This window comes from Mustela lutreola, chromosome 12 (assembly GCF_030435805.1).
Source record: "Mustela lutreola isolate mMusLut2 chromosome 12, mMusLut2.pri, whole genome shotgun sequence".
In the NCBI taxonomy this organism is placed as follows: Eukaryota; Metazoa; Chordata; class Mammalia; order Carnivora; family Mustelidae; genus Mustela; species Mustela lutreola.
The window spans coordinates 26,081,629-26,212,915 of record NC_081301.1 but is presented as its reverse complement, the minus strand read 5'-3'; the positions used below and the strand labels follow the sequence as shown (position 1 = coordinate 26,212,915).

At 42.3% G+C, this 131,287-nt stretch overlaps 1 long non-coding RNA gene across 1 annotated transcript; it reads left to right on the top strand.

The window, feature by feature from the left end:
• The first annotated feature begins 12,842 nt into the window (after positions 1-12,842).
• Positions 12,843-64,444, top strand: LOC131813164 (uncharacterized). The gene is made up of 5 exons (XR_009346648.1): positions 12,843-13,187; positions 20,802-20,975; positions 26,069-26,172; positions 26,702-26,849; positions 61,539-64,444. It is a non-coding gene; the product is annotated as an uncharacterized LOC131813164 (long non-coding RNA).
• The last annotated feature ends 66,843 nt before the right edge of the window (positions 64,445-131,287 follow it).

Below are 131,287 nucleotides of genomic sequence, written 5' to 3'. Positions count from 1 at the left end.
AGGAAGTATGAGTAGACCCATTTTCCAGAAGAAGAAATTGAGGGCACAGAGGTTCAGTCCCTTGCATCTAAGAAGTGGCGGACAAGGGCTCTGCACGCAAGCAATGTCACACTGTTGTTGGTTAACAGAAATACATGCATTAAGAGACTAAATAATACTCAATTAAGGAAATGGAAGTTTTCCCTTTCTCTTTCATAAAAGTCTAAGCTGGAATGAAGAAATGGAGAGGTGGGTGAGTGTTGCACACATGTCGGTACCATGGAGGGGCCAGATCCCAGGCACCATCACCATTTGTGTGCACTTGGACCATTCATCTGTCTTCTGGCACCCACCCCTCCCTGAGGGCCCTCTCTGCCCCCAGAGCACTCTCCACCAGCAGTGAGGGGGGCCCAAGGTGACAGCAGAGGAACGCCCCCTTCCTCAAAATTCCCAACAATTTCTGCAGGTGTTGCCGCACAAATCCCTCAGCATCCTTGCTCCTAGTGCAGGATAGCTCTGGGTCGTGTTCTACATTCTCCCAGGATTCCCATTGTGATTGAGGGCCAGCAGCCCATGGTGGTAATGACTTCGTAATGTACAACTTTATTGTTCCTTTCTCTTCTCTGTTTTACTCCCCCACTCCCTCCTGGTGTTTCCTGGCATCATCTCTGAAATAAATTCACTGAAATCCTTATCTTCAAGGAAACCAAACCAAGCACAACAGTGGCATACTCTGTAAACCTTCAGAGACCCAAGTTCCTTCTATCTTTTTTAAAAGATTTATTTATTTGAGAGAGAGAGGGAGAGAGAGAGAGAGAGAGAAAGAACATGAGCAGGGGGAGGGGCAGAGGGGGTGGGAGAGAGAGAATCTTAAACAAACTCCCAGCTGAGCATGGAGTCTGACTTCATTACCTTGAGATCATGACCTGAGCTGAAATCAAGAGCTGGACGCTTAACTAACTGAGCCACCCAGGGTCAAGAAGCTTCCTGTCAGTGCTACAGCCCATAAGTAGCTAACGGCACTATAGACCCAATACTACATCACTGTGTTAAGCAATGGAGTAGGGGAGGGTGTGGTCTTGGGGTGGCATTGATGAGATTATAGAGATGGCCAGGGTCAGCACATAAAGGAGGCTGTTGGCAGGTTCAAGGATTCTGGTTTTCTCTAGGAGATGATGGGAGTGTCACTGTAACATTTTCATCAGCTATGTGGGTCCATGGAATTAATTTTTTGAAAAGAGCCCTCTGTTGACAGCAAGGAGCTGGGCTGAGGAGGCAGGGGATTTGGGAGATTTGGACAGCAGGTAGCTGACTTCTGCAAGGATCCTCTTGAGAGCCTATGGGGGCCTGACCCAGGGCAGTGGCAGTGGAGACCGAGATTAGGTGACTAATCTAAGATATGTTGAATCAGTATTGAGAGGAGAGCTCAGGAAAGCACTGAGGATGATGCTCCTGAGTTCAGTTTTTGGAGGGTCAGAGGACTGTGGTTCCCTTCCAGCTCAGTCTAGAGGCAATGCCTGCATGAGAGAAAGTTGTTTTTCTGCAAGTGGAAGCCTCACTTGCCAACTGAGTGATCTTAGATAGTTAAGTCACTCCCACCCTATATGTGAAACAGGCTGTTCTTACCTTTTGCGGGGCATTGTGATAGTGAATAAAGAGGGTAAGGTTAAAAAAGGGGGGGGGGTAAGGTCATTTGAGGATGGATTAAATGGAAACTGTATTAGAACAAGGAAAACTCAAGAAAGACTTAGAAATTGAGATGGCTGAGATCTAAAAAGGGGACACATCACATAGAGACACTGTAAAGAGGGAGATTTCAGATTTTTATCATATTTGGTGTGCATCTGTTGGAAAAACAGACTTCGGCGTCTCCCGCGGAAGATCTCTAGACCTAGCTCTCCCAAACACTTTGCTGGGTACCTCCAGCAAGTTACTCAACCTCTCTGAACCTCAGGTGCCTCATCAGTAAAGCAGAGTCAAGCACCTCCCCATTGTAGGGCTGTGAGCATTACATGGGAGTGGTTAGAATGTGCCTAACACAGAGCGTGACACACAATAGGTGCTGTACAAATGTGACTTCCCTCCTCCCTTTGTCTAAAAGAAATCAAAAGATCTAGTTGATTCTGTTGGTTTAGTAAAAAAAAAAAAAGGGGGTTAATGCAGAGAGGAAAAATCACCCCATCTGAGATTTGGAATTTGGTCAAGGGAACCTGGTTGTTTAACTCAAATCTTCTTTTTCCACCGGTTGTGTTGGCATGGTTTTGGCACAGACTTTGTCAGAGTCACTTGCTAGAAGACCAAGAGAAGGCTCTGGAAATATAAGGCAGTGATTAATGATTAATACAGTGATTTCAGAAATATAAGGTAGGACGACATGAAATAAATTAAATAACATTTTCCCTCTCCCACCTCAGGGTAATGACTCTGGAGTTGAGGGGAATGGTTCCAACAGAAGGAGACGGAGCCCTAGTTTGTGGTCCATATGCCTGCTTCATTTTGCAGCTACTTCTAGCTGCCCATCTGTTTGTGACTGCCTCGTCTAGCCATGGGGCTTATAAAACGGCATCTACATCTACGGATGCCTTCGCTTAACAGCTGTGAGAAGGAGGGATGCCCACATCTGACGCTAAGAGCAGTCAGCAGCCCTTTGTGCTTCTTTCCACTCTGTTCTCTCCTGTTTGCCTTTCCATTTCATGTAAATGTATTTCTCAGTGATTGTTATTTGTAGCAGAATGTGAAAAGGAGAGGATTCTGGAATTTATGGAGTTCCTGTTCTGTGCTAGGTACTTGCTGGATACTCTGTGTCTAATATTGGACACCATTGGATAAGAATGATGAAGAAGCAGGTTCAGAGAAATGAAGTCGCTTGTCCATATTTGTACATGAGGAAATGGTGGCCCTGGGATGGAATGCTAGCCTAACTGCGGAGATACGGACTAATGATGAATGATGATTAAAATTCTGCCCCCACACCTTGGTCCACAACCAAGCAACTAACCCTCCCCAGCTTTCTGCGGCCTCTAGCTGATGACCTCTTGAAATGACTTTGATGCTTAAGGATGAGCTCCCTCTTGTGGCAGAGTATGGTTCAGTGCAACCTCAATTTCTTGGGGATACTGGAACAGAAAGATGGGTCCTCTCTTTTATGTAGTACGATTTTATCTAAACATATATTATTGAGACCCTCTCAATACAGCGCAAAACTGGGGTCCAAATCTGGGTGGACCCCCATGGCAAGCTAATGCTGGGGGCAATGATAACCCCTATATATCCCAGTAGAGTAGGATAGTGGATTTAGCATTTTCCCAGAGCTCTGTGATTTACCAAGAGCTTTCGCATCCTTGTCTAGGATCTTCACAACATCTCTGGGAGGCAGGTGTTCCTTCTCCATAGTTAAGAGAGCTAGGAATCAGAGAGGTAAAGTGGCTTTTTCAGGGTTACACAGCTGGTCAGGAAAGAAGCCTTAATTCTAACCTGGGGTTTCCACTTCTAGACCTCATGTTCTTTCAATCACACCATGGAATCCTTCCATTACAGAAGCAGATCTACATCACAATAGATCATCTGTCAGGTGAGGATGCGTAATCAGGGTGGTGATGTCAGAATTCAGTGAGACAGATTAAATTATAAACAGTTCGAATTTCCTGTCGTGTTCCTTTCTCCTCAGGTTCATCCTCTCACTGCTCCAGATAGATCAAAATGAAAATCACAAATTCCACTGGATCCTTGCCTGAAAACCCCCTTGCTCTCCTTGACTCTCAGGATAACGTTCAAAATCTTAGGCTTGGCATGCAAAATCTTTCTTGATCAGAAGCCTTTCTACCTATACAGGTTTACTTTTCTCTGCATCTGCACCTACTGCCACTTGGGAAGCTCAGCTTTGTCATTTCCCCTAAAAATATCAGCTCCGGTCACATCTTGTGCCATCTTCTCCATCTGGAGCAATTCTCTTGTCCTTTTCTTTCTAGGTGAGCTATCACCTGACTCCGAATATCACAGAAGCCCACGAATGATGCTCCGTGCATACGTCTCGGCTCTTCTCACGTGTGATATGCAATTTTACTTTTTTCACCTGTTGCTCCTGACTTTGTTCATCTTTGGGTCCTCAGTGCCTAACACAACTCCTTGGCATACAGTGAGTTCACTCAATGCTTGCGAGATGGCTTCATGGAAGGTACAAAGAAATGTCTTTGGGAATTGTAAGCCGAATCAAAGCCCAGTTCATGTGTGACATGGGGTTTAGCACTACTTGACCATTTGCAATTAAAACTCCTTGTGGGGTGTGGGGGAGGGGAAGCTTGAAAGCCTGCATTCAAAAACATTGACCGTGGTGTTTAAAAAAAGATACTTTTAGGGAAAAATGATTGACATAAGGGACCTTGGTTAACCTTGGGGTTTTTCCTCACCATACTCTTTTGAGCATGAGTAAGAGTCGGAAGTTTGTGGCTTCTTGAATGACTCAGCCTTGAAAGGTCTGAATTGTTTTGCAGACCAAACGCAGATCAGTGGGTCACCACAAAAGTTTGCTGCAGGAGAGCTCTAAATGCCCTTCTCCGTGGGCTATCCTAGGCCATCTCACTTGGCTCTCCAGGAATTCATGAGGATCTGACCCAGCTGGTCTCTACCCAACCTTCCTTGAGTTATATTTTAAATTATTTAAATTATCATCTATAAAATCTCCTTATTAGACAAATCAAGGCAGGGTCTTTGACCTCCTGAAACTCTTCTACAACATTCTGGACTAATGATCTTGTTGACCTTAAAAAACGAGAGCCACTTCTTTTACCCGCAAAATGAGTTTATTGGGAATAGCAGAGGAATTATAATTTGGGACAAGCAAACTATGGTGAGCTGTGGGCAAGTCCAGAGAACAGAGGAGATAAGCTTGCTTTTGTAGGGGAAAGGAGGAAGCTGGGTACAGCGGTTTTGCTGAGTTCTCATTGGCTGGGCTGTTGCTGGGCAAGGAGAAATTCTTTCTTCCCTCTGCTGGACTATGGAAAGTAAGCTTCTTCCAGTTGGATAAGGGGAGATACTCTTCTTGCTCCAAGTGGTAGTGTGTGAGAGCACCTCCTGCAGGGTTTCATGACTCCAATGTTTCACGAGGTTTCCTTTCTTTATTTTTTATAATTTTTAGCATCTACTCAAATCTACTGGGCTTACTATTCTGAAGACAGCCTATCAGTTGTTCTTACAAAAACTTTGCTTAAATATCGATCTATACTCTGCCTCTTTTAATGTCCCACTTATTAGTTGTTGGGACCGGGAGACATAAAACCTTCTTTTCTTGTCTCCTAGAAATATTTTTCTCCTTGCCAACTTTTGAACCCCTTGTGTTCGGAGACAGAGCTAATGGCTGCCTCTGGACACTCTCTTAGCCGGCTTGGAGGTCCTCCTGCAGTGTGTAGTGGGCATAGATATCACTGTAAGGTCGAAACGGGAGATAATGTGGGCCAGCCACACACACACCAGCATGAACACATCTGTAGCTTCCTCTATCGGGAGGTGGTCAAGGCTGGAATAAGAGGATTTATGACAGACTACGGTACTATGAATTAAAACCTGTCCCTACTCCCTCGATCATAAAAATCAATGGTTTTATTTTCTGTGTTCGCCAGTGTCTGTCCATATGCAGAGCTCAGTTTTTATAGGTATACCGACGAGATGGCTATTTCATGTTCTTTTCTTTGCTGAATGAGTCCTAAGTATTTTTCATGTGATTTCAGAGTAGGCTGAATTATTTTAAAGGATGCAGAAACATGATGGTTGACTTGTTTGTTCCCTAGTGTTGGGTAGGCAGGTTGTTTCCAGAGTCTGGCAGTTGTGGTTAGAGAACACTGAGGCCAACTCCTCCCATTCCCCCGGGCCAGCCGCTGATAGGGCCCCTGGCCTAGGCAGTCTGTCGTGTTGGAGGGCAATGGTCTGTGGGGCTTTGAACACTCCAGTGAGTCTGAAAAGGGTCCTGCTGCCCTTGGGCTGGTATCCACAGAGCTGGAGGAAGGCTTGGCCCCTTCATGCCCCCCACTCCCCCACCGAGTGGTTCCGTCTTACACCTGGGCTTTTGTTCTGGTTTCCAGGCCTCTCACTGGGAGACTGGTGCCAGCCCTCATGCTTAACTCTGATGTTCTCACTTGTGGAACTTCAGGGGCCCCTGTGCTGGACCACCCAGGTCCCTCTTCAAAAGGGCAGGACCTGGCCCCCCGGCTTCCAGGACTGTTCCCTGCACACAGTTGTACAGGATGGCCTCCGCTGAAGACAGCTGCCCTGTCGAAGCCCCTTCCCTGAGCCAGCTCCATGACAGATGCAGGGGTGGAAAGGCCTGGGCCCCTGTCCGCAGTCCCGGACAGCTGTGAGGAGGCATCGCAGCCTCAGGCCTGAGAACTCTAGCAGGGCTCCATCACATCCCAACTGCCCCCTCTACTCCTGCTTCTTTCCTTCTCCCCAACCCCCCTTCCTTCCACAGCAACAATCCCCAGACCACACCCTAATAAACCTCGTGCCCACTCCTCTCCATCTCAGAGAGCTGGCTTCCTGGGAAAGCCTGCGACACCTTCCTAGTCCCTACTGCCTGGGCTCTGCTCTCCCCACAGCAACTAGGCAGTGCCTGGGATGCTAGTGCAGGGGGGACCTCCCCACGCCCCTGAGTCACAGGACCACCTTCCATGACACTCCAGGACATCACTGGCCCCTGGTGAGCTCAGTTTCCAGCTCTTCCTCGGAGATAGTTTTCAATTCTTCTTTCCCCCTAAAATCTCCACAAAGAATTGCTAAATTCTGGTGACGGGGTGATTAGAATATGGAAAAAGTCTCCTGCCCTTCCTTCTCTCCCATCCATTTCTTCCTTTCCTCCTACTGTCTCTGTTCTGTGGGAGCCTGCATTGCCTGTTTCCCCGTGGACCATGGCCACACCCTCCTAACCGGCCCCCCTGTCTGCCCTTAGGCATCTGCTGTCCTTCATACTGCGACCTGAGGGACCATTTCAGAGCTCACATATATGCACGTCATTCCCTTGCCTAAAGTCTTCAATGCCTCCTTACAACCTGTAGATCAAAACCTAGACTCTTAGCAAGCCCTCTGTGGGTTACCCCACGGGGGCCGGCGAACAGCCTGGGAGGCTGGTGTCTTGGCTTTGCTCTCTGATAGCCGTGTGACTGCGGGGGCCCCTGGGACCTGGTACCTGACTTCGGGGGGCTCCTCGGTTACTGCACCTGTACAATGAGGAGAGCAGTAGCTCCTTTTTCACTGGAGGTTTGTTTTCGCTTTTAGAGCAGCTTTATTGAGATACCATTTATAAACCACACCATTCACCCATTTAAGGCATAGGAGTCAATGGTTTTTGGTGTCCACAGAATTGCACAACCGTCGCCCCCTCACTGACTGATTTGGAAGGTCAGATGAGCCGTGTAGGGGAAACATTTAGTGCAGTGCCGGGGGCACAGGCACGCTCAGTAAATGGCAAATACTGTTGTTCTTGATGGATCCCTTATCTCTGGGGCAAGTACTCGGGGTGACAACCTCATGACCTAGTACAGGGGGCACTCAGGCATCAGGAAGGGAGCTTCCGGTCTCTTCTGTCTGTGGCTTGAAGCTCCTCATTCATTCCTGTTCTTCAAAGATAAAAAGTGAGGGCGCCTGGGTGGCTCAGTGGGTTAAGCCGCTGCCTTCAGCTCGGGTCACGATCTCAGGGTCCTGGGATCGAGTCCCACATCGGGCTCTCTGCTCAGCAGGGATCCTGCTTCCTCTTCTCTCTCTCTGCCTGCCTCTCTGCCTACTTGTGATCTCTCTCTGTCAAATAAATAAATAAAATCTTTAAAAAAAAAAAAAGATAAAAAGTGAGGCGGAGGGAGGTCATGGCTTTCCCCAAATCACCACTCCAATATCTCTTTAATACAAGGGCAGATAAATAAGTCTATTTGCCCCCCCCCCCCCCCCCCATTGTTTAAGTTTGGAAACCAGCCACTGCAAGTTTCTGGAAGAGATAAGATCAGGTAGGAAAAAAAAAATCCAAAGAGAAAAGGAAATTGACTTAAAGTCTATGTGATGATTCCGAGTGGGGGGGGCTCCCCTCTCCCTGCACTTCCTCTTTTCTCACCTCCTCTGCAGGCTTCACATGAGCTGCAGGTCAGGGCAACCCCCGCTAGACAATGATCGAAGCCTGGAGGCTGCTCGTTAGTGAGCAAATGACTGTGCAGAGAAGTCTGGAGGTGGCATTCCAAACTCGCTGGGAGCTCGGGCCCTTGGTGTGCATTTGGTTCCCGGGCTTTAAAATCCCCATGCTAGAGGAAATCCCCGACCAGCCAGTTTTCACCAGGTGGGTTTGAATCAGTTCCAGCCTCCCTTTCTGGGCTATTTTTCTCTTTGCTGCCTTGCAGCTAGATACGCTGGGGTCCCTATATCAGGAGTCCTTTGCTCCTGTTCCATCCCCACCCTGGCTGAAGCAGGGAATAGGCTTGGTAGAGCAGGGAAGGGGCACCTGGCTTGGGCTACTGGGACCCCCAACTGTGGCCTGAGTTGAGCCCTGCCCCATGCCTCCCCATCCCACGGTCAGGATTACTATTCTCTCTTCCTAAATTTAGCCTGTGTTCTGCCTCCCTTTCTAAGTTCCTGTGCTGGGGCCTCCCTGTTTGTAAGGCTGTCTCGGGCACCCTCCCCATCCCCCTCCTAACCCCAGTGCCAGCTGTGGACCCACCTTCTGGCTGGACCTTGTCTATTTCTGTTTATGGTTAAATCCAGTCTTCTGCCTGGCACATAGTAGGAGCTGAATACATCCTTGCTGAACAAATACATTGTAAACATCCAGGAGAAATAGATTTGTAGGAATGGAAGGTGATCAGCTGTTTGTTTCCAAAGCCGGGATGATGTGAAAGGTTTGAACTGCTTATTTCATCAAACCCTAACCTGTTAGAGAAATGTAAGACTGATTTCCTTAGGTTTTAAAAGCTGTCAAAGGACTTAATTTAACATGCTGAACCTCTTCAAATTTCAGAACACTTACCCCATGTGCTTCTCCTGTATAATCCTAAATCCTGTTCACAATTCTGCCATTTGGATTTGACGTGTATTCCCACCCACATGGGGATAACCTGCTTTTTCATAATTCTATAATAAAATGACTGCAGCCATCGTTGCTGTTCAAACCCAAATCTAGCCAGATATTTATTTATAAACACAACCCCTCATACATGCTGAAGGGATTCATGTAGTCTTCAGAGGTATTTCAAATCGAAGAATAAACTTCTCAAAAATGAAAATTTGTGGTTGTTTCTCTGTGGGGAGACCAACCACGTTTATTAATAAAATAAAGGAGAAAAAGAGTGGCCCAGCATCAAGGGCACGTGAGGCAGGCTTGAGAAGGCGGCAGAGGGTGCAGGAAGCTGTCCACCATGGTCTCCCTCTGCTGCTACCTGCTCTGGGGGTTCCCACTCCAGGACATTGTTTGTGCTCCCAAACCCCTCACTTGCCACAGTAGAGCTGTTGCTGTTTGCCTGGATTCTAACACACTCTTCACATGGCCTCTGTTATGGACTGAATTGTGTTCCCCTCAAAATTCCTGTGGTGAAGCCCCAGCGTGGCTGTATTTGGAGATGAGGCTTCTGTGGAGGTAGTGAAGGGTATATGTAAAGGCAGAGCTCTAGTCTGGGAGGGCCGGTGTCTTCGTAGGAAGAGGAAGAGACACCGGAGTTCTCTCTCTGAGCACACACGCAGGGAAGGCCGTGTGAGGCTGCAGTGAGAAGGTGGATGTCTAGAAGCCGGGAAGACGTCCTCACTAGACGTGCGGTCTGCTCCCACTTTGACTGTGGACTTCTAGCCTCTAGACTGTGAGAAATCAAGGTCGACAGTTGAAGCCACCCAGTCCATGGCATTTTGTGATGGCAGCTCCAACAAACTAACATGGCCTCCTTGTGGTTTTTTATTTTTCCTTTTCTTCCCCCAGGGACAATGCGTTGGCTTCCTAGGGCTACTGTCACAAAGGACTAGAAACTTGGCGGCTTTATGAAAGCAGCAGAAATGTCTATTTGTCCAAGGTGCAGAGGTTAGAAGTCTGAAATCAAGGTGTTGGCAGGGCCACACTCCCTCGGAAGTTTCTAGTGAAGGCCCTTCCTGGCCTCTTGCCCCTCCTGGTGGCTCCGCTGTCCCTTGGCCTCTGGCTGGAGCCCTCCGTTCTCCACTGCATGGCTCCTCCGGCTTCTCTCTGAGTCTCCTCCCACCGTTTATGGGAACGCTTGTAGGGCCCACCCAGTTAGTCCAGGAGGCCTCATCTTGAGATCCATACTTGAATTACATTGGCAAAGACGCTTTTTCCTAAAAAGGACACATTCCCAGATTCAGGGGGTTAGGATGTGGATATATGTTTTGGGGGTCACCATTCAATCCACTATAGATAGGCTGTTTTATGGCACACAAATGATGACCACCATATGTACGTCTCTTCATAGATAACCACGCCCTTTTGATGCATATGAGCTTGTGTGTTCTTGGCAAATGCTGGGAGAGGTTACTCTATGACAGTCTCCACTTATGGAGGAAGAAAGGAAGCTGGAAGTGACTCGCACAAGGCCACACTGCGAACAAATTATGTAGCTGCATTTTCTTTCTTTCTTTTTTTTCGTTCACTTAGTTTTCCACCTAATAAGGTCTACCCTTTGAAGTTCTTCTTCTTCTTTTTTAAATTAACATATAATGTATTATTTGTTTCAGAGGTACAGGCCTGTGATTCATCAGTCCTACACAATTCACAGTGCTCACCGTAGCACATACCCTCCCCAATGTTCATCACCCGGCCACCCCATCCTTCCCAGCCCTGTCCATAAGAGTCTCTTATGGTTTGGCTCCCTCTCTGGTTTTGTCATTTCATTTTTTCCTCTCTTCCCCTATGATCCTCTGCCTTGTTTCTCAAATTCCACATGAGTGAGATCATATGATAACTGTCTTTCTCTGATTGACTTTTTTCGGTTAGCATAATACCCTCTAGTTCCATCCATGTCATTGCAAATAGCAAGATTTAATTTTTTGATGGTTGTATAATATTTCATTATATACACACACACACTCACACAAACATACATATATATGGCACATCTTTTTTATCCATTCATCTGTTGATGGACATATCTTGGCTCTTTCCATAGCTGGGACATTGTGGATTATTGTTGTGGATATTGTTGCTATAAACATTCAGGTGCATGTGCCCCTTCAGATCACTACATTTGTATCTTTGGGGTAAATACCTACTAGTGCAATTGCTGGGTCGTAGGGTAGCTCTATTTTCAACTTTCTGAGGACCTCCACACTGTTTTCCAGAGAGGCTGCACCAGCTTGCATTCCCACCAACAGCATAGAAGGGTTCCCCTTTCTCCGCATCCTCACCAACATCTGACTTGCTACTTTTAGCCATTCTGACTGGTGTGAGGTGGTATCTCACTGTGGTTTTGATTTGTATTTCCCTGATGCCGAGTGATGTTGAGCACTTTTTCATGTGTCTCTTGGCCATTTGGATGTCTTCTTTTGCAGAAATGCCTGTTCATGACTTCTGCCCATTTTTTGGGTGTTGAGTTTGGTAAATTCTTTATAGATTGTGGGTACTATGTGGCTGCATTTTCATCCAGGATTTTCTGTCTCCAAATTCCATCTTTTTCTCACCGTGCTCTACCGTCTCTCAATCACTGTTGATGAAATGAAGATGATAGAGTTAAGAAAAGTCCCTACAAACCTATAGTGGATAATTGCCCTGGCCCTGGTCCTGTGCCAAGAGTTTTATTTGCACGAAGTCATTTTATCCTCACTGCAACTCTAAAGGCTGGTGCCATTATTATGTCTATTCTACAGTCAAAGAAACTGAGGTTTCTAGCTAACATCAGTTAGCTAACATCAGGCATCCAAGCTTCCCAGCTTGGCAAAAGGCAGAGCTCAGATTTGAATCCATGTCTGTCTGGATCCACAGCTTGAAGTCTTTTTTTTTTTTTTTTTTTTTTTTTTAAGATTTTATTTATTTATTTGGCAGACGGAAATCACAAGTAGGCAGAGAGGCAGGCAGAGAGAGAGAGGAGGAGGCAGCCTCTCTGCTGAGCAGAGAGCCTGATGCGGGGCTCGATCCCACACCCTGGGATCCTGACCTGAGCTGAAGGCAGAGGCTTTAACCACAGAACCACCCAGGCGCCCCCACAGCTTGAAGTCTTAATCCACATTAGCTACGTGGTAACTTGGCATTTGCAAATGCCTATGGAATTAAAATCCAAATGGCATACAAATTAACAGTCCAGACTATGGAATTAACTTTGCACTCTGATCTGTCTGCCTTTTGAGCCTAGAGAGGCAACATGCCATAATGGTGAAGGGCATGGGTTCTGGAGCCAGTCTAGGTTTGAATCCTTGTTCTGCCAATTACTGTCTTTGTGGCATTGAGGGAACTTCGCTTGTGGTTGTCTCAGTTTCCCCATCAGTCAAATGGGAGCGATATTCATAGTACCTACATGGGTTAATAAGTTAATACTTGTCAAGCTTTTGGAACGGGGCCTGGTACATGGCTGGTACTATGTGAGTGTTAAATTAAAACAAGATCATCAGCCTTCCTAGAGTCTCAAGACAGGACGGCACACTCATGTGAGAGCGAAATGTAAAAGCTCATGACACAGGCTTGCTTTAGGCTGCTAGACAACCAAGGGTGGCTTTTATTTTCCTTGCATGTGGGGAGTTGAAGTTTGCCTTGATGTCTTCCCTGGCTCTTCTTTGGCAAAAACACTGCAACCAGGGTTCTTGGGGGAGGAAACCCGCAAACTTCACGCTCCCGCTGGCACAGAGATGCAGAATTGTCAGGAAGCAGTTTTGCTTCCAACAGAATTCCTGAAAGAGTGTACTTTACTGTCATGAAACAGTCAAGGGGACGTCTGGCTCTAAGGACCCTCCCTTCCTGGCAGCACTGGGCGAGCTGTCTTTAGCCAGATTTTCTCTAACTCCCCCCACCAAAATGCAGCCAGGCTCCTGCAGAAGGAGTGAAGTCATCTTCAGGACACCGTGCATGAGACCATCTCCTGGGCGTGTTTGCACTTTAGCAGATCGTCGTTCACCCCTGAGATTCTGGGATCTGGGAGGGGCCCGTCCTCCTCTCCTGCCTCCAGGGGAGTGAAGACACACGGAGTTTTCTTTGCAGCTGTGCACTGACTGCTTTCCCACTCGCAGGCTCTGAGCTCCGTGCAGGCAAGAACAGGGCACAGGTGAGGTGTTTAGTAAGTGACTGTTTCCAGAATTGGATGGTGTGTGGGTGGTTCTGGGCTGCCCGGTTTTCCAGGGCGAAGGAGCAGGATCAGCCGCCTGTGTAGTTACACAGAAAGGCCCTGAACTTGGCTACTGCTCTGCTGTCATGGTCTTGAAAGTCTTAATAGTTTCTAAAGAGGCTCCATGGGTTGTATGGTTGCTCTTATGGAGGAGGCGTGACTGCCCCCGAGTTCTCTGTCCCCAGCCCTCAGGACTTCCGAGAGGCCTGATCTGTCCTTTGGGTGGTGAATATCTAAAAAGACGTATAGAAGTTTAACAGTCTTACTTGGTCAGTGCTCTATTGTGTATGCCCTTGGGACTGCACATTAAAATGCTTCCACTGCCTTCCTGAGATGATGCTCATATCGGCTGCTCTTTTTCTTCCGTTAGTGGGTTTATTTCCATTTATCCAGGCTTACAGGTAAGCACGGCCTTTTGCCAATCAGGTTGTTATCATTTTGCTCAAGAACGATAATAGGACAGGCCTGCCAAGGTAGAAACAAATGCACAGTCTCTTCTGCTGAGTTGGCCAGGGCTGATGGGAGGATGGGCTGGCTTGGATCATTCCAACCAGGGACTTCTCCAGCGCGTGCAGTTTCGGGGAACTTGGGTATAAAAGAATGAGCAAGAGACAAGGTCTTTGCCCTGGCAGAGCTCAGAGCCTAGGGGACAGAGCAGACAGAGGGAAGTCACATAACAGCACGGATAGGTCAGTGCAAGTGCTGCTGTGTGTTATAATAGAACCACAGGGAGTTAGGAGTGTTTGCCAGGGAGAGGAGGTCAGGCGGCAAGAAAGGCATCAGGAGGAAATGATGTTTGGGGAGAGAGGGGAAGGCGGATTTTCTCAGGCGAGGGCGTGCGGATGGGGAGTAGAGGGAAGAGCATGTGCAAAGTGACTGCTGTGGGAGGAAGTGGGGCGACATTTGAGGGATGAGAAGGACCAGCGTGGAAGGGCAGACAGGAGAGGCAAGAAGTAGGGGAGGGTGCAAAGCAGAGATCTGGGTTTTGGTCTTGGTCCTTAGCACAAGAAGTCACTGAAGCCAGTAAAGAGACTTTCAGCTCTGTGTTGTTAAAACTGATCTGTTTGAATTAGGGAGGGCAGATTGGAGGGGACAAGAGTCGGGAAGGGCGCAAGGAGGAGGCTGTGCCACTGGCCCAGACGAGAGCTAATGGGAGCTTGGACCAGTTGGTGCATCCCTGGAATAAACAGAGGCATATTTAAGAAGGGAAAGAGTGGCACCTGGTGATGTCTTGTTATGGGAAGACTCATGAGCCTCCCTGCCTCATAAGAGAAGTAGACGTTGAATGAGTGTGGGAATAGCGCTGTACAGGCAGCAGGCATTCAGTGAATATGTTCTGCCTTCCTTGTCCTTGAATCTGGGCTTCTGAGGCTCTGTCAGCCCTTAAACCAACCCTTGGAGGTGTCTGCACAGCTTCAGCTTCTCAGACAGTTCCAGAGTGTCACCTCCCACCTTTGTAGACCCTGTCTCCGTGCAGCTGTGGCCCACCTTGCTCTGGGACTGGGTGGGGAGCATCCCATATTGACATCACAGTCAACCAGGGCCCTGGAATCTTTGTTCTCATGGTGTTGAGGCACACCTCTGTCATCACACCCTTGCTGGCCACACGCCCAGGTCCCAGGCGAGGGGAGATGCATGCTGGCAGCTAAGCACAGAGGTGGGGTTGTGGTCCTCTGGCCGCAGTCCTCTGAGGGGCCCTTGGTAATGGAGCCACAGACTGAGCACTGTCTACTGCAAAGAGCAGGAGAGCAGAGGGGCAGAATTCATGTGGGTTTCCATCTTTCGTGATGACTGGGAGGAAGGGAATTGCAGAAAGGGCCCTGGGGAGGGAGGCGCTCAGTAGGGGCCCATGCCTTACTGTATATGCACTAGTATATATGCACCTTAATGTCTTTGCACATGCTTTAATGTATATGCAAGCTGTGTGCCCGTGGGGGTGTGCAGGTGCACGCTTATGAGCAGTATATAATTCTGTTATGTCTGTCTGCTTGCATGCTAGTGTTCATATCTGCATGGGCATGTGCATGTATGCATGGCTCTCTGTGTATGCACATGCATGCTGGGGCATGTGGGATGTATGTTTCTGTGTGGGCGCATGCATGCACACCGTGTACTGGGGTGCCTGTGTGTGTGTGTGCCCTTGGAGGAGCCCTGGGTCTAAGCAACCCTCTCCCCAGAGTCACACATGCCCCCAGCTGCCGGCAGGTGGCCCCTGAGCACCACGCGCTGGGCTCTGGGGAAGGGGCCCGCCACGTTCCTCCAGCCCTCTCCTTCCTGAGAGTCACTGCAGTGAGGACCGCAAGATTCCTCCTCACTACTCTGGTCTCTCGGGCTTTATCCCTGAGGCTCTGCCTACCCTAAGTTCTACCCTCAGCCCACCCAGAAGCAGAGGTACACCTAGTAGTCATGGGAGACAGTGGGTATAAGGAAGAGGATTCTGATGTGTGGCAAGGACCTGAGAGTGGCAGGGACTTACCTTTACATAGAGTGAATGAGTGACTGCTCTTGGTTCTGCTCGGGACTCTTGCTGAGAGATGCTGGCCCTACACCCAGGTGCATAGGGAAACCCCTGGCCTTGGCTGAGGCTGGGGAGCAGCGCAGTCTGAGGGTGAGAACTAGTCTCTCTGGACCACAGAATGGACAGAAGACAATGCCTAGGGATGCTTACTAACCTCTGGTTGAAGTGACATTGAGGCCAAGTGAGGCAGACAGATGGCATTTCTCTTTCTTGGAGGCGTGGCAGTTCCATCACCCATATCTCACAAAGACAGCAACCGACTGCATGCACAAAGACAGCCAGTCTTTATTTAATTTTGACTGTGTGGCCTCAGGACACTTTGGAAGGCTTGAGAAAGAACTAGGGACTAAGTTGGACTTGACCACATTCCTATGAGAGCCACTAGAAGGCCAGGGAATTGACTATGACCTGAGTTATCTCCCGCATGCAGCCCCTGCAGAACAAGCCCCACGTCTGTTTCTGGGTGCACCTGTACCCAGTGTGGAACTGAGTTGGGGCCGAGCTGGGGCTGTCCCTCACTGGTGACTCCATGAGCAGGTGCTGTGCGGGGCTAGTCGGCACAGTCTGGAGCACCTGGCAGAGGGTGGCCTGTGTGAGGCTAGCTGGCCTAGTGGAGGTGATGTGGAGATGGGTAGAGCTCTCCCTGAGTCTGGATGAGACCTACTGTGGTGGTCTTGGGTGGAAACTGAGAAGGAGGGCTCAGGTCAGACCTTTGTAGACTGTCTGAACTGGAAAAGATCTGAGCCATCAGACAGTCCTGTGGTTTTTGCAGTTTCTTTCAGGGCCCTGGGGGTTCCTGGGATATACCCTAAGGCAGCCAGTGATGGTGGGAAGGGAGTGGAGAGAGAGAGAGAGAGAGAAAGGGAGAGACAAGACTCTGGACCCCTAGCCTTGGTTCCATTGAAGCAGCTCAGCTTTTTATCCTGAGGACAAACTGGAGTTCATTTTTAATCAAAGGAGTATTTATTGAGTGCCTACTGTATGCAACTCAGTGTTCCAGATTCTAGAGCTATTTGGAGACCAGGACATACAACCTCCCTGCTCTTGACCATTATATTCTAGCAGGGAAGGCCAGGAAACAGACAAATAGGTCAGTTTTGGGTTGTAAGTGATATGAACACAATAAAACGGGGCATGCAACAGAGTGACTTGGCGGGGAAGGAAGAAGTGGAGATACTTTAGATCCTGTTTAAGGATGGTCTCTCTGAGGTGATATTTGAGCTGACGCCTGAATAATGACAGTGGGAAGAGCATTCTGGATAAGATTTTGTTTGAAGAAAAAGCTCTGCGGAAAAATTTGAAAATCACTCAGTTAGTCTTTTATTTATATTCATTTATTTAAATTTCAAAGGTAATACATATTCATTGTAACAATTTCAAACCTTATTAATGTATATAAAGTCAAATGTAGAAGTAGCTTCTTTCCTCTTCATCTCCCCTCCCCCTACCCCCAGTTGCACTTCCTGGAGAGAATCCCTTTATCAGGTCGGTGGATAACCTCCCAGATTTTTCTCTCTGCATTTGCAAATATATATGTTAATTTCCCACTTTATCTCTACTTGCCTGTCTCATAGGACATGCAAGCTTCCCAAGTCCAAAATGGACTCTGGAATTTCTCTACTAAACTTCTCCCCCCCCCCCCCGCCCCGCCCGGGCTCTCTCATCTCAGTAAATACCACCACCAGCCCACCCAGTTGTTCAGGCCCCAAATTTGGTGCCATCCTCAATTCCTTCTTCACTTACTGTCAGACGCCAAGGGCAATCCACTAGCAAATCCTGTTGGCTCTACCTCCAAAGTATGCCATTATCTGGACACTTCTCTCACTTTCCACTGCCAGCTACCTGGGCTCAGCCCCCAGTCCATCTTGCCAGGACCTCCTCACTTCTCTCCGTTCTCTCATTGGTATTTTCCTACAATACATTCTTCACCTGGCAGCCAGAATGATCTTTTAAAAATGGCAAACCTGGTCACGTCCCTCCTTGCTTAGTACCCCAGTGGCTTCCAAAACTCTCTTCTCTAGTCTCATCTTTTCCCTTTCTCCTTCTTATTGGTTATCCTTTGTCTTCCTCCTACAGGGTCTCTGGGCCTTCTATTTGCTGGGCTAGTTCTTGGTCATCGTTCTGATCTTAGCTCAGTATTCCCCTCCAGGGAGTCATCCCTGAATGGCTTCATGTGTAATAGTCTCGCCTCTGCCCTGTCCACCTCTGTACCCCCAAACATGCTCTATCATATCACCTAATTTTATTTCCTTTACATAGTACTTATGTCACTGGAACGTATCTTGCTTATTAATGTCCTTGTTTATCGTCTGTCTCTGCCTCCAACTGAACAAAGTCTCTGTCAGGGCAGAGATCCTTGTGTGCTTATTTACAGCTCTCCTGATGGACAGGGGAAAGTTTTCCCAGATTGTTGCTAGTGAACAAGCCTCTAGACAACATTCTTGCATATGGATCCTTGGGTAATTGTGTAAGGGATTCTGTGGGACAGATTCCTAGAAGTGGAATTTCTAGGTTGAAGATAATATGCTTCAACTGTGATAAGGTATATCAAATTACAGCCCAAATTATTGTGCCAATTTACACTCCCATTGACTTTGCTTGAGAATGCCTTTCTCCAAGTCCTTGACAACACCGGATAATAGAAATCTTTTCCTTGTTTTGGCCTATGTTATGAGCAAAATCCAAGTATTTTACTTTGTTTAATTTGTAGTTCTTTGACTATAGGAGATTGAATATTTTTTCACAAGATTTTTGGTCATTTGTACTTTTTCATTTGGGTAATAAACATATGGCTGGCCCATCCTCTAATATGGGTCTATTTGGAAGAAAGAATAGATTATAGGTAGACAATTGCCAATGTTGACCACACAGGATTTGGCTATTTATTATTTTTTTCTGCGTTTATTTCTGTCTTATTGATTGGTAAGAGCCCTTTATGTTCAGTGGCGTTAATTTCGTTACATATGTTGCAAATATTTTCATTATGTCTTTCCTTTGTCTTTCAGTATTAAGGTTTTAACATCTTTAAACAGAAACAGAGATGGATCTTTAACTTTTCTATTTCTGTTAATGGGAAAATTACAACTGTAAAGTTTTTAAAACAATCTATAAAAAAGATATTATGTGAAAAGTGATTCTTCCTCCCATTACACTGAGCTAACCTTGGGTATCTTTTCAAATTTTTCGTGTTTACATGTACATTCATCATTTATTTATTCATCAGCCATTCATTCCTCTAGCAAATAATTATAAGCCATTTATACTTCCAATATGTATTGGGTATTTACTTTATTCCTGACATCATATTAGATATATTAAAAAGAGGATATATGCACATTATCTTTTATTTAAAATTTTTCTTGGAACATGTGCTTTTCTTTATTCATTTTTTTTTTTTTTTTACATTTCAGATGCTTCTATAATAACACATCCATATCTACCTCATTGTTTTTAATGTTTGCTCACTGTTCTATTTCATGCATAGACCAGAGCATTTTTAATCTGTCCTCTCTGATGGACATTTACATTGTTTCCTGTGTGTTTGCAATTACAAACAATGTTGCAGTGAGTATCCTTGTAGCTATATCTTTACCGCCATGTGCAAATATATCTGTAGGGCAGACTCCTAAAATGGAATTGCATTTTAAGTTTGATAGACATTGCCAAATTGTCCTCCAAAACTGTGTTTCAATTCACACTTCCATCAGATGTGTGAGAGTGCCCATTTCTCTACTTTATTTGCAACCCTGGATATTATGTCTTCTCAATTTTTGCAAACATAAGGCTGAGAGTGGTGTTGCATTGTTTCATTTTGCATTTCCCTAATTAGCCATGGAACTGAGATTCCTTTCATATATTTATTGGTCACCTGTATTTTTTTCCTATAAATTGTCCATATTCTTTCCTCATTTTTTATATTGAGTAGTCTTTTTAAAAAATTTAAATTGACTTGTAGATTCCATATAGTATGAATATTTAAGCTTTGTCTGTTACATGTGCTGCAAATATTTTCTCCAAAGCTGTCTTTAGCCTTTTAATGTTGTTTATGGTATAACCCCACCTTTTTGACCCTAAGGTTCCCTAACGTCTTCCTGTAGAGGTCTCAAACTATGTTTAGTTGCTCGTCTTTCTCTTCCCAGCCTAGAGTCTCAGGTGATCATACTCTGGAGGACTGCAGGTGAATCCTGACCGAGAGGTGGGGAGTCTTCCTTCACTGGCTTTGCTGTGGCCATTTCTCCTCTGTTGACAGAGCACCTCATCATTCCTTCACACGCATTTTTGTTTGTGTAAACTTTTAAGACTTCATGTCTTTTTCTTGCTTAAAATAGTCTATTACGCAAAACACAAGTGGCCCCCTCATTCTTGTTTTAGATGATCATTTCTGAAATGACCCCAGGAGTCCTAGCGATTCAGGGGAAATGGCTCAGTTCGACTGAGCTGGTGGAGGAAAGGCCCCGCCCATCTTCAACCTGTGTATTTCTGCCTGACCTTCTCCATGAGGAAAGCAATGTGCGTCTGTGCCCAAACAAGCCTGGAAAACGCTACTGTAGAACGAGGCCTTTATTTCCTAAAACCTGTGAAGCACCAGGGCCTCCAACGAATGCATCTCTTTTACACTGTAATCACTCCCTCAGCTTTTAATAAGGAGGCCATCTTGGAGCTCTTGTAGCCACACACGGCTGGATGTTCTTGGGTGTGCACAGGGCAGATTTTGGTTAATAGGCTATCATGGGATTTTTCTTTCTTTGGAGAAGGTGCTCAGTGGAAAGATTCATTAGTACCTCTTATTTATTTATTTTTAGAGCATCATTAACCTGCATTTTCTCAAATACATAAATGTGCCCATTTCAACCAAGAAGTTTGTCTGGGGCAAGGATGCAGCAAGACAGGAAGTGAGTGGAGAGTCGTTTTTCACCATACCAATCTCTAAGGATGACAATGACCTGTGGCAGAAAAGCTGCTTTTGATTGAAGTAATGGGAACCCCAGCCATGAGGAAAATAATGACAATAGCCCTCCTCCCCCCCCCCCCCCCAGTTTTGCTTTCTTCATTTTCAGTTACCCACCATCAATTGTAGTCTGGAAGCAGATGATCCTTCTTCTGATGGATCCTCAGAAGACCAGTAGGAGCCAAACATCTACCAAACCACTCACCTCATGTCGTCTTATCACAGAGGCATTCTGTCACCTCACACCATTGCTCGGAGAAGGGTGAGTGCAGTGACAGAGAGAGAGAGAGAGACCACATTCACATGAATTTTATTATAGTCTCTCATTATAATTGTTCTATTTTATTATTAGTTATTGTTGTTAATCTCTTACTCTTCACTTAGAAGTGAAACTTTGTGGTAGGTTTGTATGGAAAAGAAAAAGCATAGTATGTACTGGATTGGGTACGATCTATCCACAGTTTCAAGTATCTACCGGGGGTCTTCAAATCCCCTTCTAATAAGGGCTGTGGGGACTATTATATCTTTTTTTTTTTAAAACAAGAAGCCCAGGGTAGGGTTGTTTTAGGGTTGCTTAATTCAGCAGCTTGACAGGGATCACAACTTTTTGCCTCTTGCGTAATATGACTGTTGGGGCTCAGGGGTCATGTGCACATCCAGTCCTGCACAGTGTTTTTACTGCTGGTGGACTCTCCATCACACCTCTTCATAAGAGTGAAGAAACCTTCTTTTGAAGGCCCAGTCCAATTCCCTCGGTCTTGTTTGTCAGAGTTGAGGCCCATGTCCGCTCCTAGACTGGTCACTGCCAAGAGAGTGGGATTCTTTCCAGCAGTGACTGCCTGTTCATGAGTTCACCCTGAGGTAGGGAGAGGGTTGCCTTCTGTTGAGGGGTGGTTACCTGCTCAAAATTAGAGAGGGTGCTGCTAGTAAGGAAGGGGGAGGGGAGAGGCAACCAACAATGGTTGCTACTACCCTTCTTTTATTTTAGTCAGTCAGCCAGTTAATTAATTAATTAATTAATTATATTTTCCCCAAACGTTAACGTGATTGTTGTTGGAACAACCTGATCCACTCACTATTTTGAGGTTTTGGAGTTTAGGCCAAATGATTATACACAAGAAAGAGAGTACGCATGCGCATATCTTAAATCGGGTCCCACTTCTGGAAGGGGTACTTTGTAGGGGGGCGAATAAAACTTTGTTGCTCCAAACACAGTTGAGCATTCAAGAGACTGAATAGTTGATGTTGCAAAATAAAGATGGAGATTTATGAGAGGCAGAAGTAGGTGCACAGTTCCTTTATAAGGTCCTCACACTCTCTTTGAATATTAAACACGCACCATCCAATTACACAATTTCATCTGTTTGAGTTTACATCTGTTGAGTCTGGTAACAAAGCTGTCACTTATGAAGAAAAATTTCAATTAATTCGTTAATAATAATAATAATATTATTATTTTGGATTGGTCGAGAGGAGTTTGGGCATAAGGCTGGTGGCTGAATAGTGCTCGGCTTGTTCTGGATATTTTCTCTCCATTAAACGAAGCCACAGCTTTCGTGGTTTTTTTTGTTTGTTTGTTTTGTTTTGTTTTGTTTCAGACGAAAATTTGGAGGCTTCACATGTTGGTAAAAGAGGACAATGGTGTTGTACAACTTGGATTGTGTTAAAGGGGTATTACAAACGTTCATGAAAGTTGGCTTTGTGGCAGGTGATGCTTGCAATGTGTAGATTCCCATTGACAGGAATGAAATTGTATGTGTTCTGACTAGGGCTGCTGCTGGGTTCTGAAGACCCTGGAAATCTAGTTAAGTCACACGCAGCATGTGTCGTTCCCATCATGGCAAAGGTAACAAGAAGCACTGTGCCCTGAGTTAGGATGCTTGTGGTACCCAGGGAATGCCACAGGCACCAGAGAACGCGAATTATGCCAGCTGTAGCTCCGAGCTACTTGAGCGAAAATTGACCCTCCAGGGTCCAGAACCCACTCCAAATTTCCTCCTGCTGTTATGCTGCGGTAACAGAAAAGGGGAAAGAGAAGGCTCACTCCTTGCTATGTTTTTTATATGCTTTCAAACATCAGAACTGATTCTCCAAAGTAATTTTTCTGTATGCATCCAGACATTTGGATGATGCAACCCGGGGTCAAATCTTGAGCTTCCATAACAAGTCATCCTGAAATCAGATACCATTCTCAGCCTTGGCAAATCTTTTCCCACTACTCAGAGCTCCAGAGACCTGGTGGTCCTGTCCTCTTGGGGGGCGGGGCTGGAGGTGCATACCGATGGTGGTGATCTCAGCATGGGGATGAGTAGAAAACAAAGGATGATGTGTATGTGTGTGTGTATATGTGAGAGAGAGAGAAAGAGAGAGAAAGAGAGGAGGGGAGAATGCGCTTGTTTCTAAGAGGAGCTCTGGTAACAGGTTTCTTGGGTAAATGAAAGTTGTATTGTCTTCCATCAGAGAGGACTTGAAAATAAAGTGCTTTAATGCTAATACTGCAGATGTCTGCAGGAAACTCAGCACCACACCGAACACTGTAGTTAGATAGCTGTGCAAAAAAGTACATGAAGGAAAGGGCTAATGTGCAATACTTCTATTTAAGATAGAAGGAGGAAATAGAAATTGTGATAGCATGCTATTTCAAGTAATAATAGAAAGTACTTGATGTTTACATGGTGAATGGATCAATACTAATTCTGTAGTCAGTGCACATACAGTAGTTTGGATTATACAAGTGATAGATGCACTCAGTATAGCTGAAATTTCTACCCTGCAACACTTATTTCTTACTGCGTGTTAGATGGAATTTTCCACCCAACTATCTGGAAGGATTTGCATAAGAATGGTGATAGAGCAGTATTCTTTAATGATGTGCTTTTCTTTGTTAAACTTCAAAAATGTCTATGGTGCATGATGAGGTTTGGGTGAATTGCCAAGCTAATGCTTTTATATTTTCTTTAAAGAGCTTATCTTCACTGTGTTGTGGGAGTTACTTTATATTGTGGTTATAAAGGCAGTGGCAGTAAAGCCGAATTTGTAGCAATCCCCAATAAATGCCTCCTCCTCCTGCTCAAGGGCTTGGTCCTGCTAAAAGGGGAATTTGGGAAGGCACTTGACTGCCACTGGTGCCGTTGGTGATGATGAGTCACTTGGACTTGTGCTATGTTCCCATACCTGGTTCTTCTCACCAAGAAGCCAGGATGCCATTCTTGTGCTCAGACAATGGCCCCTTGTTAGCCTAAATCAGCACCGTGCCTGTCAAATGGCTTGAGATCATCCCCAGGCCTGGTGCTCTCACTGAAGATGAGTTGAATTATTCAGATCAGAGCCTGGGAGCAAACGCTGTTTGGTAAGCGACCTTTTTGTCCTCCCCACAAGAACCTCATGTTTACAATGCGAGGAGGAAAAGGGGCTGGAATCTTGGGAATTCCAAGAATGCAGCCGACAAGCAAAAGAAGCTTTCCTTCCTGGGTTGTGCACTTCAAGACATGCTCTCCAGATTCTGCTCCACAGCAAGGATTTGGAAGTACAAAGGTGGAAAAACAAAGCTCCAAAGCTGAAGCCTGCCAGGGTAGTCCAATAGAGGCCTTCAAATTAACCTCAGTTTCAATGAAGCAAAGAATGTGAAAGCCAAGAATGGAAGGAAACTTAAGATCACCTAATCCGATCCTTTGTCTAATGCAGGAATCTCTTTCCCAACACAGCTTCATGGCTTGTTGATCGGCAGTTGCTTCTTGAATACGCCCAAGGACAAAGAACTCACTTCCTCTAAACAGCAGGGACAACAGATGACATCATATGGAAGACTTACTGCGTGCCAGGCTTTGTTTTAAGCCGCTGAGATTCGTGATCTTTTTAATGCTCACAACAACCTTAAGAGATAGGAAGTATTATTGCCACAACCACTTTACAGATGGGGAAACTGAGGCTGTATATGTTGCGGAGAAAGGATTTATAAGCTGTGTTCTTAACCCCTGTACTTTCCTGCCCAGCCTGCCCCGTCATTGATTGGCAGGCTTGGTTGTTACTTTTCTGTTCCCTGGAAACATCTGGAATATACCTTGCCTCTCTTTCACACGATAGCCCTTGAAATATTTAAGGCAGCTTTTCTATCTCTCCAGTTTCCCTTTTATTCTATTCCATGCCAAACATTCCTTTGTCTCAGTTTGGTGAGTTCCTCTAGACCCATTCCTGCTTACCAATGCTCTTTTCAAAACATTTGTCATTTACTTCTTGAACATTTTGAAGAGACCTCATAATTGTTTTCTTTTATTAGGAGGCAGTGGGCTTTGTTGGTGGCATCTAACCATGAAGGCATCTATTCTGGGTGCAGAGGCTTTCCAAAGAGCACATGATGAACTTTTTCCACAGCTCTTTTCAGGGAGAAGGCATTTAAAAAATCCAGAGCATTAAAATAAGCCAGGGTTGAGCTTCGATGTCATTGCTGGTGGTAGAGGCGATGTTGGAATAAAGGACAGAAGCCTTCTTGCAAAGTGTTTGTGGTGGTCCTATGAGGCCCTATGGGAGGCAGCTGCTCTTGGATCTCATTCAGTATGACCAGGATTCTCTGTAGCTCACTAGCATGTCACCGTGTTGATTGGCCTTAGCTTCTTGCCTTAACCTCTTCCCTCTTGCCTTGTGAAAAGGGGTCGTGTTGTTGACTCTTGGGCATATTTCTCATGGAGTTCTAGGTCTGATTCAGGCGACCTGGGGGCATGCTGTGTTACCTTGGGCAAATCACTCACCTCTATGGGCTTTTAGTAAGTATACTTATCTCTTAAAGGGGGTAAGTATATTATTCTAACAGTATTAAATTAATTAAACAAGGGGCGCCTGGGTGGCTCAGTGGGTTAAAGCCTCTGCCTTTGGCTCCAGTCATGATCCCAGGGTCCTGGGATGGAGCCCCGTATTGGGCTCTCTGCTCATTGGGGAGCCTGCTTCCCCCTCTCTCTCTGCCTGCCTCTCTGCCTACTTGTGATCTCTGTCTGTCAAGTAAATAAATAAAATCTTAAAAAAAAATAATTTAATTAAACAAGGAAGCCAGTAGCCTCATGTCCCTCTAATGCTGTGGGCAGCCTACCTAAGCCAACCAAGATCTAAGCCCCTCAGTGCCTCCAGGTTAGGAAATCGAAATGCTAAGGACAACCAGTAGAAAACAGCCGACTGGGCTTTCACCTATAGCCAATCAATAGTTTCCTGACTTTGCATCTACTTGTCTAAGACCCTCTTCCCAAGCTACTATTGGTGGACACTGCTAGCCACTTCCGGCTTTGTGCTGCCTGGGCTCGGAACCGGTTTTGCTCAAATAAAGTCAACATTTTTAATAGGCCTCAGTTTATCTTTTAACACTCCTAGTGTCAGAAGAAACGGGAGACCCCCCCGCGCCCAGGAGCAAGGTGCCACCCAGCGGGGTCCCTGTGGAGGCCGTGGTTCTGGAGGCCCCTGGAGGCAGGTGGTGGGTAAGTCCTGGGCCTAGTCTGGCTCTGCAGCTTTTGCGCCTTTTCAGGCTTTGAACATTTCTTTTTCAGGCCTGTCTGCAAACACCCTGTGGGACTGGGTCGGACTCAAAATCCGGCCTGGATTCGATTTAGAAACGGAACCGGTCTGGGGTTGGATTGGGTCTGATTTAGAAACCGGACGCGGGTGAGGTGGGGGTAGGGGTCGGGGTAAGAGGGTGTGGAGGTGGGGTGGAGGGGACTTGGAAGCCTGACCTGACTGGCTTCGGATTGGGTCCAGTTTAGAAATTGGTTCGGGTTCGGGTCGATGGGGTTCGGGTCTGTCTGTCGGTCTTCATCTGGACTGGGGTCCACGTGAAGGCCTCATATGAAAAAAATTTGGTTTTAGGGCTGAACAAGTGGCCACAGTGGAGAACCTTTAACCTCATTAAGCTTATCTGTTAAAAGGTGCCCTAGAGAGAGAGAGAAAGGGGCTTCAGCCAAGCAGTCCCTAGACAGGGACTGGGGGAAAATCATTCTTCCTCCTCTGCAGTGTCTGGTGACTAGGATGGGACCTGCTGAGACACCTCGGTCTTTCTGGAACCTGCAGCTGGCATCCTGGGAAACCCGAAGAAGCCGGAGCAGGGTGAGACTTCTCACCAAAGTCAGCTCTGTCTGCGGTGCTTGGTCGAGGCAGGAAGGTAAGATTTCGCGGCGCCCCCTCGGTTCCAAATTCACATTGGGCGGAGGAAACGTTTATCCATCCTTTCTCTCAGGGGCAGCTATTGCCTCTCCTTGGTCTGGTTTTGTGTCCGGAGAACTTGGTTTGTCAACCTTTGTGGGGGAGGGGTGTGCTCAAAAATAGGGCTGGACAGAAATGTAAGTTATACTTCCTTTGCAGCTTGGGTTCTAGTAGCTGTTGATGCTCTCAAGGTAATTGTGTCTTTCTTCTGGTTATCTTGGAAAGTAGCTCTGTATCTTGGGAGGGTAGTATCTTCTGTAGCCTTGGGAGGAGCCCTGTTGTGTCCATGGGTTTGTTGAGTACTGCCAGGAATAGTTACTGCTTGTCCAGCTGAAACCTGGCCCAATGGTTGAAAGGATTTTTTAAAAGGTATGTCTGTGGTCAGAAGTTAACCAAATTCAACGTTGATATTCAGAGCCTGGTAGGAACTGTTTAAAAAAGCCTTGTCCCCTAAGCTAAAATGAAACTATGTACCCACTGGGAAAGAAAACATTCTGAAGGCATTGTGGAAGGCTTTATTAAAACATTCCAAGGAAACACAGCTCTAAATCTAGAACATAAGAATCTCTCTCTCTTTTTTAAAGTAAACTCTATGCCCAGTGTGGGGCTTAAGCTTTTATGACTGTGAGATCAAGAACATGCTCAACCAAGTTAGCCAGCCAGGTGCCCCTAGACAATAAGAATATATATATTTTTAGTTTTTAACTTTAATTTAGTTAACATATAGTGTATTATTAGTTTCATGGGTAGAAGTTAGTGATTCACCTGTTGCATATAATACCCGGTGCTCATTACTTCAAGTGCCCTCCTTAATGCATACCACCCATTTACCTAGCAACTGGAGTTAAGAGTCTCATGATTTGCCCCTCTCTGTTTTTATCTTATTTTTCTTTCTCTTCCCCTTTGTTTCTTTTTTGTTCCTTAAATTCCACATATGCATGAAATCATAAGGTATTTGTCTTTCTCTGACTTACTCTGCTCAGCACAATACCCTCTAGTTTTATCCACATCATTGCAAAGGGCAAGCTTTCATTATTTTTGATGGCTAAGTAGTATTCCATTCTGTATATATACCACCTCTTCTTTATCCATTCATTTGTCAATGGACATCTGGGCTCTTTCCATAGTATGGTTATTGTGGACATTGTGGCCATACACACTGGGTTACATGTGCCCCTTGGAATCACTGAAAATAGTAATCTTTTGACGTCCGTCTTAGCTGAAGTTCTCCCTGATGTAAAGAAGCAAGTTGAAGATAATGTTGCATGGTTGGGTGAGTGTCTTGGTATCTTTCTGGTTGCAGCCCAATTCTTTGAGGAATTAAAAACAACTGTTCTTGTTCTACAAATTGAGCCTTTACAAGTACAGCAGTGAGGATCTACGAACAATGCAAAACCCACCTACCCTTTTCACCAATATCAAAACCTCCCCCATCCCAACTACAGTGACATCCAAAGAGCCTCCCCAGCTGTGATGAGGGTCCAAGGCTGCATTGCTGTGGGCCTACAGAGACCCCCATTCTGGTGCACCACTGTATAAATCAAGATCAGCACGAGTGAAGTCGCCAATGAGCTAACAAAAGTAATTGACAACAGATGATCACATTGAAATAATTGGAAAGTTAAGACACAGACTTGTTAAATGAAGGTTATTTTGAGTTAAAAAACTGCTCAACACTAGTAAATTGAGGGGGAAAAAAAGAATCATTTTTTAGGGAGCAATTTACATGAATAGCAATTTTCTATAATCCTTGTACTTTTCTCCAAATACAAATGACTAAAGAAATATTTTTCTTCGGTTATCCACCCATCTCTGTTCCCTTCCGATTCTGCAGCAAAGTCAGGACTGGGAAAGGGAGTGTCATACTTCTTTATTGGTTTAAATGTACTTACTAAGTATTTTATACTTAATATTTTTAATTTTAAGTTTTCATTTAATGAGGTAGAAAAACGGATGGGGCTGTGTTAGGAGATCTGGATTCTAGTCCTGATTTTGTGTGACCTTAAGAAAACCACCTTCCCTCTCTGGGTCTCCTATTCCTTTTCTGTGGGAGTTGGTGAAGCTGGTTCATAAGATTGTCCCCAGGTCTGGATTTCTTCAGTGTAGTTCAAGGCTAGGTGAGCCCAGTCAGTTTAGTCACCACTACTGGAGTCCCTGTTAAGCGCTAGATCTTGTGCTGGTTTTTCCATCCCCTTCTGATACATCAGTGAAAAGACCTGAGCTCCAGGCCCGTGCGGATTCCAGGTGCTGGTTGTCCGATTCTGTCCCAACACTGCTTCTTACTTTGCTAGGGAATCATAGTGTGGTTGTTTCTCTTCTACCCTTCATTTTCCTCATGGGATTGTTATGCTAATAAAATAAATGAATGTATATTATGCAGTTCCTCTAGGGTCTGGCACATAGTGAACATTCCAGTGATGTTGGTTTTTATTATAATTCCTATTGGTGAAGGAGGCAGGTTAATTCAGTCATCACAGAAGAAATACAACACTTGATCTGTGCTGAGTGCCCAGAGGGCATATATCAGGAGCATTTCCTTGGGTGGGGCAAGACTGATTAAGGTTAGGATCTGAAAGATAAATTTACCTGTTGGAGGGGAGTGGAATAGTGAGGGGAACAGCATATGCAAAGCTCCTAGGGTAGGAGGAAGCACAACTTCTTGGGAACTTGGAATAGGCCAGGGTGAAGGGGAACAAGAAGGAGGGAGAGTGTGGAGGTTGAAGGTGAGGCTGGAACCAGGCAGTGCTGAACTCTGTCTGAGCCTCAGATTTAGAAAAGCTGGTTTTGCATGCTTCTCCAGAAGGCCAGAGTTCCCAGGTAGACCTCTGGCTCTGACACCTGGAAGTGATGGTCCACAGGATTTAGCTTTCTCCAGAGTGCAACCCAGCTTCTGAGGGACAGCAGGAAAGTGCATGTGATGAGTTATGTGATGAGAAGGTTGACATTGCCTGGGCCATCATGCACACAAGTAGGTCATGCTTTGGGGACCAAAGCCCTTGACTGTGTTCTGATCATTTCAGCATCCTGTTCAGGTTGTCTTATGACTGGTCAGATTTGAGTATGGTTTAAAGACCAAACTGATTTCTTCCCTGTTTACAGAGAGGTAAGGCTTAATGGGTTTTCAGCTTTGGGGATCACATTTACCATTTGAGAATCTCATGAAACCTGTGTATTTCCTGTCTTGAGAGATGTGTTTACATACTTAAATCCAAATTTCAGTGCATTTTAAATTTGGGTTCTTGGGTCCCACTGAAGCCCTTCCTTGGTCCAGGTTGAATGTCCTTCCAGTGCAAGCTGATGTCTCACATTATGGATTCTGTCTCCCTGCCCCTGTCTATCCCTTTCCTTCTCTATTATAGTTGCCTTGATTTTGGACCCTGGTAACTTTCCCCTTACATTACTTTAACTTCCTCTGAATTTGTCTCTCTGCCTGTAGTTTCTTACCCCTCCAATTTTTCTCCATGTATTCTCTGGAAAGAAAAAATAATTTTGGGGGATGTGAGATGAAATAAATAGATTTGTAAATATTCATTTTCAGAATAAAGTAAATCAGGCTTATTACAGATATTTCAGAAAATACATACAAGATAAAAAAAAATAGTCTCAGCATCCAGAGGCAACCAATGGTATATTTTTTCCTAGTATTTTATTATGGAAAATTTCTTTTGTATCGTTATGATCAAACTATATGTATGTATATATTTGCATTCAAATGCTTTACTTAACATTTACTTTTCCTCTAGCTTAAATGTGTATATGTATTGAATTTTTTAAAATTATGGAATGTATGAAGCCCACAAAAGCAGAAAGAATATCTGAATGAATGCTGGCCCTTATGTACTTGTTTCCTAGCTTCAAAAATGATCAGTATTGTATCAGTGACCTTTTGGTGTGTTAACACATGGTCTTAAAATTTAGTAGCTTAAAGTAACAACCACTGATTTAGCTCCTGATTGTCTGGGGGAGTGATTGGGGCTGGGCTCAGCAATGTGGTTCTTTGGCTAGTCTTGGCTGGCCTCAATTGTGCATCTGTGTTTTGCTGCCACTTAGTTAGACAACTCTGCTTCTGGGTTTGGCCGGCTGCCAGGTGGGGCCACAGGAGGGACTGAGTCAAAGTATCTCTCCTCATCGAGCAGGTTATCTCTAGGCTTCTTCATAGAGTGATGGAAGACTTCCAAGCAAGTAAGAGGCAAGTGCCAAAGCATAAGTGCTTTGCAAGCTTCCGGTTGCATATCATTTACTAAAATTTCATTGGCCAAAGCAAGTCACAGGGTCTGCTCACACTAGAGGGATGGAGAAATCGATTCTACCTCCTAATAAGAGATTCTGCAGCATCCTATTGTAAGGGCATGGATCTAGGCAGAAGGATTTGTGGCCATTTTTATAACCTACCACAAGATGTGTTGCTAATACTAACAAGCAAATTACCATTTTTTTTATGTTATTGGTAACTTGTCATGAATATAATTTAGGTGGCTGAGTCATGTGCTGCCCCGTGGTTATGTGCTAACCTTGTGTGACCATTCCCCTGTTGCTGGGTAGTGAGGTCATTGCCATTTTTCTGCCATTATGGATACTACAGTGGATGCTTTGTGCATAAAGCTTTTTCTGGTTTTAGGATTATTTCCTCAGTGTAGTCACAAAAGTGATATTACTGTGTCAAACATTTTAGAGCTCTTAGTACACTTTGCCAAATTGCTTTCCAAAAGGATTGTATCAATTTACACTCCCACCAGTGTGTGTGAGAGTACCCCACAGGGATCCTTCTAAAATGCAAATCTGATTATCTAATGCCCAGCTTAAAAGTGATCTCTGCTGCCTTCACAATGAAGAGTAAACCATGTAAGAGAAACCATGTCTGCTACGTGACTTTTGAATAACTAAAGGACTGTTTTAGTTTGATAAGACTGTATGTCTAAGGGCCATAGGATCTAGGGTAGGTACAGAACCGAGAAGTGAATCCATCCCTGTTGTCAAGTGTGGGTATTATAGGAGAGGAAACTGAGGGTCAGAGTGCTCAGTGTGAAAAGTGGAAACCTAGTCCTAGCTTTCTATCTGGCGTGATCTATTTTAGCATCATTGAATCTTTGCAAAGGCGTACACATACAAGTTTAAGTACATATTTAATCAATGCAAATAAATTATAGCACATTTGTTGGTTAGAATTCTGTGGCTCCTGAAAACTACAGACTGTGAGATTTGGAAGGAGACCTCTTCGTTTGAATCCACATTCTGTCATTTACTAGAATTCGAGCAAGATTTAACAGCTCCATACCTCAGCTTTGTTATCTGTAAGATGTAGATAATAATGCCTGTGTTTTAGGGGTTTAGAGATGATTCAACATCTATATGGAATGTATAACAGCACCATTCAGTGGTAACTATTATTATTATGTGGAACGAATACGTAAGTAGAAAGGAACCATACATGTAACAGAAAGGAGGGTGCTTTGATAATCCAGGACTATAAATAAGGCTATGTGACTTTTAACACCACGTTACCATGGTTTGCGATTCAGTTCAGTCTCCTAGCTGAAATTCTTGCCTTTTCTGAGGCTTCTGTTTCCCCACTATTCTTAGAATCCCCAGGTTCACGAGTCCTTGGTTCTCCTTGATCCCCGCCTCTGTGTCCTGCCTGGAAAGGGAGAGCAGAGACCAAGATGCATTCCTGGAGGTGTGGTTCCTCAGCCAGCGATCCATGCCCCGCCCCTCCCCCCATGCCATGGGTGTGGCCAGCATCACGTGGCTAGTGCAGGAGGACAGCTGTTGAAAGCATGGCTGAGCCTTGGTGGTTCTCCACAGGAGTGTGTGAGGAAGATCTTCGGACCCCAAGAGTTCTAGGAATTGTTTGTCACCCCATTGTGAATATAGATCTATAGAATGGCTTCAGCCAACTTGGTTTTCAGTACCCTGTATCCTAGGCAAGGATGTTCTAGTGTGGCACTGTCCAGTGGAAATACAGTGTGGGCCACATATATAATTTTAAGTTTCCTAGCAGACACATTAAAAAATAAACAGATGAAATGAATTGTAACATGATATTTAACTCATTATACCTAAGTATTATTTCAACATGTAATGCATATGAAATTATTAAAGAAATACTCTTTCATAGGAAGTCCTTGAAATCTGGTGTATATTTTATGTTAACATCTCAAGTTGGACTGGCCACATTTTAAGTGCTCAGTAGCCACTTACGGCTAGTAGCTCCTGGATGAAACTGCACAGTTCTAGAACAAAGCTGTCTGTGCTTCACGGGGTACAACTTTCTACGAGGGCTGATGCAGCTGTTTTTCCGACAAACCTGCTTCTGGCTCCAGTTTGATGTGTCTGTGAGGGGTTCAACTTACTACACGTTGTGCCAAGAATTATTTCCTTTAATCCAGTGTCGTGTCTCATTTGCCAATTCCGACTCCATTTCCCTTACAATGAATTCCCTTTTAGGGTTCTCTTGTATTTTCCTACTTTGCTGCCACTCTGTCAGAGGAAAAAGGTCTTAAACGACCTTTAGGTCGTTTAGGGGGCAAGAAGGTTAGAGTGTTACTTCCCCTCCTCCCGTGAGGTTCCTCTGCTCCTCTGTGGATTTGTAGATACGAAGTGCATGTGGGAATCTATAATCTATAATCAATCCAAGGATATGACGGGGAAGGGATAGCTCTTAACAATGGCCAGCAGTGTCTGAGCCCTAGGTAGTGGTCCTTCTGAAATGTTGTGCTGACTCCTGGAAGTTTTGCTAGAAGGCATCTATAGGAATGATGTGCAGGGGCAGAGAACAAGCAGTTGTGTGCTGGTACTGACTTCCTGGAGGAGGCATGCACTGGGAAGAATTCTCTATTAGTGACAGTGGGATTTTAGAACTCCTAGCGTGTGTAAGAGCTTCACGTGCTTGGTTTCCCAAGTAGACATTATTAGCCCTGTTTTATGGATGAAATTGTAAAACTTGGGTTAGATAACTTAGCTGAGGCCACAAGAAAGGACCTGTGTGTGGGGTCTCCAGAGACCTTGCCTCACCCAGTGTCTCACTGAATGGCTAGGGCTTGGCTCAAGGACCACTGGCATATACCTGAGGGGCCTTTGCTGGAGAGCAAGCTCTGTAGCAAACATAGTAGATCTCTTAGAGGATATGGTTACAGTGCCTCGATGCTCCATGAACTATCCCCGTGAAAGATGTTACCCCGAAATGGCATAAAACAACTCTTACTATGCTCACCGTTCCATGTGTCAGGAATTTGGACAGGGAAGAGTGGAATTGATTAACCTGTGCTCCATGACACGTGAGACCCCAGTTGGAAGACTCGAAGGCTGAGGGCTGGCACGATCTGAAGACCTGTTGACTCCCAGATCTGCTGGTTGAGGTTGGCTGTCAGCTAGGGGCCTCAGCTAGGTGTCCTCTATGTAGACTGGTTCTGGCTTTCTCACAGCTTGGTGGCTGGGTTCTAGAGAACGGGCCAGGAGTTCTGTTGCTTCTCATTGCCTTCCCCCTGAAGTCAGGTACTTCGTGCATTTTATTCAGCAAGGTAGTCACAAAGTCCGGTATAAAGGAGAGTCAAAACAGACTCTGCCTCTGCATGGGAAAGTGGCAAGGTCCCAGAAGGGCAGGTAGGACCAGAGATGCTACTGTGGCTATTTTTGGAAAATACAATCTGTTATCATTAGTGTTGCCTCACTTATGGATGAAGAAGGAAATGCAGAGAAGTGCCTGGGAAGGAAATGTTTGAATGAAATGCTTGGGTCTCTAGTAAAGGTCAAAATAATGAAGGAGATTAGGAAGATGATGAAAAGGCAAGTGAGTTCAAAGGCAAATCGGGAGTATATGGAAAGTCTTCCTCCAGCTGAAGATCCCTTTAAAGAAAGTGGTGCTGCCATCCTTGACTTAGTCCACTGGCCTGACCAGTGGTCTTCCTCGGAGGCTCAGGCATCCTCCACCGGCCAGAGCTCTGGCCTGGGTAACCTTCCATAAGTCAGACCCAGGCAGGGCCCAAACCGCTCACCTCTGGCCTGCCTCTTTTTTTCTTTGTGGCTTAACCCCAAGCCTCCTTTTACTAGAGATTTGGAATTTCATTAAATCAGGGCTTGAACTGAGAAATAACGACTGCCTTTATATGCACTGGGTCTTTACTGGCAAGCTATTAGAGGGAAGATAAGGTTCTATAACACTGCAGGAATAAAGCCCAGAAAATTATGCGAAAAGCTCCACCATCCAGGATAAATGTTATAGGAGGCATTAACCTTCCATAAAAATCCCTTTGCTAGGCAGGAATTTAAATGACAGTCTCTGTGAGAGGAGATATTTAGCTTTAGAAACATATTATACTTCTACCCTCTCTTAGAAAAGCAAGTTCTTTGGTTATCAGTAGTTGGGCATTGTTCATCTTTTTCATAGGAAAGCATGCTTCGTGCAGCGAGTATGTGGATATGGTTTTGTAGGGACACCCCTCTTTTGCACTGCTTAGTTCCCAAGAAGTTGTATATACATTCTACTTTTATTTTGGAAAATTGAATAAGAAATTGAGTAAGAATTGAAACCTTTGTGATCTAGTCTCCCAGTGACTTGTCTTGAGGGAAAAACAATTTTTTTCTCCCTAAGGTATAAGTGTGATTCTCCAGTGAACGTGTTAGGCTAGAAATCACAGTGATTACCCTCTCTTTTTCTATGAGTTTGGCTCTACCAGTGAACAACTCAACAAAATCACTGCTCAAAGACTTCATCTACACGTTTATGCATGTTGTGCATACATGTTTATGTGTGTTGGGGGAAGATCTTCGGTGATTGCATGAAGTACTCACGGTCCAGGTCTCCACAGGGAAAGCATTTGTTTGGGATGAGAGACAGGGCAAGACCTTACTGTCTTAGAGCATCAGCTGGAGCCCCAGAGCTGCTTCCTGCTCTTCTATGGTTGGGTGTGGAAAAGATACCGAATTTGGATTCTGGCGGGGTTAAGTGGTTGTACATTGTAATACCTACGCTCTTGCCTTCTCTGTGGCTCCTGAGTGGTTCCTCCCCAGGCAAACAAAAAGCGGGGGCTTTATTTTTCTTTCTGTTGACTCAATCACTTTGGAAATACTGTTTGGACCTAGAATTGAAACTTAACATAATGGGTGGTTGAGAAATCCATAGTCTTCCCTTAGTTCATTTCATCAAGTTGACGTACTTTTGAGGCAATAACTAAGAATATGAAGATTTTTCTCTAGATGAAATCACAATAAAACCAGAGTTTAGCTTTGAGAGTCAAACAACAACAAAGAAATGAAAGGAAAATAATCTTCTAAAAGGCTTTATAGGTTTTCTAATGATGAAATAATGATGCATGCTACTAATTTGTGTTAGAAAATACTTATTTAGAATAGTTTGAAAGCTTTCTGTCTTATAGTGGACTAAGTTAAAAAAAAAAAAAAAAGTCTTCAGAGGACTGTATGTGTTCCCAAATGAGATTTGTTATTTCAGAAAGAGTGAAACTAACATTTATGGAGAACTAATATGTGTCAGGCTCTGTACTTCCTAAATCCCTTTCGTCATTCGACACTGTGGGTGTCATTATCCCATTTTTGTACATAAGAAAACCAAGGCCTAGAGAGGTCTACCAACTTGCTTGGACTTCAGATTACCTGGATTCAGCCAGAGTCTGTCACTTATCACCTCCCATTCATTCTAGGTCTTCAGAAATTTCTCTAAATTCTAGGGTGGCCAGCCAGAGCCTTAAATGACAAACCTAGGTTCAAACACCACTTTTTCCTTCTAGTTAAGTCTAATCTATTGACAAATGTTCTTAGTTCTACTTCTGAACTGGTCACAAGTCCACGTATCTTTTTTCTTTTGTCACCCAGGCCCTCACTAGAGCCCAGGACACCATCCCTTTGCACGCACCCCTTCCCTGCTTTCCAAGTGAGCTCCCTGCTTCTGTGCTTGCTTACCTGGCATCATGTAGAGCGGCATCTTCCAAGAAATGAAAAGATAAAATGTGTCTCTTCTCCGCTTGGACTCTCTGTAGATTTACTTTTTTGCCTAGAGTAAAATCTGAATTTCCTACCTTGGCTTATGAGACCCGGCGTGCCATGGCTCCAGCCTTCCTTGCTCATCCTCTCTCCTACATTCTCTGCTTTGCTCTCCGTGCTCCACGCCCCCACAGACTATTTCTAGAAAAGAGCAGAGCTCTTTACTGCTGCTTACTCTTTTTTCTCTCCTTAGAGTATTCTTCTAGTGGCTCTTCCTGTGGCTGGAGTTTGGCCCTTCAGGTCTTGGTTTAAAGGCCAGTTCTTCTGTGAGTCCTTCTTTGACCACCTTATTTAAAACAAAACAAAACAAAAAAACCCCAAACAACTTGGTCCACTGTGTTATTTGCCATCATAGTGTCCTCTTCGCTTCCTTCATGGCTCCTGTCACAAATGGTAATTACTTGGTGCGTTTGCTTGTCATCTCGCCCCTCATCCTACTCAGGCTGTAAGCCGCATGCGAGCTCCCTGTCTGTCACATTTTTTGCTGCTACCTCAGTGCCTGACACAAGGTTGCCACTCAACAGACCTTTCATGCAAAAATCAATGCATACTTCAGTAGTTCTTCTGCTCTTAAAATGCCTCCCCCACTAAATACCGAAGTGTATCCAATCATCATCATCTTCGTGCCCTATTGGGCAAAAATATTAGAGTTGGCTCTACTCCCATCTCTGTCATTAACTTGCTGTAGGACCTTGAGCAAGTCATTATTTCTCTCGAGATGATCTATAAATTCCCTCTGATTCCTGACCTCTAATTGTTTCCAGTTTCCCTACTGCTGTTCCCCTGAAGCAACCTTAACAGGAACAACTTGGTTTTAACCAATGATTCTGGGATGTAGCCTGGAAGTTATTTAGGTGGACCCAATGTTTCCCCTGTGTCTGGAGACTCTTGGGTGGTGGTAAAGGAGTGTATCAAGGGATGATGTCTGGGCAAAGAGGTCCCCCCAGATGCCCTGCACAAGAGAGGCTGATGGGTTTCATTGCTGGTGGCCATTGTGAATGTGGGGGGAACGTGTTTGCCTTTTGTGACACTGCAGCCTGGCTGGCCACCATGGAGAAACCAGTACCTACTAGTATATGGTGCCTCTATATTCTTGCCTTCATTGCCTTGGGAGTGTGAGCTCCTCTCTAGGAATCTCTGTCTGCAGAGGTGACTGTAGGCCAGAGGAAGCGAGCTCCTACATGGGGGCTGGACCTGGACTGGGGGGCAGGGCCCAGCTGGCTGCCCATCCTGTGTTTCCTGCTTGTGAGAATCTGCTTTCTCCCCTAATGTTTACCTGCAGTTGGAGGAGGAGAGCAAGGTGGGTGCTATTTGCTGTGCTAAGTGCTCAACGTTTCTTGCTTACCTATATGCTGTGAGGCGGTGATTATCTTCCTGTGAGTCCCCATTTTCCAGATGGGACAGCTGAGGTGCATGGAGAAATGAACTTGCCTGAGGTCCCAGGGTTAGGAAATGGCAACGTTCTAGTGAGCTCATGGTGTGATCTCTGCTCCTCTCTCCTTTCTTTGGTCAGTTTCTGGTGTCACAGGGAGCCCTGAACTCTGCAGAAGGAGCCATTTTCAGGGACTGTTTGAAAAGCCAGCGTGGTGGATCAAATATATTGGGATTAGATTTGGCAGGCAAATTCCCAGCAACTGAGCTTTGGAGCTTAAAAAATAGGCCAATTACATCAGTGTAGAGTCAATGTAGAGTCAGATAACAGACTATAAAGAAGAGTCCTCTGCTTACTAGGAGAAAAATTTAGAAGTTGAAGTGAACTTAAGAAATACATATATTTTTCTCTATGTCCCTATTGGCACCACGGCTTTTGGATGTTTCAAGAAAACTGAAATTGTCTCAAGCCAGAAAAATCAACCTTCTAGAAGGTCATCTGGGGTCTAAAGGAGGAGCCATTCCGCAGTGTTGATCAAATGGTGCCGGTGGGCCAGGCCCTGCTGGTCACTGGAGATAAAAAGGTGAGGAAGATACAGCCCCAGGCTGAGGCTGGAGGCCAGGGACAGACAAAGTGGACAGTTTAATATGCTGTCATTAGGCTGTGACAGAGCTGAGAGCAGGAGCCTGGGGAAAATTTTCTAGAGGAGGCGAGTTTTGAGATGAGGCTTGGAGGATAAACTGGCGAGAAATAAAGGCGGTGAGTGTGGGGCCACACACTGCAGACCCCGAGGACCCCCGAGTGTCTGGGGCGGACAGAGACGAGGCTGCAGAGCGTGATTACAACCTGCCTGTGGAGGGCCTTGCCCATTAGGCTTTGGAGCTGGATGTTACCCTGTGGGGTTGGTTTTTGAAAGATCCCTCTGGGGGGCCATTTGAGCATGTACTGGAGAGAGAGGACTGGAGGAAGGTCGCTCTAATAGTCCGGGCAAGGCTGAAGCCATCTTGAACTCGGGCAGTGGCAGTGCAGGAGAGGGGAGGGGAGGACGGGCTGAGTCACGCAAGGAATTCTTTTTGCAGAATTCGTCTATGAAGACGGTATACGGTAAGAGGACCTGGCACAAAGTAGATGCTTACTGAGTGAGTAGAAGCGGAGTGGAAGTGGAGTGTATTACACATGCACAAAGACCAGCTATAGAATTTTTATGATACACATAAATACCTGGAAATTTTAAGTTAAAATATTTACTTTCATTAAAAGAAGTGAGTGTGAATTATTGCCATTCCATAGCATCTAACATTCTGTATGTTCAGATGACAAATTATTCTTGCCAAATATTCATATATAGTAACAAATTTTTCTCCTTGATTGCTTATTATTTTATTGTGCTGTTACAGATGTTGTATTTGACTTCAGAGCGGAATTTGCTGTTCTGTATCATTAAATTCTCAGCGATATAATTATTTTCAATCCTCAGAGGATGGAAGGAATTCAGTTTTGAAGCATGTTTGAAGTATGTTCCAGGGAGTTAGAAAAGCACGAAACACTGTATCAAAATTTTTTCCCACAGATAAAGGCACGTTTCTTTTTTGGGGGGAAGGTTCATGTTGAAGATTGGATATCATGTGAGCAAGACGGTCTGCACCTGATAGCTTTGACCACTGATGCCTCTGAGCTAGAGAGAGCCCACGGCCGCCTGCTCACCCACTTTCAGTTTGGTTTCCTCTCTCTGTCCCCCTCATGGCACCCTGTTCCTACCCTTCATTGTACTTTTCAACTCCGTGAATTAGATATTTGTGGTAGACTAAAAATGGCTGCAGACTCTTTCTTCCATCAGGAAGAGTGGGATCCCTGGGACCTTCCATTGAATCTGGGCTGGCTCTAGGACTGCTAGTCAAACGTGGCTGAAGATAAGGGATTTTCCAGGCTCAGACCTTAATAAACTGTGGGCTTCTGCTTCCTGAGTCTTGGAGCACTTTCTGGGAGTCCCAACCTACTGAGTGGGAGTCCTGACTACCCTGACAACTGCCATGCCAGAGCGTCCTTATAGAGGCACTTATTCAACTGTCCCTGCTGAGCCCACCCTTCTAGCCATCCCTGCTGAGGCATACGGCATATCTGTGAGCTGCTTTGGACCCTCCAGACTTCATTGTATATGCCAGTTGAACATGATCATGTGACATCCATTGACACCATGTGGGATAGACCCGCCTAGCTAAATGCTGCCCGAATTCCTGACCCTCAGTGTTGTTAGGTATAGTACAGTGGTTGATGCTTTAAAAGCCTTTATACTTTGGAGTAGCTGGTTTTGCAATAATAGACAATGGGACAGTACTTATTAATGTTTATTAATACGTGTTTTTTCCTTTAGACAGTAAGCATGAGGAAAATAAGGACCTCGCCTGGTTTGTTATGCTGTGTGCTCAAACACTTAATCCAGTATTAGGGCACTGGAGGAACTTAGTATGTGTTTAAAAAATGAATGAAAGTTTCATGACTGAAGTTGAACAGAGTGGAGTAAGCCTAAAACCTAGGTGTGGATTCTGTCCTTGGACTCCTGAACTATTTGTGTACTCTCTCCTTCATTCCTTGGTTTTCCTCTAACGTGAGCCTGGGTCCTGACACTAAGACTCTTCTCTTATTTGCATGCAATGCGTTTTGAGGCTAAGCATGATATTTTTCTTAAGTTAAGGACATGTATTTTTTTTTTCTAGAACCCATCACATGCCTGATTTTCTCAGGTGGTTGTAAAAGGGTCAGTATCATCTGGGTCTAAAATGAATTAAGAAGGAATATCTACATCTACCTGTCCTTCCTTCCTTCCTACCCATCAAGCATAATTTCAGCTCTGATGCAAGACTTGAAAAAGGGCTTGGGCTTAGTCACATTTGATACCACACTGCACACAGAGAAACAGGCATGTTTATAGTAGGATTCAAGGCTCTACTTTTCCTGACTTGCTTCCATAGGCACACTTCTGCTTTCTTAGCGTCCCCGAGTCCCAACTCTTAGAACAGCTTTCCTGCAAGTGGAATGATGGCGCTGGGTGCTCTGTCTTCTCAGTAGACCGTTCTCTTCCTCTTTCTCCTCCTCTTCTGTTTGGTTGCGATTTCCCCTTCCATTCCAGGGCATATGGTGAACGTTTGGTGATACTTGAAGCATCTTTATGAATTTCTCTAAGAATCTTTTCCATCACCTAGCGGATGGGCCTTTTGTAAAGTGCCAAGCTGATAGGACAGCTGAGGGGGTTTTAATTATAGTATTTGGTTTTCTCAGGGCAGCTCTTTGTACCAAGTAAAAAATGTTGTCAGGACTTTCTAGCAGGGTTTGTTTTAAGTGGGTTGTCCTGTCTGAGTGTAAATCATTAATACTGCCCTTTGGATGGGAGGTGGGTGTGCACCAAGGCGAGGGGATTATGGCAAGGGGGTGATGATAGGAGAAGTGAGATGCTTACTTTCTCACACTGAGACATTTTACATTCGGTAAACCAGAGTCATAAAAGCTCTCTTGTTTCATTTATATATATATTTTTCCTGATGGGGATTTTACAGAATTTTAATGGCAGTATAGTCAGAGATAATGCAAAAAGTAGTGCCTGGTAATAATTTATTAATGTGATTAGTACTAGGGAAGACTCAGGGAGCAATTCCATTTAGGGGGTCCATTGGGTATAGGTGTGTAAGTGGATGGGGAAGGGGTGCTCATGTTGCCAGTGGTGTTAAAAGCTGTGTTGCATCAAGGGAGTCTTGAAATTTCATTCATGATTGAAAGTAATTGAGAAAAGTTGGTGTATTAGTCAGGATTCATTTGGTCACAAATGACAACACAATTCAGGTTGTTTTTAAAAAAAAGGTAAAAGTTATTGACACACGTAATTGAAAAGTCTAGGTCTTCAGGCATGGCTGAATCCAGGTGTTCAAATTATGTCACTCTGTTGGATTCATTCTAAGGAGGGCTTTTCTGAACATGTGACATGTCCCATAGTGACAAAGATATCCTCTAACAACTCAAGGCTTTTATATAATCCTTAAAATTTATAATCCCAGAGAATACAGAGTTGATTCTTTTCTTAAAGCTCTAACAAAAATGCTGGGGTGATTCTCCTTGGCCTTATTTAGATCATATAATTATCCACAAACCGATAACTGTGGCCAGCAGGAGGGTGTGTCCTAATTATCAAGGTTTGGGCCATGTGCTTATCCCTGGAACTGGAAGCATGGTCCAACAAGTGAGACATGTAGACTAGAAATGGTGGTGAGGTGGTTTCTCAGAGGACAGCCTCAAGACCTATTCCATTATAGTTGCTGAGTAGTCTTATGGGATCATAGGAGCAGTGAGATGCTTCCTGAACTGACCTTCAGATGGGAGAACTGAGTCTAGGTGTATTCTGCCATTCACTCCGACTTTGGGCTAGTCACTTTCCCTCTTGGTCTCAGAGTCCTCATCTGTGCGGTGAGGAGTTTGGATGAACTGATTCTGGCAATCCCATCTCCACAAAGATTCTACACTTTTCCTCACCCGAGCTGGAGGGATTATTGTAGACATCCAGAGAGATGCAGTATGATCCTCTGCCGCATAAACACAAGGTGACTGTGATTCCAATGTTGGTGGTGCGGACGGTGACAGCAGTCCTGAATTCTATTAGAAACCTCCCCCAGGCCTCTGCTCAGCATCCAAAGAAATACTGACTGTTTCAGAGACCCACCCCTCCCCACCCAGCTCGGCAGCAATGCTGGCGAGAGACTTTCTGGCTGCTGTAAGGTCACTGGGATAAATGGGAAGGTTGGCCCATTGCCTGAAAATGAGTTTGGCTTAAAAGTTCCTTGCCCAAGAAATGGAAAGAAAAAAACCCTGCTGGGATAGCCAAGGGGGAAGAGAAGCGAGTGACCTCTTTAGAAAGAACTGCAGCCCTGAAAATCTGACTAATGGCTGGAGAGGGTATGTGATGATAACTCACAGTGGCCACTTGGATTTAATTATAGCAACATTTGCAGACAGTAAGTGGGTCTTGAGTGAAGCCGGCCTGATGATATGGCAGTGACAAAAGCTAATCTGGATTTCGGGCCAAAAGGATGGATGAGAAATGACTTGGGAACATTTCCTTTAGGAGATACATATATATGGGACTGTGTGTGTGTTATTATCATGGTCACATATTAAGTTCCTGGGGTGAAGATGGTATCCGATTGTGGAAAAAGAATTAGACTTAGATTTGAAAACCCTGGGCTCACTTTGAGAGTTTCCACTTAATCACTGAGCCTCATATTCATCATTTGCAAAGTGAAGAGCTTTGTTTCTTTGTTGTCTTAAAAATCAGTAAGCTATGTTGTTGTTTTTTTTTTTCTTTTAACTTTCTATGCTCTTTGAGTTTTGCGGCTTACCAATAATATTAATAATACTAATAAAATATTCCTGAGTTATAGGTACTCTCAATAAAAAAGGTCTTATTGGAATAGCAGAAAACTCACGAATTCTTAATACTGAACTATCAGTAGGATTCTAATAGAAAATACATGGTCTGAACAGAAAAGCCAAACATTTTTCTAGCTAGCTTCTGTTTATTGAGTGTCTACTGTATGTCTACTGTTGAATGTCAAGATTGTGCTTTATATACAGAACAGTGCTGTAGGGGAGATTTTACTAAACCCATTTTTAAACGTTAGGATAACGAAGGTCAGGTAGGTTTAAGTAACTGACTCAAAAAAAAAAAAAGAAAATAGACTGTGCCTTAATACAACTCTTGTCCTCTAGTCTCAAAATACTCACTTTTAAGACTGAAAAGAATGCCTCCTTTTGAGAGGGTAAGTGGAAACCCCAGCAGTGAATTAGGTTTCCTAAGTCCAAGCCTGGTAAGTAACCTTGCAAGGAATGGAGCTGGATTTAGGCCTCGGTGCAAGGACTGTTCTCTTAGCATTGTTCCACCTCTGTTCTGTATCTCCTGTCTGGGTCTTGTTAATTGCAGGCATCTTTGGAATTTCTGGTCCTAGGAATCATCCTGTAGCAGTAGGTTTCTGCCTGACATCTGTTGTGTCTGAAATCCAAGCTTTGTGAGTAACAAGGCAGTAACAGGGAAGTGTGGAAGGTTCTGGGGCATGGGACCCTAGATGATGCGGAGGGTTGTGGTTCATATCTTGCATTGGATGTATGTTGGTTGGTGATGATTGTTTTTTATCTCCTTCGAGTGAACTGCATTTTTCAGGAGGATAAGTTGCTTTCATTTTCTCCAATATGTGATGGAGTCGTGGATTCCAAGATGATGGTCCTAAAAAGATTCTGATTATATTTCATATCTATTTGTATTCACAACTCTCAAATGATTAATTCCTTTTGACTGAGTTATTGTCCAGCCTTCTGAATGTTCTCAGCTACTGTATGAGTTGGCTTTTACTGCTTACAAAATTTGCCCAGATGTAGTGGTTTAAAACAACAAACATATGTTTAGATAATGATTCTCTGCATTAGTACCTAGGGCTAGGCTCAGCCAAGTGGTTCTTTTGGTCTTGGATGGCCTTAGTCTTGCATCAACTTCCAGCTAGCTAGGTGGCTCTGCTTTCGGGACTTGCTGGAGAAATGCAGACAACTGGGTAATATGTCTTTCATTATCCAGTAGGGTAACCTAGCTTGTTCACCTGATGGATGGGTTGGATTCTAAGAGAACAGAACTTCTCAAATTCTCCTGAGTCTCAGAACCATGATACCATTTCTTCCACTGCTTTCTATTTACTCAAACCAGTCACAAACCCTACCTAGGTTCAAGGGGTAGGGAAACTGCTCCCACCTTTTTGGTGGGAGTTGCTGTCAAATCACATTGAAAAGCTGCATTCACACTGGGAAGGAAATCATTGTTAATTTTTGTGAAAAGTCTGCCATAGCCATTTGTATTGCTGTTGAACTCATGAATGACCACATAGACTATCCTAGTTGCTATGGAATCCTAATACTTGTAATAAGAAAGCAGGCCATTATTTTTAGTGAATAAATGGAGCTTTGATTGGAGAATTTTGTCCTTTTTCAGAAGGAATTTGGGTGGCTTTTAGAGTTACATGGAACAAGGTAAAAGAGAAAATGGAAAGTATAGGGGGAAGTTAAGTAGTAGGAAAAGATGAAGCCAGGAGCATGTTTAGTATAAGAATGCATACTCAGAGGTCATGTATAGCTGCTAGAAGTGGGCATGTTTGGATCTGGGCTCTGAAGAGTCAAGATACAGAGGAGAACATGATCAGTTGTGTGAACCATAATTACCATAAGAGGAAGGAAACTAGAGTTTGATGTTAGGTATGATACGTTAGAGTTGGTATGAGTATAGCTCAGGGAGGGAGCTTTTCTTTGTGTCTCCTGGGAAGACTAGTGGGGTAAAATGTACTAAGCAGAATTCGAAAAGAGGCCAAGAGTAATTGAAGTCTGTAGGTATATACTGAGTATATTTGATAGTTAAATCTAACATCACGTTTCACAGGTTATGAGTGCTTTATAGATTATAAACTACTTGTGCATCATTGTTTGTTGCCTCCAACAACAGTGTGAGATTGGTAGGGGAAATATGGTAATATGACTCTAACTTAACAGAGAAACTCAGAGGTCAAGTGACTTGTTTAAGGTCATATCGTAATAAGGCATGTCTTCTGACTTCAAAGTCCATGTGATGTGTGGGAAATATTGGATGAGATGTTTTGGAAGGTACAGAGGAGTGCTTGGGATATCAGGAAACTATGAACTCTTTGGGAGAGAAAGGACTTAATAATGGTAACAACAACAATAATAAAGATTACCTTTCTTTTGCTTTCTTTTTTAAAAATATGTATTGTGTTGATCTTTGTACAGTCCCCATTTTACAGATAGTAAACACAGGCCTAAAGAGCATGAATCACTTGACTGCAGGCTCCCAGGTGGTCTTTACCTTTGGTTTGCAACTCCTAGCTCTTATATCAAATTCTGGAACTTTCCACTAATTGATGCTGGCTAGATTCAGCTAGACTTGATATTAGCAGGGGACACTATAAGATGGCGTGTCAAAATATACAAATGGAGCTTTAGGAGATCAGAAGAGACCAGAGGAGGCTGAATTACTAGGGGAGAATTAATGGAGAGACCCAGAATTAGCTAGAACCCGAAGGGCTAGCATATACATGAATGGGAAGGGAAGGCCAAAGAACTAGGTCAGGCAGGAGGAGTGGTACAGGGAGATGTGCAGAAGCAGAAATAAGTGAGGTGCGTTCAGGGCAATGGTGGAAGAAATTAGTCTGGTTATATCGGAAATTGATTTTAAAAATTTATCACAAATTTGATGAGGACTTGTTAAGTGAGAAGGTGAAGACAAGATCAATTAGAGATGACCTGGTCCTCAAAAAACTTAGTAGACTAAACCCATAAGGAATGTAGTGGAATCTAAGGTTGGGGAGGTACTGGTTGACCAGATATTGGGACAATTGTCAAGATATAAAGGTCTTGGACTTGATTCTATGGGGACTAATGAAAAAACCATGGACCTAACAATACAAGGATTCCATGAACCAGGTCACAGATGTAAAGAGGAAGTAGCCCTAATGTCAGCTATTAAATAGAAACTCTGGTAGAGAGACCCCTGGCCTGTGTGTCCTGGACAGGATTCAGGTCCAGGTCCCAGGACCAATCTGTGGCAGAGTTCAAGCATTGTGGATATCGGAAATGACAGCACATTATTTTAGCACCATCATGAGCCCTGGCCTGCAGAGGGTAGTTAGAGCTAAAATATATACTTAAATGACTTTATTTAAAAAAAAAAAAGTCCTATTGTTTTCTCTGATGATAAAGATGTGTTCATTGTAGGAAGTTTAAAAAATGTAGAAAATTTAGAGCAGATAATACACCACCCAGAGAGAAACACCGTGAACCTTTTGAAGAAGTTCCTCTAGATTTTTTTTTTTTTTCCCTAGTTATGGGCCTTACATAGATTTCTTTATCTCATGTCCCTTCTGTGTGGATCAGTGAGTTCAGTTCTTGCCCTCATCTCTGATAATGTTTTTAGGAGTCCTAGAAATGAAATCACCTGGTTGTATTAAGGACCATCATATTACAATTATTTCTAGGGAAGGTGTACCTACTTTTAACTTTGGCACTACAGGCGAATGCTCATCTTAGTGTACCTTTGTCAGTCTTGAATGTAGTTGTTAAAAATAAAGCTGATATTCTAAACCCATAAGCCCAGTAGTGGATGATCATTCATCAGGCAAATCCCAGTAGATGGACATTTTACAAAATACCTGACCAATACTTGAAACTGTCATAGTCATCAAGAACAAGGAAAGCCTGAGAAACTGTTGTAGTCGAGAAGAACCCAAGGACACATGGGGACTTACAGGGTGGGGTTCTAGAACAGAAAAAGGCTGTTAGTAAAACTAAGGAAATCTGAACAGAATACGAATTTTCGTTAATAACTATATTATTGGTATTAATCAGTTGTACAGATTTGCCGTACCAATAGTGTGTGGTCTAGCTTCGTACTTTGGCAATCTAAAGCTGTTCTAACATAAATTTATTAAAAACTAATAAAGCACATACACAGATACAAGTGCAACAAATGAAACAATAAAGTGAATAGATAGCTCTAAATGCATTTTAAAAGTTTGCTGAATTGTTGGTCTGTATCTAACGACATGAGTCATTTATGCTAAGTTTTTCTTGAAATAACTAGAGATCGCAGATGAAGTTGCTGAAAAGGATCATATGTTAATCCATATTATATATTATGTTATATTGGATTGAGAATAGAGTGCTTAGGAGCATGGAGACTAGAATCAGAGTGCCTTGGCTTAAGCCCTCCTTCCATTATTTACCAGCTGAATGACTTTGGATTAGTTACCCCATGAATCTGCTCCTTAGTTTTTCAGTCTGTAAACTGGTGATAAAAATAGACTTTTGTAAGTTGCTCTGATAATGATGTGTTGATATTTGTATAGCACACAACTATGCCAGGCATTTAGTGCTATGAAAGTGTTTGTTAATAAATAAGTAAGGAGAGAAAAAAATAAATCTGTTAATTATGGAGTAAACATTTACTGATCCATCCTGCATGCCAAGCATTGGGTTCAGTGCTAACAACAGAGTTCTAGAAAGACCGTGCCCTCAAGGAGATCAGTGTTTAGTAGCAGACATAGGATAAACAGGTAATTATAAATTGCAGTGAGTGCTAAGAAGGAAATAATAAGGTCAGATTGATAATTAAAAAATGTTTCATTGTTTTAAGTTTGTATTTCTTTGATTTCTTGTGATAGGGAATGTTATATTTCTTAATGAGTTAGTTTACTTCTTTTAATTATGTGTGCCTTTTGTCTATATTATTGTTGGGTAAGAGTTCTTATATGGATTTATAAGAGTTTTTATTTTATTTATTTATTTATTTATTTTAAAATTTTTATAAACATATATTTTTATCCCCAGGACTACAGGGAGTTTTAATTTTTTTATAAGAGCTTTTATTAAGGGAATTAAATCTTTTCCTAGTTTTATTATAGGTATCTTTTAATCTTATTTCTTTAAAAATATACATTGTAAGATTTTAATTACTATATGGGTATTTTATCCCATTTCCCCTAGAGACTGCCTCCATTGCCTTTTTTTTTTTTTTTTAAGATTTCATTTATTTATTTGACAGAGAGAGAGAGAGCACAAGCAGAGCAGCAGGCAGCGGGGAGAGAGAAGCAGACTTTCTGTTGAGCAGGGAGCCCGATGTGGGGCTGGACCCCAGAATCATGACGTGAAGCTGAAGGCAGCTGCTTAACCAACTGAGCCACCCAGGTGCCCCCCTCCATTGATTTTTAGAGAAAAATAGAAAAGATTTCTCCAGCCCCTAAAGAACACATATTTAAATGTATTTTTCTTTTTAATATTTTCTGGGTTCATTTTTTACTTGTACCTCTTTTATCCATCTGAATTTGATTTTTTATAAGATATGATAAAAGATCTAATTGGATTTTTCCCCCTAAACCTGGTCAATTTCTTGACTAATCCTTTGTTTTCCTACTTACCTGTGATGCTGTTATTATCATTCCCTAATTTTTTTTTTAACACACTAGACTTTTACTTCTGGAATTTCATTTTTATTTCTCTGATTTTTAAAAAACAGTATCCTACTGTTTGTGATCACTGTAGCTGTACGGTATGTTTTACTATGGTAGGTTTACTATTGACAGGTGCTATTTCATTATCTTTCCTTCTCTAAACTTTTTAGTCATTTTTATCAGTTTTATATTTTGGATGAACTTTAGAGTTATTTTGACAAATTTCAGTAAAAGTCCACTTAAGCTATTGGCTGGGATTTTATTAACATTTCACACTGTATTACCTGTTTGACAATTGATTCCCCGACCCCACCCCCCCAGCTGTTGTTTTTTTTTTTTTAATTTTGACTAATACTTAATCCTTTTGTTCAGTAGATAAAATTTTTCTTCAATGTTGCAGAGTTTTTTTCTTTTACCCCTCTTGTATTTTTGATTTTTTTTTTTTTTTTTTTTTTTTGCTGCTTTTTCATTTGTTTTGGTCTTATTTTTTAGAAGTGTGCTTTCTCTGCAGATTTCATTTCTGGTCCCTATCCTGGGTATCTATCCATCTTCTCTCTTTTTGTTTCCTTTTCTGTCCTTTGCATTCTTGAAGGACTTTTGAAATCTGTATTCATGCCACAAATTTGATTTCTCTAAAATGTCAACCATTACATTTTCTGCTTCTTCTATATGTTTTGGTTCTGTTACTTCATTTTTAGTTTCTTTCTCATCTCCTCAAGCTTATCTTTATGTCTCTGCCTATATTTCACCCACCTGTCTTTTGACTGCCTCTGACACTGGATACTGTCAACTTACTTGCTTAATGGTGGCCTTATTTCCTTGAGCCTAATTAAAAATGAAAATCAGTGCCATCTGCATTTAGTCTTTTAAGTAAATTTTTGGAAAGCAGCTGTTTGAGTCAGACACAGTTCTTAATTTAATGTAAAAGAAATAGACTTTGGGAAATTTCAGTAGAAAGAGCTTATGGAAAAGATATTGGGTAGTTGATGAAATTGCTGGGGTAGAGTGTGTGTGTTGGAGAACTGGGCCTAAAGAGTGCTTGGCGCGGGGGGTCTTGTCAAAATCACAGCACAGAACTGCGCAGGGAGCATTCACTATGTATGGTCTTTGGTAAGCAGAGGTGCCATGGCTTCCACCTGTCATTGCTGCCTCCAGACACTGGATATTATTGGTTTTAAGTTGGTTTCGCTGATTAGTTGTGATTTGAGCCGTTTGTTCCTCATGTGTGGACTATTTGTTCATCTTCTTTTTTGAAGTGTCTATTCAAGCTTTTTGTCCACACTTTAATTCTTACTATTGAGTTGTTAGAGTTCTTTATGTAGTTCAAATACTAGTCCTTTCTCATATTGAGATATATTCTACCAGTCTGTGGCTGATCTCTTTATATCTTACGGACTATCTTTTGGTGAGCAAAAGTTGTAAATTTTGAGATCCAATTTACTGATTTATTTTAATAATTTGTGGAGTTTGTGCTAAATAATGACCTACCCCAGGGCTGCAGTTATCTTTTCTTTTGTTTCTTTTTTATTTGTATCACATTTAGGTCTATGGACAGTTTTGATTAATTTTTGTTCATGGTGTTAGGTAAGAGTCAATGTATATTTTTCTGCTTATACATAGCTAGTTGTTCCAGCAGGTTGGTAAATTTTCCTTCTTCGTTAAATTATCACAAGATTTTTGTTGAAAATTGACCTATGTGGATGAAACTTGTTCTTGATTTCATATTCTATACAAATTGATCTGTATGTCTATTCTTTTGCCATTACTGTCTTGATGACTGTGTATTTAGAGTAAATCCAAAAATCAGATAGTGTAAGAGTGCCAACTTTGTTATTTTTCAAAAATGCTTTTTAGGGACGCCTGGGTGACTCAGTTGGTTAAGCAGCTACCTTCAGCTCAGGTCATGATCCCAGCGTCCTGGGATCGAGTCCCACATCGGCCTCCTTGCTCAGCAGGGAGCCTGCTTCTCCCTCTGCCTCTGCCTGCCATTCTGTTTGCCTGTGCTCCCTCTCTCTCTCTGACAAATAAATAAAATCTTAAAATGCTTTTTATATTCTGTCATTGATTTATGTATATTTAGATATATAATAGTATATACTTAAATATATGAATATATATATAAATTTTATAATCAGCTTCTAATTTTATATTTAAAGTCTTGCTGGAATTTAAATTGGCATTGTTGAAATTGTAGATAAATTTGGAGAGAGACATCTTAATTATATTGAGTTATCTAACCCTTTAACATTGTCTATGTCTCCTTTTATTGAGATCTTAAATTAGTTTATCTCAGCAGTATTCTGTATTTCTTGGTATAGATATCCTGTATGGCTTTTGTTGGATACGGTCCTTTTTTGGTGCTATTATAAATGAAATTAAAAATGTGTCCCAGTTTGCCGCTGGTATAAAATTCATTAATCTTGATTTTCAGGTTTTCAATTTTTTTATTTTTAGTATTTATTTATTTAATTTTTAAAAAAGATTTATTTGACAGAGAGAGACACAATGAGAGAGGGAACACAAGCATGGGGAGTGGGAGAGGGAGAAAGCAGGCTTCCTGCTAAGCAGGGAACCTGATGTGAGGCTTGATCCCAGGACCCTGGGATTATGACCTGAGTTGAAGGCAGACACTTAACAACTGAGCCACCCAGGCACCCCTTTAATTTTGATTTTAAAGTTTTAATTCCACATCCTGAGATCTCACTATATTCACTCATTAGTTCCAGTATTCATTTTGTATCTTCCTGAATATTTTCTACATAAATAAACATATCATTTACAAATAGAGATAGTTGTATTTCTTCCTTTCTGAACTGTATTATTTTTCATTTCTCTATTGCAATTGCTAGCACCAGCAGTGCTGAATGGAAATAGTGAGAGCAGGCTTCCTTACTTTCTTCCTCATCTTAAGTAAGGAAATAATTCATTATCTCATAATAAATAAGATTTTGGCTTTAAGTTTTTTCCTAGATGTTCTTTGCCACATAGAGGAAGTTTCCTTCTATTCATAGTTTGCCTCTGAGAATTTTTTACCATGAATGGGTGTAGAATTCTGTCAAGTGATATTTTTTTTTTCTGCATGTGATTTTCTCCTTTTATTTTTTAGTACGCTGAATTACATTGGTTTCTTTTTAAATGTTAAAACAGCCTTGCATTACTGGCATAAACTTCACTTGGTCAAAGTATATTTTTGATATATTGCTGGATTTGTTTTGCTGAAAGTTTAAGAGTGTTTACATCTATGTTAATGAAGGATATGGATCTATAGTTTTCTTTTGTTGTAATATCTCAGTGTGGATTAGCATCAGGATAATGTCACTCTCCTCCCCTATTTTCTGGAGGAGTTTTTGTATAATTAGTATGATTTTCTTCCTTATATGTCTGGTAGAAGTCACTAGAATGACTAGAGATTTTCTTTATAGGATGGATTTTTAGCAAAGACTCACTTCCTTAATAGCTGTCAAGTTATCCATTTCTTCATGATTGTACTTTGCTAGCTTTCAAGGAATACATTTATTTTATTAAGTTGTCAATTTTTTTTGACATAAAGCTTTTTTGTAATTCTTAATATCTATATAGTTATAACCTCTTTTTTATTTCTAATATTGGTCATTTGTGTCTTCTTCCCCACTCCACTTCTAACTCAGTCCAGCTACAGCTTTTGGAATTTGGTTTATCCTTCTCAAAGAACATGATTTTGGTTTTATTAATTGTGTTTATTGTTTGTTTTCTATTTTGTTGTTTTTTGCTCTTAATTTTATATTTCCTTCCTTTTACTTGCTTTGGTTTACTTCCCCCTTTTTAAAGATTGTTGAGATAATTAATTGTAGATGTTTCCTGTTCTCCAAATATTTAAAACCATAATTTCCCCTCTAACTACTGCTTTAGCTGTGCCTCACAAATATCTATATGTTGTATTTTCATTATCATTCAGTTTCATATATTTTTTCTAATTCTTCTGTGAGGTCTTCTTTGCCTTTGGGTTATTGCAAGGATTATTGTCTAACTTTTAACAATTTGTGATCATTCTAGCTATATTATTGTTATTGATTTTTTATTTAATCTCTTTTGTGACTTCAGCCCTTTGAATTTACTAAAACTTGCATTATGGTTTAAAATACAGTTTATCCTGGTGAATTTACTACATGCACTTGAAAATCATGTGTATTGTGAAGTTGCTGGCGTAAAGATTTATAAATATGAATTAGGCATAAAACAATGATATGCCCCGTTATTCTGTTCTATATATTTACTTGTTTTTGCTTTTCTATCACTTGGTGAAAGGGGGGTGTTAAATTTTCTCACTCTGATTATAGCATCATCTGTGTCTTCTTTTCATGTTGTCAGTTTTTAACTCACATATTTTAAGGCTTTGTTATTGGGCAAATGCACATTTCTGATGTTTATGCTTTTTCTGATGAATTGGCCCTTTTATTATGAAACGTTCTTCATTATTTTTCTTAAGAGGTGTATTTGAGATCTGTTTTATCTGTGCTATTATAGGCATTTCAGCTTTACTCTGCTCATTCTTTTTGCATGGTCTTTTTTTCCCATTTAGTTTTAAACATTTATATTTAAAAATGTGTCTCTTATGGATAGCATTTTAATTGGGTCTTGATTTTTTTTTTCTCATTCTGATTTGTGCCTTTTAATTGGAATGTTTAGCCCATTAATATTTAATATAATTGTTGATATGGCTGGATTTAGGTCTACCATTTTATTCTGTGTGTGTGTGTGTGTGTGTGTTTTAGTCCCTCTCCCTCCTTCCCCCAATTCTGCCTTCTTTTGGGATTATTTTAGTATTTTATTTACCATTTCAGTACATTTGTTGGTTTAAAGTTATACTCCAAGTCATTTTAAAAAAAATGTTTGGTCTGTCCATTCTTTACTTTTCACAGTCTATGTAGTGTTAAGTAATAAAAAGAGGAGTATTGTAATGTATAGGTGCATTTATTGTCTATCCTACCATACTCCAAGTTACAGTTGTTGTATATATCTTACCTACATGCATTATAAATCCCACAGGGCAATGCTATATACTCTTTGCTGTGAACAGTCATATGTATTCTAAAGAAATTAGAAGTATTTTGTGTTTACCTGTATATTTATTGCTTGTATATGATACTCTCCCTTCATTCCTAGGAGTCCAATATTCCCTTTGTTATAATTTCCCTTATTCATCCATCTATCTATCTTTATTTACTTATTTATTTAATTTTCCCCCCTAATGTAATTTACTACAGGTCTGGTGGTGACAGATTCCCTGTTTTTTTTTTTTTTTTAATCTAAAAATATCTTTACTTCACTGATATTTTTGATGGATGTTTTACTTAATTTGAAATTTCACATTAGCAGTTATTTTCTAATGGTGAAAGATGTTTCCACTGTCTCCTGGCATCCATGGTTTCTGGTGAAAAGTCTATAGTAGCTTTTCTTTTGTTTTCCTATGTAATTTTCCTGCTGTAGAATTTTTCTCGTAATGTTTGCTGGTCAGTAAGTTTGAATATAATGTGTTGAGGCATGGATTTCTTCAAATTAATCCTACTTGAGATCTGTTGAGCTTCCTGAATCTACAAATTTATGTCTTGTAAAAATGTGGGATGGTTTTTGGTATTTTTTTTTCTTTTAAAATTTTTTTTCCTGCTCTATTCTTTCTCTGTGATATATTTGAAGTTATTTCACAGGTCCCTGAAGTTCTGTTATGTTTTAATTTTTGTTTCAACTCTCTTATTGAAATTGGGTAATTTCTACTGATTCATTGTCAAATTTAATGACTGTTTCCTTTCATTTCAATTTTGCCATTAGGCCCATCTATTGCACTTCTAATTTCAGATGTTCTATATTTCAGTTCTAAAATTTCCATTTAAAAAACATTTTCTATTTCTCTGCTGAAGTTTCTACTATTCATTATGAGTGTATTTTCTTTGACCTCATTGAGTATACTTACAATAGCCATTTTAAAATTCCTCTCTTATAAACCAATATATGGACCATCTTGGAGTTGGTATCTATTGTTTACATGTTCCCTTGACATTGTCACATTTTTCTTATGTTGAGCGTTTTTACATTATATCCTGGAGGACACTGTGAATATTGTAGAGACTCTGGATTTTGCTATATTTCTCCAGAGAGTATTGATGTTTTCTTTTAGTTGGCAACAAACCTGGTTTGACTTAAATTGAAAATTGTAATGTCAATGAAAGTGGAATTTAAGACCTGATATTAGTTCTGGAAGCCTTAACTACTAGCGGCTTTTCATTAGCCCAGCTCATATGTGGTTCAGGGGTCAGACAGAAATTTAGGCTGAGTTTAAGCACAGAATTTGGTATGTTTTTTTCTTGGCTCTTTTCTCTCCTTATTCTCTGATTGTACAGTTTCCCTGGGCTTTTTCAGCTGGCTCCTCTAGCCAGAATAGTAGCAGACTTTCTCTTGAAATTTCAGCCATAGTTCTGGCTGCCCTCCAGTCATACCTGAAAAAACTGAAACTCAGGTTTCTTGCTACAATTTTCGTTGGTTTCTTGCTACAATTTTGACTGCCTTCCAAAATATGCTTGCTTTTTTTTTTTTTTTTTTTTTAAAGTTCCTGGAGCTCGCAAGGTCCCCCCCCCCCCCCCAGCATTTATAGATGTTATTCATGGGTGGATAAATTGTTGGACACTCACTTCTTGTTAACAGTAAAATTTTGTGCTTTTTACCTATGCTTGGAGGTCTGTGATTTGTTTCATGCTTCTTGCATTGATTCTCACTTTACTTGAGCTAGCTTGACTGGATTTGTTTCTTTCAAAACCAGAACAGAAGCCTTTAGTTATGGAGTGTAGAACTACTGTAGACTTGGCAGAAAGGCATAATAGTAAGGGCATAGGTTTTGGAAGTAGACATACCACTAAGTTCAGCTATATAAGCAAGTATTTGTGTTAGTTATCAATTGTGTAAAAAAAAAAAAAAATACCCAAGCCCTTGGTAACTAAAAATCAGCAACCTTTATTATTTCACATGGATTCTGAGGGTTAGGAATTTGGGAGCTACTTAGATGGATGTTTCTGACTCAGTCTCTCATGAGGTTGCAATCAAGCTGTCAGACAAGGCTGCAGTGCTTAAGACTTGACTGGCCTGGAAAGCTATATCTAAGTTCACTCACAGTCGGCAGGAGGCTTTTGGCAGGAGGCTTCCATTCCTTGCCACATGGACCTCACTGTAGGGTTGCTGACAACATGGCTTCCCCCAGAGCAAGTGGGTGGGTTGAGTGAGGGGGAGAGGGAGATAGATGCGGAGGAGGGAGGGAGAGAGGGCAGAAGAAGAAAGTAGTTAGCATTTAATTTACATATATACGCTTCCCTTATTGCCCTTGGCAATTGGCTTTGAATTACCTGGAATCCACACTTCTAGGTGGCTGGTTTGCTTACTGTGGCTTTCACAGCTCTTGGTCATGTTGAAGCTATTGAGATGCCTCAGCAGCATAACCAAAAATTTTAACCCAGGGAAGTCTTAGAGTTCTCTGAATTTGGAGGTATACAAGAATCTCAACTATCATGCTTAGACTCACTGATGTCTTAAGAGTCCATTTTGTATTTTTGAAAACCCCAGAGGGTAGAGGAACATGGAAGGTCAAGAGAAGAATAACCGGGCTGATTTTGGTCCTTCCCTCATTTAACAGAATCCCCTCCACTTCTTCAATTCTCTCCTCTACCCTGAATCATTCCCACCTGTGCTGCAGTGCAAACACCTGTATCCTGCCCTTTTCCTACACCATAGCCCAAATTTTCCATTCATTCTGTCCTTATTCCTAAGGAGGAAGTGTTGGGCTTTACTGGTCTATTCCTCTAAGATTTCTGTGGCTGTCTCTAGAAGTGGGAGGCTTCTTTTGTGTCATCCTTGCAGTTTTCTATCCTCAGTACTTTTTGAATGCATAGTATTTGTACCATAGAATTGATACCAAAATGCTAGCTTCTGTCATAGCTTGTTAACCTTAGAGTGTATTTAAATTCTCTGGGGTTTTTCAGATTGGAAGATTGCTGAACACCTGAAAATGTGCTTGCTTTTAACCCATACACTTGTAACAACAACAACAACAACAAATTTTGTCTATGAGGGAACATGGAGAACCTGACATCTGAACCAAATCTCCCTCTGTTCTTGGTTAGGATGTCTATCTTTCTACCCTCAAGGATTACAGTGAAGATGGTTGAACTGTCCTTTTTATACGTCTCCTTCAGAATTCATAGGTACCACTCAAGCAATAAGAACACTGTACCGTACATCTCACTGATGATAAAGACTAAAGAGGTTGTAGGAGGGAAGGCAGGAGCCAACGTGCAACTAAGCTTCCTCAGTTTGCACAATGATTTGGAACACGTTGGTCAGCAGAGACACAGGCGGCAGCAGGTGCAAGTCCTGGGCACATTTCTGAACTAGTGAATGTATTAGCACAGCCATTTCTGCATTCTTCATGTCAGGAGAGTATCCTTAAGCCCATGGGTTACCTTTTTTATATTCAAAATTATGTTCTAGTGCCAGTAGGATAAACAGGAGCACCTATGCCTTACAGCTCTCTGATGTTTTTAATTGAATGGGTTGCATTTGCTTCTTTGGGTCCTATAAACAGTTACCACTAATGCACATTCTGGGGCCATTGTGCCTGGGTTTGCATCTGGGCTCTGGAACTGCCTGTGTAGCTTTGGACAAATCCCATATATCTGTACAGAGGGTATAATTATGGTACCGCCTTATGAATACTAAATGAGTTAATAAAGATGAACAGTTTAGACCAGTGTCTGGCACTTTGTAAGTGCAGTAGGTGTTACCTGTTGGTCCTTCCTTTCTTCTTCTCCTTTTATTTGTCCTCTTCCTTCTTCTTGTGTCTTCTGCATCCTTGCCTTCGCTGTGGTTCCTGAGATGACCAAAAGATTGTACCAGCACAGGGAGGAGCAGACAGCATATCATAGAGATAGAGAGTTAGGGAGAAATTACACTTCAAGACTATGTAACTTATATTTCAAAAAAAAAATTTCTCTCTTGAGTCCCTAAGATCTAGTATATTTCTTCAGTTCATTCAGCAATACTTGGAGGTAGATGCCACTATTACTGTTTTACAGTTGAAGAAACTGTGATAACTTGCCCCAAGTCCTCTGGTTAATAACGGCAGCCTTGAAAGTGACACCTGACCTGATCTTACTTTAAATCTCATGCAGTTTAATCTAGGCTCTTGGGACTTTTGTGATTTCTTAGCTCCTTTCACTAAAGTTCTCAGTTCTGGTGCCAGGGAAATGGATGGATGGCAGAGGCTGTATGTATTTGGATAATGGTAGGAGCTCCCTTTGTAGAGAAAGTGTAGAAAGGGGCTGAGGTTGTATGGCTAACTGAGTGTGTGTCTCCCAGGTTAGCAGGCTGCAGGTGGCACCAGCAGCATGGCCAACAAATCTGGGGCATTTCATCCTTTACAAACTGAATTTTGGCCGTGGCATATTTCAGACTAACCGAGGACCTTTGGGTCTATGTCCAGGTCTGTACCCAGCAATACAATGAGTGGGAGAATTCCTAGAGCTCTGGGTACATTTTTACCCTGATACACAGAATATGCCCATCTCCACTGATTCCTTTCCTAGTAACAAAATCAAGGGTCATGAATGGGCTCAACAACGTACCTCTCTACTGAAACTCAGTGTGACAGTATGTTTTTGTGCCCGAGAAGTTGTTAGCTTTACTTTTCCTCCTAGATTTTCCCAGGGTTGTCACTTGGCATTCTGGGTAATGTGCCTATTGACTGGGGCCTACTGATTGGGGTTGTAGCCCTCCTCACAAAATGAACAAATGAAATATAGAGTTTCTCTTTTATCATACAGATTTGGGGGATGATGCTGAATTTAGAAGATGCTTTGGATCACTACATTTGTATCTTTAGGGTAAATACCCAATAGTGCAATTGCTGGGTCATAGGGCAGTTCTATTTTCAACATTTTGAGGAACCTCCATGCTGTTTTCCAGAGTGGCTGCACCAGCTTGCATTCCCACCAACAGTGTAGGAGGGTTCCCCTTTCTCCGCATCCTCGCCAGCATCTGTCATTTCCTGACTTGTTGATTTTAGCCATTCTGACTGGTGTGAGGTGATATCGCATTGTGGTTTTGATTTGTATTTCCCTGATGCCGAGTGATATGGAGCACTTTTTCATGTGTCTGTTGGCCATCTGGATGTCTTCTTTGCAGAAATGTCTGTTCATGTCCTCTGCCCATTTCTTGATTGGATTATTTATTCCAATAGACATTGGGGAGGGTATGTGCTTTGGTGAGTGCTGTGAAGTGTGTAAACCTGGTGATTCACAGACCTGTATCCCTGGGGATAAAGATATATGTTTATAAAAAATAAAAAATTAAAAAAAAAAAAAGATGCTTTGGTATGAAATATAGTGAGCTGCCACTAGAAGTGCTAAGGGGGAGACATTTTATAATTTGTCAAGTTTTAAGTGGTCTCTGTTTCACTGATAAACAGCAGTGTTACTCATTTGGTTTTGCTCAAAATCCTTCTGATAGACGGGAATCTGATTCTGAGTTCGAGGATTCCCTGCTGATTATAACTTAAGGCTCCTAAATGGGTTTTTATCGTCCCCTCCCCTTTCTGCCCAGCAGAAAGTGGAGTTCTTGGCAGTTGTAGTCCAACTCTGTAATTCCTTATTTTGCCTCTTTCCTCACTAATTCATCCTGAACTCCAGACGCACTGCTTTCCCTCTTGCTTCAAACTGGTTTTACCTAATTATTAACCCAGCAGGAAGGATTAACTTTTAACTCCAGTGTTGTTTTTGTGTCTCTTGAGACATACTCGGCATGACTGAGCACCATGGAATCTGAGCGGTGATTTCTGGACCTGCAGTGGGGTGTAGAGGAGGAAACTTGAGGGGTGGCTTATAACATAAGGAAATCATTTTGATGGGAGTTAAGTGTCTGCAAGTGAACATTCACTAATGAGGCTGAGAGCTTATTTATAACAAATAATAACAGTTATTATTCTTTACTTGCGATGCATCACCCGGGCACTAGGTCATGTGCAACATGCCGAGGTTTTTGCTGAGTGTTTCTCCTTTAAGTCACAGGGACAAGACAATTCAAACATGCGAAGGGTAAACCAATTAGAGGAGTGGAGAGTTTTCTTGATCTTCTGTGTCACTAAGTCAATAAATAAAGACAAACAGCTAATGTGTATATATTTGTAATAATAAATCTGCAGTCAGCATTGTCAAAGAAAGGTGGGCAGAGTCCATTGAGAGGGAGGAACGGTATGTGAAAGAGAATAATGAGGTTAAAAGCTATTCCAACAGTTTCTAAAAGTAGTTACCATATTGGCTCTTAGTGCCAGGCAAATCGAGGTGCCACCTGTTTTTGTAGACAAAATTTTACTGGGATACAGTTGTGCTCATTTGTTGATGGATCATCTTTTGCTGCTTTCACAGATCACTGCAGGGTTGGGAAGTCTCTGCAGGGACTGTATGGCTACCATGCCTAAAATATTTACTGTTCTGGTCTTTTACAGAAAAAGGTGACAGACCCCTGTATTAAGAACTCAGTTGGATCTCAAAATATTCTTAGAGAACTCTAATTATTACTGCTTTGTAGGCAAAGAACCTGAAGCACAGAGAGGTCCTATCACTTGCCCAGAATCACACAGCTGGGGAGTAGCTGACTCAGGATTCAGAGTCAGGCAGAAGGACGCCAGAGCCTGTGCTCTTCATTGCTGTACAGCCCTGCCCTTTCTATGGTATAAGACCCAATTCTGTGATTCTGGTCGCAAATGGAAAACAGTTTGAATTCACCACTGTGTTGTGTGTCTCTCACCAGCCTGGCTGAGACTGGGAAAAAGAGCAATTTGAGTTTGTTAGAGGCCAAGATGGGGGAGTGGTCAAAGATACTGTCAGCCTCGAAGGCACCTACTCTCTACCATCTGACTCCGATACCTTCAGACTGAGTTCTGCCTAGGCAGACACTGGTCTTTCCTTCATTAAAATTGACCTCCTACACACAAAAGGAGTTCACAGAATATTTGTCGAATAAAAGATTAGATGTCATTATGGGGTTCCTGCCCAGTTTCCAAGATCTCTCCTTCCTGTTAAGGAAGGAGAATTTTCTTGAATTATCTTTGAGAAAGTACCTCTCCACTATAGTCATTCATGTAGACTGGGTAGGATTGACCTTGCCCCTGACTCTAGTGGCAGGCTCCTAGTAGCCTAAACTAACCAAAGTATCCTTTCCTTCTGCCTGTTAGGATTGGTTCAGGGATGGACACATGATTTAAGTTCGCCCAGTCATAGCAAAGCTTGCTACCTGCAGTGGAACATGGAAGCTGGTGATGTCAGGATCCAAGTCTTCTACCACAAGACAAGAACGTGGAGGTGCTAGGGGGTTGCCACGGGGGAGAGCTAACTCCAGCTTTACCCTGGGATCTAAAACCCAATTTATCTCTGAACTACTTAATTATGTAAATGGACAAAAAGAAGAGGAAAAAAAAAATCACCTTATTGTTTAAGAAGATTTGAATTGGATTTTCTGATTAGAATTCCAAGGAGATGGAACTGGAGTGAAGAAATCTGTTGAAGACCTAGATTTCCAATTAATAAGTTGTAGGTTTCTGCATACGGTGGTATGTATGTGCCTTGTTCATGATTTTTCAGTCTTCTAAGTGAAGAAAGGTTGCTGCCCCTCAGTCCTCGTAGGACCGCTATGAGGAGAAGGATCTGCCACATAGGTGCTCAGAGTTCTGTTGGAAAGGAGAGAAGGGGAGCACCCTCAGCAGGGTTGACATTGTGCAGACGGGAGTCCACTCTCTTCTGGTCACTGGGGTATAGCAAAGCCTTCCAGAATTTTCTCAGTCCCGTTCCCCTGGCAGTCACACAATGGGCAGATGATGCCCTTTGTGTATCTGGTTTGATAGACATCTCACAGTATCGGTTCTCAAGGGGAAGGTTTCTTTCCTTAGTCTCTCCTGGGTTTTCTGCTTGGGGTTAGGATGGAGGACAGAGGCAAGGAGTTGACTAGAGAGAGTGCCATGCTGACTCGGGGAAAAGCTATGGTAGGAGAGAGGTGACTACACATTAGGTTGCAGAGAGAGCACAGATGCACTTGCCTTGCCTAAGTTCCTCATTTGTTTGCAGGTGGACATTTTAAAATAGCTCAGTGTACCATTGGGATAAGAAGCAGACAGCCAGGCTTTTTGGTCTGGGTACCAGCTCTCTGTGAAACACTGAGCTAGTGACCAAATGACTGAAGCCTCCTGAGACCTCAGGTTTTCTCATCTGTTAAATGGGCATCTTGTGCCTTCCCTGGCAACCTCATCTTCCTGGTGTGGGGGTAAAACGAAAGAATGTCAGTAAAAATGCTTTGTAGGAAGAGAACATACCTGGTGAAATTCAGAAGCTGCCCATGCTTTTGAAGGCTTCGTTCTTGCTCACTGAAGTGTTTTGCAGAGAGAATTCTTGCTCTATGAATCATCTATTCCGGTGGCGTACCTCACAGGGCATGGTAACTTCTGCTTACGGTATCCAGGATTCAGTGTGTACATGTAGCTACTTTCTAGCAAAGGCCCGTGTCTCCTCATCGTCCTCACCCACCACTGTCCTCACCTTAAGCCTCTGCATCCTTATCACTACTATCATTTATTCAATGCCAGAGGTCTGTCAGCTGTTCTGGTTGGTTCTTTATGTACATTTTTCTAGTGTAAACTCAGGCTATCCCTGTGAGATAGTATCCCCTTTTCGCATAGGAGAAAATCAAGATGCAGAGAGACTGAGTGTCCCAAGGTCATGCGGTGAGTGGAGAGCTGTGCTGTAACCCAAGCCCCTGCCCTTCACTGCAGCGTGTTGCCTTTACCAAAGGGAGCCTTGGAATCAGACCTGGAAGTTCTGATCTCATTCCATTGCTTCAGCAATTCAACACAAAGGCTCTGGTCCAACTCTTTTTCCTTTTGTGTCTCAGTAAGTAAGTAATATTTCATCCCTCTCCCCTCTGATCCCACCCTCATTGCCAGATTCTGGAACCGTCTGTGTGTTTCTGGTCTATAGTTCAGTGTCTCTCCCCAGGCATTCGAGAAAGGCATTCTTCACAAAAAGGGAAAACACATTTTATTAAAGCAAACATGCAATCCTCAGCACTTTTACTTATCTTATTTATACACTGCAGTGCAGCTTTCTATGACCTAGTGATTATCATTTCCCAGAGCTATCATCATTTTAAAGCTACCTGTTCATCCTGCTTCAGCAGATGGCACTACGCTAGGAGTATTGTAAGAGCTTAAAAGAAAGAAAAACAAACAAAGGAAAGATAGGCGGTAGGGTCAGCTTGAGGAAGAACTCTCTTGCATTGTCTGCAGACACTTTTCGCCTCAGCTGGGGCTGTGAGGTGGGAGGTGACACCCAGAGGACTCCAGTCACCAGGGATGTGGAGGCGGTGGGTCCCTCCCCCCTTTTTTTCTTTTTCTCTATCAATTGGTGACCTGGAATGGGCAGTCTGCATACAGTTGGTTAAAGAAAGAAATTCTTATATCTGATCTTCCCAATGATACGTGTTAGATTGAAATCGTTCATCCTTTTTTTTCATCCCCCGACACTTTCTGAGCGCCTACCCCATGTAGGGTGCCATCCTGGGTTTGCGTTCCAGCTGCTGCAAAGAGTTCTATGTCCTTGGGAAAACCCTTTGCTTCTGCAGACCTCAGTGCTACCTTCTGTGAAATGAGGCAGCTGGCTCAGGTTCCTAAGTCTTCTCTCAGAAGCAAAGGACTGGGGCTCATAAAAGTCTTTTATGGATAGAAAATCCTAAAATTGTGAACAAGCCAGGTTTATTCTCCAAGGAGAACTCCTTGCAGTTACCATTCAAGTTAGATGGCCTGCTCAAGCTGAATAAGGACCAAGCTATCCCTCTTCTGTTTGAAATTCTCTGAAATTCTTAATACCCTAGAGCAGTGTTGCTCAAGCTTTTTTTTTTTTTTTCCATTATCTGTCCCATAAAGAATCTTTTGAGACCTTTTTTTCCCTAATCCACCCCCCACTCCCGTGTTGAGATCTTAATACCACAGAAATAACAGTTACTAGTTTATATACTCAATGGAAAAACCACTGGAGTTCATAAGATTTTTTTGGCCCCCAAGAACCAAATTTCACTCCTTGGGAGTTATATTGCCACCCTGCCTTGAGAAAGTATGCCCTAGAGCAGCAATGTTCAAACGGGTGTGTGTGTGTGTGTGTGTGTGTGTGTGTGTGTGTGTGTGTGTTTAACCCTTAACCAAGCAAATTCTATACAAAATTCAATACAAAATTCAATACATGGAATTGATAAAAGCAGTATTTTTATAGTATGAGTATATGTTACATATTATATAAACATAGTCTGTCCTAAAGTCAGTCAATGAGAAAACTAGGTAATATCCTGGTAGTCTCAGAGGGTTATCATTGAGTATACAACACTTAAATTATACTTGTTTTTATCATAGTTTTAAAAATATCTTATTTAAAGACTTATTTACTTGAGAGAGAGAGAAAAAGAGAGAACGAGCAGGGGAGAGGCAGAGGAAAAGGGATAAGCAAACTCCTTGAGGACCATGGAACCAACCTCAGGGCTCGATCCCAGGACCTTGATAGCATGACCTGAGCTGAAGTCAAACGCTTAACCAACTGAGCCACCCAGTCCCCCTAGTTTTAAAATATCTTACAATCTGTTTAAAAATTCAAATCAAACAATTGATGAACTTAAAACACTGAAACACAGTTCAAAAACCATTGTGGTATATATACACAATGGAATACTATGCAGCCATCAAAAGAAATGAAATCTTGCCATTTGCGACAACATGGATGGAACTAGAGCGTATCATGCTTAGCGAAATAAGTCAAGCAGAGAAAGACAACTATCATATGATCTCCCTGATATGAGGAAGTGGTGATGCAACATGGGGGCTTAAGTGGGTAGGAGAAGAATAAATGAAACAAGATGGGATTGGGAGGGAGACAAACCATAAGTGACTCTTAATCTGACAAAACAAACTGAGGGTTGCTGGGGGGAGGGGGTTTGGGAGAAGGGGGTGGGATTATGGACATTGGGGAGGGTATGTGCTTTGGTGAGTGCTGTGAAGTGTGTAAACCTGGTGATTCACAGACCTGTACCTCTGGGGATAAAAATATATGTTTATAAAAAATAAAAAATTAAAGATCTACAGGCTCAATGATGAAAAAAAAAAAAAAAACAAAAACCATTGCTAGAGAGTCTTTTGGAACATGACTTCGGAATCAGATGGTATGGGTCTGAGTTTATCCTCTGTTCCACCACCTACCTGTTATCAGATCACGGGCAAGTCTTAGAGCTTCAGTTTCATCATCTGTGAAATGGGTATTGGAATATCTACCTCCTAGGGAATGTGTGAGGATTAAAAGAGCTTGTCAGCTGTGCCTGGTGTATGCAGTAGGGACTCAATAAACATGAAAGTTAACATTCTTTTTTTTTTTTTTTTTTTTGAAACCAGTGGACCTAGCTATTAACCCTCCGTATGTGGAGTAATGTAAATTTGTCTTGTAAAAAAACAAAAATTACATATCATTAAGTGGAGATCACCCTGTTTTATAGGTGGAAACACTAAATATTTCACAATAAACTTTCAAGTAAAATTTGCTCCATTTTGATAGAATTTAGCATGGCATACCATTTTCTTCTTTGGATATATGTGTAGTCTGTTTATGCTCATTTATGGATTGGATGCATCTTGAATGTAATGATAATCATTAAGTATCATTGACCATATCCTTTTCAAAGCCCGTCATGAAAATGAGATGACTTCATGGAGTTTGGAACCAAAATAATTAAGAATATTACCAGATATAGATGTTTTAAGGGCAATTCAGAGAAACAGGCTATGGTCTATTCCCATGAGAATTGCTTCTGGGATTTTGCTGTGGTCATCTGTAGAAGAGGCAATGTGAGTTCACGTAAAGTGCACTCTTTCAGATCCATCAATGTGAAAACCAGAAATAATGATCCCAGTTACTCCCTCCCCCATTCTAACCTGTTTGGAAGAAGAAAAAATGATGGGGGTGGAGAGGAGAAAAGAATGCACAAGTGGTTCACTGGGATAACTTTGAAATTTCTGCTAAGGAAAAAAATATGTATTTCTTCCTTTGTACGTGTGTTGAAGCCTATGGTTGATAAAACTGAAGTTCTACATCATAAATTCCCATTTGGACATTCAGTTCTGAGAACCTGCATCCAGCAGCCTTATCACTTTGAAGTGAAGTCACAATCACTAATGGAATCTGCTAGCTTTTCACATACTGAAATTAGCTTTGATTCTTTCTCCCAAACATATTTTGAAAAGCAACATGCACATACTGTAAACTGGTCCATCAAAGCAATCGATGCCGTGGACGAGGCTTGTGGACTTGCCTACTGGGCTTGAGAGAAATAAATGTATTTCTTTCAGGAGTAGAAACAGGATTTCTGAATCCTCTTCTGGCCCCAAAGAAGGGAGAGCCTCCTCCTTCCATCCCTAGGAAGCAAGAGAATGTAAATGCCATTTTCCTTTGCGACTGTGAATAATAACATTTATGCTCTGAGATCGGTTTGCTTCTTTAATATGAAAAACGATATCCTGTTTGGATGAGACATTTCCTTGAATGCTTAGCATAAATTGAGCCCTTAAGCTTTTAACAAGAAATTCTGGGCTATCTTGCCTGAAAACTCAGAGTGGATCTTGGAAACATCATGGGTTTCTTGATTTGCAAAAACTAGCCTTTTCCATGAGATTACTAACGGCACTCTTTTGTTTGATATTCAGGAAGAGCCATCTGAAATAATCCTTGTTTGTCTATCATTTTTCCTCTCTCCGGCTTTGTCTCATTGTTTCCCTGATTCTGTCACTCTCTCTCTCCTTCTCGCCCTTTTGCTCTTCCCCTCTCTCCTGCTCCCTCTTTCTTTCACACATTCACACACACACTTCTTTTCCTTTTGATTTTTTTTTTTTTTTTTTTTTTTTTTGGTCACACTCTCAAGTGACACGGACCCAGTTAAGGTATTACAAAGCCGAGAGATAAGTATGTTGGAGAAGGAAATGCATTTTTCGTCACTCAAAGTGACAATTAAAATGACAACAACAAGGCCAGACTCTTCCATCATTGTTTCTTAATGCTGTCAGCACCAACTTTGCCAGAATTATCCTGTCTGATGCATGAGTGGACTTAGTCATTTTTCACATTTTGCCATTCACTACCTCAAAATCATTTAGGAGAGTAAATTAGCTTGCATCTCATTTAAATGAGCATTAAAAAAAAAAAAAAAAAAAAACCCTTCTCAGCACATGCTTCCTCCAGCCAGAGACCGTTAATTTGGTGGGCTGGGATGTGTCTATAGATATGAAATCTCTCTGTAGCAGAGATGACGGTTTGAATTCTGGTGTTAAGACAGCAAGGCATTTTGGTGAACCACGTTCTCATTCACCAGGAGGACTCCTTGGGTAAGTTACAGCCACTGAAACTGAGATTTATATACATCGATATATCTATCTATATAGTATAGAATACACACATACATACATACATACATACATATAGACACACGTAGGTATATATACATATGTATAGGTATATATGTATATGTATGTGTATATATAAGGTATCTAATATATACCTTGATTTCAGTTCTGGAGAACTCACATAGGATGATAGAAACATTTGAAGTCCATCCAAGGGAGAAATGGCTACTTGTTTCACCGTATGGTTTGCGTGTTTGTACCAGACTGGATGGGTTTCCCCATGCTAGTGAGAGACTGGTTGAGCCCCGCTTGGAGAAGGGGCTTTCTGTCAGTGGCCTGGGTTTTCTGCCTCACCTCTCACTTCTCATTTAGACACCTAGCTTTGATAGTTCCCTGACAGACTGAATGGGGTCCAAGGAGGACCCGCATTCAGGCTTGCAGCCGCCAGACACCTCCGAGAATTTTATTTTGAGTGGTTTTCTAGAGAGGGGGGAAGGAATTGGAGAGATGACTGCTGGGTGGAAGCCGCGCCCACGAAAATCTCACTCAGAGAGACTGAAGTCTGACCTTTCTCATAACATGTAACCTTCTGAAGTAGGCCCTAGGGTGACATAAATCAATTCTTGATCAATAGAAAGCATGGATAATAGAAACCCAACAAATCTGACTTGGCAAAGTCAACATACTTTTGTGTTCCTGGACGTAGTTGTATTTCAAGCTGTATTTATTTGCTTGTCTAGAGATTGTGACCTCACCGTAGGCCTCTTTTTTTTTCATAGTCCACCTCTCCAGTGGTCAGTATCTTCAAACCCTAACGCAAATGATCTTTTTTGTTTTTTTAAATATTCAGAAAATATTGATACCTCTCCTCTTGGATAGTCCCTTCTCTTTATTTACCTTTAGTACTTGTATGACATTCCAGATACTGGTTTCTCGCTCTCTACTGGATGGGAACTCTCTGGGGGCCGGGGCCACACCTCCTTCCTCTCTCTGCCCAGGTACCTAGCACAGCACCTGACACAGATGCTTAGTGAATGTTGAATTGAACTCCACAGGCCAATTTATGAAAATCTTTTGAGAAAAAGGAGCATGATTTTGTGCACTTGTGCCAAGCCTTTCCAACCTTAGTTCAGGTGCATGCTTGAAGAAAATTTAGAAACCATGACACAGAGAAGGGTTATAAATCATTTAAAGTCAAAGGAAGTTGAATATCCCTGGGAACTCATCAATCCTAATTTAATAGGAGTGGGAGATGTTTCACATTTCAAATTCTGGCTTTCTGGTTTTCGAGGGTAATGCCGTATTGACCAATTGTTCATGCCCCACATCCCCCCGCCCTTTTTCATCTGTGAATAGCAATCTCATTGATGTTGGGAGATGTTCATGGACGTTGAAAGCATTTCACTTTGTTGTTTAAAGAAGGCTTTGTCCTGAAGGCATGAGATTATTCTTTCACATGAGGTGGAAAGGAAAATAAGAAAGCCTCCCTCTGTCCTTGGGTTCACATGGGTAGGAACTCTTTCTTGCAGCAATAAAAGCCTTTGGAGGAGACCTTTCATTATAAGGGTTTCGTGTTAAGTACTGCACATGGGGACACAGAAGCTAAATCCCAATTTGCTCAGCTGCATTTCCCAAGATTTGTTCCCTTGCGGCACAGGAGCTCTGTGCAAGCTCCATCAGGCCACTGCAAACCAAGCCAGAGGATTTGAATATTAATGCCATTCAGGTTTCCTTTCAGAGGAAGCTCTCTGAGTCGCAATATGAGACACCGCCTGCAAGTCTATGACTGAACATGAAAATAAAGAGTTCAGAGTGTATCAGAAAAAGAGGGATCGGGGAAATGCACACAAATCATGCCCAACCACCCAACCTGTCCCAACTTCTCTCTATCAGTGTGTAGAGAATGCTTTCTCCAGGGACATGCTCATTGCATAATGAAGGCTTGTCATTTAGGAGCCAAAAGAAAATCAGTTTTCCGTGTAGTCAGATACATTCTTGATGAGATTCCGAGTCTCACAAAAGAATGTTGCAGATTCCTTCCACTCACATCAAGCATCTAAATGTTGATCTGGAGAAACAAAGAAATGGAAAAAGAAAAATGAGTTTGTTGTCAAATTGAAATACCACATTTTTGTATTGCTGGCTGATATATCTGTAATTCTCATCTGCCATTCCTTCATCGTGTGGTGTGTGTGTGTGTGTGTATGTGTGTGTGTGTAATTTTCCTCTCCAAACCTGCAAAACATTGCAAAACTAGATTTAAATATTTCAGGCGGACTGCACCCAGCATTTGCATTCCTCTGACTCATTCAGAGAAAAGACATCTGAGCAGAAATACAGAAGATAAAAGAGAAACCATTAATCCAAGGAAGATTACTGGCACAGAATCTTTATCCTGTATCCTTCCTGAAATGAGACAAAGATCTCACTATGTACATCCCTCTGGCTTAGCTTCAGATAGTAAGCAATATAGAAGTAGAGACATGGTCCTTTTTAAAGGCACACTGCATTTGTCTGAATTCTGAAGCAGAATCTTCCTTTGGTTCGAGTCTTGCCTTCTTGAGTGTCCTGCTTTCTTCACCGTGTCTTCTGCCCTTGCTCTCATTCTTTCAACTGTAGCTGTCTAAGTAGGACCCCAGGCTTCCCCAGAATATTAGGCTTGACTTTTGAAAGACCCTTACATGAAGTCCAGGGTAGCACTAAGTGCCCTGGGCTGTGAGACAGGAGAGAGAGGGTCTCAGCTTAACACATTAACTCCAGGGCTCCAGGTATAACTGCTTTCTTCATCTGTAAAATGGGCAAATACCTGACCTTGATACCATGCATACGTGGAGGGAGATCATTGAGTTCATTTGGAAAAGCTTTGGGAGTAGAAGCAATGTGAAAATACAAAGTAAAATATTTTTAAGCATAATATTAAAAGCCAGTCGAATACAGAATTAAAATATTTTTTGGAGTATGAGCCCTATTGGTTAAGCAAATTTCGATCAGCCTTAGGAAGGGACTCCCTTACCTTCTTAGTTGAACCCAAACACAGAATCTCTACCTTTGCCATTCTTGAGCATATACTGCGCTGTGGCATGCATTTTTCATGAAAATTATCTTATTCAGTTCTTATTGTTGCCCTGAAGAGTGTTATCTGTTAGCACTTCCGTTTTGCAGATGAAGAAATGGAAGCTTAGAGAGGGTAAGAATTTTTCCCTGAGATAGACAGCTAGTGGATGTCTGGATTTGAATTCGGGTTTCAATGTGAACTCTAAAAATATTACTCTATTGCAGTTTCAAAGAGTCCAATCAGGTTAATGTTCTCAACTTTTATGTTTCTTCATTTACATATTTCCACTCCAGATGGGTGAGAATATTACTTTACATATGTACATGTAATATAAATGTATTAACATACGCTGGTTTAATAAGCAATTTCTAAGTCTAAGATCCTCACCACCATTTCCTGACGGATCACCCAAATTGATGGGTCAGGCCCATTGCTTCTTGAATCTTGACGAAAACCAGGAGCAGTGGTTCTCCCTGCCCTCACACAATGAAACCTCCTTACCCCAAGTGTCCCATGATACAGCCAGTGCCAAGTACAAATCTCCCCTGGAGACATGACGCTGGTCTAAGGTGTCTCTGGGCACTGTGTTTGTCTCCACCTGTGTATCAGAAGGGTGTTTATGAAGCAAAGTGTGTTAGAAACCCTCTGGCACCACGACCTCTGCAAATGGACAGGATGATGATGGTGATGATGATGGCGATTAACAGCAGGGATTTGTAAAGCAAGGGGTCAACTAGCAAATATTTTAAACTATGCGGGCCACATGGGTCTCTAACTACTGAACTGTCAGTAGAGTACAAAAGCAGCCATAGACAATATGTAGGTGAAGGAGTGTGGCTGTCTTCCAATAAAGCTTTATTAACAAATACAGGCAGTAAGCTAGATTTGGACCGTGGGTACAATTTGCTAGCCTCCAACTTAAAAGAGGGTGAGCCAAGTCTTCTGAGCAGCAAAGATAGTCGGGAGCTGCTCGTCTCATTTTTATTTCTGTGGACTTCGCTGACTGGAGCTAAGGACAGTATGGACAGTGGTTTTCCTCTCTGGTCACCGTTCTTTCCTAAGATTACTAGACAAATGTAAGGCAGGATGACAGTGATGATGACGACTAGAATTATGAAATAACAGAGCTATTCACCACCGTCTGCAATCAGTACAAGCACGACTTGTCTCCATCTCAAACAGTAATTGGAAGTCAGATTTCTTTCTGACCATTGTGGCCGCCGAGCTGGCTGTGGCCATTGGCTGTTTAAATAAAATAATTTATTTCCATGTTGCAACAATAGCAAAACCTACTGTGTCCAATTAAATCTCCACTTACAGCAGCCCAGGGAGTGTGATCGCTTTCTGGAGATAGATCCGTGTTCCTGTGACCTTCTCTTCTTATACTTGGCATTCAGCTATGAAATTAAATTGCAGGAAATGAATCAGTTTTGACTCATTCCATTAAAAAACGCAGAAGCCCAAAGTTCTCCGATGAACGACAAACATGTGGACTGCTTTTTAGATGGGACACATCTTTAGGCAAGCTCTGTGAACTGGGCCAGAGCTTCAGACATCTCTTGGCCTGATGGGGCTTGAGCTTTCAAATTTGCTCCAGCTCGTTTTTATTTCTGACAAAGGGCCTTATTCAGATAAAGGGGGTTTGCCTTCCTCGTTTCCTAGGAAACTTGTTTTTTTTTTTTTTTTTTTTAAAGTTCCCTGGAAAAGGCTCTTCTTGAGGCTGTCTCAATCTAACCTCTTCTCCTGGCTAAGAAACTGAAGACTGACATTACAAGTTGAGGTTATGGAGAGTTATGCCAACTGGGACTAAGCCGTGATGATTTTGTTGATTTAAAGTGACAGCAAGGTGAGGTCAGAATAAAATCTTGTTTCTCCCGTGATTTGGAGACTAGGAACCATCATGGGTTCTCCCCTTCCCTCATCCCTCCCCCACCAATAATGCCCAAATTATCCATTCAGAGTGATTTGATTTCAGGTTTGAAGCTGGAGATCGCAGTAATAATCTTTCTCAGTATGAAGCACTTATTTATGGAGTAATCTTTGCCATTTTTAATTGCACTTTCCCCTCATGCCCTTATTAATTATCTCTCTAGTTCCTCTTAGGTCTTGTCACGATGCCAAATATTGAAATAGAAAGATTTATTTATTTCCAAAGACATACAGAAGAGGATAGGCTTTCCAACTTTCTAATTTGACTCTTAAAGGTTCACATTCTCAGAAAGTATGCTTCATGCAAAGTGGGTGCCCCCTGGATTTCTTGGTGATAATGGGCCCTTGGCACCCTTAATTGCTTGGAGTGTCCTTGGAATTCTCATAAAGTAAGGTGCTTTGAGAGCCTAGTGAAGCTGTGGTTTCCAGTTAGGATGCTGCTTGGCTCAAAAAGGTCAGCAGCTCCTCTGTGCTACCAGGGTCTGATATTACCTCCTCTAATATGGCCCCATCCTAAATTTTCCTCTGCTTTCCTCTTTGCAGACAAACCAATCTCTCCAGTGTGACCAAATTAGGACCCACACTCTTCTGCGCAAGTGCTCGTGTCCTTTCCTGCATCTGGAACATCCTCATCCATGTCCCTGTTGAAATCTTAAATAAAACCCTCAGAGGTTCATCACATTTTCCATTTTTTCCCCAAGAGCCTTTTATACATCCTTCTTTGACTCTGCAGGGTGCTTGGGTTCTGCTTCTCTGACGTTCTGTTGCACCGCCTTGTATTGTAACCATTAGTAATCTTGTCTTAACTGTCCCTGCTGGGTGGTAAACTCCTTGAGGACAAGAAGCTGCTGGCTTCTTCTTGGAGTCCTCCAGGGGCTTGCAAAAAGTGTTGTATGCAGCAGGTTTCCTATCTAGCCTCAAACTCAATTGCAACCACATATTCTGGCTCTGTTAGCAAGGATCTGTTCTTGGCAAGGTTGGGTCCTTTGAAAGAACAGGTCTGACTGTCCTACATGGGCTTTGAAACATCAGGGAATTAGGCAGGGTCTGAAGCAAACTTGATTCTAAGACTTCTGGGAAGAGCAGCAGCAGAAAATTCCATTCGTCAGCTCCAGGTGACAGGGACATGAGAAAATGATACAATCATTGGCAGTAAACCAAAAGGGGCAAAAAAAAAAAAAAAAATCTCTGAGAGGCAGTATGGACTGAATATATGTGTAAAAGGGTTATTCTTTTATTTGAAATATCCATAAATTACAGAAGGAACATTTTGGCGTTCTATCTGTGTCTTTTCGAGGAAGATTACAAACTTCTTGGATAAAAGTACTCTTTGTGATGGTGTTAGAGAGGAGTGTTGTTCAGAGAGACAACTTTTATATTTTACTCTTTAAGGATAATTTCGAATCTCCAAGTTACTGTCCTCCAACTTGGAGGACAGTTGAATGTCTTCTAACTGAACACGGTCTCGTCAGGACATCCTGAGCTGCTTAGGAGGTTAGCATTCCAACCAACCTAGGGAAGCTGTGGTTTGGCTTAGGGAATTCCTGAAACAGCAACATGTACTCTGAAGGGCAGTTAAAATGTAAGAAACCAGTAGAAGCTGTGTGTGTGTGTGTGTGTGTGTGTGTGTGTGTGTGTGTGTGTATACGCGCATGAGCACGACTCTCTGGAATGTGAGAGATAGTGTTCTCTCTCACAATTTGTTTTTCTCTCTCACGCTGATTGCACACTTAGATCCAGTATGTAATAGAGTGGGTATATTATATTATTCTCAGACTATTCTAAAGGAAACTCAGCATTCCTTCCTTCATGAGTCAGTTTCCTAGTTGTGGTATAGAAAAAAAGTGATCTGTCAGAGAAGCTGATGAAATGACAGATTATTTTTTTTTTAACGGGCTTAAATTTTCTGCGATATTCTGAGTCTGAATCATCAACCGAGTAGCTTTCCTTTTTCTGTGTGTATTTTAAAGTGCCAGTCATGGTTGAATGTTAATAATCCATCTAGTCATTGATCTCTGAAGACACAGAGTATCTTTCCAAATATGCTATTATGTTTAATATGATTTTACATTTTGGTGTGGAAAGCAAAGAGGGGACAGTTACATACTGGTGGGATTTGTTTGTTTTTGGCATTTTGACATTTTGGAGTCTTTCCTTCTACTTCTGTTCCTCCACCCGTTGTCTGTCCAACCAGCCAACCAGTGTGCATCTCTGCTATGTCCCAGGCTCTGTGCTAGGAGCTGGGAAGAGCCTGTGCAAAAGCGAAGACCTCATGGGACACAACTAAAGAACAATTTCCAAGGGGGAAAAAAAAAAGGCTTTAGACAGTTCCCTGATAACTGCCCTGCTAGAGCCATTCTTGTCTGCCACTGGCCTGCTACAGACCCTCTTCCTTCCTTTTATAACCCCCAAGCCCCGAAGACCTTTGTGTGCCTTAGAGGTCAGTTCACAGATGTGGCCCCGGGACACCCTCCTCTTTATCTGTATTGTACTTACAAGAGGTGGAAGCACATGGGTCTTTTACAATTTTTTCCCTTTTTCTTTTTTGATTAGCATCTGCACAAATGGCCTCAGTTCATTGCTTTAAACTAACTAATCCGGCTTGTTAAGACGGAGATTGTCCTCCACAAGTTGTTATTCGCAGGGTTCTAAAGGAAGAGGGTCCCTGTCGGAGCAGGGCGGGCTTGGGGAAAGGTTATATAATATAATATGTTCTTCAGGCGCCATACGAGAGGGAGACAATGCTGCCTTACAGGACCTGTTCTCAAGTGCTACTTACAGGCTTACATAGTCCTGCCTATTCTCCCTTATGAAAAGGGAGATCCAATCATTGCTTTCTGGAAACTATTCTCCTCATCTCTTTGGCTGTCATATGTATTTAACAGTAGTGCCCTCAAGGACAATGGGGTGGGAAAGCGTGCTAGGGGGCTCCAGCCTCTAGCCTGTAGTTTTTCAGTTCACATTGCTGGGTTTGCTAAGAATGGTCTTCTTTGTTTCCATTTTGAGTCATGGCTGAATTCTTATATGTTGTCTGATCTTCAAGCTCAAATACTCAAGGGACCAGGCAGCTGTGAATCAACCGTGTGTGTGTGTGTGTGTGTGTGTGTGTGTGTGTGTGTGTGTGCTAGCAGGTACTATAGCAAAGAAGACAGTATACTTTTCCTTATTTCTTTAAATCGATAGGGATTTGGAGGAAAAGACTTTAATAAAATAGAATTGTGACTGATTATTTTTCCCCTTTCTGAGCACCGCTGTAAAATAAGAAGGTTCTGAATAGCATGAAGGGAAAAATAATAAAAAAAACCTTTTGTAATGTAGTCCTACGGGTTTAAACCCAAACCTTCAATTTATAACGAAAGCTCAGTGTCTATATACTAACCTCCACCTTACGAGAGGGCTCTCCTTTTCCGATTTCAGAGTAGAAGGAAATCTTCCACATGCTTTCACTTATTGGGAAGGTACACAGTTGCTTATCTGTTGTTTTTCTTCTGCATAGTCTACAGTTATGATTTGGAAATTCGACATCATGTATTTTTTTTCCCCCAGGCCAGATGTTTTATCCTTCTATGTTAAGTCATCTTGACATGTTGCCATGAAATGGATACAACTGCTAGTTTTAATATTGCTCCATATCTTTATTACAAGATAGATACGTCTCATGCATCTTAATTCCTCATATTCTCTCTCTGTTGTTCCCTGGTCTTCTCCATCCCAGCCCCCCTTTACTCCTGAAGAAGGCATATTGTAATTGCATGACAGTCGTGTCCCAGTAGCTAAAGAGGTTCTAGATAGCATAATGAATATGCAGCGCATTATCTCCTAGGATGTGTGCCTGTGTCTTTAATCACAGCTGGAATGCAAAATCGGGCTCCACCTTTCAACTCTATCTCCATCATGCTGAGAGAGTGAGAGAGAGCGAGACGGAGACTGCTAGACAGCTCGAAAGAGATTGCAGCTCAGATGTCCTGAAAAACAGCAAATCCCTCAGACCTGGCAGATTCCGTTACCATGAGAACTGCAGATATTTCCATTGTGATGGTTTGCTCCAGCAGCCATCTGTTACACCCATTTGATTAGGAAGTACAGTTCAGCTTGTATGGGATTTTCATCACACCTTATCCCAGGGCAGTATACGGAGGCTCTTGCTTTTTTATATGCTAAACTCCAAGGCTTCAAAGTACTGTAATTTACCGAGGCGGAGGGCATTTAATGAAACGGTAAGAGAAGGTCACTAAAGACCGAAGCTCCAAGAAGAAAGTGGCACAGGAGAAGGAAGGGAGGATTAGACGCCACAGCAGAAACGCATCCAACTCAGAAAATTAACCATATTTAGCAATGCCTTCTTCTCCTGGTGGAGGGGAATGAAGTAAAGACTCAGGTTCGGAGATCTGCCCCCCCCCCCCGCCCCCGAGGGAGGAAGATATTGGTGTAGTCACAGCACGGATGCCACCGGGCCGGTTAATTCTCTGCCAGGACTCAAGGACAATCCAAAGAAATGGAGGGAAGGGTAGGGCCTCAAACACATCTCATCAGTTGAGATGAATCCACTGTATAAAGATTACATTAGCTCTAAAAATTTTATGATGCCATCTAACTTTTCCGTAGACACAAAACGACCTTAAAAGTTCCTTGAAGCAGTGCTGTAATTTACAGATTTAAACCAGTTATTTGGACTAGTTGTCCCTCTGTGTATTTTTTTGTAGGGGAGGAAATGCTGATGGTACATCATACAGACATAAAAATAGGAATTCCCTTCAATTAAGACTCTCCAAATATCCTTCCTGGGCAGTAGGCATTCTAGGTCCAAGCTTGCAGGGGGGTTGGCGTGGTCTGGGAGGAGCTGCCTAGCGTGCCTTAAATTGACGGGGGTTTCTGTGAACCGGGGAAGCTAATTAAATGCTTACACAGCGACAGAAATTTGTGATTGCTGCCCAGGGGCCTCCCGTTGTTTCCCAGCCTGCATTTTCTAGAATGGACTCTGGTAGTATATCACCCTGGTTGGGCAGGGGCTGCCAGATTTTTCCAAACTTGCTAAGTTTGCAAGACCCATCATGTCCCGTTTTGCCTTTGGTTTGGTTTCTGGGTAACTCTTTGGAACAGGGGACACGTTTCCTTATCTGATTGCACTGCTGGCTGGAGAACTTTCCCTCAGTTCATTTCCTGGGCTGGTGTCAGGTTGCCATCCAGGGAGGCTGGGACGTCGGGAGGAACTGGAGAACTCATTCCCTGCTCTGATGCCAGAGATCTATTCCCGGTGAGATAAAAATCAATGACCCAGGATCACAGAGGTTAAAAGTTGGGATGAGATGTTGGCCTCTCTTGCTGAAATGGGGGTGGATTTTTCAAACTTTACAGCAGAAAAGCTGAAACCTCAGATGAGGACCTGTGTTTTCCTTGAATGAAGGACCACCTTGCCTGGCCAGCAGCTGAAGGTACACCTGAATCATGGTCCCTCCCTTGAAAATGCTTAGTTAGAAGGCTCTCCTGCTCCCTCCCAGCAAACACCTCTCCCAGCACACCTTCCAGTGGTGTTGACTTTCCCATTAAACCCTCAATCCTACACCCTGGAGATCGCCTTTTCTCCAACGCTTTTGAGACAGGGCCCTGGTTTTATGAACACAGCGTCTGTCTCTGAAAGGCAGCAGATGCAATGAAGGCCCGAATGGAAACAATAAATAGCATTCAGGTTTCCTGCACAGCACCTCTTAGAGTGGTGCCTTTGTTAAAGGAAACGTGGATGAAAATGCCTCCTCCCTCCCTCCCCTCTCCCCAGTTCCCCTGCACTGTTCGGATCCCAGCCACCTTTGGAAAGTAAAGGTTAAGTAATGGAGGCAAAAATCAGTTGACACACAAAAAGAGACTAAAGCAAATGTATCCCTCGCTTGCCAGCAAGAGGGTGGGGCTGAGAGCTTTTGGGGAGGGGAATGAATTTTACTTGGAGCCAGAAGAAAGACAGCCCTTGGAGGGGAGTGCTAGCTAGAAATATTCTCCTCTGAGCTGGGATGTTAACAGTGGCACCTTCTGACTTAATGTGGCATCTTTCTTCATCGTTATCAATCTCATGAGAGCTCTCCTGCCATCTGTACCATCCGTGCTTCAGGCTCCCATATGAAAGTCCAATCTGGCAGCATAAATACTGGCTAATGAAGAGTAGGTGTCTGACTGACTGGGAGAGAAGCGATCCTGTGTCAATGATGGAGCAGAATTCATTCATTTAAAACAAAGATCTGCATTCATACCGCCATTCAAGACGAAATCCTCTCCCCTTCTCTCTCTCTCTCCTCCACCCCCCACCCCTACTCTCCCCTGTCCTCTTTTCTCATTTTCTTCCCGTGTCATCCTACGTTAATGGAGTTCATGCAGAAGTCAGCGTACGCATGGTCTTTGCCTTGAATGTTATACCTCGGAGATTAAAAATAGGAACGTGATGTGGACATGTGGTGGGTTATTTTTTCCCCTTCAGTGGGAAAGCTATAACTACATAGATTAGCAAAACTTGTGTAAGAATGGATGTAAAACAGATTTATCTCTGTGTCAGCTTGATCTGATCCATTTGGTCTTGCAGGGTTTGGATGGCTTCCTTTGTTACAATAACCAGCTTTCAAACATCTATATCCTTAGGGTATTAAATGTCAGCCTCCTGATGTACCAGTCAAGGGGAGAGGGTTGACAGCCTGTGGGCTGGAGAAGCGGTCTTTGTGTGAGTGGAGAGGGCTTGCGCGCGCACGAGGCTGGTGCCTGGTGTGACCTACGGGACTCCCGGCCCCTCTCCGCGTCACCGTGGAGGGGTGCTGAAGCTTGCCACCGCCATTAATATCCTTTTACGAAGAACTCAAAAAGATTTCCTGTCGCTGACAAGGACAGATTTGTTAGAGATCTCTGAAGGAAATGGACAATAACTAATTAATTGAGCTCTCCATGACTTTCCGTGCTGTCGTTTTTCATTTATCGGTTCTCGTTTCTCACCATGAAGGTCTGGCCCTTATTCTTCCTTTCCTTCCTTTGTCTTCCTCTTTCAGGATTCTTGTCCCTCCCATCTTCCCTCTTGCCTCGCTTCCCCGCCCCCTCTCTTTTTTTTTCTTGACTTGATAGACTCTTCTTAAAACAAAACCCAAATGTGGCAGGACGCATATATGCGAAGATTTTTCTAGGGATGTGGGTACATTTCTTCTGAGTCTGAAAGTGGTCCTCTTTCCCGGTGGGCTGGGGCTCAGAGGTTCCCTCTTGGGACTGGATAGATAAATGATCTTGAACATCCTTGATGAAGGATTGCAAAGCTTTGTTAAAAAAACCTACAGTGGCCTACCGAAGTGGTGCGTTATTTTTCTGATTATTACTGCCATTAGCATCCAGGAATGACTCGCTGTATATGCTGTAGAGAGTGAGGAACCATGCTAATCATCTCAGTTTAGGGAGGAACAATCAAGGACTTACCTTATTAAATGAAAACGGTTGGGTGAGATCTTGAATACCCCATGTAGACGTTGGTTCATCCTCCTTCTTTTAACGGGGCTGCCTGGCTCGTTGGATTGGAGCAGGGCACCAATCAACTCAGGCTCTGTTGTTTGCCTTTCAGTCACTCGGTCCCCAGAGAATCTCAATTCTTCAGTGTGCCTGCCGCACTTCCTCCTCTGTTCTCACGTCCATCTCTGCCGAGAAACACAAGGCGTAGGGTGAGCTTGTTAGAGGTGTTCCTTAATGAAAGCAAACGGACCTGGGATTTAATCCTGGTTCTGCTACTTTCTTTGTGTATGTGACCTTTAGCAGTCATGGGGCCGCTTGCTGCCTCAGTTTTGCCATCTGGAAAATGGAGATACCGGTATCTTGAATCTCAGCAAAGCTTACTGTGTAAGTCCAATGACCCAAGTCTGTGGAAGTGCTGGGCAGTTAGTGCTGACTCAAGGGTAACTACTGTCCCAGTTTGCCTGGGAGTGAATGGTGGCTTGGGTCACAGGACTCTCAGTGCTAAAAACCAGGACAGTTTTGGGAAAACTGGAGTGGATGGTCATCGCACTCAGAGCAGTTCACCCTCACAGGAGGGCCCTGACCCAGCTTAGGCAAGTACTTCAGTGGGTACTGGAACTTTCTTCTGGTTGAAAGAAGTCTTGTTTTCTTCCATGAACTAATTGCCTGCTGTAATTTTGGATCTATGGATTCTTAACCCTGGTTTGAAGAAGGTTGACTCACTATCCCTCTTCTCAAAATCTCAAGGGGTGGCATGCAACTTTAAAATGGAAGCATGAAGCATAAAGTGAAGTAAGCACAAATTGCTTCCTCTGAGGTGGGGCTTACTCATTCTTCAAGACCCAGTACATTTGTTACTCCACTCATGAACCATTAGCCCCCACTGATCCTCTCTCCTTAGAATGGTTCTGGGCTTTCAGCGGATGATGTAATTGGTTAGGGCTTTATTTGCAGGTAGATTTTTTAAACTCCTTGAAGGCAGAGAGCCTGCTTTCTTTTTTCAGAGTAGCCACTGAATGAATGAATGAAAGAGAAGGAATAATTTAAAACTGGGGAAATGAGTGAGAGCAAATAAATGGGCAATGAAGGAGTAAATAAATGAATGAGTAAATTACTGGGGGGTGTGTGTGTGTGTATGTTTATTTCTGTACACTCCTTTTTAGTCTTGGTCTGGCCCTGTTGTGCATCTTATGTCTAATATTTTGGAACTTCAAATCTGGGATCCCTAGCCCAGCTTCTCAGCCTTAGCTGCCATATTAAATTTCTAATACCCTAAATGAGCCAGCTTATCTTGGGGACACTGCTCATTAGATAAATGGGGGAGAATAAAACTTTTTTTTCTCCAAAATTATAAAGAGTTATTTAAGAGAACCTACATAGGACAAAACTACACATGGGTTTAAAATGAAGAGCAAAAAAATCTGTCTTGTCTGTCCCCTCCACCCGCCCATACCTTTTGTATGTATCCCTCTGAAATTAGAATTTTTGCTTTTAGTTTTTTTGGTGGCTACAGTAGAAATTCTAAATAACAGTACTTTATGTTTTGGATATATCAACACTTGAAAGCATATTTTGACATCCTGTTATGGAAATTTGAGGTGTTTGGTCACTTTGAGTGTTGTCTGTCTTTCTTCTTTATGTCCTGAGACACATAATTCTAACAGTTAGCTTTATGGGTTTATAAATTCTCCCTTTTCTATTTGTGGGTATATATTTATTTTTATTTTTAATTGTTGTTCTTTCTTTTTTGGCAAGGTTTTATCATTATGCCAGCTATCATACAGTATGATACTAGGTTTAGTTGTACAATATAGTGATTCAGCGCTTGCATACAACACCCAGTGTTCAAAATAAGTGCCTTCCTTAATACCCATCCCACATCTAGCCCATTCAGCTCATCCCCCCCACCCTTCTCCCTCCAATAACCCTCAGTTTGTTCCCTATCTTAACAGTCTTTTATGGTTTGTTACCCTCTCTTTCTCTCTCTCTCCCTCCCCCACATGTTTATCTGTTTTGTTTCTTTAATTCCACACGAGTGAAATCTTATGGTATTTGTCTTTCTCTTGCTTATTTTGCTTAGCACAATATACTCTGCCTCCATCCACATCATGGCAAATGGCAAGATTTCATTTTTTGGGGTGGCTGAGTAATATTCCATTGTGTATATATACCACATCTTTTTTATCTGTTCATCAGTTAGTGGACATTTGGGCTCTTTCCATAGTTTGGCTATTGTTGATAATGCTGCTGTACATATCAGGGTGCATGTAACCCCCTTGAATCTGAATTTTTGTATCCTTCAGGTAAATACCTAGTGGTGTAGTTACTGGGTCATAGGGTAGCTCTATTTTCAACTTTCTGAGGAACCTCCATACTGTTTTCCAAAGCTGCAGCACCAGTGTGCATTCCCACCAACAATGTGAGAGTGTTCCCCTTTATCCACATCCTTAACAACATCTGTTGTTTCCAGTGTTGTTAATTTTGATATTCTGACTGTTGTGAGGTGATATCTCATTTGGTTTTGGTTTTCCATTGTCCTAATGATGAGTGATGTTGAGCATCTTTTCATGTGTCTGTTAGCCATCTGTATGTCTTTGGAGAAGTGTCTATTCATGTCTTCTGCCCATTTCTTAACTGGATTATTTGTATTTTGGGTGTTGAGTTTGTTAAATTCTTTATATTTTGGGTACTAACCCTTTATCTGATATTTCCTTTGCAAATATCTTCCATTCTGTAGGCTGCCTTTTAGGTTAGTTGATTCCTTTGCTGTGAAGAAGCTTTTTATCTTGATGAAGTCCCAATAGTCATTTTTGCTTTTGTTTCCCTTGCTTCTGGTGATGTGTCTTAGCTAGAAGTTGCTTCATGTTGGCTTATATTTAGATATTGTCTATGGAATTCTCACTCTTCAGTATAGTTATATTTACTTTTACGTCCACCTTCTGCTCCTCATTTTTGTTGTATTTGTTTTTATGTTGTCAGGTTTTAAAATATTTACTTTCTGTCACTATAGTTGTCTTTAGTAGTGGTTTATCTACAGGCTAATTCAAAATGTTAACCAAAGAATAATAATATTTATAGAACTCAACTGTTAAGTAAATTGATCAAAAGAGAAGGAAATATAAATCTAAATCACTTACAAGAGATCCTAAGCCACAGGGGCCAGAGGTTTCTCTCTTGATTTCTTTAGAGCTGTCTTTCCTTCTGGGGCATGGTCAGTTCTTTTTTTCTTCATGTATTTGTTTTATCTCATTTTCTTCTTATATTAAATTTTTATTTTACTACAGCTTCTCATCAGGACTTTTATCAAATGGAGTATAAAGACATAACATCTAAAAACCTTTGTAGGTCTGAAAATGTCTTGCGTTTGAGTTCACAGTAGACTGATAGTTTGGCTGGGTATAGATTTCCAATTTCAAACATTTCCTTCAGAACTTCAGAGGAATGGCCATTGAGCTGTATGCTCATTGTGTTCTTGTTACTTTGTAGGTAACTTTTCTTTAAGATAATTTTTAGGACTTTGTCTTTACTTTTGGAATCTGGAAATTTCACCAGAATTTGTTTAGATGTACGTTGTTCTTATTCATTTTGCTTTTATTTGGTAGGTCTTTTCATTATAAAGATTTATCTCTTTATTTATCTCTGGGATTTCTACCCCCACCCCAGTTATTTATTTGATTATTTCTACTCTCAAATTTTTACCTTTAGGGTTCATTCAACATATGTAGACTTCTTGGCTGTCTTCCACAATCTCATGTTTTCTCTCTGTTTTCATTATTGTTCTCTTTAATGGGAACTTTCCCCATTTATCCAGTCTTCAGCTTTATCCATCGTTACTTTTGTATTCTGTACATTTATTTTTAATTTTCTTTTAAGTAAGCTCTAGGCCCTATATGGGGCTTCAACTCATCACTCTTCACTGTTAGGAGTTGCACGCTCCACTACTGACCCAGCCAAATGCCTGAATACATTGATTTTTTTTTAAATTTGGTGGTCCTGTTTTTAGTTCTAGGAACTTTTTTTTGGTATAGTGATTATTATTCATTATTTCATAGCAGCAATTTCAATTTATTTGTTCCATAATTTATTTTGATGTATATTCAACTCAAATATATCCACTCAAATGTCTCTGAAGACACATTTTAGAACATTTAAAAATTGCTTTCATTCTCCTTAATCATTTCTATTTCTTTTGATGTCATATTCATTCATCTTTTTAATGAAAATCAGTTTTCTCAAATGTCTTGTGATCCGATTATAAATGAGAGAGTGGTTTGATTCATATGGATAGCTTATAGGGGGGTTTTCTCTGCAGTTTTAAAAATGTCTGTTTCCTCAGTAGGCTGCTTCTACCTTGAAGGTCTCACTTAGGGCTCCAGTAAAGGTGGGTGGCTAGGCAGATGTTTCCATAGAGTCCTTGAACAAGGATAAGTCACACAGATTGGAGACCTTTATCCCACAATCTCCAAAGTAATAGAACTTTACTCTGGGGTTCGCCCTCTTTTATTTTTTGCTTAGATGGAGTCAATACCTCCCCTCTGCCTGGTCTGAAATGGAAGTCTACAGTCATTTATTCACATTCTTTGAAGCCCTACCTACTTCCCACACTAACTTCTTTCCCGCTCACATTCTCATCATTCCCAGAGGGAAATTTTTACGCTTTACCCTGGGGGCATAAAATGCTGCTGCCAGTCTCATAAGCTCTGAAGTCTGTGGACAGAGCAAAGGTCTGATTAAATTATGATTCTTACTATAGTTTTATAGTTTATTACCCTGATGATGAACATTCAGCCCACTCAGGCTCTTTGGGAAGGACTCTTGGCACTCTTTGGGAAGGACTGCTCTGTCTTTTGGGCTGCAATTTTTCTTACTCTTATTCTTTATTGATCTTAGTACTTCTTTATTTTTCAAGATTTCCTTAATATTTCAGATGACAGCTGATGCCCTTTCTTATATTTGGCTAAGTCAAGAAAACCTTTTTTTCCCCTGTCATATCAATATAGTAATAAGACTTCAGTAGTTGGGGAGTTGATGCACATGCTTAGTCTGATAGCTAGGAACAGAAGGCTGAGTAAAGATCATGTATAGGGATGGTGGGTTACCTGATTAGCTTAAAAATGTCTTTCTTTTAAATTTACCTTTTTCCTTTGGCCAAACTTAATAACTTTTTCATTTCTCTGTAAACCTGTCCTCCTTCACGATCTACTTCAAAAGCCCAGAAGTCTTAGCATTTTTCTTTCTGAAATTTCCTTTGGCTTCTCTAACTCACTTAGAATTTGTTCCTGCAACTCCAGAAACACCTTAAAGTCAGGGCCAAAGAGGTGAATGCATGGCATCTGTATAGCTTTTATCTGTTTCCAACCCTAAACTGATGGAAAAACCTCTTTGAGACTGGACTAAGTGTGCTTGTGTATTTATAGAAGAGTGTTTGCATTGGTGGGGTTTGGTGAGTGAAAGAGTATGGTCTCCTAGCCCCATGGAGCATGGTTACAGAATACTTACTTATGAATGAAAACAAAACAAAAAGAAAATTTATTCTTGTAAGAAGCTTAACTATTCATTGTTTCTCTTCTACAACTTTGCTTGGGAATATGTTAGAATTGTGCTACTGAAACTTTGATTAAAAACAAAGTTTCCTGGTGGCTGTATTTTTTTTTCCATTTAAAAATAACCATTTAGTGCCCAGGGGGTTTAGGTTTGTAATATATAATTAGGTGTTCCCTCATTTCACCCCACTTCCCCGCATATGATGGGAATTCAGTACCTCTGTAATCTTACTTTTTCTTGTAATCTCTCCCTCCTTGCAGAAGGAAGGTTGAAATATTAATTGCTGTATCAGCCACTTTACGATTTAATATTTTTTCCCCTTCTATTAGTTGCATTCTTCCTGTGTGGCTTCTGTTCTCACAGCTCTCTGAGAGATAAGCAACTATAAAATCTCTGGAAGTAATCTAGAAGTTTATGTTCACACTCATGTATCCAAATGACCCTGTCTTTAGTCTCCGAAAATGACTCTACTAGAGGCTTACTAGTGAACTTCAATTATGTCTTCCACCTACTCATACTCCTGTCAAACATGTTAGTTTTAGAAAAGAAAGAATAGAACTGGTGAAATAGGCCTTCAAGCTCTCTGCCAGCTAGAGAGGCTGCATGGGTACAACAGGGCACCCTAGTTCAAGCAAGTAAACCATGGCTATTCGAAGAAAAGCAGAAAAATGAGAATGAAATTGTTTGGTTGCTGCCAGAAGAGACATCTCCTGTGAACTCTGTTTGGCACACCGGTGCTCTCAGACAATGAGAAAAATTCTTGATTCTAACCAATGTATACAATGTTCCTTGTTACACCCAAGGAAGAGTGTAAGAGCAGGGTTATCATAGTAGCATCACAAGGCATCTTTTTCTTATGATTTGACTGAGTGGTCATACCATCTGACCTATCTTACCAATCTAACCTTATCTCCAGACCCCAATCCTGGTGGGTCAGAGTCCTTGCCATTTTCAGCATGTTCCATGTCCTCATCATCACCTCCGTGCTTTGCCTCCTGCTATTCCCCTTCGTGACATGACTTCATGTATTCTTTCCCATCTCCAAACATTTTCCAGTGAGCGAACAACCTCTTCAGGCTGTCCCTAAAAATCAAGGAACTAAATTATTTCTTATAGAGATCTGGTTATGTTCCTAGTACTCTGTTGATTGTGTAGGATGTAGAGAAAGATTTAGAACGAACATTTATTTAGCACCCACTGTGTGCCAGGTGCTTGATGGAGCCCTGTGCATGGAGCCTTATCTGAATTAACTCTTGTATTTTATACATTTTCTAGTTTGTAGATAAAGAAACAGATGTAGAGGGGCGCCTGGGTGGCTCAATGGGTTAAGCCTCTGCCTTCGGCTCAGGTCATGATCTCAGGGTCCTGGGACTGAGCCCCATATCGGGCTCTCTGCTCGACAGGGAGCCTGCTTCCTCCTCTCTCTCTGCCTACTTGTGATCTGTCTGTCAAATAAATAAAATCTTAAAAAAAAAAAAAAAAACAGATGTAGAAGTTACCTAGTAAGTGGAAGAACTTACTTTGAGGCCATGCCTATCATATTCCAAAAATGAAAATTCCTTGTTCTTTTCATTACATCATTATGTTCATGCCAGTGGATTAATAATCTAGTTGGGATGCAAGGTGGAAATACATGGAATCATAAAATATTATAGTTTCAGAGGTAGGAGGGTTTTTTTTTTTTTTTTGGCATCCTGTAGTTCAACCATTTCCTAAAGACCAAATATTCTCTATAATGTCTTAAGAATGAAAAAAAAATAGCTTCTATCTGAAAACCTCAGTGACATAGATCCCTCCTGCCCTGCCACCTGTCATGTTGGATGAATGGACCTGGGTGAGAAACCTTAAATTTGTCATCATTGCCCTATTGAATGTCTTATTGCCAGTGTTGACTCTTTTTCCAATTAGTTCAGAACATTTTTTAAGCTTTATTTGGTCATTTGATATTCTTTTTTTCCTCCAAGTTGTATATTTTCCTCAGTGTTGTAATTACTACCATCCTGCCGTTGACAAATATGTTCTTAGGGTGGATCTGTGAGCACACCACTGTTGCTCTGCTTGTTAATTGGCAACTGTACAATGATTGGCATCCTTTAGATGTGGTTACTTTGTCATCTAGAAAGTTCATCAAGCTTATCAGTGCTCTTAAATTTGTGGTAAGGAGAGCTTTTGTTAAATATTTCAATGAAATGCAGGAGCATTGCATTTATTCCATTTTCCCAGTTTTGCCTTTATAAAATCCCCGAGCAAAAATGAATTCAGCTAGTCTGGTGTGGCTTGTTTTTCCTGGGTGCAGGTTGACATTGTGGCATCTTTTCATTTCTTTCCAAGTCCGCGTAAGCTGCCTATTTGCTAATCTGCTTTAAAATTCATCCCCAAATGATACCAGATGACTCATGACATCCAAATTCTTGCAATTTTTTAAAAAATTGGGACATTTGTGAGGAACATAAACAATGACCTAGTTGCAGTCTATAACGAACCACCCTATTTGACAAAGACCTATATATACTTGTGGGAGAACAGAAGAACATGGTATAATCACGAAAGACATTTAGAGGATGGTTGGAATTGAGTCACAGAGTGAGAAGATGAAAGAGAAATCCAAATGATGGGAATGGGATGAGCAAAGGTAGGGAAGTCTAAGATACGCAGTGTTTGGTGTGTTTGTGGGCCCAAGAGTCATGGGTTTGGTAGGAATGGTGAGTACATACTTGAGAGTTTCAGGAATGCACCGGGACAGGCAAGGTGGGGCTTGCTTGTGGGATAATCTTGCTTGTGGGAAGGTGATACAGAAATGTTGGCTGTGAATGTTGTAATGGGACGAAAGGTATTGAAGATTTTTGAGCAGTGACCTGGCAAGAGTAATACTGAAAGAGGATGACCCTGGCTGCTGTGTGTAGGAAATTACAACCTGGAAGAGCTGCTGGAATCCAGGAGCCCTAATTAGAAATGGCACAGTGATCCCAGTATAAGAATGGAAGAATCTTGCATTAGTGTAGGGACTTTGGAACTGAAAAGGAGTGGACATAGTGCCATTTCAATGGGAAATGGGCCAGATTGAATATAAAGGTTGAGTTTAAGTGTCAACTTGATTTTAAGTGTTAGTTTATTTGGGCTATAGGATGCCCCAGTATCTAGTTAAACATTATTTCTGGATCTGTCTATGAGGGTTTTTCCAGAAAAGATTAGCTCTTGAATGTGTGGACTCAGTTCAGGTTGTCTGCCCCATTGTGGGTGGGTGTCATCCAAACTGTTGAGGGCCTGAGTAGTATTAAAATGAAGAGGAAGGGAGAATTATCTCTCTGCCTGACTGATTGAGCTGGGACATCAGTCTTCTGCCCTCAGACTGGGACTCACACCATTGGCCCAGCTGGTTCTCAAACCTTCAGACTTGGACTGGAACCATTGGGTTTGCTGGGTTGAACTCCATCTTTGATGGCAGATTGTGGGATTTCTCAGCATCCACATCACAAAGCCAATTCCTCATAATAAATCTCTTTATATTTCTGTCATATCCTGTGGTTCTATTTTTCCTGAGAAGCCTGACTAACAGGGATGCTTGACTAGCTTGGTGATGGAATGATTGAATGAAAGGATATGAGGAATGAAGGGAGGGGTAGGAGTATTCTAGTCTCCGTGCCTGGGAGGGTTCTGTTGTTGTGAAAAAGAAACAGAATAGGGGAATAAGGGTGGTCCTGTATACTTTCGTTGTGAAACTAGACTAACTGGAAATGAACTCCTGTGTAGAAATGTTACTTTTGGAGGTATCCTGAACACTTCCCTACCAAAACTTACATTTGGAGGTTAATTCATTGTAGGTATCTCTTTAAATATATATGTAGAGACAGCAAAATAACCTCCCACCTCAGATCTTTAGAGAAAATAAGAGGCCCTGTAACCATTGAGGGAAAAATACATTCACCTTCAAATTACATTGTTTTAGAGGTTAAAAGTATATAATTTCCCAAGGAACACATCGAGATTCAGCCTGCTGGGAGGCTATTGCTCAATTACTCCCAGCAGTGGCGAAGGTGCCTACAATTCCTCCAGCTCTGCTGACGCTGGTGGGAGCAGAGGCCTTGCCCGGGCTGCAGGCTGACAGGGCAGATCTGGGCCTGCTGGGGCACATGGTCCTGCCCCTTGGGCCATGGTCCCTCTGCTGTGGTGTGTCAGGAGCCTGCCTAATTGCAGGTTGCCTGCCCAATCGCAGGTTGCCTGCCCAGGTGGCCCTGGCCTCTGCTCCCCAGGCCTGTTAGTTAATTTGTCTGGCTGGCACCGCTCCGAACACGTTTGTGTTCCAGGCGCTGTCCCTTGGGTGTGACCAAGTGGGAAGATTTGTGTAGTTTCTTGTCGCTGCGGAAAGAGGCCAAGTCCTAGCTTAGCCATGTGGGGAAGTAGGGTGACCGCCAGAGGTGACCCTGCTCTTGCGGGTATAGACTGCGTCACCTCCAAGCTGCAAAGGCCCTGATGGGCAGGATGAGCTGCTAAGAGCTCAGCAGGCTCGAGGCCTGATGCCAGAGGATGAATCTTATTAGAGATACAGTTAGTGGTTACCGGGCAGTATGAGCGGCTGTGACCACCTTAAACTTCTGTTACTTTGATAACTTAGCATCGGATACTTTCAGGGGTTTTCAGTGTGACACAAGGGATCATCACATTTATATGTACCAAATGCCTAGGTCATCTAGAAAAACTTTGCTTTTCTCTATCCCCCCCCCCCCCCCCCATATCTGCAGTATCTTGATGTTCCGGTAGTTTTGAAAAACATAATTGTTGGAATTCACTTAAGGATTTTAGGTCTTTCTTCCCAATGCCCTTAATTTGGCCCATTCGAATGTCAGTTGGCATGAGCAGGAACAGTACTTGAGAGGCACCTGGATGGCTTAGGTGCTTAAGCGTCCGACTCTTATTCGCAACTCTTGATCTCAGGGTTGTGAGTTCAAGTCCATGTTGGGCATGAAGCCTACTTAAAAAAAAAAAAAAAGAGGAAGAAGAAGTACTTGACCTGGGAAGAGGGTGGAGAACAGTGAACTGGTGACTCCAAAAAGTATCAGAAGAAAATAATCCAAGCAGGAAAGTAGGCGTAGGTGTGAGCGCCTGGGAAGCTCTCATCCCCTCACACCCTTCTTCCCGCTGGCAATCCTTGAAAGATTGCTTATTAAAACTCCTGAGAATGTGCAACAAAACAAATCCACCGTAATCAATTCGAAGGTTGATTCTAGTCTGCAGTTTGAGGTTTTGGAAAAGGATCACTGGCTCGTGTTAAAGATTTATAACCAGGCCCCAATGTCAGTCAAAGGCAGAGCGTCAAGAAAGGGAAATGTTAGAAGCTTTGACTCATCAAAGAGAGTCTGTAGCTTTTCTAGCTCTCTCTTCTTCCTGTTTCAGCATCTCTCTTGGTAACAAGGAGAGTTTGGAAATTGTTTTTTTGCAAACGCCTTAGAGGGAAGGCGGAAGGGATAGGACACGTTGTCAAGTGACTGAGGGATCAAACCGGGAGAAGGGGGTAAATAAGATGGCTGCAGAAAGTGAGGACCCCACCCCCTCCCAAAATCACTGGCAGGTTTAGTTGCAGGTGTGCAGCTGACCCATGTAAACTGAGCCTGGGAGGGCATGGGGCAGCATCTCTTCTTCCCTTTGAGAGCCCAACAGTTCTAAAAAAAATAGCTCCAGAGCAGAAATAGTAGCCCTTGCCCAAACTGTTCAGGGCTGGTGTTGACAGTACACTCCACCCGCAGTTACATTCATGTGTCTCTACTCTCCACCTTTGTGCACGTTTCCTATAGTGTATCATCACCTTCAACCTCTTCTTCTTCTTCATCGTAATAGCAGCTAACACATATGGATGTTGGCTCTGTGCCAGGCACTATGCTCAGGGGTGGTGGTTTTTACCCCCTCCAAAGCCAATGAGGTAATTATTGTTACTCCATTTTGCCGAAGAGTACAACTGAGACTTAAGGAACAGAGTGCTTTGTTCAAGTCATACATCCAGTAATATGTGGAGTCCGGGTTCAACTCAGGAAGACTGTCTTCAAGGCCACTGCGCCATAAATGCATACAAGGATGGACAAATGGATAGAAGACTTTCCAGGAGGCTCCCCAGTAGTGTTCTCTTTGCCCTGATCTCAAAATTCACAGAACCCAGGGGAATGGCCTGTGGCATCTCTCTGCATGTATCCCCTTCTCAGACACACAACCCTCCTAGAACGGGTTGCTGGTACCTCTGTGTACCTAGGTGAATACTCCCACAGCCGTGAATGGCAGTACTGGGCAGGGCACCTCTGAGAGTCCCCAGAATTTCCAGGCGGAAGAGTATCCTCACCTTATGTACTAGAGATAACCCCAAGCCTCTTGGTAACACCCAAATTCAGAGGGACCAGGTCATGCACCTTCTCCATGGATGGAGATGGAAAGGGAAGGAAGAAGAGGTAGGACCAAGTGCCAAAGTGCGATTCCCCCAAACCACCCAATTCTGCCTTTGCTCTAAAGATACCCTCTGTAATGGATTGAATCATGTCCCCCCATGATGTGTTCAAGTCTTAATAGCTGGTGCTTATGAATGTGATCTGTTTGGAAATAGGGTCTTTTCTTTGGCCATGAGGTTAGTTAAGATGAGGTATTGGATTGGGGTCAGTCCTAAATCCAGGCACTGATGTCCTTATGGGGAGAGGAGAGGACACATCCAGGGAAGACATCTTCATGAAGACACAAAGGAACATGGGAGTGATGTAGAGACAAGCCAAGGAATGGCACGGATTGCCAGCAGGCTTCAGAAGCCAGGAAGAGACAAGGAGGGGAAGGAAGGGTTCTCCCCTGGTACCTTTAGGTGGATGATAGCCCTTCTGATTTTAGAATCAGAATTGTATTTTAGAATACATAATTTGTATTTTCCAGAACTAGGAGAGAATACATTCTGCTGTTTTAGGTCACCCAGTTTGTGGCAATTTGTTACAGTGGCACTAAGAACCTACTTCCCCTTCTATTTTCTCCTTCCCCACTTGCTTTTTTATTTTAGGAGGTCATTTCTTCTGTCCCTCTTCCCCATGTCTGTCTTACTCTGCAAAGTCTTGACTGGATCTAGCCTTTGGTAGGCTGGCTGAGAGATAATTTAGAGAGAAAGAAGGAAGTTTGACATTTTAAGTTGTTGCCACAAAAAAATACATCACATCACTAAGTTACACCTTGACACTTAGTAGGTGCTCAGTAGTCTCTAGTGAAACAATGAAAGACTGAATAAAGATTCAACTCATGGGGCACAGCTTTCCATCTTACTTTCAGCCCATCACTACCTCCTCCGTGGAGTGAATTTTCGTGGAATGAAAGACTGGTTTGTTTCAGATGCCTCATTTTAATTGGGTTGGAAGAGTTAGAGTGAGATGTGGAGCATGGTGGTAGGAGGTCCTCAGGATTTGTAAGAAGGTTCCCTTCTGAAAGGGGCAGTTATACACATTGCTATACAATGGCTGAACTTGGCTGTCTTCATAAGAAAAGAGCTTTATGGTCCTTAGATCTTTTCACTTAACATTAGAAATTTTCAAATCAAATTAAGAAGATCAGTGAGTGTCCTTGGGTGTGTTGAGGATCCACTCTCCTATTACCTTCCTTTTTGGGATAATGTGCTTCATGGGGCTTTGGCTACAACCCAGAGGACTCATTCTTAGGATCTTGAATACTCTGGGATTGGAGCTGGTGTTCTTAGACATCTGATTATACCTGGTTTGGGGATGTGGGTGAGACAGATGACTTGTGATAGAGGCCATTTTGTCAGTGCAGTCTGCTCCCTCTGCCTGTAATGGTCCTGTCCCCCTGTTCTCTACCAAGCCTGTCAGGGTCACAGAGACTAGGGCTTGGGCATAATGCCTTGGGAAATGACATACCTGAATATTCCAGAGGGTAGGGCAGAGAAGGGTGACAAGAGAGACAGTAGCTGGGGTGGAAACTAAAATTAAAGTTTGGAAACCATTCACCTGAAAGGGCTAAAAAGAGGTTGAATTTACAATGAAAACAGGGGAAATAGGAAGAAAGTGAAAAATCAGGGGAAATCTTTAGAGATGGACGGTAGAGGACTTCTGGATTCAGAGAAGGTCACAGCAGGGACTTTTTATTTAGAATCCTCTGGCTCTGGGCTTGGGCAGGGAGAATCGTAAGGACTTCAGTTCTTTCCTATACTGGAGCGTCCTAAAGGCCCACCACTCACTTGGAAGACCTGTATGCGTTCTTCAAAACCCATAATATAAGATGATAATATAAGATTCTTTTCTTACCTTTGTCCTTGTGTTTACTAGCCTATACTGAAACCACTGATTTTTTTCTTTTCCCCCACACTGGGTGCAACTTGGTTAGGACAGTGCAGTGTTTTTGATTTTTTTTTTTTTTTAAGATTTTATTCATTTATTTGACAGAGAGCAGGAGAGCACAGCAGGGGGAGTGGGAGAGGGAGAAGCAGGCTTCCCTCTGAGCAGAGAGCCCGATGCAGGGCTCTATCCCAGGACCCTGGGATCATGACCTGAGCTGAAGGCAGTTGCTTAACTAACCGAGGCACCCAGGCACCCCCAGGACAGTGCAGTGTTATTTGTCACATTTCTATCTAGCACATGGCCCATACTAGAAGCTCAAAGCATGTTTACTGATCCCATTATAAATTTGAAAATGACCATTTTGTTCCACTCGATTTTGCTGTGAACCTGAAACTGCTCTAAAACAAGGTCTATTAAAAAAAAAAAAAAAGCCATTTTGTTTTATACACCAGTCTCTCGTGAGATTAATTGGAACGTGAGTTCTGAAGAGCCCAGTTTGCTTTGGATGCATGGGCAAAATCATATTTTAGGATCCCCAAAGCTAAGCAGATACACTGAGCACCCTCAGACCCTGGCCTCGGGGAAGTCCAGCTAATGCTGGCTGTCTCTCTCTGACATCCCCCTGCTTTGGATTCAGTAGGGTCTGAGGTTGCCTCTGTCCTCTGTCCTCTCAGGCTGTGGAATTTGCAGATGGTGCTGGCAGATGCCCAGCTTGGTCCTCCTCAATACTCCTTGTTCTTAGCTGGCGGTCGCTGCTTGGTAGACCCGGCGCTGGAAGGGGGGGGTGGCGGTGGGAGTCCAGGGAGAGAGGAACTGGGAAATCTGACTTCATGCCTGGAATGAAGACTCACCCATGTGACCTGGGGAAAGTCTTTGCCCCTCTTGGGATGGCCTGTGCTGAAATGGCCGTGGAGCCGCGACGCCCTGCCAACGCCAGAGAAGGTTGCAGGCCAGGTGGTCCCACCCTACTGGGTTTCCATCCCCGGGGTGGAAACATCTCCCGCTTCCGCCTTCGGACAGCCTTTCTCTGTGCTGCTTTGTGCGATGTTTCTGAGAACTGCCTGCATCCCGGTTTTGGTGGTGAATTGAGTTAGAAGGTCCTTTGTTGACAGCTCAGCTTCAAAAGCCCCTGAATTCACTGCTGAGCCTCCTTCTCCCTTACAGGCTAGGAGATGCTCTTACAAAGGAGGGGGTGGGTGGGTGGGGGAATAAAAATGCCCTTGTTGTTGACTTAGAAGCTCATTGGTCCCTTTTTTGGGGCCATGATGTAACTATTTTGTGGGTAAATAGTGGGATTTCTACATGCTGTAGGCTCCGTTGAATGCGGGTGGGTGGGTGAGGGCAAGGCCAACCATGCTGTGTCTGTGAAGAGTCTGTGAGTTTCATAGTAAGTGTTCCATAGCTTGCTTTTTGTTTCAGATGTCTGTTTAGACTTATTTCAGCAAATATTCATTGAGCCCATGATGTGTGGTTAATGTAGATACAGTAGGATTTGGGGGAGTTCACGGGCTCCTAGAAGAGCAACAAGTCAACACAGCAGTTTTTAGGGCAATCAGGGCACCAGCCACATTCGGATACTCACTGCACACGTCCTCTTTCTCCAAGGGCACTGTGCGGGTCTAAATTACATTTTTGCAAACCCGAGTACGGGCAGATCCTATGCCGTATATTCTTAGCTTTGACTCTGGGGCAGAAAAGACTCTGAGTTCCAGTTTGGAAAATTCTGAGGCTGGACAGTGATTAGTCTGGCTGGATCACACGGTCCCTTCCGTGGCCTGAGGTAGGGGAGGGGTGGGGAACTATGACTGGCCAACCCCACTAGAGTAGGTGTTTGGGGAAAGAGTAGGCACCATCCTCCTTAGAAAGGAGAGTGCTGTCCTCAGGGAAGAGGAGGAGTGCTCGGGGAGAGGAGTGGTAGCTGTCCACCACAGATGAGGAACACTGATCACATTATTCCTGTCTGGAGAGAAAGCCAAGTCTTAACATTCATCCCCTTCCCATATCTTTATAGCCAACTCTTCTGGTTAGGGAAATCATAAGCTATCCCCCTATCCTCCTCATTATTGCCATCATACTTATTGAGTGAGCACCTGCTCTATGCTCTGGACCAGGTGGTTTGTAGAAATTATTTATTTTTACAGTCATCTTATAGGGCAGACATTATTTGCTCCTTTATTGAAGCTTGGACACATTAAGTGACTTAACTAGAAGGGAGGTGGGATTTCAGTGTACTCTCTCTGGCTTCGATGCCTGTCTATTCTTCCCTGTTGCCATTTGGGATTTGTGTATCTCTGGGATGAAAGGTAGTCTGCAATGATAATACGTAACTGAACTCAAAAGACTTCTGACTGTCAGCCGCGACCAAAAAAATCTCTGCTGGGAATTCTGTTTGTGATGATTGACCGTCATGTTTTATGAGGGCTCCAGGCATGAGGAGTGGTGTCCAGAACAATCTTGGAGCAGATAACTCTTCTAATATGTCCCCTAGTGCAAATCTGCAGGTGGTCCTGGTCAGCCTACTGGCAAAGCAAAGAATGGGTGGTGGAACACATTAATGATTGTTTGTTGAGGGAAACAATTATGATGTTCATGATTGTTAGTCATTTTTGGAGTGTTTAGAAAAACAAGCTGAAGGAATGCCATAAAAATGTTATGTTCCAAGGACAATGTTCTGTGTTTAGCCATTGCAGAGTCTCAATTTTGGTTGACTAATGTAATAGTAAAAACATTAATGATAATACCAAATACCCATAGTCTGACATTGTTTTTTTTTTTTTTAAATGTATATAGTAAGCTAATTTTCAAAAAGTTTTTTTGAGATGTAACTGACATACAGTACTAGTTGCAGGTGTACAACATAATGATTTGACATTTTTTGCATTGTAAAACTGCCTCCATAAGTCCAATTACCATTTGTGACTGTACAAAGTTAATACAACATTATTGACTGTATTTGCCATGCTGTACATTATATCCCCGTTATCTTATTTTAAACTGGAAGTTTATACTTCTTAATCCCATTCAACCATTTTGTAGGCCTCTCTAAGCCCCCTCCCCTCTGGCAACCACTGGTCTCTTTTTGGTATCTATGAGTCTGGGTTTTGTTTTGTTTGCTTGTTCTTATTTTTAGATTGCACCTATAAATGAAATTATGTGGTGTTTGCCTGACTTATTTCACTTAGCATAATACCTTTAAGGTCCACCTATGTTGTCAAATGGTAAGATTTCATTTTTTAATGGCTGAGTAGTATTCCATTGTGTGTGTGTGTGTGTGTGTGTGTGTGTGTATCACATCTTTCTTTCTTCATGCATTAACGGACACTTAGGTTGTTTGTTCACCTTGGCTATTGTAAATAATGCTGCAGTGAATATAGGGGTGCATCTGTCTTTTCAAATTCATGTTTTTGTTTTCTTTCAGTAGATACCCAATAGTGGGGGCAACTGGATGGCTCAGTCAGTTAAGCGTCTGCCTTCGGCACAGGCCATGATATGGAGTCCTGGGACTGAGTTCTGTATTGGGCTCCCTGGTCAGCAAGAAATATGCTTCTCCCTCTGACCTTTACCCTCTCATGCTCTCTCTCTCTCTCTCTCAATCAAATAAATAAATAAATAAATACCTTAAAAAAAAAAAAAAGATATCCAATAGTGGAATTGCTGCATCACCTGATAGTTCTGTTTCAACTTTTTGAGGAACTTCCACACTGTTGTTTGAGGAACCTCCATACTGTTTTCCACAGTGGCTGCACCAATTTATGTTCCCACCAGTGATGCATAAGGGTTCCCTTTTCTGCACATTTTCACCAACACTTACCATTCCTTGTTTTGTTGATAAGAGCTATTTTGACAGATATAAGGTGATATCTCAGTGTGGTTTTGATTTGCATTTCCCTGATGATTAGTGATGTTGAGCATCCTATGTGTCTGTTGGCCATCTGTATGTCTTCTTTGGAAAAATGTTCAGATTCTGTGCCCAGTTTTTTTTTTTTTTTTAAATTTTTAATTTTTTATAAACATATATTTTTATCCCCAGGGGTACAGGTCTGTGAATCACCAGGTTTACACACTTCACAGCACTCACCAAAGCACATACCCTCCCCAATGTCCATAATCCCACCCCCTTCTCCCAAACCCCCTCCCCCCAGCAACCCTCAGTTTGTTTTGTCAGATTAAGAGTCACTTATGGTTTGTCTCCCTCCCAATCCCATCTTGTTTCATTTATTCTTCTCCTACCCACTTAAGCCCCCATGTTGCATCACCACTTCCTCATATCAGGGAGATCATATGATAGTTGTCTTTCTCTGCTTGACTTATTTCGCTAAGCATGATACGCTCTAGTTCCATCCATGTTGTCGCAAATGGCAAGATTTCATTTCTTTTGATGGCTGCATAGTATTCCATTGTGTATATATACCACATCTTCTTGATCCATTCATCTGTTGATGGACATCTAGGTTCTTTCCATAGTTTGGCTATTGTGGACATTGCTGCTATAAACATTCGGGTGCACGTGCCCCTTTGGATCACTACATTTGTATCTTTAGGGTAAATACCCAGTAGTGCAATTGCTGGGTCATAGGGCAGTTCTATTTTCAACATTTTGAGGAACCTCCATGCTGTTTTCCAGAGTGGCTGCACCAGCTTGCATTCCCACCAACAGTGTAGGAGGGTTCCCCTTTCTCCGCATCCTCGCCAGCATCTGTCATTTCCTGACTTGTTGATTTTAGCCATTCTGACTGGTGTGAGGTGATATCGCATTGTGGTTTTGATTTGTATTTCCCTGATGCCGAGTGATATGGAGCACTTTTTCATGTGTCTGTTGGCCATCTGGATGTCTTCTTTGCAGAAATGTCTGTTCATGTCCTCTGCCCATTTCTTGATTGGATTATTTGTTCTTTGGGTGTTGAGTTTGCTAAGTTCTTTATAGATTCTGGACACTAGTCCTTTATCTGATATGTCGTTTGCAAATATCTTCTCCCATTCTGTCAGTTGTCTTTTGATTTTGTTAACTGTTTCCTTTGCTGTGCAAAAGCTTTTGATCTTGATGAAATCCCAATAGTTCATTTTTGCCCTTGCTTCCCTTGCCTTTGGCGTTGTTCCTAGGAAGATGTTGCTACGGCAGAGGTCGAAGAAGTCGCTGCCTGTGTTCTCCTCAAGGATTTTGATGGATTCCTTTCGCACATTGAGGTCCATCACCCATTTTGAGTCTATTTTTGTGTGTGGTGTAAGGAAATGGTCCAATTTCATTTTTCTGCATGTGGCTGTCCAATTTTCCCAGCACCATTTATTGAAGAGGCTGTCTTTTTTCCATTGGACATTCTTTCCTGCTTTGTCGAAGATTAGTTGACCATAGAGTTGAGGGTCTATTTCTGGGCTCTCTATTCTGTTCCATTGATCTATGTGTCTGTTTTTCTGCCAGTACCATGCTGTCTTGATGATAACAGCTTTGTAATAGAGCTTGAAGTCCGGAATTGTGATGCCACCAACGTTGGCTTTCTTTTTTAATATCCCTTTGGCTATTCGAGGTCTTTTCTGGTTCCATATAAATTTTAGAATTATTTGTTCCATTTCTTTGAAAAGGATGGATGGTACTTTGATAGGAATTGCATTAAATGTGTAGATTGCTTTAGGTAGCATAGACATTTTCACAATATTTATTCTTCCAATCCAGGAGCATGGAACATTTTTCCATTTCTTTGTGTCTTCCTCAATTTCTTTCATGAGTACCTTATAGTTTTCTGAGTATAGATTCTGTGTCTCTTTGGTTAGGTTTATTCCTGGGTATCTTATGGTTTTGGGTGCAATTGTAAATGGGATTGACTCCTTAATTTCTCTTTCTTCTGTCTTGCTGTTGGTGTAGAGAAATGCAACTGATTTCTGTGCATTGATTTTATATCCTGACACTTTACTGAATTCCTGTATAAGTTCTAGCAGTTTTGGAGTGGAGTCTTTTGGGTTTTCCACATATAGTATCATATCATCTGCGAAGAGTGATAATTTGACTTCTTCTTTGCCGATTTGGATGCCTTTAATTTCCTTTTGTTGTCTGATTGCTGAGGCTAGGACCTCTAGTATTATGTTGAATAGCAGTGTTGATACTGGACATCCCTGCCGTGTTCCTGACCTTAGCGGAAAAGCTTTCAGTTTTTCTCCATTGAGAATGATATTTGCGGTGGGTTTTTCATAGATGGCTTTGATGATATTGAGGTATGTGCCCTCTATCCCTACACTTTGAAGAGTTTTGATCAGGAAGGGATGCTGTACTTTGTCAAATGCTTTTTCAGCAACTATTGAGAGTATCATATGGTTCTTGTTCTTTCTTTTATTGATGTGTTGTATCACATTGACTGATTTGCGGATGTTGAACCAACCTTGCAGCCCTGGAATAAATCCCACTTGGTCATGGTGAATAATCTTTTTAATGTACTGTTGAATCCTATTGGCTAGTATTTTGTTGAGTATTTTTGCATCTGTGTTCATCAAGGATATTGGTCTATAGCTCTCTTTTTTGGTGGGATCCTTGTCTGGCTTTGGGATCAAGGTGATGCTGGCCTCATAAAATGAGTTTGGAAGTTTTCCTTCCATTTCTATTTTTTGGAACAGTTTCAGGAGAATAGGAATTAGTTCTTCTTTAAATGTTTGGTAGAATTCCCCCGGGAAGCCGTCTGGCCCTGGGCTTTTGTTTGTTTGGAGATTTTTTTTTTTTTTTAAAGATTTTATGTATTTATTTGACAGAGAGAAATCACAAGTAGATGGAGAGGCAGGCAGAGAGAGAGAGGGAAGCAGGCTCCCCACTGAGCAGAGAGCCGGATGCGGGACTCGATCCCAGGACCCTGAGATCAGACCCGAGCCGAAGGCAGCGGCTTAACCCACTGAGCCACCCAGGCACCCCTGTTTGGAGGATTTTTAATGACTGTTTCAATCTCCTTACTGGTTATGGGTCTGTTCAGGCTTTCTATTTCTTCCTGGTTCAGTTGTGGTAGTTTATATGTTTCTAGGAATGCATCCATTTCTTCCAGATTGTCAAATTTATTGGCGTAGAGTTGCTCATAGTATGTTCTTATAATAGTTTGTATTTCTTTGGTGTTAGTTGTGATCTCTCCTCTTTCATTCATGATTTTATTTATTTGGGTCCTTTCTCTTTTCTTTTTGATAAGTCAGGCCAGGGGTTTATCAATTTTATTAATTCTTTCAAAGAACCAGCTCCTAGTTTCGTTGATTTGTTCTATTGTTTTTTTGGTTTCTATTTCATTGATTTCTGCTCTGATCTTTATGATTTCTCTTCTCCTGCTGGGCTTAGGGTTTCTTTCTTGTTCTTTCTCCAGCTCCTTTAGGTGTAGGGTTAGGTTGTGTACCTGAGACCTTTCTTGTTTCTTGAGAAAGGCTTGTACCGCTATATATTTTCCTCTCAGGACTGCCTTTGTTGTGTCCCACAGGTTTTGAACCATTGTATTTTCATTATCATTTGTTTCCATGATTTTTTTCAATTCTTCTTTAATTTCCCGGTTGACCCATTCATTCTTTAGAAGGATGCTGTTTAGTCTCCATGTATTTTGGTTCTTTTCAAACTTCCTTTAGTGGTTGAGTTCTAGCTTTAGAGCATTGTGGTCTGAAAATATGCAGGGAATGATCCCAATCTTTTGATACCGGTTGAGTCCTGATTTAGGACCGAGGATGTGATCTATTCTGGAGAATGTTCCATGTGCACTAGAGAAGAATGTGTATTCTGTTGCTTTGGGATGAAATGTTCTGAATATATCTGTGATGTCCATCTGGTCCAGTGTGTCGTTTAAGGCCTTTATTTCCTTGCTTATCTTTTGCTTGGATGATCTGTCCATTTCAGTGAGGGGAGTGTTAAAGTCCCCTACTATTATTGTATTATGTGTTTCTTTGATTTTGTTATTAATTGGTTTATATAGTTGGCTGCTCCCACGTTGGGGGCATAGATATTTAAAATTGTTAAATCTTCTTGTTGGACAGACCCTTTGAGTATGATATAGTGTCCTTCCTCATCTCTTATTATAGTCTTTGGCTTAAAATCTAATTGATCTGATATAAGGATTGCCACTCCTGCTTTCTTCTGATGTCCATTAGCATGGTAAATTCTTTTCCACCCACTCACTTTAAATCTGGAGGTGTCTTCGGGCTTAAAATGAGTTTCATGGAGGCAACATATAGATGGGTTTTGTTTTTTTATCCATTCTGATACCCTGTGTCTTTTGACAGGGGCATTTAGCCCATTAACATTCAGGGTAACTATTGAGAGATATGAATTTAGTGCCATTGTATTGCCTGTAAGGTGACTGTTACTGTATATGGTCTCTGTTCCTTTCTGATCTACCACTTGTAGGCTCTCTCTTTGCTTAGAGGACCCCTTTCAAGATTTCCTGTAGAGCTGGTTTGGTGTTTGCAAATTCTTTCAGTTGTTGTTTGTCCTGGAAGCTTTTAATCTCTCCTTCTATTTTCAATGATAGCCTAGGTGGATATAGTATTAATAGCTTTTTTGATTTCAACTTGGTTAGATTTTAGTTCTTTTATTTCTCCAGAAAGGGCTTTTATATCTCTCGAGAGGGTTTCTCTAATATCTTCCATGCCTTTTTCGAGCCCGGCTAGAACCTTGAGAATTGTCATTCTGAACTCTAGATCTGACATATTACCAATGTCTGTATTGATTAGGTCCCTAGCCTTCGGTACTGCCTCTTGTTCTTTTTTTTGTGTTGAATTTTTCCGTCTTGTCATTTTGTCCAGATAAGAGTATATGAAGGGGCAAGTAAAATACTAAAAGGGTGGCAACAACCCCAGGAAAATATGCTTTAACCAAATTAGAAGAGATCCAAAATCGTGAGGGGGGAGATAGGGGATAAAACGAGGTTCAAAAAGGAAGAAAGAAAAAAAAAAAAGAAAAAAGAAAAAAAAAAGAAAAGAATTTAAAAAAAAAGAAAACACCAAGAAAAATATAAAAAAGAAAAAAATATATATATTAGATAAACTAGTAAAAAATCGTAAAGAAGAAAAAGGTAACAGTTAAAAAAAAATTTTACCCGAAGGTGAGAAAAAAAAAAAACAAAAACTGAAAAAGAAAAAAATTAAATTAACTGCAAGACTAAAAAAAATCACAGGGAAAAAGCCATGAGTTCCGTGCTTTGCTTTCTCCTCCTCTGGAATTCTGCTGCTCTCCTTGGTATTGAAACCGCACTCTTTGGTAGGTGAACTTGGTCTCGGCTGGATTTCTTGTTGATCTTCTGGGAGAGGTGCCTGTTGTAGTGATTCTCAAGTGTCTTTGCCCCAGGCGGAATTACACTGCCCTTACCCGGGGCCGGGGTGAGTAATCTGCTTGGGTTTGCTTTCAGGAGCTTTTGTTCCCTGAGCGCTTTCCGTAGAGTTCCGGAGGACGGGAATACAAATGGCGGCCTCCAGGTCTCCGGCCCGGAGGAGCCGAGAGCCCAGGGCCGCACTCCTCAGTGCGCGTTCAGAGAACCGCGCCCAGTTACTCCGGTCTGCCTGACCTCTGGCCGCGCTCCGAGCTCACCGAGCCTGCGACCAGTTCAAGGTCACCCCGAGCTGCGAGCTTACTGTCGGCTCTGTCTCTGTAGCGGCTTTCCCGTTCCAATACCCGCAAGCTCTGCGACACTCAGACACCCCTGATCCTTCTGTGACCCTGCGGGACCTGAGGCCACGCTGACCCCGTGTGGGCTTTGCCCCGGGTAGCCTCTGGAGCGATGTCCCTCAGTGGAACAGACTTTTAAAAGTCCTGATTTGGTGCGCGGTTGCTCCGCCGCTTGCCGGGAGCCGGCCCCTCCCCCCGGGGTCTATCTTCCCTTCGCTTTGGATTCACTTCTCCGCTGGTCCTACCTTTCAGAAAGTGGTTGTTTTTCTGTTTCCAGAATTGCTGTTCTTCTTCTCTTCGATCTGCCGATGGATTTTCAGGTGTTTGCAATCTTTAGATAAGCTATCTAGCTGATCTCCGCCTAGCTGAAGTAGTCTCAGCCTGCTACTTCTCCGCCATCTTGACTCCTCCCTCTCTGTGCCCAATTTTTAATAGAATTTTTTTTTGTTATTGAGTTGTAGGAGTTCTTTATATATTTTGATTTTAACCACCTATCAGATATATGATTTGCAAATATCTTCTTCCATTTAGCAGGTTGCCTTTTCCCTTTGTTGATGGTTTCCTTTTCTGTGTGGAAGCTTTTTAGCTTGATGTAGTTGCATTTGTTTATTTTGCTCCTATTTGGGTCTGATCCAAAAAAGAAAACTAAGATTGATGCCCAGGAAATTACTGTTCATGTTTTCTTTGTTTTTATGGTTTCAGGTCTTAAATTCAAGTTTTTAATCCATTTTGAGTTGATTTTTGTATATGGTTTATGATAGTGGTCCATTTTCATTCCTTTGCATGGAGATATTGAGTTTTCCCAGCACCATTTATTGAGGAGACTGTCCTTTTTCCACTGTATAGCCTTACCTCCTTTGTTGTAAATAATTGACAGGATTTATTTCTAGGCTCTCTGCTCTGTTCCATTGATCAGTGTGTCTATTTTTATGCAGTGCTGTAGTGTTTGGATTACTATAGCTTTGTAGTATAGTTTGAAATCAGGGATTGTGACATGTGCAGCTTTCTTCTTCTTAAGATTGTTTTTGTCTATTCAGGGTCTCTTGTGGTTCCATACAAATCTTAGAATTATTCTAGTTCTGTGAAAAATGTCATTGGAATTTTGATAGGGATTGCATTAAATCTATAGATTACTTTGGAGAGTATGGACATTTTAACAATGTTGATTCTTCCAATCCATGACATAGAATATCTTTCCATTTATTTGTGTCTTCAATTTCTTACATTAGTTTCATAGTTTTCAATGTATAAATATTTCATCTTCTTGGTTAAATTTATTCTTTTGATGTGATTATAAATTAGATTTTTTCTTGATTTCTCTTTCTGATAGTTCATGATTAGTGTATAGAAATGCAACAGTTTTTTTTGCATATTAATTTTAAATTCTGCGACTTTCCTGAATTAGTTTATTCTAACAGGTTTTTTTTTTTTTGTGGACTCTTTAGGGTTTTTTTGTATATAGAATCATGTCATCTGCAAATAGTCATAGTTTTGCTTCTTCCTTATCATTCTGTATGCTTTTTAATTTCTTTTCTTGCCTAATTGCTATGACTAGGGCTTCTAATACTATAGAATCAAAGTGGGATTGGTGGGCATTGTTGTCTTATTCCTGATCTTAGATGAAAGCTCTTAGATTTTCAGCCATTTGAGCATATTAGCTGTGGTTATGTCCTACATTACCTTTATTATGTTGAGATATGTTTCCTCTGTACACACTTTGTTGAAAGTTTTTATCATAAATGTATGCTGAATTTTTTCAAATGATTTCCCTGCCTCTATTGAGAGGATCATATAATTTTTATCCTTCATTTTGTTTGATTCACCAATGTCAGATCATCCTTGCATCTTTGGAATAAATACCACTTGATTATGATGGGTGATCCTCTTACTGTCTTGTTGATTTTGTTTTGCTAATATTTTGCTGAAGATTTTTTGCATCTGTGTTCATTAGGAATGTGTGTGTGTGTGTGTGTGTGTGTTGTCCTTGTCTGGTTTTGGTATTGGGGTGATTCTGGATTTGTAAAATGAGTTTGAAAGCTTCACCTCCTCTTCAGTATTTTGGAAGACTTTGAGAAGAATAAACATTAAATCTTTGAATGAAGCCATCAGGTCCTGGACTTCTGTTTGTTGAGAGGTTTTTGATTACTAATTCGATCTCCTTATTAGTTATTGGTCTATTTAGATTTTCTATTTCTTTGTGATTCAGCCTGGGAAGACTATAAATTTCTAGGAATTTATCCATTTCTTCTAGGTTGTCCTATTTGTTGGCATATAGTTGTCCATATGGTCTCTTGGGGTCTTTTGTAGTTTTGTAGTTTCAGCTGTAATTTCTCCTTCATTTCTGATTTTATTTTTCTGCAACTTCTCTCTTTGTTTAGTCTGGCCAAAGGTTTGTCAGATATATTTTTTCAGAGAACCAGCTCTTCGTTTCATTGGTCTTTTTATATTATCTTTTCATCTCTATTACTTGTATTTCTGCTCTAATCTTTATTATTTACTTCTTTCTACTACTTTAACTTTGTTAGTTCTTTTTCTAGTTTCTTTAGGTATAAATTTAAATTATTTATTTGACATTTCTCCTGTTTCTGGAGGTAGGCCTGTATTGCTATGAACTTCCCTCTTAGAACTGCTGTTGCTGCATTCTGTAGATTTTTGATGTGTCCTATTTCTGTTTTCATTTGTCTCTAGGTATTTTTTAATTTGTCCTTTAATTTTTTTCTATGACTCAGTAGTTGTTCAGTAACATGTTGTTTGATGTCCATGTATTTGTAGTATTTCCAGTTTTCTTCTTGTAATTGATTTCTAGTTTCATACCATTGTGGTCAGAAAAGATGCTTGATACAATTTCAGTCTTCTTGAATCTTTTTTTTTTTTTTTTTTTTTCAGTCTTCTTGAATCTTTTGAGATTTGTTTTGTGGCCCAACATGTGATCGTATCTGGAGAATTTTCCATATGCATTTGAGAAGAATGTATATTCTGCTGCTTTTGGATGAAATGTTCTATATATAGCTATTAAGTCCATCTGGTCTAATCTGCCATTTAAGGTTGTCATTTCCTTATTGATTTTCTGTCTGGATAATACATAACCCATTAATGTAAGTGCAATGTTGAAGTCTCTTACTATTATCATGTTGCTGTCAATTTCTCCCTTTAAGTATATTAATATTTGCTTTATAGATTTTTGTGCTCTGATGTTAGGTGCATATATGTTTATAAATGTTATGTCTTCTTGATGGATTGACCCCTTTATCATTATGTAGTGCCCCTCTTTGTCTTTTATTACAATCTTTGTTTTAAAGTCGGTTTTGTCTGATAGGAGTACAGCTACACAAGCTTTATTTTTGTTTCTGTTTGCATGGACTATCTTTTCCCATCTCTTTACTTTCAATATGTATGTGTCTATACTTTTTTCATTTTTAAAAGATTTTATTTATTTATTTGACAGAGATCACAAGTAGACAGAGAAGTAGGCACGGGGGTGGGGGTGCGGGAAGCAGGCTCCCCGTTGAGCAGAGATCCTAATGCAGGGCTTAATCACAGGACCCTGAGATAATGACCTGAGTTGAAGGCAGAGGCTTTACCCACTGAGCCACCCAGGCACCCCTATATGTGTCTATACTGCTGAAATGAGTATATGGCAGTATATTGTCCTTTGTTTTTTTTTTTTTTTTTAAATCCATTTAGTCACACTAAGTCTTTTGATTGGGGAAATTAATTAATCTACATTTTAACTAATTATTGATAGATATGCACTTGTCATTTTGCCAGTTATTTTCTACCTGTTTTCCTGTTTTAGTAATTTCCCTTTCTTCCCTTCTTCCTTCTCATGGTTTGATGACTCTCTTTGGGGTTATTTTAGATTCCTTTCTTATTTTCTTCTGTGTATTTACTGTAAGTTTTTGATCTGTGATTACTGTGAGGTTCACATATCTTATCCTATGTATATCAGTCAATTTTACATTGATAGCAACTTAAATTTGAACACATTCCAAAACTACATTTTTACCCATACTTCCCATGTTCTGTGTCTTTAATATTACTTTTTATATATTTTTATTTTACTTGTCCCTTAACTAATTATTGTTGCTTTAGTTAATTTCACCACTTTGTCTTTATTCTTAATAGCTTTATAAGTGATTAGTCCTCTATCATGTACCTTACTTAAATTCATATCATTACAATATTTTTCTGACATTTTTGTCGTGTTCTTTCATTTGGAACATAGTTCTCTATTTCCTCATTGTACTTGAGTCTGTGTTTGTTTCTGTGTATTAGGTGAAATAGCTACCTCTGTCTTAAAGGAGTGGCCTTGTGTAGGTAAGGCTCTCCTTGTTGTTGAAACTTGCCCTAGTTATTTGTCTCTTGCCATAGGTTGTCTCTTGAACCTTTGTGATTGTCTAAACCATCTGATTTATTCTTGAAGAGTTCCCATTGTTGGGGGTGAGCCAAGACTTGTCAAGGATCCGAAGGGAAGAATCTCATTTTGCACCTAGTTTCAGGCTGATTGGAAACCAGACCCGCAGGCAGCAACTTTTAAAGCACGCACATACAGTTTTGTGGGTCCACAATTGCAATCCCTGTCAGACTTCAGACCAGGGGATCTGGAGGTGACAGTTGCAAAAATCAGGGCTCCAAATGAGTGTATAAGGTCTTTTCTAGGAAGTCTTGTTAAGCTGTAGCGGGACCAAGGGGGTGTGAGAGAATGATTTCTTCTTGCTCCTGTTCCCTGGGTGTGCTGCTTCGGCCGCTACAGCTGTGGGAAACCTGAAGCCTGCCCCTCATGCTGAAGCACCAGGCTAAGTACATAGGCCTTTTTCACAGGAAGATTGGGGTTGTGTTTCAGTCGGCTGCCCTGGGTGTGGTGGCCTGCCAAGAGTTGTCTTTTCAATTGTTACAGTCCCATGGAGCTCTGGAATGCCAGCCCTCTTGGCCACCAGAGCCAGGTGATCAAGGGGTGTCCCCTCTGTGATTTGCACAGGCCTGCTGGCTTTGGCACAGCAGCTGGAGAGTGTAGTGGGCAGGGCATTCTTCCTGGCTTCAGAAAAGCATTAGGAAGCTGTTCTGTCTAAGCGTGCCTGTGGATTTCAGCAGTGCAGGGAGAGTGAGCCTTGTCGGTCCGTGTGTGCTGGCTTTAGGCTGGGTGTGGGTTCACCCTTGGCATTCCTAGTCAGGGGGCATGGATGCCACTGGTTCTTATTTTCCCTAAGTGGTCAAACACATGAAAATAGGGTAGATTTCAGACTTATTTTGCTTATTTTTATTTTTATAATCATTTTTCTTTTTATACTGTCAAACACCCAAATACAAAATTTACTGTCTTGACCATTTTTAATTGTACAGTTCAGTGATATTAAGTACCATCATATGGGTGTGCAGCCATCCCTAGAACTGTTCATCTTGCAAACTGAAACTTTCTACCCGTTATACAGTAACTCTCCATGGGCCCTCTCCCTCAGCCTCTGTCAACCACGGGTCTACTCTCTGTTACTATGAGTGTAGCTTTTTTCTTTTTCTATTCTATTCTTTTTTTTTTTTTTTTTTAAGTCCACATATAAGTGAGATCATGCAATATTTTTCTTTCTGTCTGTGGCTTATTTCACTTAGCATAATGTCCTTCAGACTTACTTATATTGCCACAAATGGCAAGATCTCCTTTGTTTTAAAGGCTACATAATATTATATATATACTTATGCACCATATTTTCTTTATCCATTTATTCATCACTCTTATTTTGAATAAAAGTATCAAGATATACTAAAACCTCTTTACATGGTATGTAAAGGTTAGTGTACCATTCTTTTTCAGAATAAGTGAAGTTGTGTCCTGTCATAACACTGGTGATGAAGATGAGGGTAACATTCATTCTTCAAGCATTTTCTGCCCTTGTCAGGAAAAGATGTGCCCCCACCGTATGTAGAGGAAACCTGCACGAAGGATGGCTGGGATTATTACTTGTTAAGACCTTAGGACAGAGCCTGGAAGTGAGGGCCTGGGTGGCTCAGTCAGTTAAGGATCTGACTCTTGATTCTGGCTCAGGGCATGATCTCAGGGTCGTGAGACTGAGCCCCACATCGGGCTCTGTGCTGAGTGTGGAGCCTGCTTAAGATTCTTTCCCTACCCCACCCAGCTCACACCCCCTCTGTCTCTCTAAAAAACAAAAGGAAAATGCAAAACCCCAGAGCCCAGCATGCAGTGAGGACTTGATAATGTTACTTAGATTACATTGCACGGGACTTTGCAGCCTATAAGCCTGTTCATGTATATTGCCTCTCTTCCCCTTGCAACAACCCTGGACGTTTGATAGGACAGGAGCTATTATTTCTGCTTTCCAGCTGAAGAATCTGTAGTTCAGAGAGGTTAAGGAATTTGCCCAAGGTCACCCAGATAATGACTAGAAGAGATGAATCTAGAATTCAGGATTCTGTTCTCCTTTTGGGGGCTCAGAAGTGATGATTAAGTAATTGGGTGCTCTAATGCTATGGCTTCTTCTGGGTGGCCTTTTCCACCATGGCTCTAACTGCCCCGGGCTCCAGTGACACTGTTTCCTCCCCTTGACCCTTCTGGGCATTTCCGTGCCCTTGTTTATCTCCCTGCCCTTGAGCTCTGTGAGTAGTCCCTTTATTAAAGTCTCTTTATTTGAACCATCTGGGGTGAATTCTGTTTCCTGCTGAGACCCTGACTGTTACAAAGACCAATATTGACTTGCTTATTTTTAGATTGCCAAGTGGGGGGATAAACAAATAAGCAAAACCCAAACAAAACTGCTGCTTACTACTGCTCCATTTATAGGATTAAAACGAAACAAAGCTCTAACACACATACAGAGAGAGAGAGAGAGAGAGAGAGAGAATAATTGTAGCAAATCTCACTATATTACTTTGTTCTTATTTTACTATGACCTGGTAAAATCTGTATCAGAGATTGGATGGTGTCCATGGGCCAGTATTTGGAAGCAAATAGGTGAGACCACTTTACCGCTCTAGGGATTTGTTTCCCTAACATAGAAAGAGAGCATGATGTATCATATGTGCATTTCCCAGTACATGGTATGCTGTACTTTTGAAGTTCCATAAATGCTCCATGGCTCTTGGATTTGTTGAAACAGATCTGCACTACACATCTATTTTGTGTAAACTCCCCTCCCCCAAATTGGGCCTATACGGGCGTATAAGACACAGTCCCTGCCATCACAGTCTAGTTAGTGTGACAGACAAGGGGTGGTTATAATATATTGAGGACAATGCAGGAGAAAGGTCAGCACGAAGCTGTAGGAGCACATTGCAAACACAGCAACTAAAATTCTTGTGGTTGGGGGTGGAGTAGTGACGTGTCTAGACCAGGTGACATTTGAGCTGAAGCTTTGAAGCATTATAAAAGTTTGCCTAATGGACAAAGGGAAAGGGCATTTCAAGCAAAGAGTCCAGCTTGAATAAAGGCAGGAGGGCATGAGAGAATATGGTATCCATGGGAGTGAGTCCTAAAATTAGCCTGATGTGGCTGGATTGCAGGGTTGAGGTTGCGACACAGCCTAGAGCCAAAGGACACCGAACTTTAGATAGGGCACTGAGGGATTTAGCCTTTATCCTGCAAGCTGCTTTGGTTTATTGGAGGTTGGGTTTTTTTTTTTTTTTTTTTTTCCTTTTTATTAAGGGGGGAGTGACCTGGTCAGATTGGCATTTAAAGATCACACTATCATTTAAGAGCTGCATTGGAGGATACTGAGATTAGGGGCTCAGATTCCAGTTAGGATATCATGGAGATGGCTTAGGAAAAAAAAGAAAAGTGAGGTTCTTGGTTAAAGGGACAGAGGAGATGTAATGTTCCCAGTGCCCATCCCCTCAAATCTACTTGCTGATCAAGGGGCCAGTCAGGGAGAAACTTCCTTTAGCAGCTTTAGCAGATAATTGGCTGCCTCAGATCCTAGGCTCCATCAGTCTATCAAAGGTGGCAACTAGGAAATGCCCGCCCTCATGGTGGCTGGGTGGTTCAGTCAGTTAAGCGTCTGACTCTTGATTTCAACTCTATTGATGATCTCAGGGTTGTGGGATCGAGCCCACATGAGGCTCTGCGCTCAGCGTGGAGTCTGCTGGAGATCCTCTCTCTTCCTCTGCCCCTCCCCCAACTTATGCACGCTCAAATAAATAAGATCTTAAAAAGAAAATCCCCACCCTCTTGTGAGTTTTTGGATTCACGTAGAGTTAGGAATCTCATGAATGCTGTAATTTTATGAAGTGGTGTATTGATGAAATAAAAGGCAGACTGTGTATCCCAGGAAATATCTCTAAGCAATGGCTACTTCCTTTGATTTGTGAGTACTTTGCCTGTGTGTTTGTGCATTTAGGGCCTAAGGGTTTGGGGGATCTTGTCTGTGTGTGTGTGTGTGTGTGGTGTGTCCCCCATTCTCCCTGTGCCTACTTGCCCGCGATCACCTTGCAAAATGAAGCCTTGTTTGCCATCTGCCTAGGAGCAAACCTCCTGACTGCAGAGTTGGACGTCGTGAGTTTCCAGACACTGCTCTGTGATTGGGGCTACATTTCTCTGGCTTTTCTGTCAGGTTTTTCATTCTGAAACAATGAAAATTTTATACACCTACACTAATCATTTTCATGAGCTGTGCAGCCTGGAAGTCTCATTTCTATTTATCACATGCATCACGTTGTCTAGGTATTTATGTATGTGGCTGAGAAATTTTCTTACTAGTTCCATGGGAGACTAGGAAATCTGCTTTACCTAAATCTAACCTAAGCATCCTTGTCTTATTGGGCTGTGGAGCATTAAGCAAATTACTTAAGTTTTCTGAGCCTCCGTGTCATCATGAATAAAATGAAAGGATTTTATAAACCCTAAAATGCATCAGGAATACTATTATTGTTATTATTAAGAACACAATTTGGGTATATTTCAAATGTCAGTGTAACCTTTATAAAGCTATTCTTCTGACAGCGGTTATGGGAAGTCGGGATGGCTCTTAAAATTTCAGATTTGGTAGCTTTTATAGCTGAATATAAGAGAACCAACTCTTCACTGAATAGAATTGATTATGTGTTTATTCATACATTTTAGTTCTGGAGAAATTTTTACTGTGGTTTCTGCCCCATAGCTGGCTGCTATTACTAATGATTTATTATAAAAAGTAAACTTCTAAGAATACTTAATAGCTGATCCTGCATTTTCTCTTACATCTGGTGAAGTGATCCTCAAAATAACCACGTGGATGAGTTTAGATGATCATCATTATCCCCATTTTACAGATGCAGACACTGAGGTTGGGAGAGGTAAAATTGTATCTATGTTCACATAAATAATTAGAGCCCCAACCTGAGTTGCAATTTTCTCCAAATTCCCTTGGTTTCTATTATACTACCTGTGTTAGGTTGTATATTGATTGACATGATTTGTTTTCCATTCCCTGCCCTTGTTCCCCTGCCATATTTTCATGTTGCTAGACTATGCTTTTGTGCCTCATTGACTTTGAACTGGGCCATGTGACTTTCGGTGGACAATAGATAGTGAGCAGATGGGATATAAACCTTGTCTAAGTAGAATTTGGTAGATGAACTTGCATGGCTTGATCCTACAACTTGAGTGTCTGCACTCTGCCATAAGAATAGCATGCTCCAACTAGGATTGCACCTGTGCCTGGGTCTTACTTAGGAGAGAACATTTGTAGCTCGGTGGAGCCTGGTGGAACACACTAGAACCCAGGCAAGTCCAACAGAAGCCAGTAGAATCAACCTCTGGTCCTCAGGTAATGAGGGCAATAACTAAATGAGTCTTTTGTTGTAGCAAAAGCTGACTAATAAACCCCTCTGTTTTTCTTAGGAGCTAATTCGGTTCTGAGACTTTGATGGGTTCCATTCCATTTTTCCTGAGCCTTTTAATAATCCAGTGAAAATCCTGTGTAACCCAAGGACTAAGCCAATTACTCGGTCCATGCACAAAGCCGAGAATGTGTGGGTCTTCAGGAAATGTGTGTGTTGCTAAAGATAATGGAAACCTGAAGCTCTAGTATAGTGGGCTTGTGTTGACCCAGAATAGAGTACAAAATGCTGCGTACTGAAGAACTTTTTGGTAGGCAAGGAAGGCCCTGGGTGGAATGAGGTAAGCAGAGGTAGGAACTAGGACATGGACCCAAATCTTCTCAAACATGAGAAGAGCCTTGGGGTGAAAGCTCAGTTGTAAGAGGATGTTTGGCTAAGCTGTCACAGTGTAGAGGCAAGTTGTAATACCACTCAGGAAAAGCAAATTTTCTTGGAACTTTGCATCCAGCTCGTGCCCCCCTATGGTCTTATCAGCCTCAGACACTGTCAAACCTCTTCATCCTTTGGGAATATAGGAAACTGTCCTCAGAGGAGTACTGCACTGAAGCTATGCCCCATCTGTACTCAAGGCATGTTTGGCATCGTTGTAACTATAGTTTGTTCTCTTACAAAAACTGTCTCAAATGTCTTCCTAACACTAGGAACTCCATGAATATTCGTTGCATATATACTAAATTGGAAATTTCTTTACTTTATCCAAAAACTGGATGTTCTTAGTAAGTCTTCTTTCTTGCAGTTCTCTCCAGTGAAGATTACCCTGCCTTTTTTTTGGCTCCACGGAACGGAGAGATTTCTACATAGCCCTTGGCCTCTTCTGTGGCTCTGTTGTCACCCTTCACACGTTCTTGCCAAGCTCTTAGCTTTTGTTGTCTGTGGCTCCATTCACACTGCCCTCCACTAGATTCAGTCTAGAAATCTGCTGACTTCCAAATTGCTCTCATCTCCATTGATCATCTTAACCTGAATCACAATCTTTCCTGGTACCCTATCCAAAGTTGCTTTTTTGGGAACCTTAGTATCCTTACTCTAGATTAGTTTTGTCGTTCCTCAGCCTCTTGAAGTCTGTGGCCTCCAACTATACTCTATATGTCAAATATTTTTAAACCTCAGAAAAAAATAGAATTTCAGCCATTCATTGTGGGAAGAACCTTAGAGATCATCCAATTCAATGCCATTATTATTCAGATGAGGTGATGTGAGCAAGGACTTGGGCAAGTAAGTTAGCAGTATATCAGAATAGAACCCAAATGACTTTTTTTTTTTTTTAAAGATTTTTAAATTTATTTATTTGAGAGAGAGAGAGAGAGACAGAGATAGTAACAGAGAGCACAAGTGGGGAGTAGAGGGAGAAATAGTGCTTCCCACTGGGCAGGGAGCCTGACACGGGACTCAATCCCAGGCCTTTGAGACCATGACCTGAGCCAAAGGCAGATGCTTAACCAACTGAGCCACCCAGGTGCCCCCCTCCCCCCCACCATGTCTTTCTTCCTGGTCTAGGATTCTTTCAGCTGTGCCATCTTACCTTTCTAGGCATACTTCTCTGGTCTCACCTCCAGCATTAATGTGTAATCACAGTGTATATGACACACCTGAAAGTGTTACTACTATGAACGTGAATCAAAACAGGCAAGGTTCAGTCTGAATTTAAAGAATATGTTCATGCTTGAATTTTCTTGTTGTTTAGTATCTATACAAAAAACAGATGTGGTTCTAGTTTAAATTAACCCACAAGACTTTACGAAGTTTACTTCAACTTGCTCTTTAGTAATACAATGAATTTTGTTATATTCAAAAAACATTTGTTGGGGGTCTATGTGCCAGGTACTGAACACACAGTGCCTGTTTTCAAGGAACTTACAGATTAGGAGGGGAGAGAGAGACATAGATTTAAATGCAATACAGTGTAAGAAGAGGAATAATAGGAGTATGCATCAAGTACTGAATGGACCCCAAGAGGGAGGCGTCTCCCTTGGCCATAAAGTCTCGGAAAGTCATAGGGGATGTGAGTCTTAAATGTTTTCTTAAGGATACACAAAAAGAATAAATAACTGTAAGATAAATAAGGACACACTTTCTAGATAATTGAGCTGTGGTGGTGCTGGGGGCAAGAGGTGAGGAGAGGGCACAGGGTAAAGATTAAGAAGTATTCATTGGGTTGTGCAGTGTGGAGCTCACAGATATTCTTGGTGAGAGCATTTCAGGGGTTGGATTGAGAAGTGGAGGATACTGAGTACATTGGAAGTGGGCAACTCTAGATTCTTGGCTTTGAAATAAAAGAGGACAGTGGCTACTAGATATGGATATGGATAGTGGGGAGTAGGAGAGAGCATTAAAGTTAGGAGATAACTGTTTATGTTTCTTAATAGTGGTGGAAAGATCCAGTAGAGAGAAAGGGTTCAAACCACTAAAAGTTGAAGGACAGTCAATGAGAAAGACTAAGACAAAGAATGAAAAGGAAGAAGTTAGATGGAGGAACCTCTCTTCCTTAGATATTGAAGGGAGAAGGTCAGGAAAATGTGGGTGTAGAATAGTTGTTAGTGAAGAGGTTAGAGGATAAGGGAATCCAGACTAGAGCACTTGTTCTGTCCATGAGATAATTTTTTGTGAAATTGTCTGAGAGGAAGGGATTTAGGGAAGACACCAGAGGCTTGAGGAGGGGTTTGGAGGAGTCACTGAAAGGGATAGAAAGGGAACTAACTGGCCACAGACAAGTAACAGCAATGCTAGTAAAAGCACTTTGAAGGCTCAGCTGACTTTAAAAAGCCCTAGTCTGTCCTGACACCAATCTGAAACATGATGTCCCCTTCTTGGACTCCATCTTGGATGATGTCCAAGGATAGCCAGGATGAAATGGCATTTTGTTCTGTTGGGGTCTCTATAAATTTGCATTTGGCTTAGGGTTTTGTCAATGTTAGGTTCTAAGCCCTGGATTGTTACTTTATCTCTTGGTTCAGCTATTCCACATGCTTTTATGGTTCTAAATCAGGGTTGCCCAGGAGAAAGGATAACAGCAAGAAATTCCCTGAATTCCCTAAGAAGCCACAGGACTTGATTAACACTTATATATGGAAATGCCACATTCCTAATAAAAATAAAGCCCAGAAGTCTCCAAGTTGGCACTATAATTAGAATTTCCTGAAAGAGGAGGGCAAATGAATCAAGAAATCTTGTCTTTTTCTCCAAGATTCACTTTCCTGCTGGAGCTTTTCAAGTATTATTGCTGCCACTATGATGCTTTTCTCCAAAGAACACCTTCTGCCTATAACATTTGGTGTAACTACATAGGCAGAAGACTTACCTGCTTGTCCACCTGAGGTGTTCAATAAGATCTGGCTGGAGGTGGCGATGGGAAAATAAAAATAAAATATGAATCTAGATCTGCATTTAAGTTACACATTTCTAGCTTGAGGTCCTAACGGAACTCCCTGCCTTCCTAGTTGTCCCTTCTCCTTCACAGAAGGGACATACTTCTGTCATCCACATTGTAGGAGAATAGCTACAGATATTTTTCTTCTTGATGTTAGATCCAGAAAGAGAAGTGGAACACTGTCACCCTCCTATCTAGCACTCATCTCGTGATTTTTCTTAGATCACTTTCTTCTGTGGGTGTCCTCGGCTTCAGGGATATCCCCACATCAGCCACAGTGGAGTAGCCTTCTTTGTCAATCTTGATAAGATAATGGTAACAACTGACAGCACAGTGACCTCAGTGGTCACAGAAAAAAATTAACAAAATTAAAAGAAACTTGTTTCTTTAGAGTAAACATGATAGATACATGGTAGCAGGAGAAGGAAGAGACTCCAAATTTCCTTTAGTTTCTTTTATTAAGTACCTATTATGTGTTTTATGATTTACATGTATTATCCTTGATCTGCATATAAACGTTGTTGAGAGGAATATAATGTCACAAGTGTGAAAAGATGAGGCTCTGAGACAAAGAAGGTTACGGAGCAGGTGGCAGAATTGGGAATCTAATTAGAGCTGTCTGACCCCAAACTGATGTCCCTTCCTGTTTCTTCTCACATTTGGGCCTCATGCTTAAGACCTATGTGCTGAAGACCTTAAGAGGAATGGGAGGTTTTTGTGTGTCTGTGGGAAGAGAGAAGCCTGCCATGTTCTTTACTGCCCAGGGGGAAACTCAGGGAGAGAAAAGCATGCTGGTGACCTGGTCCAGAGAAGACACTAGAGGAGTCATGTGTTGAAATCTGGATTCTTACGTGGTTTGCTCTGGGGAAGAACCGGCCATTATCTTCCTCCAGAGTCTCCACAGATCTTCAGTGAAACTGACCTTGCTCACTGGTCACCTTTGGAAGGACTCTGAAGAGGTTTCAGTCCTGTATTTGAGGGGATGTGAAGTGAAAAGAGAGAGCATTTAGGGGACTGAGGAGCTGGAAATGAAGGGGACAACGGACTTTGGGGATAATTTTGCACTGGGAAGATTATTAGTGCCTTCCTATGAGACCTGGATAGGGGGTGGGAGGGGGAGAGAAAGAGAAAAGGAACAGTCCAGGGATTTGAAGTGTAAGAGCCAGTTAGAGATGATGAGCTCCAGATCAAAGGGAGGCAGTGGGAATGGTGAAGACAGGGGCTAGATGAGACTGAGACTGAGGGAGAACCAAGAATTTTTGGGAATTTAGGATGAGAAAGACAGTGGGGTCAAGGCTAACTCCAAAATTTAGGGGCTGTAGGTGTTTTGAGAATACTGAAGGAAAGAGGATTGAGAGCCCCCAAAGAAAGCGTAGACAAGTATTGTATTATAAAAAGAAATAGCAAAAGATGTTTCCAGTAGGTGGAACTGTGATTTTCATACTTCTAAAGCTCCAGACTCAGAATCCTTTCTGGCTTTTTAGCTGAAGCCCAGGAAGTGCCAGATGCAGTTTCTTTGGTTGGAGTTTGGGGAAGTGGGAGCCCCACCTGCTGCCTCCTCTATGGCCCTCCCTGGGGTTCTCAGGAGTTCCCACTGGTCCTCTGAGCACGGTTGTAACAAGTCTGCCTCAACTTCCTCATCACACAGTGGGACACTATGTACTCCATCTGTCATGAGACTGAAGTGAGGGTTATATGAGTTACTTCCTAATGGGGTTCAAACCTCTGAGTTTGTTTTTCTTATTCTCGTTATAGCGAATTAATTCCTGTCTTGCTTTCTTTTCTGCTTTTTAAACTACTATGTTTCTGTTGTAAGAAACGTGCAGAAAATGCTTCACATTCTGTTTTAGATGTAAGCATTTTGGTCTAGAGACCTATTTTAATCACACAGGAAAGAGTCCTGTAACATTAACATTGCCCTTTTAAATGGCTGGAACACACTCAGAAGGCAACAGAAACCTCTGAGCTTAAGCTTTTGGAAGCAGTCTAGACCTTCCCTTACACTAGTAACGGGACTGTAATTGGCAGATGCTGCAGATGAAGATAACTGGGCCTGACCGTTTTCTGGAGCTGCAACACTTGGTGGCAATAACCAACACAACAAGAGCGTTTCAGTCTGCCTGGTGCTGCTTCCATCCCTGTCATTAAATGCTCATAGATGCCTAGTTATCGTTCAGATGTTAAGGGTGAGAAAACAGAGACGTAACCCGTATCGGTGAAGAGGCAAGATTCCCTCCAGGTCCTCTGACTCCACATCCTGTACTCTTTCTGCTCTCCCACATCGGGTAGGAATTAAGTGGAAAAGCTAATTTTTCCTTTGAGGTCACGGAGGTCCAAGCTGGCTACTTACTGCATTCCTCGTTTGAGAGTTCAGGGAAACGTTGGCCGGCGTGAAGCTCCTTCCTATACATTTTCCTAAACCCAAGTGGGAAGTTGAGTGGAACATGGCCTCATTTGTTGTCTAGAATCCAACGAGTTTCCAGTAAACACCGTAAGTTCCCTCAGCGTTTTCCAAATGTACTCACTCCTGGTGGGTTGGAGATAGTGGACCTCGAGTTTCGTAAAAACCTTTTCTGCCTCTCTTCCCGTACCTTTAGTTTTGCACTGAAACCTCCTGATTTTGTAGCCTCCGTCATCTGTTTTGAATATGACCACATCTAGTCGTGTCGCGTACTTCAGATATAAACTCACAGGGTGCTGGCCGAAGCAATGGGGTGAAGCAGTGGGAGAGACGAGACCGTGGCAGGGAAGCTTGTCAACCACTCAAAGGAAGCTTGAAGTTTCTGCAGCCGCTCTAACATCCTTTCCATCCAGAAAAATAGTTGGAAAGGAACAGCTGCGATGTCATGTGAAACTGATTGGCCCAAGGCAGGACAGCTCTTACACTCCTCATGTTGGCTCCATTTCCTCTCTCCCCTCTTGGCAACACCCTTTCTTGTCCATCCATTCCTTAACTCCTTCTCTTGAATTGTCCACCACCTTGGATATTGTGTTTTTTTTTTTTTTTTTTTTTTTTTTTTTTTTTTTTACCATGAGTACCCACTGGAACAAAAGAAATCAACACCTAACAAACAGCAATGAAAGAAGGAAAACTGCTTAAGGAGAAAAAGCCATCTTTTCTTAAAAGAGAAAGAATGATGTTTCCTGAGGGAATTAAAAAAAAAAAATCAGTTCCTGTCCACTTCCTTGCAAAGTTGCAGATCAAGGTGGTGGTACTGCTTACAGATAATGGGGAGGCAACACTTCGGCTTGAAAAATGATCCATCCCTTGCTGGGTGAAGCTTAGCTGATCCCCCTCTATCATAATTATCGACAGATTTAGATGGAAGGGATTGTGGAACACATTGTCCTTAAAGATATTCAGGGACGTGACCACGAGCCACTCCGATGGAAAAGACTGGAAGCAGTGCAGTTCATCACAGCCCCTGGAATGGCTGAGATATGCAAACGTGCTGGTTTGATCCAAAAGGTATAAATAGCACACGAGGGGGGAGGGGAAGCAGGGCTTGCAGGCTGCTGTGTTTGAGGAACAATTTGACAGAGACAGAGCAAGATGATGATAACTTGGAAAAAGGATAATTTGTCATGATTACCTCTTTCCCCCCTCCTCCCGGAAAAGAATAGCTCGCACCCATTGGAATTCATGTGTGGGTTAAAAAAAAAAAAAAAAAAAAAAGAAAAATGCAAATTGGCATTGTAACAAAGAAAACATATTCTTTTATCTTTTCCTTTTTCTGGGTCGACACTTTGGGGGCATGGGGCCTTGGATTGTGAAGGTTCTGCTAAAAAGGTGAGGCATGTGGCTAGGGTTCCCCTAAGGTTTTAGACCTTTTAGAGCGGGTCGCCGCTTCCTTACCAAGTGCCCCTCCTCAAGTGCAAGAGCTTGGGGTCTCTGACTGCTTCTGCCGACTCCCCACGTGGCCTCCACCAATTTTGCTACAAATGCATCTGCCCCATAAATGCACATGGTGCTAACGGCCATGGAGGGTATGAAGATGAATCCTGAAATTCTCACAGCAGAAATTGCAAATGACCTGCCTACTTCTTCTTCAGAGATAATGTTCACTGACTTTTAAAAATTTGATTATAAAAGTAGCACATAGTCCGTGTGGCACTTCTGAAAGTAGGTGGAAGTGTGAAGACGCAGGAATAAAATGGTATCTGTAATGACATCCCTCACATGTGTTCGCATTAGGACTCCCTGAGGACCTCGGCATCTTCTGTCTGACTTGTCAGAGAGGTAGTCTTCTTTGTCTCACTCCTCCTCCTCCTCTTGCCTTTCCCCTTGCTCTGCACTGCTTCCGTCCCACTCTGTGTCTGGGGATGTGGTGCATTACCTCTGCCTTCTGGCTATGTCCCCTGGTTCTTTCAGGAACTTCTCGGGTGGAGGGGATGATAGTGTCTTCACACGGACCTCTGATGAGCCGCTGGAATATATGACCAAAAAAAGGATTCCTTTTGCCTGCCGATAGAGGGGCCCTCTAGAACACCCTCGCAGATTCCTGCCCTGTGGTCACATGGTGCCTCCTCCAGTCCCCACTTCTGGTGTACGCGGAGGATAACAGTGGAGCGTCCTGGATGGGGGGAGTGGGCTGAAGCTGGGGTGGTCAGATTTAGCAGATAAAAATACAGATGTTTCATGGGACATGCTTAGATTTTAAAAACTTTTGTTGTTTATCTGAAATTCAAGTTTAAGTGGGCGTCCTGTGTTTTATCTGGCAAACCTTAGCGGAAATAGTAGCTGAACCTCCAGTAGGCAAGGGATTAAAGGACAAAAGAAAGAGACGCAGGGAAATGGACTCTTCCAGGTTCAGCAGGTTTGTGGAAGACCTATTTGTTTCCAGCCCTGGATGAGTCCACCCCCAGGACCTCAGTCTGGCCCTCTTCCTCCCCTCTGACCCTCAAAGTATCTCCTGATCCTAGTGACACAGTCACGTTGAAACTCTTCACTAACCTACCACCGTTATCCATTCAGGATTTCGTTGTTGATCACCTTGACCGCTGTGATGCCTCTCTAGACCAGACTCTAATGTTCTTGATTTTTTTTACAGTGCTTCTGAGAGATCTTTCTAAACATCAATCTAGGCAAGTCCACTCCCAGGCTTAAAATGCTTCAAAAAGTTCCCGTTGCTTTTAGGATAAAGCTGAAACTCTAGAAAATCTGGCTTGACCTTCCTGATAGGGCCTCTGCCCATCTCTGTAACCTCATGTCAGGCTCCTCCTTGCTCCTTTATGTTCATCCTAATCCCCCCCTCCCCGGGTGACTCAGTGGGTTAAGCCTCTGCCTTTGGCTCAGGTTGTGATCTCAGGGTCTTGGGATCCAGCCCCGAATCAGGCTCTCTGCTCAGCGGGGAGCCTGCTCCCCCCCACTCCCCCGCCTGCCTCTCTGCCTACTTGTGATCTCTGTCTGTCAAATAAATAAATAAAATCTTAAAAAAAAAAAAAGAATATCTCCTTTTTGTTTTCTGGTTTCCCACTGACCCCTCTATTTACGTCCAAGTATTAGGTGGCTCACATGTAGATGTCTGGACATATGGGGAGGCAGTTGTCTTTGGAGGAATAGTGAAGAAATGGTGGTTGTGAAGGAAAAACACACAGATGACTACTATAAATAGAATTTTGTACCCACAGGTGTATCTTCTGTCCTACTTGCTTGTAAGTACAGGTCCAGGATTTTAATGGGAGAACACTGTGGGTCGGGGTGGGGGAGAATTTTTAAAAAATCAGGCATATTTGCTAAGCCGACCAGAGGATAAACCTTTGGAAAAATGGAATAAGGATGGGCAGCTTTTATTGTCCTTGGTTTACAAAGTAGTTTTACTCCTGCCCAGAAAGTGAAACAGACAGAATGGGTGGTATTTCCCTATGTAACAGATGAAGGCTCAGAGAGGTTATGTGACTTCCCTAAAACTCAAAGCAAGTCAGTGGCAGGGGATCCAGGCTGTTGGACTGTATTCTGAGTTTCATTCTGCTACCTGAAGGCTGCCTCTTCATGATCTGGAAAGGTTAACACTGTCCCTGAGGACAGCCTCTATCCCAGCGACGCCTATAGGGCAGAGACAGGGTGTATCCCTACCCATAGCATCTTACACACCATCCTACATCCTATGGACAGTCAGCCCTAGACAGAAAGGGCTTTCATAGAGAGGACCTCTTGGTCTCTTTTCTTACCATGGCTGACAGGACGGTAGAGAACTCTGACTTGTTTTTAAGTAAATGTTCACTTAGGTAATCCACCCATAAATTTTTATTTATTGATGCTTAGTCCTGGGCTAGACTGGGGGAGAGGGGTGCATCAGTTGTTTCCTATCTGGCCAGAATGCAGAGACATGAAGAATGGAGCATCTATCAGTAAGTGGCTGATGGTCTGGGTCCTGATGGGGGTGGGGGAGGTGGGGTGTCTGGGCATTGCTGTGGGACATCAGGGGTGGGACAATTAGGTCAGGGAATGTTTTCATGGAGTCAACAGAGGTGTTGATGAGGCTGCGGTGCGGGGAGGACATCCCGGCAGAGGGGTCAGTTTGAAAAAAATCATGGAAGCCAGAGATTTACTAGGTTAGTAGGTCACCTGGGGGGTGAGTGATGTCTGAAGTGGCTTTGGAGCCCTAAAACCTAGACTGGGTGGGACTTAAGGTAGAGGCAGGGGACAATCACTGGGCGATGGTGATGAGGACATTTCTAATAGTAATTTAAAAACCACCCTTCCTACCACAGTATGGAACATGAGACTTCAGGCGGCCCCATCTGTTAGAGATGGGCTTCAGCAGACTGTAGAGGTGAATGGGGATCCCTGTGAGGGTCATCAGCGGAGAGGAGTGACCACAGGAGAGCTGGATTTGCCAGGGTACAGGGGATGAGAGACGGAGATCGGGCCGACCACCTGTTCCTGGACTTGTGGACTCGGTGCGCATGAGAAAGGGGTGAGGGATGAATCTGGTTTGCCCAGTAAACTAGTGGGCTCTGGGTGGGGGGGCGGGTTCCGAGGGCAAGAGGGGATACCTTTGTAGGGCTTCTGGGCGGGTAGGAGCGGAGGTGCATGCTTCCAGCCCTGAAAGAAGCCTGGCCGCGGAGCTCTCGCTGTCTGGTCTCCTCCGGCTGCGGCACCAGCTGCCCATCTGAGAGAGGGCCTGGGGCGGCCCTGAGGTCTCCACGGATCCAGACTTCATCCTCACGGCGGGACTTGCGTCTCCTGAGCACAAGGTCTGCTGAAGTCGTGAGGAGGCGGAAAAGAGGGGAGCAAGTTGGAACGCAGCTGCTATGGAAATCAAGAATGAAAGACTAATGCCCTTCCAGCCCTGTCAGGGGAGAAGAGGAGTAAGTTCAAATTAGAACTCGGTTGATCTGGATCTGAAATAGATTTAGACCTGCTCCATGAAGCCAGGGCAGGTTTTAAAATCAAAAACCCATGCTTTGGGTTCCTTTTGTGAAAGAAATGCCCTCACTGGATGGAACATCCAAACCTCATTAAATTGCAAACCCTGGACTATAAAAGATGGAGAATGAGCAATTCCACTTCTAGACGCCGCAGCTCTCCACATGTTGCCCCAGAAGGACAATGAGTTCTAAAGGTCAGGGTTACACATGGCATGGTAAGTGTTTTTCCCCTTCTAACGCTAAAGGGGCTTGGAAGATAGCCAGTATGGGGGGGGTGGTGGCGGGGAGAAAAAACAAGCGTGAGCAGGAGGGACAGCCTGTAGTCAGCCTCCTTCAAGAATGGAAAATAAACTTTTCCCCCCCTGCAGAAAAAAAAAAAAAAAAAAAAAAGAAAAAAACAAACAAAAAAACCCAAACCCTGAAGAAAAGCAGACAGCTGCTAACTAGTTGTCTAGCTGTCTATTTGTGGACACTTCCTTTCATCTTGTCATATCTTTTGTGCTGTTTGAAATGTTTGGAGCTTAAGAGTAGAAGAACACTCAGTGGAATCCAAACTTTTATTAAAAGAAAGGGAAAAGGAGGCAGCGAAGTTCTGACAACAAGTGTGTGTGTGTGTTCAAATGTCAGGGCCATATTCTGCCCAAATACCAAGCAGAGGAGCAGTTTCTTTCTAGCTTAACGAAGCCAGAAAACACACTTCCATTTAAAAATACGGCAAGAAGATAAAGTGTACGAAACCAACCTATTTTGTGGCGGAGGCTGCGGAGAGATACAAATGGACCTGAAAAGGGGGCAGGAGGAAAGGGGCCTCCTTCCCTGGCTTGGTCTGGGTCTCTTTGTGCCGGTTCATTGGAATGCTAATGTCTGCCCCATTGTCCTGGAGAAGCCACTCTGCTTTCTCTCCCTGGATGCTGGTCTCACTTTCTTGTCTTTGGTGGTCTTCACTAGCTGCTCCTATTAGCTTAGAGCGCCAGGAGATTTTCTTTCCATGAATGTTGTTTTGCCCAGACCTGTTTTTTTTTTTTTTTTTTCCTGGTCGATTATCCAATTTGATTTTCATCCGTTCTTGCCTTCTTCGTCAGGGATTAGCCCACCAGATTATGGTTTCCTTGACAAAATTAGAAACCCAAAGTGCACTGTCACAAGGATCCCAGGGTTTTTGCCTTTGACATCTATTTCGGAGGAAATGGAAATTGAAATCGTAGCAGGAGCATCTCTTCAGGGACTCTTTGATTTTCCTTTAAAGGGAACGAAGTCCTGAATTAAAATAAATACCCAGCCTTCAGAGGAGGTGACAGAGAATCAACGGAGGGCCCAAGTCTTTGTTTTTCTGGCTGGCTGTGCGCACCACAATTAGGGGAACAGCTCAGGGAATTATCTACAACTCAGCTTCCACAGCCAGCTTTCTTTGCAAGCTGGATCCTCACCATGATGCTCAGAAAATGTATTTGAAGGACTTCTCTGGGTGCCCACGGTAGGCTGCGGCAATGGTGGGTGGGCAGAAGCAGGAAAAATGGGCCCTGCTGGCTCAAGTCCTGAAATGCCAACAGCTTTCGGTCTGCACATTTCTGTGGTTCTTGTGGCTTTTCACCTGGCATCAGAATGAGTCAATCTCTTCACTCATTTCTTCCACTGCATCAGGAGGCAGCTGGTGTCCAGCGACAGGGTAGTGCGATGTGGAAGAGCCCAGGGAAGGTTTAGCCAGGTCTGGCTTGTGCTGTGCTTCTGCCCTGAGCCTCAGTTTCCCAACCAGTAGAATGGGGATAATCTGTGGTTGTGAGGATTATAGGAGATCACTGATGTAAAGTTCCCAGGATCTGGAAGGCATTCAAGAAGTATTCATCATTCTCTCTTCTGTTCTTCCACTACTGTCTCTGTGGAAGGTTGGGGTATGATTCTAAACTTGGAAAGTTGGATTCTGTGCCTTGAATGTGCAGTGATTTTTCATGACTCAGTAGTTTATTTGGGGCTGCTGCTCTTCTGCCTGGAATGGTCTTTCCCCACATTTTCCCATGGCTCGCTCCTGTGTATCGTTCAAGTCTTAACTCAAATGTGCCCTCAGAGACCTGTCTTGAGCTGACTAAAGTAACCCTTGACTGGCCCATTTCAAATAACCCTGTTTATTTTTTTCATGCCACTGATGGCTCTCTACAATGGTCTTACTCTCTTGTTTCACTTTGATGAGTTTTTTTTTTTTTTCCACGTCCCTCTCTTGGAACGCAAGGACCGCAAGGATAGGAACTATGTCTTGTTCATTAGAATACTGCCTGGCATGGACATTTATATACTCTGGTTTAGTGCTGGCTGTGGATATAGGTGTGAACAAGACCCAGATTCTGCTCTCCAGGATCTTGCAGAGATGTAAGTGAATAATTATAATGTATACAGGATTCTTGGGACAAGACTTTTGGCTCCCACTGAGGCCTATACACACCTAAGTATTGAGTATTCCGAGGTCACAGTTGTGACACAAAAGAAATATTTGACTGTTATGCCTGGATGTCGCAAGTGAAGCTACAAAGAGGAGAAGATAATTCAGTTAGGATTTGCAGGATGGACAGCAGATCCTGGCTAGGTAGCCGCGAGTGGAAGGGCATCGTGGACAGCGAGCAGCGTGAAACGTGGAAACACAAGGCAGTACACAGCATGTATTAAGGCATACCTTGTTCAGGTTTTTATATTGAATGTATAAGACTTAATCATATTGGCTTTTGCTCTGCATTCCAACCTGTTAGGGTTGTTCTAGTTCTTCCTTCCTGACATCTGTGATAGTCGCAGTCTCTTCTGACGTAGTCATCTGACATGTGTCCATAAAGCCGTATAACATTGGCCAGCATCTGGAACTGAAGAGGAAGGATGAACATGGTCATAGCAAGCGAGAGATTGACCCAGGAGAGAGGTAAAACTGAGCCAATCCGTGCAGGGTGGAATGTGGGGTGGAAAGAACCCTGCATCTGAAATGGGAAAGGGGGACCCTCCCTCATTTGTGTCATCCTCCTGTGTCACTTCTTGTGTCATCTTACGTGGGTCATTCAATCTCTCTCAACCTCAGTCTCTTCTTCTTATTTTTCTTTTTTTAAAGTGTAGCTAATAATACCTGGTAAGAAATGGGAATCAGAGGAAGAAAGTGTGATCTTCCAAGGAGACGACCACAGTTGGAATAGTGTTAATGGCTGAGAGCACCTTATGGTGCTAGGATTCCATAGGCTATAAATACTGCATTTTCTTCATTTGCTTTTTTTTCTTTTTTGTCCCTTTGCATGTGTGGTGTTTTTTTTTGTTTTGTTTTGTTTTGTTTGTTTTTATTTATTTGGCAGACAGAGATCACAAGTAGGCAGAGAGGTAGGCAGAGAGAGGGGGGCAGCTGAGCAGGGAGCCTGATGTGGGGCTCGATCCCAGGACCCTGAGATCATGACCTGAGCTGAAGGCAACCCATTGAGCCATACAGGTGCCTCTCCCTGCGTAGTTTTAAGAGGTACACCAATGAATATTCTCACTCAACAGATCAGTACTAGGGAGACTTCTTCCCACATACTTCTCCAAGAAGTGAATCAGATAAACCATCTCCTCTCTCCCCCCACCCCCCCCTTTTTTTTTTTTTTTTTTTTTTTTTTGCCTATCTCCTCACAGAGATACTGGTGAAGATTAGACAGTCACTAGGCATTTCACCTTGTGTCAGCATGTTCAATCCATTCTTTGGATTGCTTAGGGTATGGGCCTCTCTCTCTCTTAGTTGTTATGATTAGAGGTGGGGTTCTACCTCCTACTGGCTATGCCATAAACACCTATCCAGTGAGAGCTCTAAGGAACTCTGGGCATCATTTGATTTGGCTCTCCCATTTTACAGAGGAAGAAACTGAGGCCCTGAAAGAAGAAGATATTTGTTCAAGCCTGCCTGTGTCAGTCAATGAGCCAAACAAAGTAAAACAGAAAATAGATGAAATTGAAAAATCAACCTTCGCCATTCCATTCATATTTAAAATCTGTGGGGGGGAAAAGAAAAAAGGGTGATTGTTTGGCTCATTTGATTAAGTAAATGCCTTAGGCTCAGGACAGGATCCTGGAGTCCATCAGGCTTCCTGCTCAGCAGGAAATCAGCTTCTCCCTCTGACCTTCCCCTATCTCCTGCTATCTTTTTTTCTCTCTCTCTCAAATAAATAAAATCTTTACAAAAAAATAAAATCTTTGTAGAAACTACCAGTATACTAATCTGTCCCCCAAAAAGATCAGGGTGGCTGTTTAAAAATAGGTACTACAAAATATTTCTATAAAGACAAGCCACAGATTGGGAGAAAACGTGCAAAAATACATTATCTAATAAAAGACTGTTATCCTGTCTTGCTAATTTTGGCCATTCTAACTGGTGTAAGGTGATATCTCAATGTAGTTTTAATTTGAATCTCCCTGACGGCTAGTGATGATGAACATTTTTTCATGTGTCTGATAGCCATTTGTATGTCTTTATTGGAGAAGTGTCTGTCCATATCTTCTGCCCATTTTTTGATATGATTGTCTGTTTTGTGTGTGTTGAGTTTGAGGAGTTCATTATAGATCCTAGATATCAACCTTTTGTCTGTACTGTCATTTGCAAATATCTTCTCCCATTCCGTGGGTTGCCTCTTTGTTTTCTTGACAGTTTTGAAGGGGCAGGGGGTGGGAGGTCGGGGTACCAGGTGGTGGGTATTAGAGAGGGCACGGATTGCATGGAGCACTGGGTGTGGTGCAAAAATAATGAATACTGTTATGCTGAAAATAAAAAATAAATTAAAAAAAAAAAGACTGCTATCCAAAAATATACAAGGAACTCTTAAAATTCAACAATAAGAAAACAAACAACCCAATAAAAATGGGCAAAAGATCTGAACAGACATCTCCTCAAAGAAGATATACAGATGGCAAAATAGTGTATGCAAAGATGCTCAACATAATATGGCACCAGGAATTGCAAAGTAAAAGAATGAGATACTAGTACACACTTAGTACAATGGCTAAAATCCAAAATGCTCTTAACACCCCATGCTGGATACCATGAACAATAGGAACTCTCACTCATTACTGATAGGAATGCAAAGTGATGTAATCAGAAGACAATTTGGAGATTTCCTAGAAAACTAAATATACACTTACCATAAAGTCCAGCAATTGAACTCCTTGGTGTTTATCTAGAGGAATTTGGTATTTAATCAAACCTGTGCCCACCCAAACATCTGCACACAGATGTTTATAGCATCTTTGTTCATCCCTGCCAGAACTTGGAAGCAACCAAGATGCCCTTCAGTAGATGAATGGATAAATAAACGTTGTACATGGAGACAATGGAATATTATTTAGTGCTGAAAAGAAACGAGCTATGAAGCCATGAAAAGGCTTCAAATGTAAATTACTAAGTGAAAGAAGCCCATCTGAGAGGCTACATACTGTATGACCCCCAACCATGTGACATCTTAAAAGAGATAAAACTAAGAGTATCAGTGTTTGCTAGGGCTTGAGTAGATAGAGCACAGGTGATCTGTAGGTCAGTGAAACTCTTCTGTATGATACTGTATTGTAGTGTAGGATACATGTTATTACCTATTTATCCAAACCCATAGAACATACAACACCAAGAGTGAACCTTAATGTAAACTATGGATTTTAAACTATGGATCATGTCGATAATGGGGGATACCATGCATGTGTGGGGGCAGGAGGTATCTGGGAATTCTTTACTTTCTACTCCGTTTTGCTGTGAACCTAAAACTACTCTGAAAATAAAGTCTATGTATTTAAAAAATAATCAAGAAAATTAGGGTGAAAAGAAAATAATGACAAGGAAACAAGTTTGAAACCTGGGTGAGGTTAATGGATAAAATGGTGGGCCTTAAGCTTTTACACACTTACTAGAGGTGGGTTCATGTTTAATTTCTAAGCAACTAATTTAAAAAGAGGAATCTTGGTATTCATAAGTAAGAAATAATTTAGTACAGTAAATCCTGGGACTAGGACCAGAGAATAATTTCTCTTGTGTGTGTTTGTACTGGGGACACAGTTAAGTAGTGAACATGTCCTCAGCAACATTCGCTATGTAAGTAAAACAACAGGTTTCATGGGGTGGAGGCCTTCGCCTTATAATGCGGTTTCCCCAGAGGGGTCCACAGGGACAACCTGGGGTGTTCTGGCCTGGCATTGTGGGTCTGTATGAAGCTTTGCGGGCCTCTTGAAAGTAATGCCGCCATGGGTGCTGGGGCTGGCTGCTACCTATCAGTAAAGAAGATGCCAGACAGGGGACTGGACGTGGGTAAAGATTGGCATTCACCAGTCCTTAATTAAATGCCAGGACGGTGGAATAATTTCAGATATAGCACTGTAATTGTGTTGAGCTTCTTTCCTCTAAGGAACTTGTTTCAGTTTCTAGAAGAACACTGTACAAAACTGAAGACTGAGGAAACTTAAAAAAAAAAAAAATCAACTTCATTGAGGTATAATCTGCACACAATGAAATTTCTGCCTGCTAGAGTACAGTTGCTAATTACCGCCCCAATACAGATACAGAATATCTCTGTCTTCTCAGATAGTTCTCTTAACGTCTCTTTCTTTTCCGTCAGTCTCTTCCTCCTGTCTCCTCTCCCTGCCCCCTGCCCCAAGGAGATGTTGATCTGGTTTGTATCAATACTGATTAGTTTTGGCTGCCTACGCTTTCATACAAATGGAATCATAGGACATGTTTTCTTTTTTGTATCTTGTTTCTTTCACTTTGCATAATGTCTGAGATTCATCAGTATCATTGTGTATATCAATAGTGCATTCCTTTTTATTTCTGACTACTATTCCCTTTCACAATATATCACAATTTGTCTATCTGGTTACCTGTTGATGAACATTTTGGTTGTTTCTAGTGCTGGGATGTTATGAATAAAGCTTCTGTAAATATCTATGTACAGGTGTTTGTGTGGACACGTGTTCTATTTTCTACTACTTCTATGACTAGTGAACCATGTCCTGTGTGAAAGATTACTAGTATCTCTTCTTGCCTGTTTCCTGCTTCCTCATATGTTTCTTGAGCTCAACTAG